The sequence below is a fragment of the Periplaneta americana genome, chromosome 5 (assembly GCF_040183065.1).
Source record: "Periplaneta americana isolate PAMFEO1 chromosome 5, P.americana_PAMFEO1_priV1, whole genome shotgun sequence".
Classification (NCBI taxonomy): domain Eukaryota; kingdom Metazoa; phylum Arthropoda; class Insecta; order Blattodea; family Blattidae; genus Periplaneta; species Periplaneta americana.
Window position 1 is genome coordinate 116015138 of NC_091121.1, and position 121896 is coordinate 116137033.

The 121896-nt window shown below is 35.5% G+C and overlaps 1 protein-coding gene across 1 annotated transcript; it reads left to right on the forward strand.

The window, feature by feature from the left end:
• Nucleotides 1-54390: 54390 nt before the first annotated feature.
• On the forward strand, nucleotides 54391-121679 carry LOC138700435 (microtubule-associated protein futsch-like; the record flags this gene model as incomplete). Its single annotated transcript, XM_069827052.1, has 6 exons — nucleotides 54391-54496; nucleotides 79987-80159; nucleotides 82458-82674; nucleotides 86738-87090; nucleotides 101732-113162; nucleotides 117279-121679. Coding segments are annotated over 6 exons (12450 nt in total), but the record flags the coding sequence as incomplete, so codon positions are not given.
• Nucleotides 121680-121896: the final 217 nt, after the last annotated feature.

Below are 121896 nucleotides of genomic sequence, written 5' to 3' on the forward strand. Positions count from 1 at the left end.
GAGAAACACTTTACTGGAAACTATGCAACGTGGACATTTAATCAACAAAGTATTTCAGGAACATTGCACTATGGGGGGGGGGGGGAAGTGGAATATCTCTCTTTACATGAGAAATACAGCAATGAAAGAAAATAGTTTTCTTCAAAACCTAAGTCTAGTAGCTATGCATAATTATTTTCAACATATCTGCATTGGTATGTTGCAATGTCCCTTCAAAGAATTGAGTTGTTTATAACTATTATGGAAGAATAGGCTAATATTGTTCAAATATATTTACCAATCTGCAGAAACCCAATAGTCATTAAAACAAATATGAAAAGTATCCTTGAAAGGAATAATTAGGGATTTTAATATGATGTGCCACATACGAGATGCACTATTAGTTTCACAAAGCTATTGTTCACTTGATGATAATAGACTAGTAAGAAATATTCGTACTGTATCATATTTCAGATTTGCTCCAGTCACGTCTTGTGACGTAGAAGGAATATTTGCGTAAAAATAGTTTTTTTTCTGAATGTAGGAGTATTTATTTTGATAAACTGAAAATGTACATTATTATCTATTGTAACGAGTCTAGAGACATATCACTATGTATTTGGGTTCTTATTTTTATATGTAAATTATTTTAGACTGAAAATTACAGAGATTATAATTGACAGTTAGTGTCTTTTTATATTATTTGCTTAGTGTGTTTCTTGTTGTATGGCCATGGACCATTGCCACAAAGACAAGTTTAGTTACCACCCGACTGTACGTGTTTGTTGTGCTGGTTTGTTGACGTTTAGAGCTGCCTCTCTACTGTTCATTCGGTAGGGATATAGTTCAAGCTCATACAACTTAATAGTTTTGGTACCAACTTCCTAGCTCTGTTCCTAAGTTACCCGTTTTTAAATGTTCTTCAGGTATAAGTTTCTTATCAATATTTTTGCGTATCAAAGCTCTTCACGAATTGTCTTAGATTATATTTAATATATCTCTGGAACTCTGAGGGGATAAAGGTATCATTATCTTTTGATAATTTAATGAAAAAAGTGCCAGTGACATAAAAGACAAAAATGAAAAATGAAGCTAGAATAATTATACACATTAAATATATGCGAAAAGTGTCTGCTTACCATGTGAAACAGTGTCTGCTTACCATGTGAAACACTAGGCGGCAATTTCACTGTTGGTGAACATCACCACACCTGCCGCATAGTGCAGTGGTCCGAATCGCTTAAAACCCAGAAAAAATTAATAACTCCTTTTCTAGTGGTGATTTGGAATATTTGTTACTAATAACATGTACCTATCTAACGTGTGCAAATTTTAATGACATTTGAAAATGAATAACTTTTATTATTATGCGTTCTGTGATAAAGGCCAAGTTAGAGATTTTATCACACTCCTGTTATTTTATTACAAAATCGATAAATGCAATAATTACAGTAATTTCATATACACGATTTCATTAGCAACCCGTCCTATATAGGGCAAGCGCTGCTAATTTCGTGATATTTTTATTTAAATTTGTAATGAAATTATACCAGGGACAAAATGTAATCCTGATGATATAGTAGGCCTATAAGTGGCAAAGTTGTATTATACCAGATTTTGTTCACTGCGTTCTTGCAGTGACGTGAGCGGCTTTTTTGAAAATTACTTGAAGAGTTGTGAAATTTATAGCTTTGAATTTATGATTGAATACACCATTCGATTGCCTTTGTTAGAAGAAGAGTTTTTTATGTGTTTTGTGATCCAAATTTTTTTCAGTGTGAATACTGACAATGTATACTTCTTGGCGAAAAAATATAAATTTATCAATGCACTGATTATGGAACACAGTTTTATCTTGGGAGGTTATTTTCTCATTCCACGAGGCCATTTTTTTCTCTTTAAATGTTTTCTATGTTATAACAACATTCTCTGGTGGAAGAAGTATCAAATGCATGAAATGTAAAATATTTTTGAGTGTATTCATAGCATATTTGATATAGGCTACTGTACAGTAGCGTGCAAATTAATCCGAACAACGTAATTACTTATGCAAAAACACTCAAACTGGATAAAAAAAAAAAGGATCTAAGACATACCTCAGTAATCTATGTGGCCTCCTTTGTTCCTAATAACAGCTCTGAGACGATTTGGCATGGATTCCACTAATTTCCCACAAATATTCTTCATTTCTTCATCGCGAAACCATACACCAATGAGGGCAGAAATCATCTTCTCCTTTTTAGAACAATCCATTTTTCGCATTCTTCTTTTGCAAATTGACCACAAGATTTCAATGGGGTTGATGTCGGGTGAGTTGCCTGGCCAGGGGAGTACCTGAATATTCTTCTTGTTGAAGAATTCTGTAGTTTTTCGAGACGTATGGCATGGTGCCAGATCTTGTTGGAACACACCTCTGCCATCCGGAAATGATTTTTGCAGCTGGGGTACGATTCTGGTTTCCAATAAGTGAATATATTTGTCAGAATTCATCATTCCCTTGATAGGTATTAATGCTCCAGGCCCTTCATGTGTAAAACAACCCCAAAACATTACTATAGGGGGGTATTTGGGTGCTTGTGGAGGTGAGCTGCTGTTACTTTTTCGGATCCTTTCCGTACGTAAGAAACACGGTGGCCGTGGACCTCGAAATGAGACTCATCGGAAAAAAGTACATTCTTCCAGTCATTCACTGTCCAGTGTTGATGTAATTTTGCCCACATTAAGCATTTTTTGCACATAACAGGGGTTAGCAGTTGCTTCTTAATAGGCTTAAGAGCCCTTCGTCCAGCTTCCAAAAGCCTACGCCGCACTGTTGTGACGTGAATATTCGCCCCAGTGGTAGCCATTAACTCGCGGGTTAAGTCGACAGCAGTTAGTCTAGGATTTAATTTACTTTTCCTGATAATTAAACAATCATCTGCAGGTGAAGTCTTCCTTTTCCGGCCACAGTTTCCTTTTTTCTGGGGTGTGATGGATCCAGTCTCCCTGTATCGTTTTATGATCGAATTAACAGTAGCCAAACCGATGTGACATTCTGCAGCAATTTGCCTCTGTGTCGTAGAAGAATGCTCTGCTAATGTTATAACTTTAGACCCTTTTCGTGGAGTTGTATCCATTTGTGAAGACGACAGAATGTACACAGGATTGCAGTATTAAGTCTTCAACACAACTGAAATGCTTATAAGTACAAAACGACAGGCAAAATGTCGCATATTATAAAAAAAAAATAATAACGACAGACCTTCAACAATGGAATTACACGTACTACAGATGTCAATTAAAGCGGTATGAGCAGCTGTGAGGCCAACAATGACAGAAAATGTAAAAATATGTCGTGTTCGGATTAATTTGCACGCTACTGTATTGTGCGGTTAGCGGTCAGTACGTCTAAAGATTTAATGCCTAATAGCTTAGTTCTAACGACAGAAGGTCTAATACCAATACGTCTAATGTAAAATGAAGCCCATTACAACTATGTCTAACTTACAATCATATCCAATACCTATTATTATTATTATTATTATTATTATTATTATTATTATTATTATTGTTGTTGTTGTTGTTTTCCAAATAGTGAAATCCTATTTTATCCTTTGACATTTCCAATTCTACGTCTAACGTCCAGTAAGTATTATCTAATTCCTTAGATCTAATGACAGAAGGTCTAAGAAAGCGGGTCTACTGTAATATCAATATGCCTAATGTAAAATGAAATTCGATCCGACTATGTCGAACTTACCAATACCTCTATGTCTAACTTTCTATGTTGTCTAAGCTGTGAAAAGTAAAAAAAGATACAAGAGATTTCGACTCCTAAAATGTTTGAATAAAGAAAAATTATATATAGTACAAATTTAATAGAGAAAATTACATAATAGCAATAATAATAATAATAATAATAATAATAATAATAATAATAATAATAATAATAGTAATAATAATAATAGTAATAATAATAATAATAATAATAATGGTTTATTTAACCTGGAAGAGTTAAAGTCATACGGCCTTCTTTAACACTCAACCGGGAGTAAAACTCCTATACAAAAAACACTATAGATTTACAAAGTAAAATACACACAAAACTGAAGAAAATAATCATAATATAGGCCTAATGTAAACAACAAGTCAGTAGAAATTAGACATAATATATAACATGGAGAAAGAAGGGAAAGTGCATAATAAAATGTGAACAGTAGGTCAAAATAAATGACACATATAAGTATTAAATTATAAGACAATAATAATAATAATAATAATAATAATAATAATAATAATAGTAATAATAATAATAATAATAATAAAATAGTGAAGTACACAGCATACAATGAACACAATATTTTAGTTACACACAGTAAGGAAAATTATGATTATATATAGCTCAAGTTATCACATTATAGATAGGCCCTACACCATTATCGAGAAATATGAAAACAGAAAGATAAGATAAGTTAAATATCACTAGAATATAAAAAAGATGTGAATACGTGGAAACATGCAATACAACACTTGTCATAATAGTAAGTTAGTTTGGCAACTCGACATAAGATAATTTTCTAACTTGGATTTGAAAGATTTCAATGCTCGGCAACCCTTGACTTCAGGAGGCAGAGAGTTCCAGTGACGAGACGTTGCAACAGTGAAAGACGAGGAATACAGAGATGATGTGTGGGGTGAAATTTCTAGCGTGTTATAGCGTTGTGATCGTGTATTAATATTATAATAGCGAGAGAGAGTATGAAAATGGGCAAATAAATAACAGCGGGATAAAGTGTGCATAATTCTATATTATATATATATATATATATATATTTATACACAGTAAAAATTACATTTTTATATTTGTAACCGTGATACATGATATATATTAAAAAGATATGAATAATTTGCATAATTAAAAAGATAGTTCAAGCCTTCTATTTTTCATCTAATAGCTCAGTTTGCAAGCGTAACTTTCTTACGAAGAGTGATCACTTACGGAGATTATTGAATATAGATTGTTTCCAATTAGTATGCGATAATGCTACATGGTTTTTTCGTATATGAAAGCTGTAACGCCGATAGATTATTAGTATTTAGAAGTCGAAATGGATATACTGTTCAACTTATACCTGCACCTCTTTCTACAATTTCTAGTAATAAGGTTAATTAAAGTTTTATCCCCTATCTTTCAATTAACCTTATTGCACCATGAAGATAATGGATATTGTTACTACAGCATTAGACCATACTTCAGTAGAAATTACTTGTGATTATACTTAATTCAAAATTAGACATTTTGGCATGAGATCTTTTCCCATTAGACTATTTTAGACATTTTTTCCAATTAGATATTTCAACATTAGAGCATGCGTCAGTAGATATTATTTGCGATTAGATTTAATAATTCAAAATTAGACATTTTGGCATGAGACCTTTTCTCATTATACATGGATAAATTGTGGACTTATTTTTCATTAGACGCAATTGCTGATTAGACATTATGTACTTTAGACCTCGTACATTTAGACATACTAAGCTGAAAGCATATTGTGTATATCGTGCACGTTGCAGATAGCAGATAATTGCAAGATTAAATGAGTGGCTCAGTTGCCAAAGTTACAATTATATTCAAAAAAGTTATTGAAGTCTAAACTCACACCTCGTTTTTAAAACTATATGCTGTCAATTGGAAATTATTTCTAAATTACTATAATCTAATATTTATCTAGTACATCTACTTTGGCACACATATAAATTATAATTTACAGTCATTTTATGCAGAAATCTGCAGTTAAAAATTGTGGTATAGGCAACTCTGGCACTGAACCACTCAAATGTGAAAAGAAAATACAATATAAGTGATATGAAAGAGACAATTGATTATGTCTAAAACAAAGGAAAACTGTCGAAGACAAACCTCGTCTTTTTCTTGGCAAGTTCGAATTCGGCGAGAACCAGAAGGGACCAAAGCAGCAGTCAATGAGAATGATATTCCCAGCCTCTCAAGTGAGTTAAAAGAGGTAGACAGCGAAACAGCATCATCTTCAAGAGCCAAACAAAGAAGATCTGTGCTTAATGAAAAGCCGAATGATAAGCCTAATGATTTCTTGCGGATTTTGCTCAGAAAATTTCGAGGACGACAAGCATGGTGAAAGATGGATTCAGTGCGTGAGTTGTGATCAATGGTTTCATGATACCATATCGGTACATTTCAAAATACAGAAAGAACTTTAATTGTTTGGGTTGTAGTCAGTGAGGGAAGTGAGACGGTATGCACCGGTATGGAATAAAGCCTCTGGTTTCTATGGTCAGAAAACATGCCGTTAGTGAAAAATGACATACTGTCACTGAAAAAATGTTATCCGTAAATTTTTTTTATACATTTCTTCATCTGTTTGCTTGGTAGCTCTAAACCGCAGCCTGCTGGAACTGGATTCAACGTATGTTTGGACACGTTTATTTAATAAGTCAACCCCTGGAAAGCTTACAACGGTAGTATTTCAAATATAAAAGGCTGTGGTCTGTAACTTGTGGTGGCCATTGTTGCCAATTTAGTGACTGATGAGATCTTATTCTTTTAAAATATTTGTGAGTGACAAATATCGTTATTTATCTGTTATTTAAATAGGATTACATTCAGTACTGTTTAAGTACTCGTTAATGATAGAAATAAAGTTTTAATCATTAACACTCTAGGAAGTAAGTTAATTTTACACAGCTGTTTAGCGATTTTTCGTAAAGCACTGTTGGCAATGTTTGGCTCCTGTTTGAATTTTGAGCTTTACTGCTTCAGTACGCGGTGTCGTTAAGTAACGGCTAATATAGATGTTTAAATATAGTACTTGTTACGTTATTACTGTAGTGGTATTTGTAATATAATAATGGATACATTTGTCATACGAGAAGTAAAGACAAAACTTCAATGATACAAAAGTGATTGTGTTAGTAATGATGGGACTAGGTCCAGTAAATCCAGGCTACATGAAAATAGTTTTACTACGCGCGCTTTGTCAAACGCTTTTTCAAGCCATAAAAATGGCAGTGAAACACATTTTGGTTAATTTCCGACATTTCTGAATGTTACTCAGTCGCAAGCAACTTGAAAATTTTTATTAAGAAATTTAATGTGTTGCATAAGCTTCAAAGATTCGCGTTACTGACTGCATGAAACAATTTATTATAGGTATGTGTCATGCACGTGTATGTTGTAAGAGCGAGGTTATGCCTTTTTTAAATCGAGGTATTCCAAGGGAAAAACTTGGGGTAGCATACCGCCTCTGGTTTTTTCCCACTTCCCTCACTGGTTATAGTTATGAATCTGACACAGAAATTTAAAATTTGACTGAAGGTTTTCGGACTTACGTTTATCAGACATTTTACCTTGTTCCATTCTCCTCTACTGAGTTACTTAGCTCTATAGTTTGTACCTATAATTATGAAACATCCTGTATAGGTGAATGTATTATATGCAATGTATGTATGTATGTCTAATCCTATAGTAGGGTGGGCAGAGATGAAAAATATTAACATAAGATAGAGATAAATAGATGTGATGCTGCAGTGATATGTTTCTTCATTGTAGATCTTATTTTCATACTTTCAAGATACAGTTTGCTTGAACTTCAGAAACTTCTAGAGACAAAACACAAAGTAAAACTAAGTGTGAATCTCCATTTATGGAATATAAGACACCCTTCCAGGAATTACCCTATTTTGTTGACTGTGTTTAGATTTATACACATTGAATAGTGAAGCCCTCAGTAATATTTTGCTTTGTAAGAGTTTTATGAAGTTATTGAAAGAAAGCAAATTATTTTATGCAATATCCATCCCTTGACAAAAAATAAAAAGATAACAAAAGAAAAGGGAACACTCTCACATTCGGAACTTCTGCGCGCGGGTGCTGAAGGGTTTATCTTCATATAAAAACCTTTATTTAAATCCTTAAAAAAAACCTTCAACGTAGCTATCCAAACTGTAGCTGTATTTTGTCTCCATACGACACTATTTCACGCTACGCCTGGCAAAGGTGTTCTCTCCCCTTGAACCAAGCGCTTGGAGTGTGACGAGTTTTCTGGACTGAGCTGTTATATACAGTACATTACTTGTCAGCTGTAACGGACAACGTCCTTCTCTTGTTAGAGAAAAATACTTCTTTTCTCGAGTGTAGCAGATCATTGTTCTGTGACTATTTGGTCAACACGAAACTTAAAAAGACCCAAGATAAATCCCAGGATTACCAAACGAAATTGTGCCCACTAATGCATGATTCAAACGGCTTCCCCTGTCTATAAATTACTTGCACAGAGAAACAAAAGAATAAATTTCTTGGTATTGTGTCTTGTTGCTAAACCATGACCTGCATCGGGGATGTTGTATTGCTCCTTTTTTATGTCCACTGGGGTACAACTTATGTCGGGCGAGCCCCTGCGCAATAAAACAAAGCAAAAGAAAAGGACAAAAGCGTCCCGAGTAGAGGGTCGATTGAGAAAAGTGGCGCCCTCAGCGTCGGCCTCTCCTCGCCGCCGTGCTGAGAGAGGAAAACTTGGCGAGCTGCCCCGGGGCTTTTATTCTATGGCATTTACTGCTGCAGAATAGAGATGTAATCCCAGATCCCGACCGACGTGTTGAGCTGGCCGCAACGAGGCACATGGAGTCTCCACAGGGCGCGACCTATACCGCATGGTCTACTTTTATGTAGTGACGAAAACTTTCTGGAAAATTTAAAATCGGAATAACCTTTTTTTAAGTTCATTGATTTTTCTAATTTGTACAATAAAATTGTACTGACACAATGATAAGTTGAACACAGTAAACTTTGGAAATCTTAAAAAAAAAAAAATACTAATATTTCTAAATTTCTAATAAAAGCAATCCTGTACAAAATGTGTATAGAAATTGTATGTAACCTACTTACTTATGGCATTTAAGAAACCCGCCCTCACATAAGCCCGCCGTCGGTCCCTGTCCTGAACAAGATTAATGCAGTCTCTACAATCATATCCCACATCCCTAAAATCCATTTTAATATTATCTTCCTATCTACGTCTCGGCCTCCCCAAAGGTCTTTTTCGCTCCAGCCTCCCAACTAACATTCTATATACATTTCTGGATTCAGCCATACGTGCTACATGCCCTGCCCATCTCAAACGTCTGGATTTAATGTTTCTGATTTTGTCAGATGAAGAATACAATGCGTGCAGTTCTGCATTGTGTGTAACTTTCTCCATTCTCCTGTAACTTCAACAAATCTCATAACCTTATTCCTTTGCTGTGGTCCTCACAGAGAATCAGTGCTTATTTTAGGGTTTCGAACCACCCCTCATCGGCTCTCCGCAACTGCTTATTCAATATATTCGCAGCTACCCTCCATATCTGGAGGCCGTCTCCTCTATCCGCAACCTGAGGACACGCCATGCCGTGGAGACAGGGACCAACAATACATGGGTAGAAATTGTATTAAGAATTAAGAATTAGCCACGAAATCCCGTGAAGGGCAAGGGTCTCCTGACTATGCAGGGTGGCTTGTCAAGCAGTTATAGTCTCCCGTCCCTCTGCCTCTTGATAGACGTTATGACTTATGACGTCAGTTTCTTATGTTTTTAGGACATTATTATAGTCATTCAATATCTCAACTAGCTTAAATGCATTTTGTACGTTATAGTTTTTATTTATATTTTCTTTTGATTCCTATTCATTTGTTTACAATAAACGCCGTAGACAAAATAGTAATAATGTTCAGAAATATTTAAAAAAATACTGGTATTGTGAATGCACTTTATAAACTAAGCACCATCTAAAGTATTGCCAACCTCTGTTTCAATTCTGATAACTATGGAATAGATAACCTCGGAATAAACGAACTTCATACAACACGGAGTTACATTTATTATATAGTTAGGCTATTCCACGAATAGTTATACCAAGATTTATTCCGCTATCGTACAACTGGATCTAAGTTGCATAACTGTACTATTAATTATTATCACTTATCTCGTGCTCATCCTGGTCAGTAGATTAACTAATTGCAGCTTAAATAACCACCACTTACACAATACATACTCTTGTATCACATGGAAATTGTACACTCGGAATTCAAAACAGGCTGGAATTTAAAAATAAATAAATAGTAAGGGATCCGTTCTGCAACACGATATACAACATTTTGCAAAAGAATATTTTCAAGTATTTCCAGTTTCTTGTGAAATATCGTATTTCAGTTGGTAAAGGGTTGTTGTGTGTACCGCAAGAACTCGTTCTTTAAGGTAGCCCCACAACCAAAAATCAACTGGATTGAGTTCTGACGATCGTGGAGGCCATATTGTTGGGTACGATCACTAAAGATTCATATAAATAATCGTTTTTCAGAGTTAAACGCGTAGATGTGGGGCGGTGCGCCAACTTGCTTGTAGTTTTCCAGATCGTGCGTGATTCCTCACTCCAGAGGTGACGGAGTAGCTTATTGTAGTAGCACTGACCGTTTACTGTGACAGTCTCTATTATTCCATCGTTGTCTTATTCGAAGAAATATTGACCAATAATGAATTGCGAAGTGAAGCCACAACATAGAATGTCTTTCAAATCATGAAAACTTTGTTTCATTAAAACCTGAACAAACTCTGCAATTACGTGTGTTAGCACCACCATTAAGAAAGAAGCGTGCTTTGTCTGTCCAGAGAACTTTGTCCAGCCAATTAATCTCTGCTAGCATAAATTAAGTAAAACCATTTCTTTTCTGATTGTCACTTTCTTTTAATGCGAACACTGGCTTTAGTTTCTATGAATTGCAATTCTCCAAACTGTGTTATAACTAGACATCGGATTTTTAGGCACTAAAAATTGCAGTTTCAGGCGCCTAAAATAAGCTCAACATTTGTAAAATTAGGCTATATTTTAATGAAAATAGGCATTTTAGGCACATCAATTTATCATACTTATTTCTTTCACTGAAATTTTTAGTTATACACTAAAATACGCACAAAAAATATGTTTAAACATTAAAAAAGAATACTATATTATATTTATAAACAGAGCTGCACAAATTTAATATATTGAAACTAATGAAATAATGATTATTGATATCAAGATTACTCATTTTAAGTTATTGAAATTCAGTTCCATGCTCAGACTTTATTATAATTATCTGCACAGTACACCACCAGAATTTTTTCTAAATTTTCCACAGTTAACCTTTGCCTTTTGTCTCTGAGAATCATTTTGAAAGCAGAAAAACTTCTTTCAACCGAAACTGATGTGAGAGGCGCAAATTTTAAATTAGGTACAATAGAAACATCAATACTTACTGGAACATTTACACTTTCCCCCATTATCACTCTTGATACTTTTTCCAACAATGAAAATCCTACATTCTTATTTAATACGTTGTCCCACTTATTTTTAACTTTTTTCCCAGTTTCGCCCAAAGCAGAATGTATGTTCACTTGAGCTTCCTTTACTATTGCTATTTGGCTACAAAGAGATTGTTTTTCACGTTCTAATTGTTCAATGCTTGCAGGTATGAAAGAAAAGTTTCATGTTATGTAGGCAATATCGTTTTTCACTCGTGAGTCATTCAGACAATCTTTCACTTCTTTCACACACGCTGCACTATCAGTTTCAAGTAATTTATCAATAACTGTGACCACTTGTTCAAAATACTTAGAATAATACACCACTGACTGAATCCAGGTTCCCCATCGTGTAACAACCGGCTGAGGTGGGAGTGGGATATCTGGAAAGTTCTTTCTGAATATTGAAATCCTGGATGGGCTTTACAAAAACATTTTTTTGTGTTAGAAATAAACGAATTGACAAGAGGAAATTCATTCCGGATTGTTTCAGAAACCCTGTGAAGGTCATGTGCTAGACAGGTTACATGCGTGAGATTAGGATAAAATGTTTTAAGAAGTGGAGCTACAGCAACCATGTATGAGGCAGCATCAGTACAAAACAACAGAACTTTAGAATCGTCTATATTACCTGAGTATAAAGACTGTAGGCCTTTATTTACAAAATAAGCAATGGCTTGGCTATTCACTTTCGAAAGTTCCTTAACACATACGAGGTGTGGAATCGAAGGTCCATCAGGACTAAGTTTTCCTACTACTATATTTGCTATATACCTATTCATAGGCTCTGAGGTTTCATCCACAGAGACCCATATGTAAGAATAACCTATATCCTCCCGAATGGAAGCTAAAGTTTCATTGTATATTCTGTCTAAGTAATTTTTTCTTAGGGTCGACTCAGATGGGATATTTTGTTTGCAGTATTTTTGTAAAAACTGTCTTAAAACCGGATTTTCAATTGCATTCCAGGGAATGTTAGCAGCAATAAACGCTCTGGTTAAATCAGCATAGAAATTGCTGCTGAGATTGGATGAAGTAGGCTGTGTTAGTAAAGTTTATTGCAGTTGATTTTCCTGCTGAGCTTTAGCCTTATGAGCCGCTCCTTGCACATGCTGCTTTAGGTGGCACTTCTTTTCTTGCGAAATCTAAAAATGTAAAGTAAACTGAACTAAAATAAAATCCTAATTGTTGTATTGCCGTAATTCTATCACAAAGTTAGTGGGTTCGAACAATCAAAATTTTAATGACCTGCAAATACTTTAACTATCGGAATTTAAAAGGTTAAAGTGTAGTGGTCTTAAAAAGAATTATACCTCAGGATAGCTCAGTCAATGTATAAATATTACAGGCCTACTCATTAAAATTAATAGAATTTATATATTTCAACTATTGTTACATACCTGTTTGCTACAAATCTTGCAGAATATTATTTTTCCATCATAAGTGAATTCTGAATATTCTGTTAGCCATTGCCGGATCAATGTAGATTTTGCACTTATATTTTTCGGTATTATCGCGTTAAACTTCACAGGAAAACGTCCTACCGCTCAAAACTTCTCAACACAAATAAGGTGAGGGAAAGAGCAACTGTTAACGAGCATTCAAATGAACCGTTGTTATTGAGATTCAATTGGACAAAAATACAAAGTTCCACTTATTGTTGCATTTCCTGGTAGTCTTAACACTAGGAGGGCCATTCTTTTAAATATTTTGTAACGGTTTACCCTACTAATTCGCAGTTTTACGACTTTTCATAAACATTTCAAAAACACTCTTTCTCCAAAAATTGTGATTTTATGACACTCTGAAGGGCAGTACAGCTAATCGGTTTCAGACCGAAAACAGTCATTTTTATAGTATAGTATATCTCTGAATCGGTAGCAGCACATGTTGTGATTGTTGCCTGCTTCAAAACTAAGGTTGGTTCTTTGTCGGCATTTATGCCTCCAAACATGTTAAATTCGGTGAAATTTATTGCGATTGTCGTGAGATTCAAAACATTTTGTTTCCTTTATCAATGGTTTCATGGCCGGTGTGAAGCAAACTTTCCACTTTTTAAATGCCTTAAATTTCGCAGTGAATGCATGTATAAATTATAAAAAGTAAGAGTAAAATGCGAAACTTTACAGTGAGTTAGGCATTTTTAGGCGAATATTAACAAATTAGGCTCTAATAACCGTTTTAGGGCATTTTAGGGCACTATAAAACTCTTTGAATACCTTTCAATTTCCATGAAACACAAATATTAATAATTATTTTTACTTTTCTCCTAAAGAAACAAAATAGGCATTTGCCCTAGAATCCGATGTCTGGTTATAACTAGACAGCGGATTTTGGGTCTCGATACGCCTACGTCAATTGCAGGGAGGCCATTGAACTCATTGCTGTATTCCCTCCAGACTCCAAAGGACGTGACGTCTTGTCCCTGTGAAGGGACAGAAAATCTGCTGCTGGACTTACAACATTTAACAGACTGACACCACAAATTCCATAATCATTTTTAATTAGTTCATTACTTGCCTGTAACACCTCAGCAGCAGTGACATCATAGTCCATAGTCATAGTCATAGTCGAATGACTTTATATTATACAGGGACAACATTTTATTTTTACTAACATTTTTAATATTAACCTGGCTATACCTTTGGATTAATGATTGAGACCCGGAATCACCGTTTGCTATCTCCTTCCACGACTGGAGTTCGATGATACTGGCGTAAAATACAAACAGATCACTTTACTAGGTACAGGAGGGATGAAAAGTAGTTCATCCATTTACGTAAACTAGGAAATATCGCGATTTTGAGTGTGAAAATTTTCATTAGGTTTTGTTTAATCAAAATACAGTACAGTATTACCAGTAAGTGTTCTTACTCACAAACTGAGTTATCCATGCGAACGTATTCATTATGCAGTGTATATTATACTGTCTATAGCACATTAGCGTACGATAAGAGAATGAAGTTAAAATGAAAAATAAACATAATATGGATATTTAAACACATTTTTTAAAATGGTGGCCGTTCATTTCGATACAGGCTTCAGTTTTTTTGTGCCTATTATCGCACTATAGACTATTGCATCTAATTCCAATTACCAGTTTCGTCCTTCATACTTAGTAACTCATGTTGAAATAATTCTGTACCTATTCTATAAAAGATTACCTTACGTACTGTAAATTCAGTCTTCACTTCTGCCCAACCCGCACAAATAAAATTACTCAGACATGCTATCTACTGTCCGTCCAAGTGGTTATGTCGCAGGATCGTAGAAAGGGGGGAATCACGTGATAATTAATTACTTAACGAGGCCCTTTCATTTAAGTTATTTTAAACAGTTGCATAATATTACGTAGACGTACAATTAATTTATAACAGAAATTAATGTTTTCAGAAAAGAGCTAAGAAAGCCCAGCCACTAGTCTTTACAGTGGAGCGAGCAGAAGCCGGTGGGGGGAAATCGGGATGCGACGTAGGCAAACGGACGACAGTACCTGTGCGAAAATATGATTGAATATTGGAAATTTTTGTCACTGGAAAACGCGAACATATTTCTGAAACGTACTATAATCGCTAACTCAGTACTGCGGCCTTGGTTCTGTGAGGAAGACAGCTGGAATTTGGTTAGTAGGAGGGGTGGGAGTGAAGTACATTCAAAAACTCAGGTACAATAAAAGTTGAAGTAAAAATAAAGTGATGTCCCTGTATTATAATAACAGTAATACTCAGTAAACAGTGCTGTCATCGTAATTTTCTTCTTGGCCGTACGCCCTCTCCCTTATTTTCTCCCTTGAAATATACTGTATTTACTCCCTCCAACCGTCATTTGATGGATGTTTTTATGTCAAGGAAGTAGTAAATAAATAGCTACACCAAAGAAAGTATAATTTTCCATTGCTTCACTGGCTTCTGATAGATACACAAGTGATAAACAAGTAGTTTTAGTCTGCAGCCACAAATATTTTCAACGTAAAAGTCGTTCGATGCTCACCTGTACGATATATTCTAATGCAATATTGTAGTCCCCTCAACTTGTTACAAATGTTACACTCGAGAGATTCACGATGCAATACTGGGAAAATAGGAATTTCCCTAATATGTCCTGGACCTCTCACGTGTTATGTTGATAATTAGTAACAAGTATTGGGGAAGTCTTAACCTACAACAGTGCATTAGAATATTAGAATAAACAAGTAAAGTATCAAACGATTTTTATGTTGAAAATATTTGTGGCTGCTAACTAAAATCATACGTCTATCACACAGAAACTAATGAAACAAAAGAAAACTGCCTCCTTCAATGTAGCTTTTCTGGAAAAATACCATCTTTTATATATGGTTCTAGATTCCAGCATAGGTGTGCAGTTTATGTTTGTGAACATCAAAGAAGATATATTAAGAACTGCAAGAGATGGTCTAAGATCAGTACAGAACTCCATGTAAAAATATACTCTCCATATACAAAATTTAAGCACTCATACGCTGTATGGCTCCATATAGGCAAGAATTTCTCTCCCCCATATGATTCATTAAAATATTCTAGATTCCCATACAATGTATGGCCCCGTATGGCCTCCATGACACCACTGTCTGTAAGTAACATATGTGCGGAATGTTACAATCCATTTCCATTCGGTACAGAATTGTCTTGCTATCTTTCTTCCTCAAATTATCCCCTTTTTTCGTCTGTCTATGTATATGTAGTAGACACGAGCAATTTCCCCCAAGCCAGGAGACGGTCTTCGTCTTCTAATTGGTAGTAATTGGACAGTAGCAGTTACGAAACTATTCCAGTACTCAACGTCACTTAAATACTGCGAAACGAAACCCTACCCCTCGGAATGGAAGATTCCAATCTCGCGAATTTAATTATTTGTGCCTGTGACATCCTGCTACATCGAACTTCACCTTTGACCTTTCTCGTGTCGCATCAGACACAAAGCTGCAAGCGCAGTGGTAATTGTTTCGAATTGAAGCCAGTTAATTGAAATCTATTTTCATTGTCATTACAAATTTTGTCTCTGATCAACATAAATACGAAATATTTTACGCGTGAGAGAGATTAGTTCGCAACTTCTGGTCCGCAACTCGTAAGAGTGAAACCGAAGCCGTTGACGCGTCGCGTCGACGCTGTAGGTCTAAACCAGAAACTTTTGTTCAAATCTTATGGATTTTAAGTGGCATTTGTAAATGAAAGAACGACGTTGGAACATTTTTTCCGAGATACTTTCTTCCCTTCATCAATTTTACCAATTTTACATTCACTACCATCTATAAAAAGAAACAAAAAAATGCAATGCCAACATTCTCTTTCAAAGAGCAAACTCTGAAGATCATTTTCAGACGATAGCGTTCAGATTAAATTGATTGCTGAAAACATTCATTTGAAAACATCAGATAAAAACCGAATTTGTAGCTTTCTTTGATGAAAAATACACAGCAGCTCAAGTAGCTCAATTGTATAATTCAGATATATATATATATATATATATATATATATATATATATATATATAGTAGAACTGCGAATTAATAAGAAATTAAATAATCATTAAGACAAACATAATTAAATCACTTAAAACTTGAATATAAAATAATTTAAAAGTAAATAAATAAGCAAGAATAAAACTCTTTAAATAAATGACAAAATAAAAATTGGATCTAAATAAAATACTAAAGATAATTATCATATAATACAATAACAAAAAAAGTAGAAGCCGAATTTCTCCATACATTTTAACCAACTCAATTCAACTTTCACCTTTCACAACTACTAAAAATACAGAAAATAATAAAATTAAAGCTAATCTAACGTCATAAGAAATTGTTTGAGCAACAGCACATCGTGATAGGACAAATAAAGTAATCTAAAATTACCTTTATTACATTTAATAGAATTAAACTATTACCCAAAATATAAAAAAGAAAAAAAATGTGCGCCATATAAAATATACCAACTAATGAAGGAAGAGATATCAATAAAGTATAGAGCAATAAATAAATACCATCCTGAAGTCATTCAGGTCGATAACCTCAACCTAAAATTAAAAATAAGGTTGGACTTAATCTACCTTCAAAAAATAAATAAAATGAAAATATTCTTAATCTCCCAAAAGTATAATTACCTACACTTTAGGTTTAGGCTATAGTTCAGAAAAGTATAGAAAATAAATACCGTACGACGGACATTGCACAAGAGAACCAGGAAGGACACACAACAACACACAAGATAATGCCAGTGCCGTCTCTTGTATATGGATATGAGACTTTCACTATGAAATGTTCATTTCTTAACAAATTATAACTTCCGAAATGAACATTTGAAATCAGTGGGAAGTTGTGGGCTATATAAAGATGTAGTAACAACCTTTCAAAAGTATTTCGTATTTAGGAGTTGAACACAAGAATTCAGCTGCATAAATTACATTGGGTAAAGTATGCTACAAAGATTCTGAACTACGTGGTGCTACAGTTCGCGATATACTACGTAAAACATAAAATATTGAGCATAACTGGAACTAACGAACAAATTGATAGACCAGCATTACTAGAGGTGATATGACAGAGTTTTGCCGTCAAAGCTCCGAAAAAGTCACTGTGCTAGATAATAGTGATTTTGTCACAATCTAAGTTTTGTGTTCAGATGATTCTTGGCGATTGTGGAGCTCCGTTTCTTGTCTGTAGATTTCTAAGTCGTCTGGAACTCAATTTCACTGCCATCTACTTGCCTCTGAACAAACGACGAGGAATAACCATGTTTCTCATCACGAGCTAACATATGTTTGTGTATTGAGTTGATATATATTGTAATACCGGTCTTATATGAATAATAGTGATTAGCACGGCGAGTAAACTGAAAACAAAACACGCTCTGATCTCTGAGATGTGTTATCGCTTTGTGTGGGCGCGTATATTCATTTGTCCAAGAATGTTTGCGAATGATTAAGTGAATCATTATTTTGTGAAAGAATATAACGAGTACATGGCTTCAGTATCCAAGAGTTGCTTACGTTAACCTTTTGAGTGAGACGAAAGTTAATTAGATTTCAGTTATGTTGTCCTTCAAGTTAATCTTCTGACTTGCAATTGTCTGGACTTTGGAACCGTCACATATACGCACATCAGTCCTCTTCGCTGTAAGTTACATATTCGACAGACATGGCGATTTCTCGGAGCTCTGACTTTGAAATTGTAGTCACAATCTGAACCAGTGACACTTATCACATCGACAAAATAACAGGTCTTCAAATCACACCGCACGCACCACTAAACATTACATGAATTGAAGTCTGAACGACACGAAATTGAACATCCATATGGAAATGACGATGACAATGATCGTATACTGAATATTTTGGAGAGATTTTGGCATATCGGAATACTGTAGGAAACAGCCCGACACAGTGCTGTAGTTGGAAACAAATTTTAGAGGGTACTGTTGAAATCTCCTTGGTCAGATTAGACTCTATATGGACTCGTACTGCACTTCTTTTCCAAAGTTACTTCTTCATCATGCAGACCTCCTTCCAGATCGCAGCCACAATTGCACATAAGGCAAGAAATTAAACGCTGACGCTGGTGGCCCAACACTTTTTAGGAACAAAACCCTAGGAACTCTTTTACTGGAAGAGTATTCCTTTTCTTAGTGCAGATATCGTTCATTACAGTAATGCTCATTCATATTATTTAGTTGAAATTGGAATAGAATCTATAATACGTAACTGGACTCAAGATTCATGAACGCACGAAAAGTAACAATATTTCCCTCCTCTAGAAAACTGCTAACATTATATCTGAGCGAGTTTAAAATTAGCGAATCAGTGCAGCAGAATTCTTGAGGCGTCACATAATAAAATAATTTTATTAGTGTTATGCGAAGTCATCTACGCAAGTTTTGAAATTAGCGAATCAGTATAGCAGATTGCTTGAAGCTCCATGCCATAAGTTAAAGTTAGTGTTAATTACTTACAGACATACACGGCTGTATGCAAGCTTGAAATTATCAAATCACAACTAGCCTACTCCTGAAGTGCCTGACCATGGTTTTCGATAAAACAACGAATGGACAAGCATTTAAGCAAAGCATACGAATTGCCAGCCGCTACTTTTAAGCCAGATATCAAAATCAAAATGTTTTTCAAATAGCTACTATCCTCCATTTCAAAGTACCGGTACATTAAAAGACTATTTAAACATAATTAATATATTTTCGAGTTTATATATATTTTTTCCGGTACAGTACCAGCGAGTTTTTATTTTAGACTGTATGGCGTGCCGTTCCGTACCGGCTCAACTACAGCACTGGCCCCTCACGAGTTTAGTGTTAAATCCCAACAGGATTCAACGGGCATCAAACTTCTGTCCTTGTGGTGAAAAATTCCTATTCCGTAGCTTTGTGAGAATACGTTGAACATCTTTCAAAATATAGATATATTTGAACGGATAAGCATCGTGTTTTCATTCAGCACAGTTGAAAGCTGTCTAAGTCTGTATTAACAAGGAATTCTATATGCAATAATTATGCAAATGCACGGCGTTGTACGTTCTAATCAAGTAATAACCACGCTTCTGATTCTGTGTTTATCGACTGTCAATTGAGCTTGACATCTATCAATCATTTGCATAGTTACATACATACACAGTTAAGAACATAATATCGAAACTCACATGTGAACTATAGAGTAAGTCATAAGTAGAGACCGAATTTTTATGTTTTTAAGAAGTCCATTTTAGGTTATTGGAATAGGTGAAATAGGTTTTTTTTAGGTTCTTTCCCAAACTGTAAAAGGAGTCGCAAAAATTTCCAGATTCTTAAAAATGTACGCTTATAGTCAGTTTTAAATAGCATAACTTTTCCCTCGGTGGTAGAGTTGGAATCATTTCCAGTCCACTGTCGTAATATATGTTATTTCACTTGTTTTGGCATAGCTTATCAGAATACAAAATATAAAAATGCAATGTTAACACCAGAGGCACCAGAATGAGACAGACTGCACAGAGATCTCAGAAAAGTCACAGCTTGTATAAGCAAGATCACAGTCTTCTATCTGGGAACACGCCCAAATACTTCACGAATTTCAGTTATACGACTTTTTCGCAGTTCATTCATCTCAAAAAGAAGTTCATATCCTTTTACCGGCATATCATATCTGCGATCAATGGAAATTCCAAAATACATACAGTCCCAATCAGTACCCTTGAGAGGGTGAAGTCCCTGAAGAATTGCCCGCTATACAAAGAAAGACTCAATTCCCTGTTAACTGTTTGCAGCATAGTGATTGTTCAGAAGAAACCACCGTTTTCTTTCTTCCTAAATTTTATGGCACAGATATTCCACCAAGGAACCACCTCTTGAGTATACATAGAGGTGCCATCTATGTTTTGAAATTGTTCATTTTTAAACGATGTCCAGCTATCCACCATAAGTAAAATCCTGCTACCTACATTTGGCCAATAGCAATTAAGGTATCATTCCCGCAGCTGTTGTAATCCCATTTTAGCAGATGTTGATGCATTAGTACATGAAAAAGTGCAAACAACAACAACTCCGCTGGGAAGTCAGTGGAAGTCCGACTGGTATGATTCAACCGTTGAACGTATTATTTTTCAGACAATACAAACCATATTGGAGGACTATATCGGATTATGCAATCAAGGACGACCATTTTCATTCAAAACCATTGTTACTCTGCATTCATTTCTCTACAATCAATTTAAGTCACCGCTATTCGAAGACATGATTCGATATACATTTTATAAATCAGGATACATTAATGATCCCATTGAATGGTTTTAAGCGCCCAAGCAATACGCTTTTCAGATACCAGGAGTTAACTTTTGCGACATTATTTTGTGGAAGTTCTTTCTATATCAGATGATCACGGTGCAATGCAAAGTTCTGTTTTGATGACCTTATGAATGCTGGTGACGTGCACTTTGCCCACTGCCGCATTTTTGTTTATTAAGACTGATAAATCAGCAAATATGTTCATATATATTGATGCCTTTGAAGTTCTCACTTTGAATTTGTACCTCCATTTTCCATGACCATTAGCAGCTGAAAGGTATATCAATAAACTCTACCAATGCATACTATGTGTCAGTATATGTTTCATTCTGAAAACGCACAGGCGAACTGGAGAGGTCTACTTGTTAGATTCACAATTTCACGAACATACATAAACATAGCGAAGCGATCAGAAAGAAAGTTAGCGCCTTGCTAAGAAGGCAATTCACAAAAGAATAATTTTAACAGAGAAACAGGACATTAATCTACTGCCAGATGTTTCCTTCACCAAATATTAAATGTTATCCATAAATACAAGGTCGGTAAAAGCTTCTTAGCCATTTGTTTGGAACCAACCTTGAAGCCGATGCGGAGACCGGAAACCATAAAACTAAAAAATGAGGGTGTTTTGCAAAAGATTTAGGTGATAGGCTACAGCAAAATGGATGTCAAATTCGTTATCAGCACATCTCAATACATAAAGATCACTTAGTTTTATTTAAAGGAGTATTTAAGTGTTTATCAGTGCAATCATTTAGAATAATCCTGGATCTGAACTTTTTTTCTTCACAATGATGTCAGGAATGAGTTCTTAGAATACTGCGCTATCTTCATGAAGTATTCTGTATATTGAAACCGTACAATATGTCAAATTGTCTAAAATTATTATAAAGAATGGTTTTATAAGCTGGTTATCTTATTTAGGTGAACTTTTAATCAATGATATTCATTTATGTAGGTTTTCAGCATGTCTTTCGGATAATAGTTCAAGAAAATACACTATAAATAAACGTGTGTAAGTCCAACATGGCACTGAATTGTTACGAGACGTATAACGAAAAAGTATTTGTCATCTTGTTGGCATTCGATGTCAGTCAGTAATGAGGATCTTCTCGAAGCTGCAAGCTTCTTATGTGAAATTTTTCTTCGCAATTGAATTTCGATGATAATGGTTAACAAAAGCCAACAATAGGAAAAGCAAGTTAATATAACTCAAATCTCAGTCTAAACTTCTTACTGAAACTTTTCATTGCGTTTGTGCAGTGCTATCATTGACTTTCATTGGATTTTGCCGGGAGGAGGTAATTCAGAATTGCCTTTCAAATCGGGATATCGTGCCACGGATTCGAGAGGAAAGTGAATATGCGATATATAGTGTGGCGAGATTATCTATCAACTGCGATCGGACAGTGAGTCTGAAGGGTGACCTCATAGAATGTGTTCCTCCGGGATTTATTACATTATACCCGTCGAGGTGAAGAAGCAGTCGGTAGACGGCGCCTGAGGTGGGGCGCAGTCCCGCCCGACTCTGCAGTCTGATCGATAACTGCACTTCAGCTGGTGCCTCTTGAATCCGACTCGATCCTGCTGAAGCAAATCTACTCTGATTTCACACTACAAGCGAATTTCTGAAGTGGTGAAAGTGATTGCTTATTCTGTTAAGAAAGTACTTACTATTCAGAATATCATGCTTCCGATTGTCACAAATGTGTTTCCATTTATCCATTTGCATAGTTAACTTCACATCAGATATTTTGTATGACGTATTTTGCTCTAAATTTCTAAATACATTCATTTATAGCGTTTCATCATCATCATCATCATCATCATCATCATCATGGGTTAGGCCTTCTGGTCTGTTCCGCTTCAGGTTGAACGCTGTTGAAAGCTGATTTCTCCATCGCTTTCTTGGTCGTACAAAGACTCTCTTTACATCAAGATTGTAAAACCAGGGCCGCCGGTTTCGGAACCCAAACAAAAAAACAAGTTATGTGCACATAGCGTAGTGACTACTGGTCTACGTCATGCAGTCCCTGTTTATCTGAGCATAATATAACCACTGTTTACAGTGATCTTAAGGAGACGGTGTTGTATGAAGGTACTGGAAGTTCAGTTATTCAGTGCATACAACGGAAACAATATGGTTCAACGAATAAATATTAAGTAATATATTGTGAAGGAACTGGACAGTAAGTAATTTAGTGCATTTGTCGTTCAGTTATAAGAGGACAAAAAACAAATATATAGGCCCATTGTAATACTAACTAATATAAGAAAAATGGGTCTATTGCATTAATGGAAAATAAGGATGCTGCAGACATGCATTTCACGTCACAAACAAAACCGGACGGCAAAATTGACTTGTCCAGAGAGTTGTGTAAAATTCAAGGGGGGGGGGGGGAAGGAAATAATCTACTGTAACTGTATCAAATGTTCGAAGTTTGAAGTTCTGTAAGTACACAGACACCAGTATTTTCATAGAAGGCCTACATTCTTAGAATATATGGATAGTTAAAAACATCGAATTCCAATCGTAATCCATTTCGAAAATGTGTGACATCGGCTTTTCAGAAATTCGACTCTTCACTCATAGATAAATTATATATATAATTTATTTAAATTATTAATATGTTGTGATTTTAAATATGTAGATATGTAAGTAAGGTATGTAGAGATTTAATGTTATTTCAAGTAATGTATCCTTACAGGGATGTGCAACTTAGCTTGACTATCTATTTTAGGAAAAGCTTGCAGTCTGCGTAAGTAGTAGGTAAATAATATAGTTGAAGCCTCCTAGAACTGTTCGTGCACATAACCGTTAGTCCACCATCATTAAATCTCAAATAAGACTATAATATACTTGTTATGTTTATAATCTTCGTACTCGATCAGTAATGCAAAATTAATCAAAGAATTTTCACGATACGCAATGCTTAGTAATGGAGCTATTCATCATTTAATAGGATTGCGAGGCGAACCTAGCGGCAGAAATTGTCATGATGCTCAGAGACCCACTCTCGATCGTGCTATGCGCCAGCTTGTATATAATCTCGTAACCAACGATACAGATCTTTGTTTAAATGGCCGTCTGCTCATGCCATCAATATCTAGTATGCTGTAGTAAATGTACCATTAACCTTACGTTCACGGACCGAAACCGCCAGGCCTGGTAATAACATAGTCTGTGAGGTAGCCTGTTGTTGGATACCCGTGACATATGTTCATACCAGTGGTTTCGGTACGTTGATATGGTATCTTTGATGGTGGTTATGTTTAATTCCTTCCTGATGTCGACGTTCTTTTTGTGATCATATAGAACATATCCTACCAAAGGTCTCAGAAGTCTCATCTCTGCGGCTTCCATTCTTCGAAGTTGTTCCAATGTTAAGGTCCATTTTTCTGAACCGTATAATAAAGCTGGAATTACCAGTACTTCATAAATTTTCAAAATTGTCTATGGCCGGACATTTTAAAATAATGTCGACTTTATTGTACCTGAAAGTTGTTGAAATATGACTAATTTCTACATCTCTGGAATTTATGTAAGAGATAAAGTAACCGAATAATTTACAGCATTTACTTGTTCAATGCTATTGTTATTGATTTCTTATTATTCTACTGAAGGTAGTTGATTTTAAATAATATTGCTATCTATTCTTTACTCTGTTATTTGCCAATTATAGCTACATTTTACATATTTGGCTATGATATCTATACTTATCTATTTTTCATTTATTTTTATTTTGTATTTTTCATTTATATCTAAATCTGTGTCTTTTATTTAGGTAGTATCTGTCTGTTTTTGTTTCACTTTTCATTTGTATTTACACTTGTATCTTGCATTTGAATCTGTTTTATCTCTTTTTTTCATGTTATTTGCAATTCTATGTTTTAAACAAATATCTGTACTGTCTATTGTAATTGGGGCTTTGCCCTGTTATAGACATAAATAAATAAATAAATAAATAAATAAATAAATAAATAAATAAATAAATAAATAAATAAATGAATAAATGAATAAATAAATGAATAAATAAATTAATAAATAAATTAATTAATTTTAGATTTTACGTGTTTTTTACGTCGAAAGCCATTATTTTTGTTTTGTTTATCGACATTTCCATATTATAATTTTTTGCTGCCTTAAAGAATGTACCTATGTAAGCTTGTAAGTTGTCTTCAGAGTTGGAGCGCTTCATTGTGTGATATAATCTTTATGTATATATATACATAAAGATTATATCACACAATGAAGCGCTCCAACTCTGAAGACAACTTATATATATATATATATATATATATATATATATATATATATAATAAATGCCTGCCTTGCAAAATTCCAATAACAGCAATAACTGAGCACTTTGAAAATATTTTTCTACCGAAAACAATAACTCTCCATTTCCTCTTACGGATACAAATTCTGAGTCACCTCCAGATATTTTAGTTTCTGAAGAAGTTCATAAGGCTCTATATAACATCAAGGTAAATACGTCACCTGGCCCAGACAGAATCACTGTTCTAGTCTTAAGACACTTAAAAACCACAAATTTCTCACGTTGCTTACTAGAGCAATGCTGCATTTTACATATATAGGCTACCTACTCAGTTAAGAAAACGAAGAATGATATTAATACATAAAGGCGGAGACACAAATAACATTGCACAATGGAGACCTATTACAATTTTTTTCGTAATAATAGGGATAATAGAAAAAGTTCTACAATCAAAATTATGTAATTTCATTACTCTTAAGTTCACATCAGCGAGGGTGCATATCTGTGCCTGTAATATATGTAAATGCTTCAATTTTTTCCTACAACAGAAAAATTGTTTTATAATCCCAATTTGAAAGATAGAGAGATTGGGTTTGCAGTGAAAAAAACTTTACTTTTCACAGGTATTTCGACCCTATATAACATTAGGGGTTCCACACAAGTATATATCTTAATGTTGTCTATCATCTGATACCTTCTTCAGCCCCCGAACCTTCCTTCCGTTCCCCATGCCTTTTAGTGCATATTTCTGTAGGCAGTTTCTTCTTAGCGTGACCCAGTCAGTTTCCTTTTCTCATCCTGATCGGTTTGAGCATTTATTCTTTCTTCACCTAGTCTTTCTAGCATAGATTCCTTTCTTATTGTGTCTGTCCATTTCAGACGCTCCATTCTTCTCTATATCCACATCTCGTCATACCATGTGTGCAGATTTTCTTGAGAAAGATAAATGCGGTAGCTTCTAGTTGCTTTCCGCACATCACTCTCTCTTTTGCATCTTAAAAGATCCTTGGGAGTCCCATCGTGGAGGTGAGGAGAGTGGATTTTTACTAAATTAGGCTTCCAGATTTCACCGAAATTCAGTGCAAGGGTTAAATGTCAGTTCTATCAGGATTTTTGAGCCGATCAGAGGCCGGAAAATCCCAGTGAGCCTTTAGCCCGCTCAAGAAAAATAATAGACCTCAGTTTATCACTTCCTTAAGGGAAGGGGTCGGTTAAAATGGTAAAAAAATCACAGAAGCTGGGATCAAATGGATAACTACTGCAAGACACTCTCTTGTTAATAATTTTCCGATAGTATATACAGTAGATTCAAGAAATTTTCTTCAACATTTTTTTTTTTTTTTACTCACGACTTAACCTAACGCTAACGAATTAACTTTAGCTATGCTCTTTCATAACTGTCCACTAGTGTTGAGAGTTATTGTTACATTTACAATCTAAAATCTTTGGTCATTTCTTTTGACTTGGGAAAACCGGAACATCCAAGCGTCCCGGCCAAACATGGCGAGTACAAAGGGTCATGACTCTGAAAACCAGAACTATCCCGACCAAATCAGAACGTCTCGTCACCTTACATTAGTCCAGTACGCTAGAAGTGAGCCACAGTGGTGGTTTTAGATACTTTATATGGAGAAAATCGGTGCAATATTTTAGGACAAATCGCTGTATGTAGGCCTATAGGTAGATGGCATGCCCGAAACCAATTTTTCAATACCACTGACGGTGAAAATTCCAAAATAGATTTCTTGCAATACTCTAGTTTTATAATTCGTATAATGAGAAAGTGAAAATATCTCTGCCCTTCAAATGAGTTTCAATTATAAACAGCTTGTTCAAACCATACCTTCCGACATAATACTATGCCAGATTGTGTAGTAGAGTTAGGCTTACTGTATGTTAAATGTAACTCTCGCCAACTGTGACAGAATGAAGTGAAAGAGAAAATGATGACATTGACCATGTGTTTTCTTTTGGCGGTCGTATCCAGGAAGTTGAATGTAGAAATATCCGTCGAGGACTCTTGCCAAGTGTGACGAAATGAGTGAATGAAAAACAAGACCAGGAAGATTCACCATGCGTGTATTTAAAAACGCAATCTGCAAGGTCGGGATTGTGTGTGAATCATCTGAACATGTGAATGGAGAAAGTCAAGGCCAAGGACGTTAGCTGAAAGTAATTATAACTTATGTACACGAAATTCTTGCTTTTTGTGTTAACTTACTTTCAGATGCGCTTAGCATTTTTATACTTGATGTTACGAGTGTTTGTTTTAAGTGCCCTGAATAATTAATATCTATGTAATTCGAGCTCAGAATAATAAAAACTCGTTTATTGGTCTCTAAAGATTTTCAAGGCTTGTCGTGGTTTTTCGTAAGCTCATATTTCAAATTTTGCAACTTAATATTGGACATTACTTTATCTCTCTACTTTATAGAGGCTCTCTGCAATTTCTCTTTTCATACTTTGTTTGTACTTTCTCTACTTTCTTCATAACTTCTCTAATCTCCGTAATTTATTCCCTTCGCGATCCAGGTCTATCCTGTAGGCTCTCTCTTTTGTCTTTACTTTATTATCTATTTCTTAACTTTTTGCAGTCCCTCTCTTTGTTTTTATTATCTGTCTACTCTCTTCATCTAATTTTCCTACCATGCAATTCCATTTATTCCATAGGGAACACATCGTCGTTGTTCCTGCAATAACTCCTATGTGCAAAATATAAAATTTTTCAGTAGGAAGAAAAAATACATTTATTCATTCTATGGCAGTGGTACATAGGAGATTGTGACTTCTTACATATAGGAGATTTTATTATTTGCTGTATCACTATTTAAGTTATTTAATAAAGCAAAAATCTGAAAATCGATAAATATGTCACATAGGAGTTATTGCAGGAACAACGACGACATGCATTTACATAATAATTTTCCTACATTTGGGTACACAACACTCAAGAATCAGTTTCTTATACGCTTTTCATCATAAGAAAACTCGGTAAAGAACACCCGTATTGGATGAGACGCTAGACAACAATTTTAGCACATAATAAGATATCAACGGTTTAATCTAAGAATTCACGTTCAAACGATAGCCGCAACAGTCGGCTGAATTGCAGTGCTTAGGCCCTGTATCTAGGTCGTATAGTTCGAATCCTGCATGGACTATTCATCCGGTTTTCCGAGACTTTTACAACTTGAAAGCGAATCTTTGGTCTCATCTCACTAAAATAACACCTTGCTATCACCAGCTCCATCGGCGCGAAGCTACATAACCTCGAAGTAGAAACAGCGTCGTTAAATAAACGATGAGAAGGCACATAAGAAATAATTTCAATGAAAAATGAAATGTTTCTAAGAGCAGACATCTTCACAGATTAACAATTAAAATTAAATGGATATGAGGAGATGATAGATAGAGGATCAGATAGAGGATCATTATAATGATGTTTACGGTGGTGATGATCATCTACCTTGGACTTGGACTCTTGGTCCATTTTCTTCTCAATATTGTGATGATAGGAGGTTATTCAGTAACCTTCCTATGAAACTAGTCGAAGTTAAGATAGGATAAGAAATGTCAGAGTAAATGGAATAGGGAGAGGAATGCGACAAAGATGACCTTTACCACTACTCTGTTCAATATCTACTTGGAGGATTTAGTGAATAACTGTTTTCAGAACATGGGAGGAATGATAGTAGGAGGAAGAAGAATAAAGTGTATAAGATTTGCTGATGATATGGCGTTGTTAGCAGAAGAGGGGACGATACTAAGGGATATGCTACTGGAGTTAATGACAGCTGTGAGCAGTATGGGATGAAGATAGGTGGTACGCTATTGGGGGAGGTCTAGTAGTAGAAGGAAGAAGAATAAAGTGTATAACATGAATTATGAAGTGAATCTCCACTCGTGCAGTTACTTTCAAATCATGAAAACATTGCTGAATTAAAGTCTGAGGGTTATTTTCAGAACAAATTATTAATCCCACCATTACATAATATTAACCTCTGTGCTCGTTGTTCACAGGCGGATGAGTCTATAGCTCATCTATTGTGCGACTGCAATGCATTCGCTCATCAAAGAGCTCTCGTCTTTGGAAAACATTTTTCTAACCTTGATGAGCTTACAATAGTCCCAATCCGTAGTTTGATTCAGTTCATTAAGAACATCAAACTATTGGACTGATAGGATATTATGATGGGGATGCGCAATAGATCCTTCAGGTCGCAGTGCTAGGACTGCTATAGCCCTCCTCCTCTTAAATTCAATTCAATTCAAATTCTACCATTAAGAAAGAAATGCGCTTCGTCTGTCAAGAAAACTTTGTCAAGCTATTATTATTGAGTTTAATTTCTGTTAGCACAAAAAATAAAGTAAAGTCATATCTTATATTCTTGTCAGTTTCTTTGGGTGCGAACACTGACTTTAATTTGTATGGGTAGAGACTAAGATGTTTGCTTAGAATTCTTCAAACTATGTTATAACAAGAGCCCTGCGTTTAGTTACTTTGAATATAAGTTACTGTAGGTGTACCTGGATCATACTAAACGACATTTCATACAAGTTGAGAGGAAGCGGAGGTATTTCTTTCCTCTTCTACTTGCCCTGAGTCCGTCAGTAACAGAACGGTAGCTGTTACTTCTTATACCTGCACCCCCTAAGTTCTACGCACAAGAAAATAAAATATTAAATAAAGTACATAAGTGGATTTAAAATATAGTGACACAGATGTTTAACAATTACATGTTTGAGTATATTTTAATGCCGTTCTTACAATATTTTCAACTAATAATTAAATTAAGGAATGTTAGTTTGTATTATGAAGTCAGGGAGGAGTGACAGTGTAGATTGTCCCTTGTGTATGCTATAGAGTAGCAACTAGCGGTGAAAAAAACATTTATCTTCTGCTCTCAGTAGATTTTTATTGTGCCAGTTGATATAAACAACAATAAAATGCAATATAAACGCTTAGTATAGACTCTCGAAATATAGATTACCGGTAAACGTTTTCAATAGTAGGCCTAAGAATTTTCACTATGTTCAAGGTCAATTAGTCGAACGTTAGTGATGTGGACAATATCATCTTCCCCTTCACGAATGGTAAAGAGTGTGAGTAGAGGGGAAGGCCTATCAACCAAACTGAAATGGGGATTAGCTTGACGCTGCTGTCTCTCCTCGCACGCTCCTGTACCGTATTGTGTGTCTATATGTATTCGTTTATCTGTGTCTATAAGTCGGTGTACAACAGGAATAATAGGCCTACTCATGTACAAAATACCATTTGGATTTAATAACAATAATAACGAATTATTTATTTAAAGGCAACTTATATGCAATAAAATATCATTTTTTACCACGGTTAGACAAAATTTAAAATTTTCAGGAGCCATTTCCTTTATTTTCGTGAGCCACCACATTTTGCCCACACATGCAATGAAAAAACCATTCGATTTAAGATTATATATTTACTTAAATATATTAAACAATTTTAAATCTCTATACAATGCAAACAAACTCTCTGAGAGATTCTCTGTGCTCTCCACTAAAGCTATGCAGTGACAATAGTCCTATCTTGGGATGAGCAACAAATGTAACTATATTAATCTAACAATAAGAAACACATTCGTATTTCTTCCTACAACTGCTTTTTTAACATTATGTATTAGTCGTAATGACAAAAAATAAATCGTAGTCTTAAACAATTTTGAACTCAATAAATAATTCAGGCGCAGTATAATAATTTTTTAGTCGCCATGGCTATATGCTGCCCGAAATTTGTCTGTTCCTGACTGAAGATACTTTAGATTTGATGAAAGGTTGGAATTAATAAATGAAAAAACATAAATGTCGCACACATTTAAAATACTGTAAAACAAATTGGGGTCATGAGTGCGTGCTTTACGAGTCTCTGCACATTACGATGAATGACTGTAATCATTTTAAGTGTTTCAAATGAAAAATTACTCTGAACAGCAGACATGAATGGGTAGTACGGTCTGGTGTCGCCGACCTATATTCTATACATACCTACACTGTTGTGGGTCACTTGGAGGCTTTAGGTAACCAAACGCAGGACTCTTAGTTATAACTCATTTTAAGGTGCCTGGACATCTGACTAGCACTACTATTTCTATAATAATTATTTCTACTTAGTTTGTTTTGTCTGAGTCTAACCAAGAAGCAAAGGCGTCGTAGTCGCTAGAACCATTTTTGCGTTCACTGGAAGAACATCATCGAGGAAGTGTTGCACGAAAATGGTTTATTCGTTTCAGAGATGGCAATTTTGACATGAATGACTCTACATGCTCAGGAAGGCGATCCACGTCAATCCACTCGGGACTTCTGACTTTAAGTGTCCCCATAAAAATAAATCTATTGGTGTCATATATGGAGAACGTGCTGGCCATCTTATTGGTCCGTTGCTTCCAATCCATCTTTGTGGGGAACTCCTCTTCCATATATTTACAAATAACTGCTGCATTGTGTACTGGCGCATCATCCTATTATAAGAATATCTGAAGCCTGTGTTGATGAGTAGTTCTGACAAGATCTTTAATTTTTTTTTTTTTTGTTTTATAAATGACCTGAATGCAAAGATATGGTACTTCATGATTATATCATTTGAATTTGGATGAAGAGAACAACAAATTTATGGAATGAAATAGAGAGTGTTTCATTAAAAAACGTAACTTACTTTAGTGTTGCTACGAATTCTGTAACATAATATATTGCAAGCTACTCCAAAAGGTCAACTGTACAAACTAAATTTATTTATTATATTTATTTATTTTATTGCTAGTAAGTTTGAAATGAATACAAGTTAATACAATGTAAGATAAACTCGCCCACTCCTGAAGGAGTAAGACTCGTGCTCAAGAGGGGATTCCAATATAGACAAAAATAAAATTAAAATTGAGAGTGAATACAGATTAAAAAGTGTTTATTATGTTTAAACCCAAACTATAAATCCAATACAATATTTTTTTCATTTTTTTTGTATTTATTTGAAGAGGATTCGTGGTTAAAATAATATTAGAATAAAATTTGTTTAATAATCTGGGACCTTGACTCATGCTATGATAGAAAGCTGTACTGGTTTTACATTTAGGTTCAGACAAACGCAGAGAATTCGTATTTTTAGTTCTATATTTATGTATATACCTTTCAAAGTTATTAAGATTTCAGTGAAAATATTTTAATAAAATAAAATAATAAATTTGTTTAATGTTGAAGACTTTGAAATCTTTAAACAACAATTCAGTTGAGTAATCTTTCTGCTTTTTTAAACAAATTTTTAATACTTTTTTCTGTAGTAAAATTAACTGATATAGGTTGGATTTATAAGTTCCACCCTAACCTATAATACCATACATAAATAAAGATTGAAATAATGCTACATAAGTTATACGTAAACAGTTAATTGACAAAATATTTATTTCTACGAGATACATTGAAATACACTAGTTGTGGGAGTATCCCAATGGTTATGGTACACTGTATACATACTGCGGATGGATGGATGGATGGATGGATGGATGGATGGATGGATGGATGGATGGATGGACGGACGGAGAGGCATACAAATAGATAACATGCGTAAACGAATTTAATTCAAATGCTAGCAAATACACATTTCATCGACCACAGTGTAACGCACAAATAAGTGCTCTACGTCGTGAATTCTAATTCTGCTACGAAACGGAAATGTGACTGCTGTCTCGCATGAAGATCTGTGTCATCCCATCCCAAGTTACAGAAATACGATTTTGTGCCCTAGTATCGATGCTTTTTGAGAGCTGCAAGCCTGTAGTAGTGGTAGTGGTAGTGGTAGTGGTAGTGGTAGTGGTGGTGGTAGTAGTAGTAGTAGTAGTAGTAGTAGTAGTAGTAGTAGTAGTAGTAGTAGTAGTAGTAGTAGTAGTAGTAGTAGTAGTAGTAGTAGTAGATATTAATAACTTGTATAAACAAGGAATCAAAGTCTGGATAGGAGAAGAAATGTCAGAAGAAAGTTAAATAGGGAGAGGAGTACGACAAGGATGCCCTTTATCACCTAATCTGTTCAACATCTACTTGGAGGATTTATTGAAGAACTGTTTTCAGAACATAGGAGGAGTGATAGTAGGAGGAAGAAGAATAAAGTGTGTAACATTTACTGATGATATGGTATTGTTGACAGAAGAGGAGATGATACTAAGGGATATGCTATTGAAACTAAATGACAGCTTTGATCATTATGGAATGAAGATAAATGCCAACAAGACAAAGACCATGGTCATAGGAAGAAAAGTATAGAAGGTAAACTTGCGAATTCTAAATGAGGCAGTATAGCAAGTGGACAGCTTCAGATACTTGGGATGTACTATAAGCAGTAACATGAGCTGCTGCCAGAAAATCAAGAGGAGGTTACCAATGATAAAGGAAACTTTTAATAGAAAAAGAAGCATCTTCTGGGGATCTCTGGAGAAAGAACTAAAGCCGCGTTTCCACTATTGCAACTGCGTAGGAATAATGAGAGGCAAACAACAGTTTCCACTTAAAACGTCGTTTCCACTTTTGCAACTGTGCAGGAATAACGAGAGGCAAACAACAGTTGCCAGTTAGGCAGATATGCGCAAGGCGAGATGCAGGAATAAACTATGTGCGTCCAATCCTTGGACAAGTATGCGCGAGTCTCCCGCTCTGGGACCGGGAGACATTGGCAAGTATCTGCTTCTTCACCAGCTGATTTCAGGTCTTTCGTAGGAGCTGCTGTTTTCACGCCAAACATTTGTATAGGTTCGGTGCATTCGACTAGTTTGTCGAGTATTTTTTCATAGGTTATCTGTATGTGAGACTGTGATCAACTGGTCTAATGGGAAAAGCGTAGAGTTTACTGAAGAATGCAGGAATTATCCTGGTCCTTGGCGAGCCTCAGAACCGAATTATAAGGACCATCAGAAAAGGGGGGGGGATACCCATCAATTTTTAAGCAGAAATGTATGAGCTGGGATTTACAAAAGCAGTCAACTATAAAATTAAAAGTTTCAAATGCCACATTCATAGGCTTCACGCAGGAGCGAAGAAAACCGAATTAATTAATTTATACATCTTGATCACACAACTTTTAACACTATATCACTTGGAATATAAAGTATATATATATATATATGCCTCCACGTGTTAAATAACTAAGTTACCTTGTTGACTAGTTTCAGCCTGTGAGTTATCCTCTGAACTGGGTGGTCTTTGGGCTTTCGGATTACGTTTCCCGTGGGGGTGTGTTTGTGTAGTGTAATGTGGAGTCAAAAAGTGTGTGTGTTCTGAAATTGAGTTATGTGTTGAGGATTTGATGCGGGTGTGTTTTTGTATGTCTGTATATTTCGTATTGTTCTAGTGTGTTTAGTTTCTGTCTGGTTTTTCGGTTGGAGATATAGAATTTCCATGTCTGTGTTTATGTTGCTGTAGGTGTGGTTAGCGTTTGTGATGTATTCTGCGTATGTGGAAGTGTTTTGTTATTTGATTATGGCTGTGATGTGTTCTTTGTAACGTGTTTGAAATGATCTGCCTGTCTGTCTGTATACACCTGTCTCATTGTTAATTTATTTACTTATTTACATATTTATTTATTTAGTTATTCAATTAATTATGTATTCACGTATTTATTTTTTCATATACATATATTCCCTTATGTATTTATTTGATCACTTATTTATTCACTTATTTAATCACTTAATTATTCACTTATTTATTTAATCATGCATTTATTCACTTATTCATTCGCTTGTTTATTTAGTCATTTATTTATTTATTTAATGATTTATTTATTTATTTATCCACTTATTCACTCAATTACTTATTCACTCACTTACTTATTCACTCACTTACTTATTCATTCATTCATTCATTCATTCATTCATTCATTCATTCATTTTTAATTTCACTTGAAGTAAGTACAGAGACAGATTTGGATGTAAATCTCGAAAAAACCATGTAGAAGATTATGTCGCGTGACCAGAACATTCTACGAAATAGAAATATAAAAATTGAAAATATATCCTTCGAAAAGGTGAAGAAATTCAAATATCTTGGAGCAAGAGTAACAAATATAAATGACACTCGAGAGGAAATTAAACGCAGAATAAATATGGGAAATGTCAGAAATTATTCGATTGAGAAGTTTTTGTCATCCAGTCTGCTTTCAAAAAAGCTGAAAGTTAGAATTTAAAAAAATAGTTATGTTACCGGTTATTCTGTATGGTTGTGAAACTTGGATTCTCACTTCGAGAGAGGAACAGAAATTAAGGGTGTTTGAGTTGAATGGTTTCTCTCATTGACTGGTTTCTTCCGAGGTTTTCCCCAGCCGTGAGACTGAAGCAGGATGGTCTATGGCGAGTCCTCGGCAACACTTCATTTCACCCCTTTGATTTGATTACTTGGTTGGGTTTTTCCGAGGTTTTCCCCAACCAAAAGACATGTCGGGTAATCTTTTGGCGAATCCTCAGACCTCACCTCATCTCACTACATCTCGCCAAAATATTATAAAAAATTGCACAAAATTGTAAAAATTGTAGAAAATTACTACATTGTAAAACTAAAAATTGTAAAATATTGTAAACATTTGTAAAAATTGTAATTGTAATATTGTAAAATTTTGACTTGTTCCACATCTTAAAGCTTCATTGCTCATGTAAGATCTATAGAATAAAATGAATGAATGAATGAATGAATGAATGAATGAATGAATGAATGAATGAATGAATGAATGAATGAATGAATGAATGAATGAATGAATGAATGAATGAATGAAATGAGAATAAGGTGTCTTATGAAAATATTTGGGGCTAAGAGGGATGAAGTTACAGGAGAATGGAGAAACTTACACAAAGCAGAACTGCACGCATTGTATTCTTCGCCTGACAATTAAAAACATTAAATCCAGACGTTTGAGATGGGCAGGGCATGTGGAACGTATGGGCGAATCTAGAAATGGATTGTAGAGGGAAAAAGACTTTTGGGGAGGCCGAGACGTAGATGGGAGGATAATATTAAAATGGATTTGAGGGAGGTGGGATATGATGATAGAGACTGGATTAATCTTGCACAGGATAGAGATCGATGGCGGGCTTATGTGAGGGCGGTAATGAATCTCCACGTTCCTTAAAAGCCATTTGGTTTATTTGCCCCCCCCCTGTCCCTACCGTTACGTATTATATTCGATCCCAATAATCCAATTAATCATAAATAATTTTAACCAGATGATTATTGGGCTCCTTCTGAAAAAAAGGAGCGTGATTGCAGAAAAAAGACTTTTATTCTATTGTCTTATTTATTTTTGTTTATTGTTATGTTTCACAATAAATTAATTTAGTAACATAATAATAATAATAATAATAATAATAATAATTAAAAATATTACTTTTACTTTAGTTTAGAGAGTTTTCACGATCGTTGGGAAAATTTATTTTATAGCGTGAAATAGTAGGACCTGACAATTTGAAAGTGAATCTTAAATTTGGAACGCTGTCACTAGTGGCTGAAAATCTTACACACATGGCCAGTGTGGTAACTGCTGAAACTGCTTCAAGAAAAGAAATTTTTCCTGGCCCAATCAATTGTAATTTAATTTCAAAATCTGGTCTTGACATCCGCGTAATTTAAGAAGAAAGTGATATTTCGGCCAGCTCACTTCCTCAATCATGATTCTAGTCTCATCCCTTCCTTTGTGATATTTGCTTATCCAAAATGAATATGTGCACAAATAGAAACGAGATGTGCGCAAGAGAATCTGCAGTTTTAACTGGCAGCTGTTGTTTGCCTCTCATTATTACTGCGCAGTTGCAATAGTGGAAACGTGGCTTAAGGAAGAGAGTAGTGAAGTGCTTTGTGTGACGTGTAACATTGTATGGGGCAGAAACATGGACATCACGACGAAGTGAAGAGAAACGAATAGGCCTAGAAGCATTTGAAATGTGGATATGAAGAAGGATAGAGAGTGTGAAATGGACAGAGAGAGTTAGAAACAAAGCTCTGTTGGAAAGAGTGAATGAAGAAAGAATGATGCTGAAACAGATCAGAAAGAGGAAAAGGAATTGGCTGGGTCACTGGTTGAGCAGAAACTGCCTACTGAAGGATGCACTGAAAGGAATTGTGAACGGGAGAAGAGTTCGAGGCAGAAGAAGATATCAGATGATGGACGACATTAAGATATATGGATCATATGCTGAGAAAAAGAGGAAGGCAGAAATAGGAAATACTGGAGAATGCTGTGTTTGCAGTGAAAGACTTGCTCTTGGGCAGAACACTATGAATGAATGAATAACTTGTGTGAGTTTTTTTATTTTTTTATTAGAATATAATGTAGAATCACAAAATCATAATTTAAGTCAGCCTGCAAGTTATATAATTTGATTTACACAGAAATACGAGAGGATAGGAGTATCGAACGTTCTTTAAATGGCAGTTTGTGGAACATTATGCTACTTTTGAATTAAATGGCCTGCCATATCAAACATGTTACATAAAAGTACTTCCCTGCGCTTTTAAATTAATATGACCATGCTCCATATCCACAACAGACCATTACACATTGTAATGGCACAAGTTTTCAAGGACGTCATTTTGAATGGCGAATTAGGGTGGACGCTGTAGCTGAAGCATGTTTTTGAGTTGGAGCTGGAGTGCAAGTGACACAAAATTAATAGCTAAACACCGTGCGATATATATTCAACAAACCGCAGAAGTGGAGGTGGAGCGAGAGTCTGATAAAGGCGAACTGGAAACACAGCACTACAAAGACTTTTGCACGTCAAAGTGCCTTTGAAATTAATGTATTGTTTATACATGTTGCATAAAAAGGCCATTTGGCGGCGCTTCTCTTACGTCAAGACCGGACAAGCACGTTTCCTCTTAAAATGTGGAATTGCAGTAAAAACACGAATTTCCTAAGTAGAGACCTACACTTGTGCATGACATAATAGTAGGCCACGCCTCTTAAAACTTATTTCATAAAGAACAAGGTATTCTATCAATGTCCAGGCTATGATATTTATGATAGACAAAAAGGAAACTGTAATACAGTTATAGCAGTAGGCCTGTTAGGTCTAGTTTCTTCAACGTGGCATATAAAATGTACGTAAAAATTATTACTCGTTGAACCAATCCAATTAGTGAATACATTTTAAGAGAAGAACAATGCTGTCTCACGAAGGGGCGGACATTCCTGTACTGACGGTATAGGCTATTTGTAATGCAACAACTATTGGGGGGGGGGGGGGAAAGAGAATATAATCTTTCAACGTTTATATTTTTCGTGGATTGTGAGAAGGGTTTTGTAAGGTAAACCAAAAGAAACTAAGAAACTGTGGACTATAAAGGAAATTGACAGATATTCGAAACATATTTTAAAAGCTATAAAAAAAACCTGTAAGTATTAATAAAGAACAGCAGTTATCAATATTACAGAAAGAGAAACAAAGCTGTTAAACAAGAATGCCCGCGCTGTCTTTCGCGTTGTTTAACATTTATATTGATCATGCTATTAGGAAATGACAATATGCTACTTAGTCGATGATTTTAAAACAAACTGTACAGTTTTAAATATCATTTTGTTTGCTGATGACAATGCTGTTTATAGTACATCAGAAAATAACCTCGAAAGAGCTGCATATAAATAAAAAAATAAATAAATAACGAATGTAATCTTAACATATTTCCATGTAAAAAAAAAAACAAATGTAACGGCCAGAGTTGTGTTTTTCTTTCTTGTATTTACGATAAACGCGAAAAATTATTTTTAGTTGCGATTAGAGATATGTACACGTTTAGTGTTAAGTATAGTTCATCTATGACAATATTTTACGCGAATTTTACGTTTTCTTGCGAAAGTTTTTGTTAGCGCTTTATACACGAAAAATATTTATTTATTATTTTTTAAATTATTTTAACTGCAAATAATGTCTCCTTTTCGTGGAAATACGCGGTACATACTTAAACCTTTTGAATTTTTCTTAGGTCCCTATTTATATATGCTGAGACTGACTAAAAACACTTTCTCCTGCCAGTTATTAGCTTGATCACCTTTTGGAAATATTCCTTTCGGTATGTATGAACATAAGGAAGAACTTTTGTTTGTCAACTCCGCATATTTCAGCACAAAAGAGGAAATTTAATTTTATCGTACACCAGTCAGTGAATAATTGCAGCCACCGGCGTGGCTCAGTCGGTTAAGGCGCTTGCTTGCCGGTCTGAAGTTGCGCTCGGGCGCGGGTTCGATCCCCATTTGGGCTGGTTGGGTTTATTCCGAGGTTTTCCCCAACAGTAAGGTGAATACCATGTAATCTATGGCGAATCCTCGGCCTCATCTCGCTATCACCAATCTCATCGACACTAAATAACCTCGTAGTTGATGCAACGTCGTTAAATAACCAACTAAAAATGAACAATTGCAGACCATTTTCATTCTACTTGACATACTTAATAGTTATTCCCAAAGTTAAGTGATGGTGTGAAGATGGGGCGAAAAACCGAAATAAGTGCGTCTTCATTTATGTAATGTGTAATGTAAACTGATTCTCGCCTCCAAGCAAATTTGATGGAGGAGATGTGGTGGGTTATTACAGATGACAGACATAATTATTTTATTGCGACATTATCGCGAAAATTTGACACTTTATTCAACACAAAAAAATAAATTTTACACGCGAAATGTTAATGAACTATCTACAATAATCTCACAAGAGGTTGTAATTTATCTGGAGAAAATCAAAACTCTAGTGGGATTTAATTGGCTATTACACGATTAGAAGAAAGTATATAAAAATTAGAAGAAATAAAGTAGGCTACTCTAATACATTGAAATATTAATTAACTTACTAAAATACTGAACTGTCTTGAAAATATGTTATTGTACTATCTTATCATAACAAATATTCCGCTAGATGGCAGTAGTGTTATGATGAGCTGTTCTCTTGTTACCAGTTGTGCCAACTATATAACCTTCATTGAACTCTATGGGCGATTAGTAGTCAAGAAGGCTTTGTTGATTCAGTTTCATTTTTATTAAAACAGTTTCATTCCACTTCAATTATTAATATATATTAAACAATCTCTGATACGTGACTATTCATAATCTCATACAGCAGAAGCTACGTATAACATAACCTAAATAATGTATAAACTATATAAATTATAGAAAAGTTTTAATTAAGGATGAATCACTGATCAAAAAAAGAAAAAGGAATTGTTTGGGTCACTGGCTGAGAAGAAACTGCCTACTGAAGGATGCACTGGAAGGAATGGTGAACAGGAGAAGAGTTCGGGGCAGAAGAAGATATCAGATAATAGACGACATTAAGATATGTGGATCATATGCGGGGACTAAGAGGAAGGCAGAAAATAGGAAAGATTGGACAATGCTGGGTTTGGAATGAAAGACCTGCTCATGGGCACAACACTTAGGGAGGTGATAAAAACAAACAAATGCTGGAGAGGTGATAAAAATTGTAGGATAAACAGCCATGCTTGAAACACATCATTCCGTATCATTTTATTGGTCAAAAGTAGTATGACGTAGTAAAAATGTATTAGTCACCATAAAACATGACTCTGGTAACGGAATTCCAAGAAAGAATTGATCAAAATATTTATTTAAAAAAACTTTATTAGGCCAACTATAAAAGCAAAGTCCTTCCATTATTATTTAGGCTTTAATACATCGCAATAGTATATAAATAGTATCAAATTACAGAAGTTTCAAAGAATGTGTGGAACCGTAAGTGGAAACTCAATGAAAAAATGATACAAGATACTCAGAGTAAAGTTCTATATGGTTATAGCGGTACCCATGATAATTTATGGCAGTGAAAATTGAACTCAGACCCGAAAGGGTAGTTTAATAGGAAGACAGAAGAATCAAAGATGACATTATTAAGACAAACTGCGGGCTGTGCTCTTATATACCAGGAAAGAAGAACAATGAAATATTTTAAATTAATAAAATGGGGACACAAAGACAATTGATACAAACATTTATTAAGAAAGACAGAGATAGAATTCCCACAATACTTTTTAACTACATTTAGTAGACAAGGAAGACCAGTTACTATAGGTATCCTACAAGTAAAACTCAGCTCGGACTCCTCGCTGCGCGCATGCTATACCTGGTAGAAATACATTATTGCCACGGCACGGCACGAAATGTGATTTCCTGTGCTGTCACGTTCTGCATTCAATGTGTGGTATCCGTTTTCTCCATTTATTTACGTTGCTTAGAATCACACTGTTCCCACGCCACGGACGCCACGTCCTCTCCTGTGTAGCACTTGTGCCATCACGTTTAGATTTTCTGTCGCACCGGACATTGTCGGACGGTGGAGAGCACGTGCAGGTTCATTATGGAGGAATATATCATTGAAAAAGTAAGGCAATATGAATTTATCTATAATTTTAAGTCATCCAATTACAGAGACTTAAACATGGGAAAAGAAGCTTGGGAGGAAATAGGAAGAGAGATGAATATAAGCGGTGAGTACTGTATGTTAACTTATTTCCAAGAGCTATTCCATCTCAAATCGACCGAAATATAGAGAAAATTGACCTTAAAATTTCTAAATACAATGAAACTTTTTTGTACGTAGAGAACAGTGATACAATGAGTATAAAAAATGCGAGGTTTTTTACTAATCGATTTCATATGGAATAGCCCATAAGTAAATAATCGATTCAACTTAACCTCATTATTACTACTATTTTATTATTATTATTATTATTATTATTATTATTATTATTATTATTATTATTATTATTACTTACTTACTTACAAATGGCTTTTAAGGAACCCGAAGGTTCATTGCCGCCCTCACATAAGCCCGCCATCGGTCCCTATCCTGTGCAAGATTAAGCCAGTCTCTATCATCATACCCCACCTCCCTCAAATCGATTTTAATATTATCCTCCCATCTACGTCTCGGCCTCCCTAAAGGTCTTTTTCCCTCCGGTCTCCCAACTAACACTCTATATGCATTTCTGGATTCGCCCATACGTGCTACATGCCCTGCCCATCTCAAACGTCTGGATTTCAAGTTCCTAATTATGTCAGGTGAAGAATACAATGCGTGCAGTTCTGTGTTGTGTAACTTTCTCCATTCTCCTGTAACTTCATCCCGCTTAGCCCCAAATATTTTCCTAAGCACCTTATTCTCAAACACCCTTAACCTATGTTCCTCTCTCAGAGTGAGAGTCCAAGTTTCACAGCCATATAGAAGAACCGGTAATATAACTGTTTTATAAATTCTAACTTTCAGATTTTTGGACAGCAGACTGGATGATAAGAGCTTCTTAACCGAATAATAACACGCATTTCCCATATTTATTCTGCGTTTAATTTCCTCCCGAGTGTCATTTATATTTGTTACTGTTGCTCCAAGATATTTGAATTTTTCCACCTCTTCGAAATTATTATTATTATTATTATTATTATTATTATTATTATTATTATTATTATTATTATTATTATTATTATTTTAGGAGGTACATCAGTGTAGATGCGACCATACACATAAAAGTGCATATTAACAATGACTACAACAGCTGTACTGTAGACATTAATCTTAATTTTGCGATCTACCTCGACGAACAACATTTAATTGCCAAGGCACTGAGCCTAGAGAATTAAAATATTCCTTGAAGTTTTCTAGCACTTGAAAAGATTCGCGTGTACTGTTTCTTCTCAAGTGGTCTAGGTTTCTTAGGGCACAGGTTGGTAGTGAAAGTGCTTGCACATCAGGCTCAAACATATTGTCTTTACATAGCATATTATGCAGGCAGCATGACGCAAGTACAATTCTATCGACCATGTTCGGTTGTACCTCCATATATCTTCGAAAAATTCTCCAACGAGCAGTCAAAATTCCGAATGCATTCTCGACCACATTTCTCGCTCGGGAAAGTCTATAGTTGAAAATCTTTTTTGTTTCGTCTCCATCTCAATGGTGCCTGCCATATGGACGCAGAAGATATTTTTAGTGGAAATGCTTCATCCCCAACAATTATGTGTGGTTGTGGCTCCCCATTTTCAACTAATGGAGCATTTTGTGGCACATTTAAAGTATTACATTCCAGTTTTTTCCCCAAAGCGTGAATTAGCAAAAACACACCCATCACTGTTTCTGCCGTAAGAGCCTACATCAATTGTAATAAATTTATAATCCGCATCAACCAGAGCATTTTTGATGTCTTCTTCAAACTCTGAAGAACTACTGGAACTACTAACCCATTCACCTTCCATCTCTGCTACAGAAAGCTACTGAATAAAATAGCGACTGAACAGATTGTAAGGTTAGTGTGAAGTGAAATGGCGTGGCGATAATGTGCACACAACGCGACACAACACGTGCCTTCCAACTTATATGATCTCACAGGAGAACACATGCCGTGGCAATAATGTGTTTCCGGCTTTACTCCCCTGCTGTAGGCGTGAGAGCATGCTGGGGACGGGAGCATATACGTCATCAGCGCGAGACAGTCACGTCCGCTGGTTTCTGCGCACTGATTTTTCCTTGTTGGATGCCTATAGATCGAAGAACCAATTTTCTCGAAGTCGGAACAGGCCTGAGAGATCTAAGGTACTAGTATGTCCAGCCTTGTGACAAACAATGCCAACAATGTCCAATCTGTTCACTCAAAACTCTGCCCAAACTTTTATATTTAATTTGTACAATGGCAATTTAATTTGATTTGAATACTTAGTTTTACTACATTCTAAAGAGATTAATAGGCCTACTCATAATTAAGTAGTCGATACACAATTGTAAAATTGGGAAGATAATAAAATTCATTTTTGCTTCATAACCTAAAATTCGATTTGAAAGACAAAGTCTCTTTTGAATTTTTCCTCCTCATATCGTCAGTGAGATGTACTGCCTGATACAGTCAGCTCTGGATATAGTGAACTCGGTAATAGTGAACATTCGGCTATAGTGAACCTAAATCGTTGGTCCCAACCCGCATATATTAAAAAGTACATTAATATTTCCGTTTATAGTGAATTCTCACTTCGGTTATAGTGAACCTAAAACTAGAATGTCCCCAAGAAAATTTAATTTTAAAATGGCCAAAATGGTAATTTAGGAAACCCTTTCTCCTATAAACTTCCAAGAATATGTTCAGAACAAAATCTCAAACCTTCTACTCCTTAAGTGCATTGAAAGACAAATGATTTGTTCAGCTTCCTGGATAACTTGAAACATGTTAAAAAGAATAGTGTACGCAGTGAGGGATAAAGGAAGGATTGTTATTAAAAAAATGTTATGTTTTATTTAACGACGCTCGCAACTGCCGAGGTTATATCAGCATCACCGGTGTGCCGGAATTTTGTCCCGCAGGAGTGGAAGGATTGTAGTTCTGACTCCTTTAAAAGAGATTATTAGAAAAGTAGAAAGAAAAAGTGATTTCTTTTGTAAAAGGGAGTAGAGTGATGAGTGATGACCAATGGGTAAATACAAGAAGGATTAGAGTATAATGGTCCTCAACCCTTCTTCCCGCATCTTTGTAAAAGTAAACCCGGGGAAATTCCAAAGCCGAGTACACAGTTACATACCTCTAGTGGGAAGAGGTGCGAAATTGGTCAATGCCTACTATCTACATGGCTAGATTAGATTCAAGTTTGGAACTGTGAACGTCAGGATGTCGAAGCGTGAAGTGTTTAAGTTGGAAGATGAAGCGAACATTCGTACTGATATTGAACGTGGTCTGACTCAAATGGGCATTAACTGTATGTATAGCAACGTCAGTAGTATAAAAACAGACACATCGGTTTTAGTGAACCTTGGATATAGTGAACGAAATATGCTGGTCTGTAGAGGTTCACTATAACCGGAGTTTACTGATAAGTTGTTTAGAAAATTAAATTCATGGTATTTGGAATGCGAGTCTTCGTCCATCCTCTTAACACGGTCGGATACATTTTCTTTCAAAGAGAACAGTTTGCATTTCAACATTGACATGTAATGTAAACAATTTCATTTTTGTAAATGCAACGTGTTGCACTAGCTGCAGAGTTTCTCTGCACATTTATCCGAACAGAGTTCCTTGGAGCTACTTCCTATGCAGCCCCGTTGTAGTCTGTTACGTAATGTAGCTAGAATTGAGACAGTACAGAGAGATAAAAGTTCTCACTAAACAATATGCATTATCGCTACTTTCGTCCTCGCGACAACACTGACATTCGTTTTAAACGGGAGTTCCGTGCAACAACAGAGACACAGATCGCATAGAGTAGAACGCAGGCACGAACAGCAGGTTAAAATTTGATTAAACTGTCGAACAAACTTTTCTAGTTAACCTGAAGTGCACTTTCTAAATACATTTCATGCGTCTTCGTAAAATAAGTTGGACTGTTACGAAGGAAATAACGAACCCTATGCAGTCAGTCTAGGAAAACATTGTTAACACGTTCGCAAGTCTGCTGGTATTGTAGAAGTATATGTGTATCTGTATGTATTTATTCACACTGCAAATGGGTATATATACCCGGTGGCAGTAGTAACTAATTACACTCAATAATGACAATAATAAACACAATTAATAAAAATACAAATAATAATAAATTACTAATAATAATAATTAATACTACTACTACTACTACTACTACTACTACTACTACTACTACGAATAATAATAATAATAATAATAATAATAATAATAATAACAGGGAGCATCCTAAATTAAATTAAATGAAGCCCGATCACATTTAAAGAGAATCTCATTTGTATCTTAACCCTAAGTTCGAACTAAAACCCATGAGTATGATATATTCATACCTGCACAAGTACCTTTCAGCACTATACTAATTTCGCTGATACTCACTCACTGCACTGGAACTACGACACATTTCACTGATTCTATCCTGATTTCACTAACACTTCAAAAACATTTCACTGTTCAAATACTTTGCACTGCCACTATAAATTATAAAACTTCACTGACAGAAACACACTTCACTTACACAACACACTTCACTGACACAACACACTTCACACTTCACTAACAGAGCACACTTCTTCACTGATACAACACTTCAATAACAGATATCAATTACACCCTTTAAATAGTGTGTATAATATACTACCGTCTATTAGTAAAGTCCTGAAGCCTATTTCACTTAACGTTCTTAAAGGTGAACACAACACAAAGTAACAACTTATTATTAAATGAAAGTTTCCGATTAAACATATTCATCTTCTTCCCCCGTCACGTACGCGAGTGTAATAATTCAGAATGTTTTTGTTACTATGAGTTTAATAAAATTTCATTCAGTTAGAATTAGTATTAATTTAATATGCCTTCTTGTGGTGCTTTTGCTTTTGATAATACAAACAACCTGATAACAAAAGCTGGGAATATTATTTCTTCATAAGATTTGCTAATCGTAATTCCTCACTGACACGACTTAGAAAATGGAGGAAATACTGCAAAAAGGAAAAATTTTAATCCTGAACGTGGAGCTAAATTACATTAGTTACAATTCACTGAAAACTACTTTGACCAGATCCATTAAAAATTTAATTGACGAAGGACAAAGCCGTACAATTCTAGACTAAATCTCGGTTCTGCACCTAGTGTGAAATTTGAAAATCATAATTTCAAACCTAGTATTAATGACAATATTTCAAATCACCGTGGTGGACCGTGAACGACAAAACAGATGCGATCTGAGAAATATAAAATAAAGCAGAGATTGAAGTTAGTCCAATAGATTTTAGATAACAAAGAAGAAACTATAGAAGACAAAGACGAAATCAACTTCATAAAGGAATACACACAGCGGTCATCAGCACAGTGCACCCTCGGGCTAGCGTCTTACCCGCGGATAAGAGACTGCACTATGGTGCATCCGTAGCTGCTGGCGGGTACGCTCTCTCCCTCTTCCTGCTGCACGACTGGGCATATTACGTTACACTGCTTACTCGTTACACATTTCAGCATCCTGATGACCACTGGATTGCAGTGTAAAATGAGTTCTGAAATGTTTCGCTATTATGCAGAATTTTCATCCTTAGTGTCTTACAGTGATTCAGATACAAACAGACGAATTTAGATGGCCATTTATATGTACCAAGTAATGAAGGAAAGAGTGACAATAGCGATGTGAGAAATGAAAATGTGGGTTTACATGCTTATTTTATCGTGGCTTGGATTAGTCTGATACTACTGTTCGAGATTTGTGTTGTACTGTATGTAAGCAGAAAATTAAAACTATAAAGCATTATACAGAAGTACCACGCTGCATGTTGAAACTCTTTGTGAATATGGTAATACGAGTATGTGCGCTTCGGTGTCTCAGCCCATGAAGGCCAAAGGACCGGAAGGAAATGTATTGATTGCATTTGCATTGATGCTTTCTGGTATTCCTTTTACATCATTTCCATCTTTCTGTAGATATATTCTAGAACAGTATTTGATCAGGTAGTAAATAAGTTTGCTGCTCCAGTAATTAAGCTACTGTGGAAGAAATTACAGAAAAGAAAAAAAACATAGAATGTAGGCTTATAAAGAATTGCGGGAATGATATTTAGCTAGTATGGGATGGACAATCCGACTCACCCGCGTATTCTGCCAAGTATATGACATATTCTGCCATGGAACTGCGTACAGGTACCATAGTGGACTTCCAACTAGTATAAAAGGGTATGCTAGAGGGCGAGTTAGAGAGGCCTATACAGACATGGACAAAAATATTCGTATAGAGCAGTGATGTCAAAGCAAGCGCATATTTCTGACCTTGACGTCGTGCGCGGGCAGCAAGCGCTAAGTATGGAAAGAGGAAGGGTTGTGTATATGAATAAGCAACCTGTTGGATTAAGAAAACAGTGGTGCACAAACTTCAAACGGAACGTGAAATTTTATGTCGTTATTTTTATATGACTTCTTTCTGTTTAATATTATCTATATTGTCTGTAAAACAAAAGTACTAACACTGATTTCTTAATATTGCACTTGTGTTTTAAATCTTAATAACATAATAGAGAGTTAAGAAGGAATATTCACTTAAATTCCATAGTAGTACATATTATACTGTATTAAGTGGATGAAACACGTCATTCATAAAGAAAGTGATATTCCAAAGAAAGAGATTGAGTATGACATGATAAGTTGGAATTTATATTGATGGAATCTTTAGCCTTACAAAAGTAATCAATAAACTAATCAAAACAATATTACAGTACAAAGCAAAGTTACCTAGGTACTGTATCTGTTTTAAGTGTAACTAATATTACATAACAAAACTCTTATCGCATTATGCTTTTAAGGTGATATTTGTGAGCAACTTCCTATCATCAGAATATTAAATTATTTTCTCAAAATCTGCTGAAGCTATAGAGCTGACATATTTACAACACATGGGCACGTATATTTTGCTTATGATGTAACAGTAGTTCCTTTGTTAATTCATTTCCTTACAAACAATTTCCATGCGAATATTTTCAAAATGTTCAATACACTATCTTCTTCAGTAAGCCTATACCTGAATTTCGCTTTTCTATACGAAAAGTTGAGAAAATATTTCTTTTGAATAAAAAAAATCAAACTTGTGAAAAATGAGCATTAAAATTAAAACTTACATTCTTATAATGCACTTATATTTCTCAGGCAAATCTAAAAATTAACATGGATACAGTTTTAATAAGTTCTCTCCCCTTTATCTATTGAATCAGTGCTGGCCATCCCTGAATATAGCTCGACCAAGCGGCATATACTACCACTTTCGTTTGTCTCTTTCCTTTCCGCTGTAAAGCGCTCAGGCTCTCCTGGGCTCTAAAGCGTGCGCTTGCTCCTGTGGGCATCAATTGACATACCTGGTATAGAGAGTTGAAAACAATCGTTTGTACATTTGTACAAAAATATTTAAGATTGCACAAGCTGTCGCAAACAAAATTATAGTATTTACATCAATGTATAGCTAATATGCACTAAAATTTTAATGAAAATACATGAAAACACAAAATAAAAATTCACATTCTCAGTGCACGATAATATATGGCTGGACATAAGTATTCATACACCTTCAAAAACAGTAAAAAATAAGGGTAAAATAGTATTGTTGACTTGGTTTTAATAGTGAGTTTGCATGCCTTTACTGCATATAATTTCTCTTAACCTATTTGGAATTGAATGCACCAGCTTCTGTTTTATTTCTGATCGAAATTTTCTCCATTCCTGTTACAGAAAGTGTTTCAATTGCGACTTGCTTGCTACATAGTGTTTTCTCACCCTGAAATCAAACTCAAACTCAAGACGCTCTGTAACAGGGGTCGTCAGCACAGAGCACTCTGGGGCTAGCGTCGCTTACCCGTGGAAAACGCAGTGCACCATGGTGCACTCATAGCTGCTAGCGGATATGCTCTCTACCTCTTCCTGCTGCACGACGGTGCACACGGGCCGGCACCGCTTATCCTTTGCACATTTCAGCGAGTGCTGACGACCACTGCTCTATAAGATTTGTATCCGGAGACTTTGATGGCGTTTTTAATATGTAGGGACACACAGTAACCACAGACGAACAATAGCCACCGTATGTTCGGGGCCATTGTCTTGAAAGTAGAAATTATTAGCCTACCAAGATTTAGTTTTCTGCGCTTTTTCAAAGATTTTCTTTTTAAGATGTCCAAATACCTACTGAAATTCATTCATATTTCTCCTCTATGAAAACCAACTCCACTACACCTGAAGTGGTCATACATCCCCATACCATGACATCACCACCCTCATGCTTCACAGTAGTTAGGAGGTTCTTCTCATTGTACTCCATGTTAGTTGTCTCCGAACAAAATAAGTCCATCATTTTCAAAAATATTAAATTTGCTTTCGTCGGTAAACATTATCTTCCCCCAAAACTCGTTATATTTTTCTACATACTCTTTTCCAAATTATAACCTCTTGTTTCTGTTTATTTTGCTTATGTGGGGTTTCTTTATTGGTAGCCTAGCTTCATTCTTAGCACGATGCTAGTCTTATTGTTTGTGAAGTTACTGGGTTGTTAAAATATTCTTCACTTGAGCTGCTATTTCAGGTGAAGCTATTTTAAAGTTTTTTTTTAATTAAGTTTATTACATATTTCTCTTCACTTGAAGAAAGTTTCTGTGGACATCCACTTCTTCGGTTGCTTACTAACACTATTTTACCTTTGAACTTATTTATTGTGCTTTTGACATTGGATCGGCTCCTTCCAACTGTTTTTGCTATTTCGGAACATTATTTTTCTTCATTGTGAAGTGAGAGAATCATTTCCTGTCCTCAGTAGAAGTTTTCTTACTTTTTCTCCTCATTTCGACAGAGCAGTCTCTTTCCAGGCAGTAAGACCTTCTCTATGAGCAATTGTAGCACTCAACTGAGACAACTGCGTAGAGGTGGATATTCTTCACTAGTTAATTTATCCCTTTTTAACTCACACTGTACGAATACTTCTGTCCGGCCATAAATCAAAACAACAAATATAATTTCGTCTTATAACTTTATTGTGTAATGTAGAAAAAGTATTGTATCACATTTATTTGATTCATACCCTGATACCGTATTTACTATAAAATGGATTGCTAATAAACACGATTATGTGAGATACTAGAATTATATTAAACTTGAATCATTACTGTATATGAATACTTTTGTCTATGAATGTATGTAATGGAAATGATTCCTTACTGATTGATAAATTCACATCACTGCTGCATCGTATCAAAAACGAACACGAGTGGATAGGAGCTGTACTGTGAACACAATTCATTTACCGAAGGACAGAAAGCAAAGGAAGCCTGGTTCAAAGGATGCTCTGACGCTTGATAAAAAAATTATTCTCGATAAAACATTTCTAAATTCTTTATCGAACATTAATTTAGTAAGGGTTCCAGTCACGCAAAAATAAGCATCACTCTTTACAGTTCTCACGGTATCTACTTCCACACAACAAACACACTCCACATCGGAATTCATTTCACTTCAGAGTGAACATTTACTTCAGGATTTTTTATCTGCGCTACCTGTTACTGCGATTTGAAAATCATTTCCACTCTCATCAGTATTAGAACTATCTTCCTCAGGTTCAAACTGGTAAGGTTTGATGCCACGCGAAGCCATAATTCTACTATGTCTCACATTACACGACAAAAATCACCTATATTAGCCATGAATAACTAGCAGGCAGGCTCAATGACATCATCACCGCTACGGTTTTCTTTTGTTTATGAGAGTATTTTTTAACCGAATGGGGCCGCATTTTCACGGAATATCTCGTAATTAATACTACCATTAGAATATATGAGTATGGAATGATTCAATTTCTGTTTTTGTGTTGTGTTTCCCTTGAACACTTCTGCTGTAGCTATCTTATTTAATTAACCATGGTTTATTTAACGACGCTCGCAACTGCAGAGTTATATCAGCGTCGCAGATGTGCCGGAATTTTGTCCCGCAGGAGTTCTTTTACATGCCAGTAAATCTATTGAAATAAGCCTGTCGCATTTAAACACACTTAAATGTCATCGACCTGGGCCGGGATGGAACCCGCAACCTCGAGCATAGAAGGTCAGCGCTATACCAACTACGCTACCGAGGCCGACGCTATCTTATTTCTCTTTCAGTTGAATTGTGTTTTTTTCTGTTTCTTCGTGTGTTGTCTCAAGAGGTGGTCTTACATCATGCCGACCACATAACCAGTTACCCTTACTGTGAATGTCTAGACTTTCTTAAAAATTTGAAGCAACATGTTGTCAGAAATTAACAGAAAATATTCTCCAAAATAAGATCGTGAACATTTTAAATGAAGACATATTGTTTCAATTTAAAAGACAGAATAATAAATCATGATTTTAAAAAGCAAAGTCTGTCAGAGAACATTAAAGAAAAACTAAAGAATTTACTGCAGTCTATGTACAACGAAAGAAAATAATAATGAAAGCACACAAATACAGATCACAAGGCAACATTGAGTCCACGAGGACGTGAAACGCTGATTGTTGTTGATGATGATGATGATGATGATGATGATGATGATGATGATGATGATGATGATGATGATGATGATGATAAAAGTAATAATACACCACTCGCAATATTTCAATTAAACACACCAGAATCGTTTACAAAACATAATTTTATTACTAAAAAGTTCATCATATGTTGATATAGCCAGTACAAAAAACTATTGCATTCAACAGTTACAGACCTAGTAGTGAGACAGTTTTTTAACATTACTGAAGAATATTGCATTAGATTTTCTAAGATTTAAATAAGCTAATAATAACATTGATAAATGGTGTTGATGTTCTCTTCAAAAACAAGCCAAAATGGTCTTGATTGAGTGTTCGTTGTAATTTTACTTTCTTTCAAATCTACGTGAAGCAATTTATTACGTCAAATTGGGGGGATGTGTCTCTTGTAACTGATTTCGGTGTGCTGCATCCTGGTGTTCGTTCATCTCCCGGCGTCGCACTTGTCATCCACGCCTGGTGAGCGTCCTTGTTATCCTCGAGATGCAACAAGAACTCCCCATCCTCCCGTCACCTAATTTTACACTGTCTCGATCCCACGCATGCTTCACACCTGTCACATGAATAGAATAGACAACTGCCATTTTCATCCTTGTCTCTGCCATCAATTTTTCACTTTGGCATTTCATGGGGTCACGATCGAGAAGCGGTTTGTCACAGAGAGTATCTATTCCAAAATAACAGAAGTATGGCAAGAATATAAAAAATCATAAAATCTGAAACCACAAATTCCGTCACAATCTGACCGGGAAGCGCACCCGGATGTAAAAGCAGCGCGCTAGCATTTGAGCCATAGTCGCGGCTCACGCACAAACGTAGGTAAAGTGGAGCATTTAAAAGATCTTACATATGCAAATTGGTTTAACAGCTTAATTGAACCATGCTTTGTAAAGCAGTGTCTCTGCTTTACATAGCTACTATTTACTGCACATTATACTTCCAGCATAGCAGATGGAACCTTGTATCCGGGTTTTCAGCTCTACGTGCTGAAGCTTTATCCACTAAGCCACATCGGATTCCAGTTCCGGTGCCGGATTGAATTCTCTCAGTTTAAGTTCCACCTCTTAGTTTCCCTTTACTGGACAACCCTCATGCACTGTGTCACAGATGTGTGACAGTGGCACAATGTCCAACACACTATGTGCAGAGGTGCGCTCATTACGAGTGACTAAATGGCCGGGACCCGACGGAATGAGCGCTGTCTGAAATCACTAAGTGACTATTTACCCATATCATATTATCTCCTTTCCACCCATCCTTCATCATATGGTAATGCAGAATTCCTGCACGGAAATATACTTACTTCGGTACATCACAATAATAAGATTCTCATTTGTTTCGAGATAATAATATGTTGTATTTATATTTATTTTAAAATGATCGCATATCTATAGCAGTTGTAAAAAAATTTTAATGGTACAAAACTGTTTTTGAGAAGTGTACATACATAGGGTAAATTAGGGTATGTTGGACAGTCGGGCATGTTGGACACTTTGTACTTTAACATGTTACCTCGCCACTTCTAGCAGAATGTGGTGCCCAGAAGTGTTAAAGTACAAAGTGTCCAACATGCCCGACTGTCCAACAGACCCTAATTTACCCTACATGAATTTATAGCTGCAGACATGTGATCCGCAGTTCGATGTTTATTCTGATTTTCTGATCCCTCCATTTCAGTCAACAGCTAATTTTTTAATTATTTTAATGTTAGTTATTTGAAATCATAATTTTTGTTGATGAAGTTCTGTTAAACGCGTATTACTTTAACTCTACATAGTGGAGCTGGTTTCTTCCATGAAAACAAGCGGATGTTATACAATTTTTGCACACACACACACACACACACACACACACACACACACACACACACACACACACACACACACACACACACACACATATATATATATATATATCTCTTAATTATTGCGGATGGGTATATTTAAAAAGTTTCGTATTAGTCTTGATGTTTGTGAATGTTTTTTTACTGAACCACCCTATTTCTTGTCGTTACAGGATTCCTGTCCTGGGATTCCGAGACATCTCATGTGGACCTCGAAAAGGAACTACAGGCACTTACAAGCCAAGCTCCCGAAGGAGAAGAGGCCAGAAATGGTAAAGATAAAAATAATATTTCATTGCAACGTTGCGATTTTTTTACAGTTACTCTCTTCAATGCATAGCTGGACTTCTTACTTATAATAAAATTGTTAAAAATATTTATTAAATAAATGTTTACATATAATAATAATAATAATAATAATAATAATAATAATAATAATAATCCGTGACGCTACAGCCCACGAAGGGTCAAGACCGACCAGCCGGCTGCTGGCCTCACGCCCACATGCGAAGCAGAGGTGGACGATCATCCAACCAGAATGGAGGTATCGTGTGATTAGCACGATGAGACCCCCAGCCGTTATAGCTGTTTGCGTAATCGAATTTCGCTACCTATCGTAGCTCCCCAAGTGCATCAAGATGCTGGGTGGGCACCGGTCCCATTACACACTTATAGTCACTTTTAGTATACTTTTCTTGGATACAAAGACATTTTCTCCATTGTCCCCACCACTTTTCAAAACAACCAGAAAGCTTTTTTTATGATACTTTCTTCAGCATGTCTTCACGTTCAGTTTGTTGTAATTTCGACCAGATATTTGAGGGGTTCGAGAGTAAAACATGATAAGTGACATTTTAGTCTTTTGAAGTTATTAGGTAGGTAAACACTTATATATGCAACAGTTTGTGTAGTTACCAGGAAAGTAAAATCTATATAATTCAGCCATCTATTGAGGTATTGGAAAACTATAGTCGCGACGCTGTTATTCCCGGCGTGACTCCTCCTCTTTGCTTACGTCTTAGGAAGTGAAGGCTCTATAAAGTCTAGGTACGTAGTATCGTTCGATATTTTTGTTCTTTTGTTGCCGAGCTACCAGACGAGGAATCTATTTTCCTCACCGTTAAACATTATCGTGTCGTAGCTCCTATGATAATAAATCAAACACACTGTAATTCAGCAAATAATTGAGCGGCAAATAACGTCCTCGTGTGCTTTCTGCGAACACCAACGAAAGAGCCAAAATGGCGGGCGATTATTTTAAGTATTTATCGAGCCTTAGGAAATGCATGACGTCTTCACCAGCGAATCATAAGACGCATACGTTTAAATGTAGCCGACCTGTAACGTGATGGGCTCCCGGAAATTAGAGCGACGGGACTATAACTACTGCATTAGACGCAGAATGTAAGATACCATATTATAGGCTACATATCTCATTTTTTACCAAAATGTCAGTTACCATGCTTTACACCCGAGTCACTCATTTTATCCGTTTCCTTTTGTTCTTGAATTTACAGGGTGGGAGATTCGGCAAATACGAGGCTCTTTAACTAAAGGAATGTCTTCAGAAGTCAGTGACGTTCTTGTGATAAGAACAGTATACTGTTAGTAAGGGGCGTTCTCGTTGTGGAGTAGCCTTGTTGCCATTCCTTCAGTTGTTTTCCCAAAATACAAAATGAACTCACTTCTGAACTTAGTTGCAGAATTCTGCATTCATAGTGTAACTTTTATGAAAAAATTCCTAATGCTTCGTTCCCTGATTGTAATGGAAAAAACAATAGAAACCAAAGCAAGAAACATAAATTTAATATTATGAAATCTTAACATTCAACCTCATTTTGAGTTTGGGGAGGACGATAATGTTTTCTTTTTCACAAAATTCTATCCATACGAAAATTAGTGGCTGCGAAAAAAATGTAATTTAGCTCCGTAGTCCTTACATTCGCCGGATCTTCCTTTCTGCGATTTTTTTGGCAAACGATTGAAGAAAATACAACTGTCTTCAAGAAGCCATTGAGTGTCATTGTATCCAAGGAGACTACTTTGAAGATCCTTGACATTATTCATGTGTCAATATCTGCTTAACAAAGATATCCAACTCTTATGACACTTCCCATGTCAGGCCTATGTGGAAACTTTGGACCAACAATCTTCGCGAGACATGTCAAGGTAATGATTTTTATTTGTTGAATATGAATGATATGATAAAACCTTCAATATTATTTCATTATAGTCTGCTACTAGTACTCTGGCCTCAATCATTACAGGCATCTACATATCATTTGGTAAGTTACTCAAGATATGCAGGCAACATTTTGTTACTAGTATATCGGTATTTTAATTTCTGAAACCAGAATTAAAAAATACAATTCTTTTCTCAATTTTAATGGGAGATGCAATACAGTAGACCTTTAGACTAAATAGATAATTACTTGTCTTTATATTTTAAATATAAATTTAATTGCATTAGGGTCGTTTAGGGACATCTCGACACGTTAAGGAAAATGTAAATTTTGGGACCAATTTATCCAATTTTTATTTAGATTTTTCTCCGAATATATGTGCATATGTTTTCCGTACATTTCACTTATCTGGTGCCAATATGATCATTTAATATCTCCGTATTAAAAAAATTACAAATCGATGCCGAAGTGTCGACTTCTCCCATAATGGGGGAGATTTCGATATAGTATGACAAACAAAGGAAACACTTTAAAATCCAACATTGACAATACAAATTTTAATCCTGATTGTATAATACTCTTACTAACGTTGGTCACATGTGAATTTTTCATCAGTGCCATTTCCACTTATGCCTCGTGAAAACATTTTTGTCATTCTCCAACTCACTGAAACCAAAGTTCTGTAGCATTTTCATCATAGTAATACCCACTATACGTGGTACAATAGGTTTTCTTTTATTTTCCAGATTATTTGATGAACTAGCTTCCTCCCCATACACGCCGAGCATTAGATGGCTTCCTTCTGTAGAAAAGCCTAACTTCTTTTTGGTGTTTAGTCTCCTTCAACTATTTCCTATAGTTTTCAGACGTTATTACGTCTAAGTCTTGCAGTTTTCTCTTTTGCCACCAGATGAAATGTTAACATCGGAACTGGCGACAGTTCCTTAAAGGAAGTATCAGTAAGTGAGGAATTAGACAAGTCTAAATGTCCTTGTGCAGATGGTATCTGTGGTGTTCTTGGGGTAGTGATAATGTCTTCTTCTTTAACGCGAATTTCACATCAATTTTTGGCTAGAACTAGATAGTACTCAATCATGTTATCCTGCAGTATGTCAGAATGTCAATTCTCTTACGTCATTAATTATTAATCCATATATCCTTTAGAATCAAAGCTAAAGATATGCCGAACTGATTGACCTTCCATATTTGTATCGAGAGATGTGACTTTTCCTATTTGTCCGGTAACAATTAAAATTAAAATATAAAGTTCAATTAAGATTGGTTCAATGGAAGATGAGTAGTTTGATACATGTAGGCAGACACACAGAGAGAAAACAGACAGAAGGACAAAGTGGCACTAAAAAGCTCTATGGGGGATTGCGAATTCTCCTAAGACAAAAAATATAAAAATGTTTATAGAGTCGACAAATGTCGAGTTCTCCCCAAAACACAGTGTCGAAATCTTCCCGAGTTACACCTTCATTCAAAAGACGACAGCAAACCCGAAACAAAGACATTTTTTTTTTTAGGATAATCACTTTGGCGCCTTTACTAACCTGAAAAATGTATATACAATAATTTGTGGATCTATTAACGTCACGCATGTCCAGTCAAAGTACAATAAACTAAGGATGGTAGCTTGTATTTTATGACCGAAAAGAAAAGCGTAACTCACATGTATTGTGCATTGCCTTCTGTGAACGTAAAACATGAGTTGGAGCCACGAGATTCACTTACACAGAGATTACAAACACAGTCAATACAGATCTCATATAGTTCGAACTGTTTTCACTTGGGAACAGTGCTCGCAATGTCAAAAGTGTCGAGATCTCCCATATATCTAGTTCTCCCAGAATGACTATAATACATATCCTGACGAAAGTGTTAAATTACAGTTATAGAAAAATACGTGTTTATTTATAGAACATTTTAGTTACATTGGAACGTATTCTGCAGAAAGGAACCAAACCAAAAGCAGATTTAAAATCTTAATAATTAAATAATTCCAAGAGTCCGTATTTTGATTGAAGATACGTTCTATAATATGTTTTTTGGTTAAAGCAATAAGAATATAGTTACATATATTTATGCATTTTTTATTTACGTTTAACTTTTAAGTGCATTTTTCTCAGTTTAGATATTATGTAGATTAGTTTCTTTTTGCAAAATGTGGTTCAATTAATATATCTGCACTACCTGCTCGAAAGAAGTGGACTTCCAAGAAACATAGGCAATTGACAGTGTTACTGTTTTAAACTGAGTTAATGACATTCCATATATTAGGTCGTTCAAATGAAGTCCAGCCACTTATAATGGAAAGAAAGAAACAAACAAACAAACAAAGAAGGAAAGAAACATAAATAAAGATAGAATGAAAAAAGAAAGAAAGAAGGAAAGAAAGGAGGAAAAAATAAAGATAAAAGAAAGAAAGAGAGAAAGGAAGAAGAAAGAGAAAGAAAGAGAAAAGAAAAAGAAAGAAACAAAGAGAGGGAGAAAGAAAGAAAGGATAAAGAAAGAACGAAAGAAAGAAAAAAAAAACAAACCTTATGCTTAATACTTGCCACGGTTGTTAAGACACTTTTCCAACTACTAGCACTAGGTGACAGATGCCGGCTTCGTAGAATCCCTTGTAGTCTGGGGGTAAAACAATGTTCAACTGCATTTTGTAACGCCTATTACGATGGAAATGTGGTTCCCTCCCGGCTTTTCTTCAAATATCCAAAATATGGAAATGACACGGAGATATATCTGGACTGTAGGAGCTGTAAAGGGGGTGCGGTAGTGTTTCCTAGCAAAATCTTTGCAACTCGTCCCTTGATCTGGAGTGTACATTCGAGCATTGTCATGGAGTAAAATCACTCTTCTTGTCAAAAGGCCAAGGCGTTTATTATTGATGTTTTGTCCAAGATGCCCGAGAGTTTCTGTATAGCGCTTGGTATTTGTCATTTATCCACGCTTCAGAATTTCACTAGCAATAATGAAAACAACTACAGTATAGACCCTAACATGATTTTCCTGTATTTCCTTGCATCTTGAGCTTTTTAGGTCGAGAGATCCTGTGTGTTTTCATTCCATGCTATACCAATGGAAGTATGGCCGAAAATAATGGTATCAGGACTCGTCACCTGTCACAATACGATGCAAGAACTGATCACATTCCTCTTTATATTGTCTGAGGTTCTGTTGGTAGATTCTCACACGTTCGGATTTCTGCTCAGCACCACTGTGCGCAAAGTTTGCGGTACTGCATGTGTTTGTGAAGAATTGTATGGATATTTACCTGCTTGATATTCAGTAATAAACTACGTTCGCTTATTGTTATTCTCCTATTCTCTCGAACAAGAGCATGAACATGTTGAATTGAATTTGGCGTGATAGCCATGAGCGTTTGTCCTTGTCGTGGATTGTCCTGTAGATATGTTCGGTCGGAACGAAAGCACACCAATCTTTTATAGCTAATTTCCCTAGGCATATCTCTCAACATACTGCAACCATTCTACGATAGATTTCAGTAGATGTACAATGCCCTTTTGCAGTAAAAAAGAATTACAGTTCGTTGTTCACTTTTGGGCACTTCCATCTTGCACAATTCGCTTTCCTTTTTCCATTTATTCGGAGCAACAATGACAGGCATACCAACCACATCTACCAATAGAAAGTGTATAGGCTCCGTGCGTTGCAGGGAGAAATGCACCGCCGCGCTCTGAGTGGCGAAAATTGTAAGTTCTTGCGTACTACCGCGCGAGCATCAGCTGTCATCTCACAGTGTACTGCCATGGCAGATTTAATAATAACAGTGGGATTTCAAAGTATTTTCTATGACAATAATCGGCCAAATTCTTCTAAGAAAGGTCGTTTACTTGCAGAAAGTGGTCATGTATTAAATTTACAAGAAAAATATTTCGCTGGAATTTGCAAGAGTGTAATAACTGCAAATGTAATAAGACAGACATCAGTTAGCCTGAAACCTTATCATGTCACCATAGTGGTAACGTAGTTATTTATGTATTATTACTATTTGTGATTGATGTTAATTTATACATTAAACGATGCTGACTTAAAAAGACGACCTCATGTTATCGTAGGTTAATGCTGCTAGAGAAGCGACTAATAGTTCCTGCGAATGTCCTGCTGGATCGTCAGGAAAATGTAAACACATTTCCGCTGTTGTTTATGCAGTTAACTCCGAACGCATCACTTCGCGAACTGATCAGCCCTGCGAATGGTCTCGACCCCATATCTCAAATGCGGGGAAAGAGAAATATAGCAAGGGGAAGAGATTAGAAGAACTTTTTCCCAAAAAAAAGCAGAGGCTTGAAGTTGAAGCAATTGAAATTCCTGCACTGAAAACCCCATGCATACTGACAAAAATTTTAAACGAAGAGAAAAAATCAGAATCACTTAAAGTTGTCAATGAACTGCTGGGACATCTAATAACAGATATCACAGCTATTGTTGAGAATAATGCATGTAAAGGGCTAATCACAACATTATTAATGAAACAAGAAACTAGGCCTATAATAATTAATGAATGTAGTAGCAACATTTCTACATTAGAAAATGATTTTTATGATAATCATGTCCTAATTGATAAGACCAGAGCAACTGAAATTTGTGTAAAAACCTTGCATCAATCAAAATCAGACTTATGGTTTACAGAAAGAAAAATAAGGATTTCTGCGAGTAGGGCACATTCAATTAAAACTAGAAAAAAAGATCATGAGAAGCTGGTAAATACCCTCATGAACCCAAAATTGCTTCATGGTAGGGGTCTTAGGAATGTAACTTTTGGAAGTAAATTAGAAAAAACTGCACTTGACAAATACACAAATTCATATGACAGAACAGTTGCTGGTTGTGGTCTTATCATTCACTTAACCCAACCTTGGTTGTGTGCTAGTCCTGATGGGATAGTAATGATGAATGGTAAGCCAGAAAGAGTATTAGAAATTAAATGTCCTATTTCATGTAAAGAAAAACCCATTGTCGGTGAGAATGGGGACATTAATGTATCCTATATTATAAAAAATTCACAAGGAAATTTGGAACTAAAACAAAGTCATACATATTTCACTCAGTGTCAACTGCTGATGTACTGTTGTGGCGTTGATTTCTGTGATTTTTTCATTTATACAGAGAATCATATTTCCATTCTTATAGAAATTCAAAGAAATGATATGTTCCTGAAGGGCTGTATTGAAAAGTTGCAACAGTTTTACTTCACACACTATTTAAAAGAACTGGCATACCGTTCTAATAATGATCTTCAGAAATCAATGGAGGCTGTACATTAGTCATAACACAACACATGTGCACAATGTCATCAATACAATGTAATAGTTCACTTGGACATTTTTGAAGTATATTATACACTTTCACTCTTTGAATGTAGCGTTCAACGTGGATCCGCACACTAGCAATATTATAAGTATCATCAACTTGATCAGGTGTTAAGTGAGGGTGGTATTACCAAAATTGCATTGCTCTCCTCCAATACAGTTTTTATTCCGGGAAAACCTTTATCTGCCATAATTTGATCTCCTGGTTCTATCAGTTTCTAAATTCCACAGTCATTTGTGACAAAACTGTCATTGGCTCTACCTCCATAACATTTGGAAATAAATGTTACCATACCACAAGGCGCAATTCCAATAAGAACTTTTGCAGTATATGCAGACTTATAGTTAGAGTACATATATACACGCTGACTGATTTCAGGAGGTTGCTCTGTTTTAATTTCAGTGCAGTCAATAATAGCTCTACAATTCGGATAATTATCTTTAAACACACAATGTTGCATTAACAGTATCTTTGCTAGGCCAGAAAACAAAGTTTTTAGTTGCTTGTGCAAGTGTAGGTAAAACAGATTGGAATATTCTAGAAATAGTACTACAGTGAACATTGAAAATTACAGCAAGGGCAGCAAATGGCAAGGCTAACTTCATTTTCATTAAGAATATTAAAAGTTTATTTTCTTTACTAATTTTACGCTGGGTACTGTCTGACAGTAAGTTAAAAAATAAATTAAAAATTTATGTGTTAACACCAGCCAGGACATTTAATTGTGATTCATCAGAAATTGAACTACAACCAAAAAATCCTCTTTTTTCATATGGGGAGTCAGACACAGACAGTTTACTGGAACACTTAGGTTTGGCATATAATGCGTGGAAGGCTGATATGCATGCTTGTGTGCTGACATTGTTTCCATCCACCATACAACTGAATTCAAACTTGCTTTCTTTGTCATAATTTCTATCTGTCTGAGTTTGGGCATCAGTTTTGGTGGTCACTAGGATAGACCCACTATCTTCCAAAGGGTCTGATGTATCCGGCTGTGAAATCATTTCAGTTCTTTTCTTCAGTCTTTTAAATCTGTTGAGAGAGTCTGTTCCTGTTGACTCCCTTTTGTAACATTCAGGAAAGATGCTTGGAACATATGCTAGACTAGCAGGATTTTGAGATTTACACCCTCCTATGAAATGTTCGCTACAGATTCTAGATGATTTGGAAGGTGTCCATAAAGTGCCGTCTGCCCTATAAAAATAATTCGTGTAAATGTGACATATTAATGTAAACATATTTTTAATGTTTGACAAAACTATAAAGGCAGATGATATTTAGAAAATCGCTTCAAATAGATTTCATAAAATGTAGCTTTGGTTTCTATTAAATGTTTTGTAATTTCTGTTGTAATGAGTATAAATTATTTTTTGTTATATATCTTCGTAATGTTATATCTTTAGGACTATTACAATATTGTAATGTACTTTTATCTATATTATTTTTCTGTATTTGTAATTCCTTCTATATTCATAGTATGATTCTGTAATTGTAAAATATGTACCTATGTAATGATACTATGTTTCCGTATTTGTCATATAGGCCTATTTCTGTAATTATATAATACAGGCTATCATAAAGACTTAGCTATAATTACTGAATATAATGCGCCCTACTATTATGATGTGTTTACAAATATGGCCTACAGCTGCTTATTTTGTAAGTATAACATTAACGTGATTATTTGCATGCAATAGTTACTGTAGGTTTATTGTAAAATCCTCGATTACGATAAGTTCTGTAAAAACTTAATTAGGTATTAATTAAAATACTTAAATCCCAAATACTTAATTTAAACTCACTCTTTCCGATTTACTGCTATTATCCACCGTCTTTTCAAATCCATTTCGTGGGGTCGTGATGGAAAACTATAAAACTTCACATTTTGCTCTGTATTGCAATATCTATTATTATAGCTAAAAACACAGCACATAATTTTGCTGGACCGCTTTGACATTTTTAAAATAGCAATCTAAAGGCAACACTTTATGAAAGATTAAATAAATGCGTATAAAATCACTCCTACTCGAATCTTCCAGCAGTCGGCTGTCAACACAGATCACACACAGCTGTTGAAGACAAGCCTACAAGTAGTTCTCGTAGTGTCCGCCTGCAGCAGCACAGTGCTATACGCACGGAGCCTGTAACTATTGTTGCCAGTACCGTTAAAGCGAACTCAGGGCGATACTCCTGCGCATAGTAAGCCTAACCAAATATGACCAGTCGCACATCAATGCTGTTTGCCTTTACTTTAGATTTACATTGGAATATTTTAAATGGTGCTAAAACATCACTGATATTTATTCATCGTTGTTATAATGATTACAGTTCTTGCTCTGGGCGTAAGTATAGCATGTTTAAACCCTGTCGAGAGTGATGGCTTGTAGGAGGGAGAGTTCCTGTGCATCATCCGTCAAGCCGTGACGCCATGTGGTATATTTACTGCATGTAAACAATAAGTGAAAAATATTTGTCAAGGTTGGAATTAACAGACATCACACCGGTAACAACTGCGAAAACTTCTAATAAGCAGAAGTGGAAGCATGTCTTGCTGGTCCAACTCCTTCTATGAGTAGCAAAATTCGTCGACGTATATCTGTGAGGTACACAAATTACAAATAAATATCTGTTAGGCCGAAACGATCTGAAAAGAACAATGACTTAGTTATCAAATGCTCGACATTGCATACAAGCAATGCAACTAATAGTTTTCAGTTATACTTGTATTATGTATAAATTCTATTGCAAAGGTTATGATATCAATAGTTCATTTCTTTCGAATTTGTGACCTTAATCTAAAAAAAATCATAAGTAGTAATTTTAAAGCATAATCGGAAATACGACATTATTGTATCATTATCCGAATTACAATACGGAAAAAGACCAGTCTTGGTACTCTGGGTTCCAGAAATACTGCGACCTGTTTAAGCAGAAAAAAACTTCCCAGTTTAAATAATGACTCACTTTTATCCCAATTAAAATACTTTATGCTAAACATAAATCATACACAATTGGCTGATATTAAGAGAATTGATTTATTTTTAAGTTAGTTTGTACTTATACGGAATTTAAAGAATATATCTTTATTGTCAGTTATATTTATCCAATAATAGCTTGTATCAAAAGTTGTTAAAACGTGCACTTTTTTTCGCAATCGTGAAGCACGATCATGTTTTTTGCTGAAACTTGTTGCTAGGTAAACCATTCTTTATAACATAAAACTATACTGAAATAGATTCATTACAGTGCACTTGCTGTTACTTAGTTACCATTACAATGCAGTTTTGCGAAGGCTTTGGAATAATATTGTTCTAAATTTTCAACGCAAAATATATTGTATTTGCAATTTTAAAAATGTAATCCTGCAAAAAATGTTGTACAATACACTAATAATAATAATAATAATAATAATAATAATAATAATAATAATAATAACAATAATAATAATAATAATAATAATAATAATAATAATGGCTTTATTTAACCTGGCAGAGTTAAGGCCGTAAGGCCTTCTCTTACACTCAACCAGGATTAAAACTTGCTTACATAGTTGAACATAAAACTGGATCGGAATGAAGTAATTACATACCGATACAATTTAGGTACATAATGATATCAAAAGAGGTAGTTACATAAAAATTTACCTCATAAAATAAAAATAAACATATCGGTAGTGGAATACTTATTAATGTTGTTAGAATCAAATACGAATCACATAAAAACAGAAGCCTATAATTCAATAAAAAATGTACACCGTAAAAATAAAAATAAACACATTAGTATACATATTAGTATTAAATTACAATTAAGTAGGATTTACATAATTAAACCAGAAACCGACAATTGAATAAAATGCACACAAAAAATAGATTAATAATAAAAAACAACACAGTGGGATACATATTGGCGTTAAGTGATAAATAAACACGATTTAGATAATAAAAATAAGAAACAAACAAAAAAATAAAAATAAATACAGTGGAACACATTCCATTAAATATTTGCAACGCGTTAGATCTGGCAACTCATCATAAGATATTTTTCTAGTTTACATTTAAAGGAAATTAAAGTTAGGCAGCCCTTGACTTCAGGCGGCAGAGAATTCCAGTGACGACAAGTAGCAACAGTGAAAGATGAAGAATAAAGAAATGATGTGTGGAGTGGTATTTCTAGCGTGTTATCATATTGTGACAGAGTGTTTAAGTTATGATACCGAGAAAGACTGTGGAATCAGACAGATAAGTAAGAGGGAGTAGAGGTGTGCAAAATTCGGTGTATGAGAGAAAGGGAATGTAACTTTCTCCTCTCATTTAACCTGAGCCACAATAATTTATCGAAAGAAGGAGAAATGTGATTGTAGTAGCGAACATTACAAATGAAACGAACACACGCATTATGAACACGTTGCAGTTTCTGGGATAAATCCGTCCTGAGATCACTGAATAAAGCGTCACAATAATCGAAATGAGGCATAATAAGAGTCTGTACAAGCATCTGCTTTAATTTAGCTGGATAGTGGTACAATCTTTTTAATGAGTGAAGAGTGGAAAACACTTCCTTGCATGTGTGTTTGATATGTGTGCCCCAGGTAAGGTTAGATTCAAAATGAACTCCCAGGTTTTTACAGTTGAACTGAAAGAAATGATCGCTTTATTCAGAGTCACAGGAGGAAGGTTCAGCTTAATAATAATAATAATAATAATAATAATAATAATAATAATAATAATAACAATAATAATAATTCGTGGCGCTACAGCCCCTGAAGGACCCAGACCGACCAGCCGGCTGCTGGCCTCACACCCACATGTCGAAGCAGAGGTGGACGATCATCCAATCAGAATGGAGGAATCGTGTGGTTAGCATGATGATCCCCTCAGCCGTTATAGCTGACATTCGCAACCGGATTTCGCTACCTATCGTTGCTCCCCAAGTGCATCACGATGCTGGGTGGGCACCGGTCCCATACACTGGCCGAAATTTCATGAGAAAATTTCTTCCTCCATGAGGACTCGAACCAGCGCGCATTCCGTAACGCGACTCCTAGGCAGGATAATATCGGGGATTAATCGTTTATTCGAAAATAAGATAGCCTGTCATTTATCTGTATTTAAGTTAAGTCCGAATTGTTGAGACCAAGATGAAACGGATTCGAGATCTTTATTGAGTCTATTAATACAGTCACTTGGTCTATCAGGACTGGCAGAAATGTATAATTGAACGTCATCTGCATAAATATGATATCTGCAATATTTAAATGACTTGGAGGTATCGTTAATATAGAGACCGAAAAGCAATGGACCCAATACCGAACCCTGGGGAAATCCTGACTCTACTGTCTGCCAGGAGGAGAACCGATTATTAAAGACAACACGCTGCTGGCGGCCAGTGAGGTAGAAGTGCATCCAGGTGATAACGCTGTCAGAAAAATTTAACACTCGAAGTTTAGTTAATAGTAGATCCATGTCAATTGAGTCAAATGCTTTGTTATAATCCAATAAAATTAATATTGTTGCTATTCGTTTATCCATAGCCTCTCGTATATCTTCAGTTAAATTCAATAAAGCTGTGGAAGTGCTATGCCCGCTTCTGAATCCAGATTGGAAGGGGTCGATAATATTAAATTCAATCAGATATTTGCTTAATTGCTTATGGAGAATACGTTCAAGAGCCTTTGATAGAACGGGAAGAATGCAGATTGGCCTATAGTCTTTAGGAGATGAAGGTGTGTTTATTTTAGGTATTGGACGCACTAAAGCCGTCCATTATAACTCCAAGATGTTACTTAGATTTCAGAAAACGTAAGATTTCAATCCTAAAATTGAAAGTACAGTGCGATCAGTTTTGTTTCCGCCGGAGTGTTTTTCCTGTGGGCGAGCGCGCCGCTTATTTACCGGTTAGCCAGTTAGCCGGGTCTCAGTGATTAGCGAGAAGGTAAAATAATAAAACAAATCATCCATACAACAATACACAAACAAATTTAAGAGTCTCATTAGCCTTCATACCAAATTATCAAATGAGATGTTCAAACTGCCCGCCTTCATTCTCCACACATTTTTTTGCATTTCTTTAGGAAATTATTCATCACATTTTCCAGAATCCATTCACAAAATTCGCGCCTAGCTGAAGAGCATGTGCCACAGTTATTTTATACGGCTTGAAGTGCAATAATTTAGTAGCCTTTTGCACAGACTCATATGAAAGTCCCACTTGTGCAAGACAACCTAGAGATTTTCTAGGAGAATTTTCTAAACGATTACGAATGTCATGTAATCTTTCTTCGGTGAGAACCCTACGCTGCTTTTTTGGTTTCTTAGGCTGGACACTGGACTGTTTTACGATCTGCAGCGTCTACACCCTGGAATCTTTCTTGAAACCGTCTTCGAACTTCACGAGCTGACTGATGAATCGTAAATAAAGACGCTGTGCCGTTGTAAACTCACAAGACATAATATATTTTATGTATACAGCTCACTTGACGATATGTGTCAGAGAAAGAACAATTGTTTGTATGCATCTGAAGTCTGATTAGTGTAACATGTAGCTAATCGGCGATTTATGCAATGGAGAGAGAAAGGAACTGGCCAGCTTACCCCATTATCTCCTGGCCTAGTTGCCTCATAAGTGATGCTTTGTGGTATCACTTGTGAGGTTCAGACCTGTCTTCGGACAGTTGACTAAACAACTGTCGAATTAAGAAACGAACAACACAACACACAGCCGGGAACAGCTGCGCTACAACTACAAACAGACAGACAGACTTCCTATTCCCTCCAGTGCGCGGCAAACGAGTGGGGGCTCGCTCATAGGAAAAACCCCGCGCGCCGCGGGGAAAGCATAACTGATCGCAGTGTATTATACACACAAGCAACACAGATTCACTAATGTACAGCGTAAAGTAGGAGAAGAATGTATAAATTAGACACAAGAGAGAAAGAAGAGTTGTTGAAAATTATCTCCTCTCCAAAATTTACTTCTCCGTTGCACACTAGCTAGATTAATAGGCAATACCAGGCCTCACAGACTGTTTTATTAAATAATACAGTGGAATTCCAGAAGACTGAAATAAAATGCTTGGCTGCGATATCATGGTACAAGGAAGTTCTAAAGAATTTCTCTCGCTGCTCACATTTTACATTGCAACACTTGTTACTCCAACATTTCCCTAATCACAAACTTCTCCTGCCTCAGGACTCAATTACAAGTAGCCAGTTATTATTAGTCTGAAACTCCGGATGCAAGTTGCTCCAGCCACTCGGCACGAGAAGGATAGCGCCAGGTATACGCAAGGAATTTTGTTAAAAACATCAATTTGAAGCGAATGGTATTCTGTTTATCTGCTTATTAAACTCGTACTTAATTCGTATATTAGTTTTCCAATTTATTTGTTTATTTATTTATTTGTTTATTTATTTATTTATTTCATATTTATTTATTTACTAATTTTATATATTTACTAGTTTAATATTATTATTATTATTATTATTATTATTATTATTATTATTATTATTATTATTTTAATATGCCTATATGTTTGGTTATTATTTCTTCATGAGCTTTTTTTTCGCCCTACTTTTAATTTTCGATTTATTTGTTTATCATTTACCTGATACCTTAGATTATTTGTTCACAACATTTCTCATTTTGAAGGAAAGACAAATAGACGTCTTGCAATCAGAAAATCATAACACCAGAAAATTATAAGTGTAAGAGAACGTACAGCTATTGGATCGAGTCCCCTCGAAGTTTCATAGGGCTTCCAGGACGATACGTCTATTGATATTATGTGCATATCACATATGTTCACACATATTTATGTTCACTTCTATTTTCGTTCACTTTAATTTTATGTCTAGATTTTTTGGTCCATTAAAACTGGAACTCGTGTTTATGTTTTTCATAGGATATAGTCCGGGCCATTGAGGAAAACGTGTCGAGAGGAGAAACATGCGAACGAGAGCGCTTAGATGTGAGTGTGAAGCGTAATAATTATTATGATGACGAAATGAGTCTAAGGTCCAACGCCAAAAGCTACCCAGCAATTCCGCGTCAAATAGCTGAGGGAAAACCTCGGAAGAAACCTCAACTTGTTCCAAGCAGGATTTGAACTCACAGTTTCATAGTCAGACATGGTAGCCGTTACAGTGGTGGACACAAAGTAATCTTATTAGAAATGTTATGAAATACGGTAATGTAGAATTAGTTATAAGGTGAAGTATTATACAGGCCTTTATTTTTCCATCCTATAAATAAATCTGAAGCAATTATACCGTATTATTATAATATTACATAACGCAGTTTTAATTAGGTTACTGTGCTGTACAAAACACTGTTGACTTTATATTGCAGTAGCATCGGAGTTCAGGAAATTATACACACTTACAGAGCATTCCAGGCCAATTCGTCCATAGCAGACCTGTCCAAGGGAACTAACCCGAACTGGCTCTCGGGGCACGGAGGCAGAAAGCAAGTGAGCGGGAGCGCGAGGATGAGTGCAGTGGCGGATTCAAGCACTAGTCGTGTTTTACTCAGTGAAGCGGCTTTTATTTATATTTTCAAATAAATGCTTCTCCGATAACAACTATCAGTTTAAGTGCATGTACAAGAATTATTCTAAACATTTTTAATAGGCCTATTAGTATTATTAATATTAGAGGAGAAAAATTCGCTCCGGCGCTGGGAATCGAACTCGGTCCTTGGTTCTACGTATCAAGCGCTCTAACCATTGAGCTACGCCGAAGTTCAATCCACAGCACAGGATCGAACCTCTCTCCTCCAATGTTTTTCCCTTTGTGGCCTGACTCCAAGTTCGACATGTATCTTGACGTTTTTATATTAAATCAACTGTCATTATACAAGGAGCGCACTCAGTTGAATGACTTGGTGGCCGGGATTCCACAGTAATATGCACTGTTGCTCGAAGAATCTATGTAAAGGTTAATTTTTTGTTCTTGCAGAATACGTCTGTTACGGTAACAATTAATATTCGAGGAGAAAAATTCGATCCGGTATTGTGGATTGAACTTCGGTGTAGCTCAATGGCTAGAGCGCTTGGTACGTAGAACCAAGGACCCGGGTTCGATCCGCGGCGCCGGAGCGAATTTTTCTCCTCTAATATTATTTGTTACCGTAACAGACGTATTCTGTAGGACCAAAAAAATTAATCTTTACGTAAACTATTAGTATTATGCCTGAATAGGCCTAATACGTGCTCTGGCATATCAAAATAAACAAAATAATAAGATTAGTTTAATTCAGAGATTACAGTATACTTTGCATAGGTAGAGAGACCACTTCTCTTGACTGCAATAAATTCCATGAGATTACACTACGTGTGTGTCTCTGTGCTATGAGACGTGAAATATCTGGACATACAGGCTTACAAAATAGAGGTTAAAAATAACCGATACGTAAAGAATGCCAGCATAAGAAGATTACAGTATGACTGCATCTATAATAGCTCTAAAATCAGTCGTCAGACTTGCTGAACATTATCATCATTGCAACCATTAATAATAACGAAATGATATAAGTAACATTATTATTATGCTTATTATTATTATTATTATTATTATTATTATTATTATTATTATTATTATTTTTATTATTATTACTATTATTATTATTATTATTATTATTATTATTACTCAGAATTAAACTTGCCTCCTTTAAGGAGACTTTCTCAAGATCCTCAGGTCCACTGCTGCGGAGTAACGATGAGAATGTCTGACCGCGAAATGAGCAGGCCTTGGTTCAAATCCTGGTTGGGAAAGTTACCTGGATGAGATTTTTTCCGCTTTTTTTTTTTTTTTTTTTTTTTTTTTTTTTTTTTTTTTTTTTTTTTTTAACCCCTGTAAGGCGATTATAGAACCAATAATGTAGTGGAAGGTTTCCAATCTAAATTTCAAAAAATTGTTTCTGGACATTATGTCAGTATTTGGAGATTTATAGAAAACATAAAACAAGAATAGAATGAGACACAGAATACCATTTATCCAAGTTCACAATGGTCACTTAAACGTAAAACATCTCATAAGCATATTACTACGTAAGTACCAGTACGAGTACATTATTACACAAGGCGAACTGAAGGGATTGTACATCAGTACAATAAATATAAGGACAACAATAATGTGAAATAATATCTGAAGGCACTTTCATATCATATGCAGCTGCATGCTGACCCCAGTGAGAAAGAAAATTATGAAATAAAATACGTGACAGAATATTGTAAGCTAGCTTACATTTCATTGTCAAATTATTAATTTATATTTTAATAAATATTGTTCTGGAGATTCATAATACCGTACATGTAATAACTCTTGACATTTTAAAGTAATGGCCAATTAAAGATTGTGGACATTTTTTATATTGGACATTTAAGATAATGGTCATCTAATGACCGTGTACATTTTTATACTAGACATGTAATGTCTATGGACATTTAAGATAATGGCTATATAATGACTGTGTACATTTTTTATATTGGACATTTAAGGTAATGGCCATTTAATGACTGTGTACATTTTTTATGTTGGACATTTAAGGTAATGGGCATTTAATGACTGTGGACATTTTTTATATTGGACATTTAAGGCAATGGCCATTTAATGACTGTGGACATTTTTCTACTGAACATTTAAGGTAATGGCCATTTAATGACTGTAGACATTTTTATATTGGACATTTAAGGTAATGGCCATTTAATGACTGTGGACATTTTTCTACTGAACATTTAAGTTAATGGCAATTTAATGACTGTAGACATTTTTATATTGGACATTTAATGTCTAAGGACACTTAAGATGGTGGCCATTTAATGACTGTGGACATTTTTATATTGGACATTTAATGACTGTGGAAATTTTCTATACTAGACATTTAATGTCTATCGGCACTTAAGATAATGGCCATTTAATGACTGTGGACATTTTTTATACTGGATATGTAAGGTAATTTTAATGGACATTTAATGACTGTGGACATTTTTATATTGGACATTTAATGTCTAAGGACACTTAAGATAGTAGCCATTTAATGACTGTGGACATTTTTATACTGGACATTTAAGGTAATGGACATTTAATGACTGTGGACTTTTTTATATTGGACATTTAATGTCTAAGGACACTTAAGATAGTGGCCATTTAATGACTGTGGACATTTAAGTTAATGGCCATTTAATGACTGTGGACATTTTTATACAAGATATTTAATGTCTATCGACACTTAAGATAATGACCATTTAATGACTGTGGACATTTTTTATACTGGACATTTAAGATAATGGCCATTTAATGACTGTAGACATTTTTATACTGGACATTTAATGTCTATAGACATTTAAAATAATGACCATTTAATGGCAGTGGACACATTTTATATTGAACATTTAATGACTAAGGACATTTCTGATACTGGACATTTTGCAGTGTACTAATTGACTGATAATCTTTTAGAGACAAATTAATTCATTTTAGGGGTGGAATAAAATTTTAGGTGACTCGCCAAAAAGGTGGGTGGAAGCAGCCGAGGAATGGATGAAGTCATGGATCTATAGAACAGCCCATCAACAGCGAATCGCGGCTGCTGACGTCATGAACGTGATAAAATACGCGAACCGAAACAACTGTCTGCACCACAGCCCACTTGATGTTTTGTTACAGCTTATTATGCTGCAGTTTCACTTTTTACCACTTATGGGGGATACAAAGCAGAGTGAATCTGAAGGAGCCCTTGCATCTCGCCAGCCTTCCACATAAAACAACATTTTGTTGTCGACAGCAGAGTGCGGGTTACTTTAGCCAGTAATTCAGCATAGGACTCTTACAACAATAAGCTATTCTAGCACATGACTGTAGCTGTAAAAATGATTCATATAACTACTGTATTGCATATAGAACCCGTGAAAAGCAAGATGAAACGATGAATTTATTTTTCCTACTCGATTAGGCCTACCCTTTCATTCTTCCACTTAATGCTATGTTTATTTATTTCCTTATTTTTTTTTTCGCCAATATAATTTATTAATTCATACTTCTGCCCTTCCACTCACTTATTCATTGTTTATTTGATCGTATTCAGCTCCTGTATTAAGCCCAGTTCCCACGGTGCTTGTTTTCTTGCGTGTTTCCTTGCTGGCCAGCAAGCTGGGTGCCGTGGTGGGTACGATGCTCGCTCCCGTGTTGGCTACGGTGATGGTTGTTGTTCTCACAGAGCTGGATCTTTTCACAGTTCAAATTGGAAAATCATCTACTGTTTTATTTGTTGCAACACTCATGGTCAAAAAGAAACTAAACCTTGAGTGGAAAACAACTAAAGTCCTACTTTAACAATAGTAAATGTCGTAAAAAGGTAATTAAGCCATAAGTGCAAAACAGCTAAAGCCTGATATTTAATTGCTGTTTCTTAGAAACTACAGAATATAGAAAAAACAGGTTTAGTTGGAAAACAACGAACATGACGACATGGTTTTAGTGGTGATACCACAGTCTACTATATACAGTCGCGAAGCTCAATATGTAGTAAAAATGCAAACATGGGTAGTTGCCCACCACTAGGATCGCTACTATCGCCTCATCGTCGCAAATCTCTCTCCTAGCACACGACAAAATATGTTACACTTTCGTTGTCGTGTTCTTTTGGAAAAATTAACACCTTCCTTCCATTATTGAAATATTAAATGCATAAAGTTAATTTATTATTTTAATGAAGTATATTAAATTCCACCATAAACTCGAAGATACCTGCAAGAAATAAATTAATATAATTTTTGTTTGTGCAAAACGAACTGAAATTTACTATAATAGCTTCACTCATTCAGGATTATAGCGGTAATTAACTATGAAACCAATAAATATTAATTTGCATTTCTCTTTACAACAATAATAATGGAAATATGAATTAATGGAGTAACTTACTTGTACCGGTACTTGTAGTGTAGGCTTACGTAGTTAACAAAGTGGGATGAGGTTAAGCAATAATAATCACACCAGAATTGGAAATAAAATGTGATCAATAAATTTTATTCTAACAGACTTTTTCTACGTCTCTAGTAAAGCAACAAATAAAAATAACAACAAAATTAACAGCTATAATTAAAAGCATATCCTTTGAAGAAAAAAGTAGGCCTAAGCAATAATAATCCCACCAGAAGTGAAAATAAAACGTGATCAATAAATTTCATTAAAACAAACTTAATTTTTCTTCGTATTTAGTAAAATAACACATAAAAATAATAACAAAATTAATAGCTACAATTAAAAATATATCCTCTGAAAAAAAAAGCAGACCTAACCTTTATTTCTCTGGAAATTTAGCAGCCTAAGTGACAGAACTTTAACTGGTATCTAATGTCCTTTCGGTTAGATTGAAACATTTCATTGTGAAATTTAAGGATATAATGTATTCTAACAGTCACAAAGAACTTCAAATTAACAGTTTTGTTTCTGCACAGTATTCTTGTGGAAACCCAGGAACCTTTCTGAATCTTTCGGAAATCGGAAAAAAGATAACTCTGGCCTCTTTCGCTTACTGTTGCTACAGTTTATAGCACTACAAACGTCTCCTCCTTGTCCCATATTATTATTCCAATTATTATATTTTAGCCATTAACATTTTCATTATAACCAATAACGAACATTTCACAAGCATCAACGTGAAACACGCAACGAGCTAGCACTCGATAGAAATACGACACAGTCCAAAGTCGACCATGGACAGTCTATTGTTTCTAGTTGCTAACCGCTTGGAGCGCTTTATCACGAGATTTGCAAAAAAACACCTCAAGCTTCGCGACTGTATATAGTAGACTGTGGTGATACTATATCATCATCTTTGGTTCCAGCCTGAAAACTAACATGAAAAATAGCAAGGAACCTACCCTCGAAATCAAGCAGGCTAGCCACCAAAGCAGCCACCAAAGCGCATTACTTCCAGAAAGCGAGCACGCAGAGTAGCCATCAGCGCAGCCACCTTGGAATCCATCACAGAAAATGGATGAATGAGTGAATGAATGCATGAGTGAGGTATGAATCACAATAAAATCCGAAGGTAATTACGCTGTAGATACGGAGTCATGGCTTCACAGAAACATGTATGATGGGAAATATGCAGGACTGATTATAGGATTTACAGAAGAGATAGAGATGACAGGGGCGGAGGTGTATTTATTTGTATTAAAACAGGTGTTCCCTCTGATTGAAGTTCTGGCTGATATGTAGGCTATCAGGCAGTATATCTCACTTGATGATATGTGTCAGAGGAAGAACAATTGTTTGTAAGCATCTGAAGTCTGATTAGTGTAATATGTAGTTAATCGGCGATGTATGCAATGAAGGAGGAAATAAACTGGCCACCCTACCCTATTATCTCCTGGCTTAGTTACCTCATAAGTGGTGCCTTGTTGGTATCACTTGTGAGGTTCAGACCTGTCTTCGAACAGTTGACTAAACAACAACAAAACAAATATAGACAGCAGCTTACCTGTACTATTGTCACATGCAGAAGCAGAAATTATAGCAATACAAAATCAATAATAAATACAATGGTGAAAAATGGGATATAAGGTAGCATGCTATAGGCCCCCGAACGAAACAAACATCTTTACTTTGAGTAAGCTGCAAGAAGAGATTTTCTCAATACCGTTAGAAAGGAAGGTTGTGTTAGCAGGGGATCTAAATCTATTCACAGCGATCTGGATTGGTGAGGTAAGAACAAACACCCTTTCACAAACGTTTGTTAATTTAGACTTAGAGAACAGAATTTTAGGTGCTAAAAGTTAATATTGTTCCTCGCTATAGTTTATGAATATGGAAGCCATGCCTCCACTTCTTTGAATGTCATTCTTGTCATCTTTTAAAATGTTATGTTTTATTTAACGATGCTCGCAACTGCAGAGATTATGTCAGCATCGCCGGATGTGCCGGAATTTTGTCCCGCAGGAGTTCTTTTACATGCCAATGAATCTACTGACATGAGCCTGTCGCATTTAAGCACACTTAAAAACCATCGACCTGGCCCGGGATCGAACCCGCAACCTTGGGCATAGAAGGCCAGCGCTATACCAACTCGCCAACCAGGTCGACGTCATCTTTTAGTACCGTTAAAAGTCTTTAATCCTCTTAACCTCCACTTACAAATTAGCGCACAGTTTACAAGATCTATTGCCCAGTCCTTGTGACTTTGTTGACTATTATTATATATCGGACTTTCGGAACTATCTTAACATATACAAAGTACGGAATTGAAAGGTTCATCAGGTTCAGTGAATAGCCAAACCATTACTTATTTTGTAAAGGCCTACAGTCCTTATACTCTGGCACTATAAATGATTCTAAAGTTCTGTTGTTTCGTACTGATGCTGCCTCATATATGGTTGCTGCAGCGTCATTTCTTAAAACTTTTTATTCGAACATCGTAATTTATGTAACCTGTTTAGCTCGTGTCCTTCACAGGGTTTCTAAAACAATCAGGAACGAATTCCCTCTTTTCAATTCGTTCATTTCGCATATGAAAAAATGTTTTTGTAAAGCCCCATCCAGGATTTCAATATTCAGAGACATATGCCCAGATATTCCACTCCCACCTCAGCCTGTAACAACACAATGGGGAATATGGATTCAGTCAGTGAGGTATTATTCTAAATATTTTAAAGAAGTTTCACAATTATTGAAGAATTACCTGAATCCGATACTGCAGCGTGTGTGAAAGCAGTGAAAGTGTGTCTGTATGACCTGTCAGTCAAAAAAGATATTGTCTACTTAACATCAAACTTTTCATTCATATCTGCAAGCACTGAATAATTTGAAACGTGCGTACCAATATTGTCAGGGAAACAAGGATAGATGCTGTGTCTATCGGGTTAGTTGAGAAGAGAACTAGCCTCAAGATAATGAAACTGAATAAAAGCTTTATATTTCAAACATATTCTAATAACAGGAAAATTCTCAACACTGTAATTCATGTAGGGGTTCCGCAATGTGAGTCTACTATTGACCCAAAGAAAGGAGGCCAAAACCATAGGCGGAGTTATGGGGGGGCATGGGGGTACTGCTCCCCCAAACTTGGCCGAACTCTTTTTTTTTTCTATTAACGATAGAAGATATTATTGAATTCAAAAGATTTTTCTTGCTTTTGTTTATGATTAAGTTCTGTGCTTAAATTGACGAATTAATGTCTTCAGGTCAAGTGTCTGGACTATAATATTTATTTTAAATTTCTGAATATATAATCATAATCATAATCACTTATTGCATCCACTGATCATATACATGATATGGGACATGTCATATTTACAAACTAATAATTAATTACATAATATACATAAAGTAATAACTATAATTAAAAGCAACACAAATACAAATATACAAAACTTGGGACTTGATTGAAGAAAACTACAGGTCGGTAGATTTCGGCTATAAGTCCTGTTTGCAGTATGTCTTGAAGTCAGGACATTTCATTTAGTAGCCTGGAGTCAATTTCAACCAACGCATCCTTCATGAGAAGACATCCTTCTCGAAGTTAGGATCTGGAAAAGAGGAAGTAAAATTTTTTGAAGTAAGGCGTTCTTTTTCTATGCAGTTATGACAATTTTCAATAAATTCGTTCATACTGTAAAAGCAGTTTTTGATTAAAATTTTGTAAAGAGCTTTCTTACATTTTTTATGTGCAGATATTTCTTTAAGATAATTTGGTAGGCTATTATACATAAGAAGACCAGCATGAATGAAACTGTTTTTGTATAAAGTTGTGTTAAAACTTACAATAAAAATATCGTTATTTCTTGTATTGTACTGGTGTGTGTCTGAATTTGTAGGAAAGCTACACAAATTATATTTGATAAAATTTAAGGTTTCATAAATATAAGTACAGAGTAATGGTAAGATATGTAATTTTTTGAAGAATGATCTGCAGCTGGTAGTTTGAGACACTTGAACTATGGCTCTAATAGCTCTCTTTTGTAGTTTAAATATATGGATTGCATTAGGTGAATTACCCCAAAAGATTATACCATACATTAGAATAGAGTGAAAGTATGCAAAGTACAATGTGCGAGCAGATTCCATAGATGATGCTCTTATTAGTAATCGCAAGGCAAAGCAAATTTTACTTAATTTCTTCCCTAGTTTCTGAAGGTGTTCGGACCATTTTAAATGTTCATCTAGCCATATACCAAGAAATTTTGTATTGTTGGAATATTGAATTGTTTCATTTTGATGCTCTATGACCGGCCACTCAGAATTACTGTTTTGTGAATGATGAAAAGACATGGCTATGGTTTTCGACTTATTGATTACCTGTACCAGTCTATAAGAATTTCTATACCTCATTTGAGGAATGGAAGCACTGTAAGTTTTTTTTTTTTTTTTTTTTTTTTTAACAACCTGTACTGATGTGTTAGAACTCTGCAGGTGTTCAAGCAACCATTTGGAGAAATATGAGTAACATACTGCACAATAAAGCAGAAAAAAGGAAACTGATCCGAGTATAATGTTTAAACTCAAAGCAGAAATTAAATAAAATAATTAGAATTTATATTTCACATGATATCTTGCTTTTTTTAAATAAACAGATAAAGTAAATGTAAAATTGGTCCACTGCTGTGGAGTAATGGTTAGCATGTTTGGCCATGAAACGAGCGGGCCTGGTTCAAATCCTAGCTGAGGTAAGTTACTTGGTTGGGGTTTTTCCGGAGTTTTTCCTCAACCAATTGAAACAGAATTGCTGGATAATTTTCGGTGTTGGACTCCGGACTCATTTAGCCATCATTAATTCACATATCATCATCTATACAATAGTTCGGGTTAAGTTCACGGTGTGGCATGCTGTACTTATACAAGACTGGCCATTCGGCACCCAGTCATTCACAGAATATAAGTGGTAAGCACAATAAGCCTCAGGCTGCAGTGCAAGCCTTCAGGTCCCTCCTTCATACAAGAGGCAGAAAAAAAAGTAAAATTGTCGATATATTTTATTACAATTTTACTTTATTTTACAATACCTTTATTAAATGATCATATTCCGATATACTGTACCAAGGTCAAGCTATAACGGAGGGAGGAGATAAATGATGTCCCCCATAATCTCGTTATATCGGGAAAACGGTTCTCCCTCCTCCTCAAAACATCTAGATGGTGTTGCAGAGCCTTAATAATGAGAAGAAATAGATAAAAGAGTATTTTTGGAAGAGATTACAGAGCCCTTGTACTAATTACATACTTATTGGATTGTATTGACAGGCGAGAGACTGATTCAGTATGCCACGGAGAACCTGGTGACTGAAGTGCTCATCCACCCGCAAGTGAACACACTACTGCAGTGTGTGAGGAACTTGCTGTCCAGCTTCACGAGGCACCGACACCTCATCCATGCCGGCTACACCTTTGCAGGAAATGGTTCCTGGATACTCCAGGTCAGTCGAGTCACTGGCAATGTGGTCATTGATCACTTTGCATTATAACTTATAACGATTACACAGAGTTGTTGCTGATCACTTCAGTGTGGCCAGGTTATATGATAATTACATATTCAAGTTATTGTCATTATCATTATCGTGTGCTAAAATCCTTAAACATACAATAATCAAATTCTGTAACTCTCTCTTAATAATGTAGCACAGGAGTCAGCAAATTGGTCATCGGGATTGCAGGAATGGTAACGTCATTAGACGCAACCCTCCATACACATGACGTACAGGTTCGGAGGGTGGGTTGCTTACTGGGTGGTGGTGTGACAGAAACGAAATTCATACAGACTGATAGGGTTTTTACATTGACTTTTCTTCTTATTCTTCCTCCAACTCGAATGTTACAGTTCCGCATACATCTGATGTTAATTCACAAGTATTTACTTTCAACACAGCACATAAGTTTTCAATTCTCAATCGTGATCTGTTTTTAGATTTTACAAACTTCAATTTGGAAAAAAATTACTCACAAATATATGTTGAGCCAAACATACCAATAATACTCGCAGCAAATGGATGGAGAGACGGAAATTTTGTCACATCAAGTAGTCTAAATAAATATAAACCAGCCTTATTTTCGAATTGTGATTTCATAAAAGTGTTCGTGTATAAATGCGCAACTTCCATTTATAATTGTGGCCTTACTATATGAATGTCCACAGTGAAAGGATTTACGAAAAGTTCAAAATCATTTTTCATTGTTGTGAAGTCATGAAACCTTTTGTCTTCGAACTTCTTTTTAACTTTCCTAATTATATATAAATTCCACGACATTACTGAGAGACTGTAGGCAAGGGAAATGGTAGAACTGCTTTTCAAGTATAGATTTCACTTCCACCCCATTATCTTCTGACCTAGTTGCCTTATGAGTGATGCCTTATTGGTGTCACTTATGAGGTTCAAACCTGTCTTCGGACAGTTGACTAAACAACAATATCTATCAACATTACGAAGGATTTGAAGGATTTCGTATCTGCTATACACCAATGCTTGTTTATGTTTGAACATGTGCTGAGTGAAAGTGGGAGGGTAGAAGCAGGCAGACTTACTTGTTTGCCCCTGATGGTGATAGTACGTCATATCATCAGCCAGTAAGCATTTTCCGACTCCTGATGTAGCACAGCAGCATAAAGAACTCAGAAATCTCCGCCCATGTCCTTTTCGCTTACACTGCCGTACAAACAAGCGCACAGTTGGTACTGTGCATCAGTGATTGATTTCAGGCGACCAGAGAGAGCTGAAAGTTCGTAAAAGCTATGATGCCTGCCTTATACGATCCGTCACTGAGTAATGCTTACCTTCCTGTCTACTCGTCTCAGCTAGGAAAGGTGGAGTGGGGAGTAAAGGGGAAATCTGCAGTGACTCGATATTAGTGCCCAGGCCTGCATAACCTCTGTCAGCTTATATGAAGTAACTACTGTAGTTGGATTCGTCTATCTGCTCTCTGCCAGTATTAGGCTCTTCTTAGTTCATGCAACAATGACCAGTAGTATACAAGTTTAACCCTTAGAATCCGGAAGACTTATGCCACTATTGCACTCAATGTCTAACTCAACCAGGGGTTCGTATACCTGCATAATCGGGTAAATTCGTGTTGGGTTCATTAGCCGAGCGGTTTAAGGCACACAAGATATGTCCGGCCAGCATATCATGCCTAAGATTGTAGGTTCGCATCCTGACCACTGCAGTCAATTGAGCCTGTGGTAAAGAATGGGGAGGGCCCATGTAAAGCAATTGGTGTAATGGTACGCTTGGAAGCTGACAAGGTTTCAGTTGACTGCAGTTGAAATGATTTTTCTCCCTTTTTAAGAAAAAAAAAATTACAAAAAATTGTATTGTTCTAATCAAGTGCAATGTCCTTAATGTTATATAAAATTAAAGAATATCAACGTACTTTATATATAACATACAATTTATAACATATTATATCACGTAAACAACTGTGTGTCCTTAATTAATAATGTTGTTACAAGGGTGTAGCAAGAGGAAATAATTTGACATTTGAAAGATTAAAATTTTCTAATCCTAATCTCTAGCATGGATTAATTTATGTTATGCTGCATTGTCTCAAACAGAGGTCCAGTATTGTGCTGATCTCATGTCATGGTAACTGCATCATGTGTCCACCGGGAAAGTTTATTTTCTGTCTCAGAGAAAAGTTGACAGATAGATGAAAACTCTGCAGAAAGAAAAGAATATGTCTTGGCACTTCAAAAAATAAATAGCCTGACAATTACATTTCAGGATGGTACTTTCTCCTTGGCCGATTTCATTGATGCTTTCGTGGAACCCGAGGTGCAGCGAGTGCTGCGCGCATATGAAAACTGTGTTACTGTGGACGTCCACTGCTCGCCTGAAGGGGATTGGGCCACTGAACGAATCGCCAAGGAGCCTTTTGCTCGTTCCTGTAAGGTACGAGTCAATCCTGACGACCGACTTACAGCAGGAGGCACCCCCATAGGTAAGACCTCTTTATTTCTTCCAAAGCACTCTACCGAAATGCTGTAACTATCAATCAAACCTAAGTGACAACGATTGTAATCTAACTTGAAACACAATATATAACGTGCATTTACGTAATAGGGTTCGAAGTTAGGTACCTAGTTCCAATGAGTGCATTGATAATATAATTAACATGGGGGCATGAAACAATTACTCTGTTGGCCATTAAAATTCACTCTGGCTTCTTCCCTATATGAGTGAATGATTGACTGACCCAGGTGCTGAGGCAAATGTCGGGATTAAACCTAAAAGAAATGGGCCATGGAACCTAATTCCTTCCCTATAAATTTTTCCACTTCTTTTTAGTTAGTTAAATTTTCAAAATTTTGAAGTCCACGTCCTCACCAATGTCGCCTTCATTGAGAATTGGCATCGCCTTCCACACTGATGTCTATCGAGCGACCTAAACTCTTTGGGCTATTGCTTTGCTCACAATATTTATTACTGTATCGGTAAATGTGAACACATCACTGTTGTACATTTTGAATAAGGACTGCTCTGCCATGCTCAACTTAAAATGGTCTAAACTTTAATAGTGAAATTTCCTTTATAGAAAACTTAACTTTTTAACAAGGGAAATAAATAAACTGCTAGTTCATAGGGCTAACATTTTCACACTGAGTACCTGGTTCTAATAATATAATTAAGATGGAGGCATGAGACAGTTACTCTGCCTGCCATTGTAATTCACACTGACTCCACCACTTTCGGACTGATTGATTGATTGATTGATTGATTGATTGATTGATTGATTGATTGATTGATTGATTGATTGATTGATTGATTGATTGATTGATTGATTGATTGATTGATTGATTGATTGATTGATTGATTGATTGATTGAGGGAAGAATGTTATCTGGAAAAGGTCCAGAGGAGTCCATATTTGATTTACATATTTTTCTTCAGCCACTCAGTCTTTTAATACTGTTCCTCCTTGTTCTTCCTTTTCTTAAAAACTATGTATCTCAAGGTCAAGTTCACCAAATTCTCCTTTCACTGCTCCTTTTTCTTCTTCTTCTCTTCCATCTTCTTTTCAACATCATTCTTCACAGATGGGCTATGATTAAATTTCGGACCAAGAATTGCATGAAACTCGACCATTATATGTATTGCATTATTTTGCTCCTTTTACAAACCAGTAGTCTACATACAGAACACAATAAAATAAAACTTACTGATGGTTCTTAACAAGAAAGGATTCTAAAGCTAGAACAATGACATGCCTATCACAATTGTAGGTCTAATGGGTAGATCATGCATCGATTTGCTTTCCTCAGCAACCAATCTTTTGACATAAGAATACGTATCTCATTCTGTTGCTAGTAAGAAGAATGATTTCAAGTGCTCTTGATTCATGCGACTTCTAAGCCTATTTTTAACAAATTTAAAAGTTGACGAAGTTCTTTCACATGCAATTTATGTGCAATAGTGATTGAGAAACAACTTGTATTCAAAATGATTAACAGAATAAGCATTAGTCAAAAGTTTTAAAGGAACATAGGACAGAGATTTTACACGCTGAACATGAACATTTTTCTAGATCCACTGTATTTTATTGCATGTAAGGACACATCTGTGTTCCATTAACACTTCTAACACTTTACATTTCAACTTTTCCCAGTAGAATGTAAGCTGATCAATTCAATCCTTATTGTTTTCTGTGACTCTTGCGTCAAAATTAAATAACCTTTTGCAGAATTCTTATAATGCTGGTGATTTTAGTCCCTGAAGAAATATGTCGTTAAAATTTCTTGCTTAAAAATAAGCAAGATTGCGTAAATTTGGTTACATTCCAAGAATCGCTGCTTCATACACTCTGCTGTACCATATGTAGTATCAGTAATGACATTATGTACCGGTATTTGTATTTTTTATGACATCGACAATCACTTCATCTTGAGCAATCTCTCCTAGCATAACTTTTTTTCTCACTTGCTTTCTTCGGAATGCAAAGTTCGACTTTCGAAGTCCAAGTCAATCTGCTACATTTTCTCACTCACAACTTTAACAAAGCTATCTGTAGCTATGTTTAGTGTCTCAAAGTTTCTGTAAGCCTCCTCATGTTTCACTTATTATTATTATTATTATTATTATTATTATTATTATTATTATTATTATTATTATTATTATTATTATTATTATTATCAGCTATTATGTATAATTTCAGTTTTGTTCACTGAAATCTGTGTTATTCCCAATTTTCTTTCTATAATTTCTGTGTAAGTAATTTATAGTAATTTTAGTTGTTCCAAATTTGTTTATAGGCCTATAATTTGAATCTAGCTGTAGATCAATGTAATCTCTGTTATTTCCAATTTGTTTTATAATTTCAATCTATATGGAGTTCACTGTAGTAGTTATTCTTAATTGTTTTGTATAATTTCAATCTATTAATATTTAATTTTAAGATTTTGACTACCTATGTCAGGACCTTCTACTATATAGGCCTACAAATCTATTGACTTACTTACAAATGGCTTTTAGAGAACCCGGTGGTTCATTGCTCCCTCACATAAACCCGCCGTCGATCCCTATCCTGAGCAAGATTAATCCAGTCTCTAGCATCATATCCTCAAATCCATTTTAATATTATTCTCTCATCTATGTGTCAGCCTCCTCAAAAGTCTTTTTCTCTCAGGTCTCCCAACTAACACTCTATTGACTGCTAATATTATTATTATTATTATTATTATTATTATTATTATTATTATTATTATTATTATTATTATTATTATTAGTAGTAGTAGTAGTAGTCGTAGTAGTAGTAGTAGTAGTAGTAGCAGCAGCAGCAGCAGCAGCATGCATATATAGTAGAAATGCAAATAGAGTGTTAGTTGGAAGGCTGGAGATGGAAAGATAATATAAAAATGGATTTGAGGGAAGTGAGATATGATGGTAGAGACTGAATTAATCTTGCTCACGATAGGAACCGATGGCGAGCTTATGTGAGGGTGGCAATGAACCTCTGGGTTCCTTAAAAGCCACTTGTAAATAAGTAAATAAGTATTATTAGTATTACTGGTACCAGTACATTTACAATGTATTACGAACATTGAGCCTGCTTGTTTGCAAGTATTTCAATAATGGAGTTATTGAAAATTGAACAGAGAACTCAGCTGTAAGAATCGTTTCATAAACTATACCACAACAGTCCTTCTGTACTATTTTGCCTTCATTCCAGCGTCTATTTTTCTACTTATTTCAACAGCATGATTGATTGATGATAATAATGTGCAAAAAGACTATTTTGTGGATTAAAGAACGATCCCAACACTTTCCTCAAACCTCTGTTTCTCTTATTGTGCTTAATCTTCTATCATGAGGGTCTTTATTGATAAGTGCCTATTCCTTTTTTTTATTTGCTCTTTAGGGTATCGTGACATTGTGATATATTTGACCCAAAACAGAACTACTTCGTTACCAGTACTGGAAATTTTGCCTACTTCACTTTGGAAATAATATGATACTAATACACCTGCAAATTTCTGACTATGACGTGTGTGTGTGCGTGTGTGCGTTGTGTGCTCCTCCTCCTCCTCATCATCATCATCATCATCATCATCATCATCATCATCATCATCATCATCATAAACAGCAGCAGCATCAGCGCCAAAATCAATGTAGACTAGGCAATAGGACTTATCATCATTACCAGTATGTTATTACTCCTTTCTAAAGACTGCCAGCGTCTCTTCAAACTTTAGTTTCGTAATTCTCTTGGCACTCACACGTGGTAATGCTATTTTTTCAATATTTTTATTTATTTATTTTATGCGGTGTTGAACAGGTTTCTTATGTCTGTGTTTCTTTCATGATTTCAGCCTTGTAAGGGTTTCAATAGATCGCATATCTGGAGCCTCTATTCTTCTGACATGTGTTATAAAATATAATAAAACATTCAAAACCATATGTTTATTATAGGTTTAAAATAGTTTCTTTCTTTCTTTACCCTCTTAGAAGTGTTCTTTTGAATTTACCGGTTTCTTTGTTTATTCACGATATGTATACCTATATTTCCAGGTAACTTCATCAACTATATCAACCCATTCCTGCGACCAGCTTCTCTGGAGCAATTACTAGAACCATCAGATGTGGTTGGGAACATCCGGTTCAGCCACCCAACACTATATGTATTCCCTGGAGGTCAGGGGGACGCTGCTCTTTTTGGTATAAATGGCTTCAATATGTTGGTGGACGGTGGCTTTGCTCGCAAAGCATGTTTCTGGGACTTTGCTCGCCACTTGGACCGACTTGATGCCGTCCTAATGACTCGACTCAACAATGGAAATGTTAATGGTGTATCTGCTGTACTCAGAAGGAAAAAACAGACTCATGTCTACCCACAAATAGGACACTTCTTCTGTAATCTACAAGTGAGTTCTTATTTCGTACTTACAAATTAATCATACCATAGTAGAGCTATCCAGAGTTGATCCTTGACAAAAATTAATTTTTGCCAAATTTTGCAGATAAAGAGTGTAGTCATCCAAATTACCCTCTTTAAAGAGTTGTTTCAAAAATTAGTATTTAACTTTAAATAACTGCTTATAAATAGTGAACTTACATGTCAAACACACTACAATACTACACAGTCTATTAAAAGCACGGATACTGCCTTTGTAATCAATATGACGATAGCAGATCATTGTCAGTACTGTACATTGTATACAAGTTTCTGGCATTGTCAGAATATTAAAATTACGACTTTAAAAATAAAATTACAAATTATTACTATTATGAGCCTACATGATTTTAAAAGAATTAAACAGTCCAGGCACAGTATTGTCAGACTTTTCATCTTTCAAACCGGGTCTATTTAAAAAACTTGAAAAATGATCTGTTTTCAATTTTCAACTCAAATTAATATCACTTCACGAAATTTACGAAAGCTTAAACATTTTCAATCACATTTTCTAAAAAAAAAACTAAAGTGCTCTTATACTCCTTTGCTTCTGACCCCCTCATTTGTTTTGAATTGTACAGTACAGAACGAGAGTGATACCTACTAAGAGACCAGCACTGTAAATCACAGCCCCATCTCTTGGCATTGGAGGGAATTTACGAAGCACTTCCAATTCGCGAACCATCATTGCTCTAGATGAGCTGGTTTCACCACAGCTATGGAGCCTCATCTGCCCCTCAACCTTTATATCAGAGTGTCGGCTTTTCCTAGCTATTAAATTATAAGGATACACATTTATGCATTTCGTTGTAGGTATATTGTAATGGATATTTAAAGCATAGAACTTATAATTGAAAATAAGAGTATGGTATGTAACTTCAAAGAAAAACATTTAAAAAATACACTGCATTATAAACGATAAGGTATTACTTCTATATCTACTTCAAACATCTACAATTTTTAATTATTGAAGTAAACTTACATTATCAATGAAATTTAAGAATAATTATTACAAACAATCTTGGTTGCTTTCCTTGCTCCAAAAGCCACGCTATGTCACTGGCTACCAGCCACCGGCATATTCAGTCGGTTAAGGCACTTGCCTGCCGATCTGAAGTTACGCTCAAGCACGGGTTCGATCTCCGCTTGGGCTGATTACCTGGTTGGGTTTTTTCCGAGGTTTTCCCCAACCGTAAAATGAATGCCAGGTAATCTATGGTCTCATCTCGCCAAATACCATCTCGCTATCACCAATTCACCAATGCTAAATAACCTAGTAGTTGATACAGCGTCGTTAAATAATCAAATAATAGGAAAAAAGGCACTGGCTACCTTACTTTTGTTATCCTTCGTTCAGCAGAATGCAGTACAAAACTTACATACTGGGAGTATACTGTATTGTAGTCTCCTTACTTATTTTTTATTTCCTAACAATTTCTTATACAAGTTAAATGATTGCTGTTGTTGAAAACCTTTTCCTATATTCATTTTGAAATTTACTTACAACATTATTGCTATTAAAAATATTCCATTAACGTAAGTAATACTAGGCCTTACTTTTTCAATCATCCCAATCTTTGAAGTAAATGTTATTAGCCGTTAAAATTGTTTTGGCATCCTTTTTTATGTTGGTCTAATTATACTTTTTTAAAGATATTTTGGAAATTGTTCTTTCTCAGTGGATGAGTTCATTATAATATGTTCTAATGGTTTTCCTACGATACATTTGCAAAGCCTTCACAATACCTTGCTCATACCACAATCTATATTTTTATTTAGAAGTCTTATTACAATGTTGAAAATTTTACTAGAAGTAGTAAGTTTGATAAAGAAAGACTTTATATTTCTTTCAATGATCTATCAATCACTAGGCGAAATTTAGGAAGTACTGGTATTTATTGGCATGTTCCCACATTCACACATCTTTAGGATCCTGTAGTAGCTCTTTCTTAACTTTTACATTTTTTATAGTTTTTTCTAACATAATTTATAACTTTCCAAGCAGTTTTAATAACATTATTAGAGTAAGTTATGTAATTTCTTATATATATATACATATACATATATATATACATATATATATACATATATATATATATATATATATATATATATATATATATATATATATATATATATATACCGGAACGGTTTCCGGTAAACTTTTTGCCATTACAAATTCCAACGAGATATATTTTATAAGCGAAATTGAAAATTAAAATTGCCGCCACTGCAGAGTCCAAGAGTTTACATTTTCTCATTATTATCGTTGGTACAAAAGTAACTCATGCAATCTAGTGCTGCCATCTTCCGTTATTGTTCCTGAAACTATAGCTCGAAATCGCAAACTTTCCGTAATGCTTAAAATCGATGAGCTCCATTTGGAACTTATTGTAATATAAGGTATGTAGGCCTAATATTTTTAAACCTACGTTTTTGTTATATTATATGATCGAGTGATAGAGTTCCGGTAAACTTTTTTCCAGAAAAAAAGCACTATATATATATATATATATATATATATATATATATATATATATATAATATATGTACGTAAGTTATAAGAAGTAATTTTATTCACAGGCTAAGAAAATAAAATCATAGTTATCACAGATACAACTACAATTTTGTTGGCAAGCAATTTTAAGTGTATTCTGTACTTGGTTTGTAGTACACAGTATAAGTTTAGGTAATTTCATAGAAGACGGGCACTTGGTTGAATATAGTAAGTATTACCAACTTTTTTATTTCAGAGTTAAATGTTAGTGATCTTTTAGTGACTTTTACATGTTAGTTCTAGGTTTTTTATACTAGGTGTCGCCGTGATTTTCTTTAATTTGATTGGTTATAGTTTTCATTTGTTCTAGCATTTTCGTTAGTTTTGAATGGATAATGACGTTATCACTTGTTCTTAGTTTTTTGACGTGACTGGTGTTATGTTGTGTCTGATGGCTAAAGCGATTAAAAGTTTGTCATTTTATGATTTTCTTTCGATTTGATTGCTTATAGTTGTCATTTATTCCAGAATTTTCATTAATTTTGAATGGATAATGACGTTGTCAGTTGTTATTGGTTGTTTGACGTGAGTGGTGTTACATTGTAGATTTGTCTGCATTTGTCGAATGCGCATCTTCATGCTTACGAAAATGCACTTTTCAGTGCCAATAATTTATTTTGTGTGCACAAGGTTGGAATTTTGAAGTAAGAGGGAAAGGAAGGAATCCGTTTTCTGAAATTAGTTATTAAATTTTGTGACGATTTTGGTTAGTTCTTTCGCTGGTGAATAAGGATTGTGTTGAATGTTGAGGAGAAAACTGTTTTTCTGTCGTTTAAAGGAATTATTTACTGAATTTTCTGCAGATGTTAAGGTGTAATAAGTGTTGGAAGAGAATTTCATTGAGTGTAAAGACGTGGTTTATTTATGCACAGTTGACTGTACGACAAAGTGTTGCTTTAGTTCTTTGTAGCTTGCATGGTTTAAGTTTAGATTGCCTTAAAGCCTGTGTCATTTATACTGGAAGTGAAGTGGTTGTCGTTGAAGACGTCAATGAGAATTGAATTTTATTTGATGAGGTGATAAATTATTATGTTTTGTTTTGTGTTGTAGTGATTTTTGGGGGTAAAGTGCCAGAAAAGTACTACCAACTATGAAGTCCGAATGCCACGAAACGCCAAAAAAATCAAAGGAAAAAAATTAAATAGATTTTCATTTTTTTGGAGGGCTTGTTCTTCATTAAAAATATGATTACATATTTGATTTTTCATCTTTGATATTGCGATGTTTGGTGACATTTGGACTTAATAGTTGGCAGAACGTTTTTGGTAGTTTTCGTCAGCCATGTTGGATTTTGCCCGTCTTCTAGGAAATTACCTAAGTTTATAATGTTTATTGTATTTAATTCAATATAATGATATAAATAATAATGTATTTTTAGCCATATGCAAATTATGTAGTAGTTGACAAGAAAATTTTGATGTGTATAAAAAATTGACACAGTAGTATTTGACATATGTCAGTATATGAGAATTTTTATTGAAATTACATACAATTTTGTGCAGCAATAATACAAAATTTAAAAAATAATTATCTCTGTTGATCTGTTAAAAAAACTGTAGGGAAAAATAATCAAAGAGAAGAAACATTAAGTTCAAGCCGGAGAGCTTAAGAAGGAAGAAAACCTCTCCATCTATGGAATCAAAAATGCATCTCGGCAATTGAATAAGAGAGGAGGGTCAATTTTGAACTTAATGTTGCATTTGTCATACTCAAAAATATCTTCTCTGTCTAGCCACTTCCAGGAATAGCTACCACTTTTCATCATAGCTTTGACAAGGTATTTGTCATCCTTCAATACTTTAAGAACCTGGTCAGGGTAAAACTCTTCATTGTAACTGCACAATGACAAAATCATCAGCTGCAATAGGTTCTGATATTTCTCCAGGAACTGTGTCAACATCACCATAATCTTCATCATCATTGGGTTTTCCCCATACGTCTCCTTTACCTTCTGATTGAAAAAACATTTCTCCTTCACTATTTGCTAAAATGGAATTATACTGATTTTTTTCTCTTTTTAGATAGTATTATTTCCTACTCTGAGTTGTTTTCTTTCTTCAACCTCTCTTCTTCTGCATACTCCTCAGATTATGTTTTTTTTTTTTTTTTTTTTTTTTTTTTTTAAACTTGTATTGGTCATGGCTCTGGCCAAAATAACGTTGACTTAAAGAGTGATGATGGGATATAATCTGTGATTTTGCTGACATTGTTTTCCTTTGAGGAAGAGAGCTCTATGCTTCGTTGCTCGTCATCATTGCATCTGCTTTTTCTTCTTCAACCACATTTATCTGTATCCCTTTACCATTTTTACTTGTGATGATTTTCCTCATTCATGATCTCCATCTGCTCTTCTCTCTTCAGCCACATTTGAAGGGTTCAGAGCCATAGTGGGCCAAGCGCCATTTATTAAAAACGGAGAAAGAAAGGGTTAAAGTTAAGTGAATACCATAGTTTAATGAAGATTTGACATATTATTTAGTTTGAATCAGTAGCGGACAGGGGTTTGAAAGTTGGAGAGGCCAAGACGTGAATGATGAGAATATAAAAATATAAAGCCTGTGACGTACCTCATTACCAAGCATAGAATTTATAGGTTTTAAGAGATTAAAATTAGGTTTTCCAATTTATGTTTTAGGATTTTAAATCTTATGTTTAGGAATTTATATAATTTTACGGGAAAAAATAAAAATAAACAACATACTATTAATATATTACAACAGCTTGGTAAAGAGTGCCTCTCTTTAGGACACTCCAAGTCCTAACCTACGAATTAGGTCTTTTTAGGTCATATTGAATTTAAGAATGTTACGCTTTGCTACATAAAACGAATAAGAAAAGCAATATTTCGAGAGTAAGGAGATAGCAACAAAATTGATTCAAACCTAAGAATCCGGGGCTTGCTCATTACCAGGGAACGGATTTATATGGACTAAAAATATATGAAATATGTAAATATATATGTAGTTATTTTTACCAAAATATGGAATTAAATATGGATTTTTACCAAAATATGGAATTAAATATGGACTTAAAATTATAAAAAAATGACTATGTACGTTAAATATTGGTACATTTTAATCAAACTAAACAAAAAATATAATGGACGTACCTTATCTTCCAATGTAGTTTCAACAAAACACAATTTTTATTGTCTGTTACCATAACAATAGGTTACAAACATTTCTTTCAAGTGCTGAAAAGTGAATCTTCTTCTATTGTCTCTGAGGATAGATTTATACTGACTAAAAGAGCGTTCGACGTCACAAGAAGTAACTGGTACATAATTCAATTTCACAATGTCTGCTGGGGATAAGTCCAAGTTAATCTTCACTGTTGATTCACCACTCATCACAGCAACAACCTTTTGTAGTTCTTCATATCCAGGGTTTTTTGAAAGTACAGTGTCCACCTTAGCTCTTACTGCATCTGCAACTTTACCTCTACCACGATTCAGTTGTTCCACAGTACTATTTATAATTTCAAAACTTTCAGATAGTGAAAGGTGCCTATTTTGGAGACTTTTGAGCGTTTTTATGATGCATGAAAATGTATGCTGAATGTGAGCTAAGTCATTCTTCACACTTATGTCACAGGTAACTGTTTTCGCAGTATCAATTGAGACTGCATCTTCAGAGTCCAATGCAAGGAGAACATTGTTAATAGAGTCTATATGTTCGGCATAATATTCAACTGCTTCTAGCCATGTACCCCATCTAGTTAAAATTGGCTTTGGTGGCAATGGAATTTCAGGGTACATTTCTTTCAACACGTTAACTCTACTGGGAGCTTTGAGAAATACTTTTTTCACTGATGAAATCAACAAATCTACTTGAGGGAAATTGTCTCTGACCACTTCTGCCACACGATGAAATGCATGCGCCACACAAGTAAAATGAGTCAATTTAGGATATACAACAGATAATGCTTGTCCAGCTTTGACCATATAAGGGGCAGCATCGCTAATAAAGAATAACACATTATCGTACATAATACCCTTTGGCCACAGGATACCCATAGCTTCGTTGAACAGTTTAACTATAGTTTTGTTATTGCACTTTTCTAGAACATCACAATGTAAAAGAATTCGTTCAGAATATTGTTCACTTAACAAACCGATAACTACATTACCAACAAGTCTACCTTCTTTGTCGGGAGTCTCATCAATGGAAACCCAAATTGAACTATCTTTAATTTCATCTCTTATCTTCTGTATTGTCTCATCGTAGATGGATGGAGCATACGTCTTCCTAAGTGTTGACTCATCCGGGATTGTATGTTGAGTATATTTTTCAAGGAATTCCCTGAAGACCTTATTCTTTAGTTTGTAGAGAGGAATATCAGCAGAGATGAGAGAACGGCACAGGTCGATGTTAAACTCAGATCTTACATTCGATGTTGTTGGTTGTGTTAAAAACAATTGTCTCTGCTTGGAATTTAGTTGTTTGTTGGCCTGATGTTTACTAGTTGTAATGTGTTGTTGCACCAGGAACTTTTGTGTAGATGATACTGCACACTGACACAAATTACAAAATAATATTTTATTGTCAGTTGATAAACCATCTTCTTTAAATTCTGAAATGTAACTTGTTAGTTTTGATTTTAAATTGACTGAATGACGTACTTTTGGCATATTTACCGTCTTTATAGTATGATTTACAAAACTGAACCTATGTGTACTCTGACTGGCATTTAACTGTTGAGCTGCACAACTGAAGTCTGTTAAAAATTTTAAATTAAATTAATACAGTTTTGTAACTTACTTTCCCATTGTTGATAGGACTGCTAATTTTCAAATAACTCTGATGTTAAAGGGATTACTGAACATGTGTTTAAATCTCTATTGTTGAAATGTATTTTTAAAAGTTAATGGAATTTTGTTTTGTTTTATTGTTAAACCTAATATAATATGGGCTGTTTTATATGAAATATGGAAAATATATGGAAATTAACGAAAATATGTACTAAACTCTAAAATATGGAAAAATATGGAAAATAAAAGTAGGATTTTTCAACCCTACACATTGTGAAACATAAAGATAATGCAAAATATAAATTATATTAGCTTTATAAGTAAATATGTATTTACATATAAATCCTTTCCCTGCTCATTACTATTACATAGTCTAATTTTACAGCAAATTAACTCGATGTTCCTCTTTCTTCGCAAACCGAACAAATAGGCCACAGCATACTGAATAATTGCACTAGAAGAAGCTAGAGACAAATGTACATTTGTTTCTAAACTCTCGATATATTTAAAATACTGTATAAGTAAATATATCATATACATCTCGTAACACAAAAGAATAAAATAACAAGAACACCCGCAAACAAGAGAAAAACTAACAACATAAATGAAAACTTTTATGCAGGGAGAGAAAACTAACAACACGTGACTCTATTTTCTAAAACCAAGAAGAGAGAAAGAGAGAGAGCTTCCCAATACAGCTGAAACCAGACGTGACTATAAGCAGTACAGTTGTCAGCGGTGGTAGGATGTCTCCAAATCGGCTCCCCTCGCGCGTTCTATCAAGTTTAAACACTCTTCTAATCAGCTATCTTATCTACAGTATAGCGAGCGGGCATCACCAACTGGATGTGGTCGACTTTACGTAACTTACTGTACATCTTAGTCGTAGTGAATAGTAAAATTAATATAAAAGGAAAAATGTTCGTCATTTGCTGTAACTTGTCTGTGATCTTAATTCAGCTGAAATTATTACTGCCATATTGTGTTCTGGTAAAATATTAGGGGAGGCACGGCCTCCCTTGCCTCCCCTGAAAATCTGCTGCTGGTTTGAATGTGTATACTTTATATTACTTGCTATATATTTCCATTGAATTATGGTAATAACTTCATTTTAACTCATGTTTTCTACGGTTTTAGTAAATGGCACTTGGCCGACTATGGTTCTGAACCCTTCATTTATCTCTGTCTCACTCAGCTCATGTGCCTCTTCATAAAGAGTCTCAATCAAGATCTCCCTGATCTGTTGTTGTTGAAGGGAGTTTCTCTCCTCAACTTAACAACTGTATGTTGTACTCTGTTTAATAACTGATCTTTAGTTACAGGAAATCTGTTTTGCCAGATTCCATCACCCACTTCATTAATATTTCTTCTTCTTTTCTATTTGAATATCTTTCCCAAAATTCCAACCTTTAATAACGATGATTAATGTAATCAATTACTTGAAATTATTTTAAAATCCTAATGGAATATGTCTTGAATAGTTTTAAGTTCAATAGCTTGGACAAAAGCTTGAATATTGTAACCACCATAATTTAGAACAAATGATGTAATTAATTTTGACAGATAGCTCGCTCGAAAAATAATTAAAATATACGGTATGTCTCTGTTTAAAGTTGCATAAATAGAACAATGTCGGCCTGGGTAGCGTAGTCGGTATAGCGGTGGCCTTCTGTGTTCGAGATTGCGGGTTCGATCCAGGTCCAGAGCGATGGCATTTAAATGTGTTTAAATGTGACAGGCTCATGTCAATAGATTTACTGACATGTAAAAGAACTCCTGCAGGACAAAATTCCAGCACACCGGCAATGTTAATATAACCTCTGCAGTTGTGAATGTCGTTAAATAAATCATAATTAAAAAAAAATTGGAACAATATATCTCACTGATACCACTTAGCTCTTCCTTCTTTACTAGAAAAATAAGCCTTAAACTTGTCTCTAACCTCCAGTGTTAAATGATTTAGCAGAATTATTGCCTCAAACTTAGTGCTTTCTAATTTTCCGATGGCATAATACTTCTGATAGGAAAGATGACGACGTTCACTGCAAAGGAAGCGGCTTAGCTGACATTGTTTGCTTGGCAATGATCACCATAGCAGAAGCATAGCTTAAGTGCATGTCAATTATTGCAGCAGCATATACATGAAACAAATAAACAACACATAGGCTACATGAAACAAATAAATCATCTAAAACTTTATATATATAACTTTCAATTTTATTGAATTTACATGCAACACAATATGCATAGCAGGAACTCGGCTTAAATAGCAACTTAAAGAAATTTAAAATTATGTTCAAAGCAATAAAATTATTGTTACCAGCAGTGCTTTGTTCTGGAGAAAAAGGTAGTGAAACTCAGTGTAGAATATATTATAGCAGACGGGGAGATGATTACTGTCCAGTGCACAGGAATCTTGTCGTTTTTAATCTCTTTTTCATCCGACTTTAAAAATTTCAAAGCCTACGTAGAGTTCAAAGAAAAATTATGTAGAAACGTAACTATGGTATTAACACATTTCTTGGTTCCATGATGAAAAATACAATGAAAAGGTTCTGAAACCCCGTTATGGTATGTTCTACCAGAAAAAAAGCACTGATTACCATTATTAGAAGGTTTGCAGTATGTTCAACATATTAAATAGCTAGCAAAGAGATAATGGTTGGTATGTCAAGTGGTCCCTCAAGTTCTAACTCTCAGATGAAGAACTCAGAGAAAAGAGAAGAAGATGATGATGATGATGATGATGATGATGATGACGATGACGACTTCTTCTTGTTATGACCGAAATAAAATAAAATAATACCGGTAATAATAATAATAATAATAATAATAATAATAATAATAATAATAATAATAATAATATACACAAAAATGGGAAAAGAAAACTTACCGGTATCTAATTTTACAATATTACAAATAAACTGGTAATGTTATATTGTAGGCCTACTTAAATGTGTGTTTGAAATAAGCCTGCCGATAAGAAGGAAGGAAAGCATTTGGAGCCAGTTCAATGACACTTTATCTGAATATCTGGGATTAACAGGGAGATTCCATAAAAACTGACATATTTTGGAACAAAATCGTTTAGATAGCACAGATTATAAAAGGAAGTTGTTACAGGTGAAACGAACATCAGGCAGAATGTGCTACTATAAGTTGTCCAATGCAATACCATATTATCAATTTATTTCAGGATTACAACCACAGATTCAGCTAACATAATAGAACAACCTTCTCTGCCCTCTTTGTTGGCTCAGTGCTAGACCATGGGCTTATCATTTCATGGCCTGGGGTTCGCACCCTCTTGACCACCGCCGTCTGGAAACCTTTGCCTAGCGTCTCGTTGTTAACTGCCTGCTCTATGCTATAGTTTAACATGGAACCCGCCGTACACATGTATTGGCATAATTCTCCGCTATTGGCGCCACCCAACGCACACGTATCAGTACAATGGTGTGGTGTATAGCAGTGTGTACCTATACATGTCGGTGTTTGAGCACAGATTTACATAGTCGCAAACGTAGTAATAATTGAAAATGGTTAATTGTTGTGCGCCTTTTTGTAAATCCAAACAGGGAAAATCTAGTTCGGTAGGAATAAGATTTCATGAAATTCCTTCGGCCGAAGAACTTCGAGAAAGATGGCTAGCTGTTATAAGAAGACAAGGTGATACCAAAGGAAGTAAGTGGATTCCATCCGACTATGCACGTGTTTATAGCCTTCATTTCCGAGAAGAGGACTATAGGGAAAATTGTAAAAGAAAGATTTTAAAGCCTGATGTTGTACCAACTATATTTCTTGATTATCCAAGCTATGTTCAGAAAAGCAAGAAAACTCCTTGGAAAATACGAGAAAGGATACATCGAGAAGAACGACAAATAATCAACAATGAAGTGGATCCATCAACAGAAAATAGTGGAAATGAAAGGCACGTAGAGAGTGGCATCGGAATTCAAGTTGATTTTCCGACAAGAAATAATGTTTACCAGAAGATAATAAATAGCAGGCTTCGATCCAGAATGCAGAGACTGCAAAAACAATTGGCGGACGTAAAATCTGAACTTGAAAGTGCGCAGAAGAAGCTCGACGAGTGTCCAGAAATAAAGAAAATCAATATGATAAAAGAGGCTGCAAACGAAAAGAATCAGAAAGCTGTGTACCTAGTGGACCAAATTAACAATTTCGAAAGGAAAAAACCGGAGTAGTCAGAACAATCTATTCGATACTGTGTTGCGTGGAGAATAGCATCCCCTAAAGGTTATGAGCATGGTAGAACTTCAGGATTTATTTCAGCTCCTTCACGAAGTACTCTAGACAGGTATATGGGTCATATTGACTGTGATGTGGGAATTTCACAGTTCGGAAAGGACAGGCTTAAAGCTGAGTGTGAGAACCTGCAACCAATAGAGAAGATTGTCTCAGTTATCGTTGATGAAATGGCAATAAAGGAACGCCTTATCTATGACAGGACAATTGATAAATTCATTGGAGCAGTCAATGCTGACGGGGTGTATGACGCAAGCATAGGGAAATATCCTGTGTTAGCAAACAAGCTACTCTGTTTTGTGGTAAACGGTTTGTCTACAAAGTACACTATTCCCGTGGCTTATTTCCTAGTTAAGGGTCTGCAGGGCTCCGACCTTCACCTTTTAGTTAAGCAAGTGATCAATGCTGTAGAAGACTGTGGTTTCTATGTACTTAGGATAGTGACAGATAATCACAGGACTAATGTTTCTATGTTTAAGCAATATGGAGGCGGAGAACTCAAGACGTGTGTCCCTCATCCATGTGATCATAATCGTAAACTTTACTTCAGTTTTGATTATTGCCATGTACTTAAGAATATCAGGTATCAGTTCCTGGATAGAGAACTCACAGACGGCAATGGTGTAATTAGTTCTAAATATCTAAAGGAAATTGATCGATTACAGAGAGATCTGACTGTGAAGCCAGTTCGCTATTTAACAAAAAAACATGTTGAACCCACCAACTTGGAAAATATGAATGTCCTGTCCGCTGTTCAGATATTCTCTCCTGATGTAACGGCCACAATAGAATTCATAAAGAACAATCAGTCCCAGTTAAACTGTAAGATCGATTTTTCAGAAGCAGATTCACCAATCCAATTTATGAAGTCAATTTACAGATTTTTTACGTTTCATGATATCAGCGACAGAACTCAGCATCTTAGACAAAATAATGAAGACTGCATGCATTTCTATTCCGTAGCTGATGAAAGGCTACAATGGCTAAACGAAGATTTCAGTGAATATATTATGAAAATTCAAACTGAATCAAAGCGTGCGAAAATGAAGGGCTTAACCAATGAGACCGTAGAAGCGCTCTTGTTTACAGTGAAATCTACAGTAGAGTGTGTGACTTTCCTGCTGCAAAACGGGTTCTTTTATGTCCTTACTAGGAGATTTTCCGGAGATCCCGTGGAGGCTGTATTTAGCGCAGTCAGAATGGGAGGTGGATCTAATGACATTACAGATGCACGTACAGCAGCATGTGCCATAAAAAGAATGCTAAAATCTGGCATCATGATTTCTTCTAAAAGTGCCAACGTTGCTAGCAGAAATCAAAATTACTGTGGCGAAAGCTTGCCAAGCACGAGCTCCAGTGCTGAATCTGTTGATGAAAATATTCTTCCAGATTACGTAACTGTCCTTCTCGATAGAATTCGAGAGCCTGAAATTACGATTTTCATAAACCTGCAAACAGCCACTCAAGCATTGGTTTGTGGATATTTGATTCGTGTGGTGGATGAAAGATTAAGTTGTGACATATGTGTTAGCAACATTTCAATGTCAAATTCATCAACACCACTCATGGAACTAATCCATAATCAAGATAGAGGAGGCCTTCGCTATCCTAAACATTCCTTTGTAGGGCTAATAAAACATGTGCAAGAATTTGTTGAAGCTGCTGTGCCATACTGTAAGAAATCGAGCCACATACTGAAAACAATGCATAAATACTTGATTTCACCCCTTGCTCAGTGTGATTTACTGAAGTGTAGTATCTCAGGTCATCAAAAGATGGTTAGCGAAATACTCATTGTGAAATTTGTTAGACCATTGTTATCAAATATCGGAAAAAAAGAAACAGAAAATGTGTTCCGATATGTGTGCTACAGTAAACCGCTGTCTAGGAAGGTCCTGAAACTGTGAATTATGCCAACAGGATGTGTGTTAGTTAAAATTTAATTTTCTTGCATGCTCATAAAAATAATATTCAAAACAAAAAAGTTGAAATTTTTATGTGTTACTGGATAATTCATACAACTCTTGTACTGTACGTGATTGCGTGAAGGGTGTGTTAGCTGCTGCCTTCTATGATACGCAAAATCGGCAGCATAGAGCAGGCATTAAAACGAGACGCTAGGCGAAGGTATCCAGACATCGGTGCTCTTGACTGAAGTGAAACTTGTGCTGCACAACATTAGAGAATGAGAATTTATCTTGGGATTTCTCTTAACTTTACCAATTTCATTTCACTAAAACTTTCCTTACATCACTGTTCAATAAATATCTTTAAAAGCCTTGATTCAAGTTGGCATAAGAGTGAGAACGTGATACCAGCCAGATTACCACTTCTCTTTCTGTAACTTTAGCTCCTGTATTACTAGGACCCACTGGTAAATGGAGTTGCTCTGTCGATCTGGTGGCCATTAGGGAACAATTTCTTTATTACAGCTGAACTTGCTCTCTCTGTGAAGGAATAAAACATGCTCTGACTTGAGTTACATTATTATTATTATTATTATTATTATTATTATTATTATTATTATTATTATTATTATTATTATTATCATTATTATCATTATCATTATCATCATCATTATTGTTGTTGTTGTTATTATTATTATTATTATTATTATTATTATTATTATTATTATTATTATTATCATAACTACAGAGTTCCCACAGAAATAAAGAAATTAATTTCCTTCACTTTCAAGACTAATTTTCTAACATTTCCCTCACCACTGCACATATGCTTACATCAATTTACCTACCTACAAAAAATGCTACCACAATCTGGGTTGAAGCAGACTGGAGCATGGTATTGTCCCTCAGTTAACTTTCATTGGGACGATCATCCAATATTCATATTTTTCACTGACTCTAGTGAAATTCACAAAATTTCACTGACTCACGACATTTCAAAATCAAATTTCCTGACCAATTTTAATTTCTCTGACATTCCCTTACTTTCACTGACTTTCATAATTTGTGGGAACCCTGTACCATTATTGTTGCTGGTATTGTGATTTTGAAGATTATAACGTACTTTCAGGAAAGACGTCATGCTACATCACCAGATGGAGACAAGGACAGAGATGCACTGCTGGTGGATCTACTAGAAGAAGGTCAAGAAATTGTGCTCAACTTGAAGCATCTACAGTTGCGCCCACATCCATGTTATCGTGATGGAAACCATGTTGAACCTGTCAACCTCTATCACAAAGTAGGCCATGGGAAACTCGATATGTACATCATCAGCCCTGCCAAAGATAGTCGAGACATAAAGGAATTTCTGTCCAAATGGAATGCAAATGACTCACGGCTATTTGCTGGAAGAAAGGATGGTGCTAGCCTCAAAGACTTCCATTTTCCCCTTCAGAATCTTGTGTCCATCTGTGCTCTTTTAGTGTGGCAACCTGCAAATCCTAACGATACCATCACTCGAATTCTCTTTCCAGGAAGCACACCTCAGCATAAGATCTTTGAAGGTTTAGATAAGCTGAAACACCTGGAATTTTTAAAGCATCCAGTGTGTACGGCTAGGTCCATTTCACCGTCCGCTTCAACAGTAGGCATCACAAGTCGTGCAAGTAGTAAGCAGAGGTCCGCCCCAGCTGTGATCGACAAGCTGCTCCCAGGTGAGGGTGTGAAAACGCCCTCCAAGCCTTCGGAGATCAATAAGCAAGCCGCTAAAACAGCGACCATTCCAGTAGCTGGAAACCTGCCAGAGGTGAAGCATACGAAACCTGCCACTGCCGCCCCCACTTCCGCCCCAGTGCCGCCGCCCGCGAAGGCACTGCCCCAGACCAAACAGAAGGTCGAGAAACTGACTTCCAAAACAGAGCCACCGAAGATGAAGACTGAAATTAATAAATCTCTAGAAATTGAGAAAATCAGTGCCAAATCCGAAAAGGCAACGAAAACGACTGTGACAGAAACAACAAAATCCAAATTGGAAGTTAAGTCCAAAACTGAAACGAGGTCTTCTGCAAGTAAGTCGAGAACGGATTCTAAACCCCAGAGATCGACTGAAAGAAAAAGTCAGAAGACTCCAACAGAAAAGAAAAGTGAATCTGCCAAATCTTCGCCCACAACACCGAAAAAGTCTGTCGAAGGAAAGATGAATGGTGTTGCATCTAAAGCAGAAACAGCAAAACTAACAAGAACGTCAAGTAGAAGTCGACCTTCTCCGACAGCAACTCCAGCCAAGAGCACAAAGGAAGCAAACAACCGAAAAGTAGTAGAATCAAAATATCAACATGTTTCACGAATGTCTTCAACATCTCGTGCGTCTACAACAAAAACAAGGAAAGAACAAGAGACATCAACTTCAACCAAGACTGAAAGAAAACCAATTAGCAGAAGACCTAAACCAGCATCACCTAGCAAGGCAACCACTGCGGGTAAATCTCCTGGTTCACCAGCCAAGTCTTCCTCTGCGAAGAGTACACCGACACCATCAGTGAAATCAGACAAAGATGGTGTTGTTCGCAAAGTCAAAGGAGAAGCAGACAGAATAACGACTGACTCATCAGCTGTGTCCACACCTTCAACAGTTGAACCAGAAACAGCAGCACTTAAAGTAAAGGCTACTGAAGTAGAAGCAGTAGAAACCGCAATATTCGAAACAGAGAAAATAAGTAAAGAAAAGGAAGAGGTCTCCCCTGAAAAAAGTTTAGAAACAGAGGAAGTAAAGATAGAAGAGAAAGAAGCTGAACAAGCTGAAGACAAAGACAAAATTACAACTGAAGTAGCTTCAGTTGATGAAATTCATCTTCAGAAAGAAGCTGCTGTTGTTGAAACTCAAGCAGAAGAGGAAATTTCGTCTGCAGAAGAAAAACCCGTTAAAGAAAGTCCCACACCCGATGCAGAAGCAGAACAGGAAGGAATGGATGAAGACGAGGTAACAGAAGAAAAAGAATCCGAAATTATTGGTGAAGAAGTTCGTGAAGAGAAAGTACTTACACTTGAAAAGGAAGATGTTGAAATTACTGAAGAAGAACGAACTGAAGGTGTAGATGAAGAGGAAGAAGGTGAACAACCTATTGAAACAAGAAAATCTCTTGCAGATGAATTAGAATTTGAAGCAAAACTGCATAAAGAAACGAAAGCAGAAGATGAGGAAGAAGAGGATGAAGAAGATGAGTATTTAATCATAGAAAAAGAGGAAGTTGAACAACACATGGAGGATTCATTACAAGAACAAGAAAGTGTTGAATCACATGTTCCAGAAGAACCTGACAAAAAAGACTTACAAGATGAAGAAGAGGAAGAAGGAGAGCTTAAGAAACACTTACGAGATGAAGTAGAATCAGAGAAAATAAAAAAGCATGAGACAGAAGACGAAGAAGAAGATGTTAAAGTAAATGGTTTTCTTGAAGATTCAAAAGACATCGCAGAAGAAGAAGAAGAAGAAGTAGATGAAGAAGTAGAACATCTAAAGGAAGAAAAGGATAGTCTAGTTACGAAAAATATACAAGAGGATGTTGAGAAGCCAGAAGAAGAAACCTTAGAGAAAATGGTGCCAGAAAAGGAGGTCGACATTATACCCGAAGAAGAAATAAGTAAAGAAGTGGCTGCAATTAAAGATGTAGTCGCAGAAGCAGCACCTGGAAAAATAGAAAATGAAGTAGCTGTGTCCAAAGAAATCACAGCAGAAACAAAAGAACAACTTCAGGAAGAAGTGCAGGAAATTATTTCTTCTGCAAAAGAAATTGTAACCAAAACGAAACGTGAAAGTGAAACTAAACTTGAAGAAACTGGAGAAGAAATGTTAGAAGTTCAGAAAGATGTCATAGACGAAACAGGTACAGAAGAAAAGAAGGACGTAGACGAAGCAGAAGAAGTGAAAGAAGCTTCATCCATCAGTCCAGAAGAAAAATTAGACATATCATCCGAAAAGAACAGAGAAGTAACAGATGATACAAGAGACACAGATCAAAAATTAGACGAAGAGGAAGGCGCAGGAATAAAAGCAGCAGATCAAAGATACCCAGCCGAAGAAAGTCAACCTGACGAAAGATTTTCAACAACGGTAGAATCTGCAGCAACCACTGCACCAACATTACCCGAAGATGAGCGAATTCCATTGGACGAGATCAAAGAGATTGTAGAGGAGAAGTATGTGAAAGAAGAAACCAAAGAAGAAAAGCCAATTGCAACTCTCATTGCTCCACCACGACTAGAGCAACCTACAACATTGCCTCAAGTGGTAGTTGCTGCTGGAGTTGGAATGTTTGATCCAATGGCACCTCATGCCATTGTCCACCTACAACGTGATATAGTAAAAACTCCAGATGAGGTAGCTGATCTACCTGTACATGAAGAGGTGGATCCAGGTATGTATGAGAGTGATGAGTTTGCAAGGGACTATAAAACTAAAGACGACATTGCAAAGAAGCAACCATCTCAGCATGAATTGGAAGATTCAAGACAACAGTCTCTTGACTTAGATATCAAAGGAGAACTACAGCTGAAATATGATGAAACTGGGGAGAAGCCATCTACAGGAGTGGATACCAAATATGCATATGCAGAAAAAGCACAATTTCCAGAAGAAGAAAAAGAAACCATTGAGACTGAACCAGAAAAGAAGACTGAAAAACTGGAAAAGACAGAAGAACCGGAACCCTCAAAAGAGATTTCACAAGATGAAGGAAAGACTGAAATTACTGAAAAAGTATTTGATGCGAAGGAGAAAGACAAAATTCTTGATACCAAAGAAGTCAAGGAGGAATGTGAAACCCATAAAACCGCACAAGAAGAGATAGCCGTTATAGATAAAGAAGAAGCAGAAAAAATTGCAAAATCTGTTGTAGCTGACAAAGAAAAGGAGACTGAAGAATTACAAGAAAAGGGCATAGAGGAAAAAGAAAAAATAGAGAATTTAGAGGAAGAAACAAGAGACTTTGTTGCAGAAGATGAGGATTTTAAGGCTGAACAACAAGATATTGAATGTCTTGACAAGAAAAAAGAAGAAACTTCAAAAGAAGCTAATGAAGTTGATACGAAAGTTTCAGATACCAAAGAGGAATCAGTTCTCCAAGGCGACACCAAGGAAGCAGATTTTGCCACTGGACAAGAACAAGATATTGACACAAAAGCCGTATCTGGACTAACTGCATATGAAGAAAAATTATCTGAGAAAGATGCTACAAAACAAATGACAGAACAGTTCGCTGAAAAAGAGAGTCATGTGGTGCAGGATCAGTCATTACCGTCTAGCAATTTGGATAAAATAACCAAAGACACAGTTACACAAGAAGAATCCGAAAAACTCGAAATGGAGATTCTCGCTGTTGAAAAAACTGATGCAGAAAAACCTGTACCAGAAAAATACAAAGAAGAACAATCATTAGACGAGTATGCTGTTGAAACCTCCGAAGAAGAAAAATATGAATTAGAAGTTATGGAGCTTAAAAAGACGAGTAAGGAACAAATTGGTACTGAAAAAGAAATATCAAATGAAGAATCAGTTAAATATACTGAAGAAATTACTGAGTCACTGACAGATCTTCCTACCACTTTGGATATAGCTTCTTCCAAACCTTTAGAAACAACGCCAGAACCTGTGGTTACACAAGCAAAACAATTTGAAGATAAAGTAGATATCGACAAAGCAGCAAAATATGAAGATGAAAAATTGGAAAAGGAAGAAAAAGAGTCTGAGAAAAAAGATAAAGAGAAAACAGTTACAGAAGATATAAAACTACAAGAAAACGAGGATGTTGCAATAAAGGCTCAAGAACTGACAAAGACTGAGGAAGTTGCAAAGCCTGGAGATATTTTAAAGTCTGAAGAAGCTTTAAAATTGGAGGGATCAGAACCTGAAGGACCTCCAAAGCCTGAAGAAGTTACAAAGCCTGAAGAAGTTTCAAAACCTGAAGAAGTTACAAAGCCTGAAGAAGTTTCAAAGCCTGAAGAAGTTACAAAGCCTGAAGTAGTTTCGAAACCTGAAGCTATAACTCTTCTTATGCTCGAAGAAGTTTCAAAGTCTGAAGAAGTTGGAAAGCCTAAAGAAGTTTCGAAGCCTGAAGAAGTTTCGAAGCCTGAAGAAGTTTCGAAGCCTGAAGAAGTTTCAAAGACTGAAGAGGTTCCAGAGTTTGAAGAAGTAGCAAAGCCCGAAGAAGTTGCAAAGCTCGAAGAAACTGCAAAATCCGAAGCATTTGCAAGGCCTGAAGAGGTTGAAAAGCCCGAAGAATTTATAAAACCGAAAGAATTTTCAAAGGCTGAAGAAGTTTCAAAGACTGAAGAAATATCAAAACCCGAACAATTCGAAAAATCCGAGGAAATTACAAAGCTCGAAGAAATTTCAAAACTTGAAGAAACTTCTGAGCCTGGAGAAATATTAAAGTCTGAAGAACTTCCAAAGAGCGAAGAATTTTTGGAGTCTGAAGAACTCACACAAGCCAAGGAAGTTTCAAAGCCTGAAGATATAAAGGATCACGAATTGTCAGCGCCTTTAGAATTGTCCAAAACTATTGATATTATGAAACCTGAAGAAGCTTCAAAGTCTGAGGAAGATTCAAAACTCGAAGTTTCTGGAATCGGTGAAGTGACTACAGCTGCTGAAAAGTCAAAGGTTGATGAAGTGTCACAATCTGAAGAGGTATCAAAGCTTGCTGATATGCCTAAGATTGATGAAATTTCGAAAGACGAACTTAAAAAACTGGACGAAATTTCGAAGATCATTGATGTATCGAAGTCTGAAACAGTTCTCGATGCTGATGATGAGAAACGAGATCTTAAAGATGCGGACAGAGAGAGTAAACATACTGAACAAGAGGAGAAAGCTGAACCTAAAACCCAGTACAAAGTTCCTGAACATGAGGAAATGATAATTAAGAAAGAAAAAGAAATGGTAAAAGAACTAACAGTAACAAAAGAATCAATCTCAGTTGATGAAGATAAGGACATAGATGAAAAGGACAAATCTAGCAAATATTTTACTGAGGAAGATGAGACCGATGTTTCGAAGTTTAAAGAAGACAGTGTTACACTTAAAGACAGTGATAAGGATCGCCCATGTACTGACATTCCTACACCTGCAGTAAAACAAGAACCAGAAGAAGCAGTAGAAGAAATATCGTCCCCAAGTGCTCTATCTATGACATACCTTGAAATAATAGATAAATTACAAAAAGATTCCCAGAAAACAGAGGACTCTGCTGACGCCCCAGAACAACCAATATCAACAGATAAAAAAGATACTGGTACTGTAGAAACTGCATCAGAAGGTGACCAGAAGATTGAGTTAGAACAAGCAACACACAGTGCAGAAGTAACAAGTCTTAGCACAAAAAAAGACGAGGGAAAAATTACAGATGATGGCAAAAAAGTTGAAGAGATGACATCTCAAGAACACATAGAAGAAAAGAAGATACTGGTAGGTGAAGATATAGAAAAAACCAAGGTTGAATTGATACATATACAAGACACAAAAGAAGAAGAGGAGGCTGAAGTAACTTCTAAAAAGGTTGACGAAGAAAAGGAAAAAGATGAAGTTTTGTTTAGAAAAGGCTTAGAAGAAACAGAGAAGGATGAAGTAACATGTGAGATGGATAAGAAAGAAAAACAGCAAGATGAAGTTGCGCCTGAAATAGACATAGAAGAAGAAGAGAAGGATAAGGCAACACTTAAGAAAGATTCAGAAGAGGATAAATATGAATTAACATCTCAAAAGGATGCAGAAGTAAAAGAAAAAACTGAAATGGATATCGTAACAAAGACTGAAGAAACAGAGCCTGAGAAACCTGAGGAATATAAAGAACTATTAGTTACAGATGATGAAATAAAAGATGTCAAAGATACTAAAGCAGATATCTCTGTTCAACCAATGGAAGTGAGTGGAATTGAAGTGGAATCATTCTCTGAAGCAGCAATTGAACATACTCCTCAAGAAAGTACAGAAGATAAATTGGAAGTTGAAAAATCGAAGGAATCCACAGTCACTAGTCAGTTATCTCAACCAGCAGTAGAGGCTGGTGCAAAGGAAGCGGTTAAGAGCGAAGCAGTGGCGAAAACTAAAATAGACGCAGACACTTCAAAAGTTAGTGTAGGAGAAGCCAAGTTGCAAGCAGGAATGAAAATAACCAACGACAAGGATGATAGCTTTGGTGATGGCAGTATTTCTCCTGGTGAAGCTTATGTTGACTCTGGACTTGAAGAAGAGCCAGTTTATGGAAAGTTAGAAGCTCCTGAAGTTCCTGAATATGTGACTGTCACACCAGACTCTACACCTCCCTCGCCACGAGTACAGAAAGACCAAAAATCGTCACAGAAGACTCAGGAAGATGTGCAAGAATCAATTCTAGAAGATAAGGCCATAAAAGAGAAAGTCGACACTCAACAAACTGCTCAGAAAGAAGAAAGTGTCATACTTGACAGAGATTCCACTGAAGTAACACATGAGCCAACAGCAGAAGAAGACTCAGTTATGCATGCTCATGAGAAGGATATGGATGCAAAAGATGAAACTGAAGCTGTTTCCTGCATAACAAAGGATAAAATAGAGACAGAATCTTTAATAACAGAAAAGCCCACATTAACTTCTGAAACAGAAATTACCATATCTGCCAGCAGTGACAAGCCAAAGGAAGAATCGAGCGCAAGTATTTCAAGAATTCAAGATGCGGGTGAAGCGAATGTTTTAGATGACCTAGTCAGTGCAAGTAAATCTGCTATTGCGGAGATAGAGAGCAAACTTTCAAGCCAAGTAGAAGAAATACTTTCAACTCCACGGGATGAAAAGGATGAAATAAAAGCTGATACACAAGAAAGTAAATCTCAGATATTAGAAACTGATACAATAATACTTCCAGGTGAGATGCAAGCAAAGAAAGAAGAAAAGGTATCTCCTCCGTATTCAATAGAAAAAGAAGACATAGTAAAATACGAAGAAAGTAAATTAGAGGGCCAAACTATTTCACAATCGATAGACAAAGAAGTTCCCTTAAAAACAACATTGTCTCCTGAAAAATCTCCAGAAAAATCAAGTGAAGTTGAAAAGGTAGAGACACATGTTGTTGATACTATTGTATTAGAAAAGGAGTTTCCTTTAAAAGTTGATGCCAGTCCAGAGAAGAAACCGTCAGTTACAGAAGACAAATCTTCAGAATTAGAAAGTAAAGATGATGTAACAGTAGACAAATCTCCAAAGAAAGAAATTGAGGATATAGAAAAGAAAATGGGTTCAGAAGAAGAAAAGCCATTAAGCAAGTTATTATATAACGGAGATATGACACAAACAAGTCACATTTCTGAAACAACAATGTCTAAGGAAGAAACAGTTCATTCACAATGTGATATGGAAAAGAATATTACTATGAAGGAAATGTCAGAATCTCCAACGTCACATACTAAAATTTCAGAAGGAGACACTAGCACAATTGTTTCCACTATCGAAACAGACATTTCAAAAACTGAAAAGGATGAAATTTTGGACAGCACAAGTTTAGAGCATACAACTGTAACCACAACAAAAGAAACAACAGTAGCCACATCAAAAATAACAACAGTCAGCAGTTCTCAATCAACATGTGTAGCGACATCCAGCTCAAGTGAAATAACAAGTGCTAAAGCTATTGCTGAGAAGGAGACAACTGCTATCATCACATCCACCATTGCTACTGTGTCTGCTAGTGAGAAAGAAAAAGAAATTCTGGATACAGAAGATATCTCCAGCTCCACAGCAGTTCGTCGTATGGTAGTAACAGCAAGTAGTGAAGATGGAGGAACAGAAACAGAACTATGTACTTCGGGCAGCGTCACTTTCACAACTTCTTCTGCACCATCAACATCGAATGGTGAAGCTGTCACCATTCAGGACAAAGATGAGCTTCTTTCGAGTAGTAGCATAGCAGTGACAGAAGATGTAACGGCCAAGGAAATAAAAGATGACATAGACAAAGTGACCAAGGAAACTATCAGTAAGGAAGACATATCAGGAACTGCTCTTACACACAGCAAATTAAGTACTGCCACAAATGGCGACATGCATGTGTATGAAGACTCTGCCAGTGATGGAGAAGGAAGCAGTAGTAGGTCGGTAACGAAGACAACAAAGACGACGAGGACAACTAAGACAACGACAAGAATAGTGAGAAAAGTGGATGATTTAGATGGAGATGAGATTGGGTCTGATGATCAAGATAATATTGAAGAAATTACTACGCAAGAAGTTGGCGAGGATGGGAAAATCATAACCAGAACAATCAGAACTACACGTACATTTGTTGCTGTTCCAAGAGATGAATCAGACGATTCTGATTTTGAAGATGAAGACAATATAGAATCAACAGCAGCTGAGGATGGTTCGGACTCCAGTCGATTTAGTAAGATAACCACATCTCTTACAACTAAACATGATGACAATGGTGTCAGAACATTGTCAACAGAAGGTGGTGATGAAACGGGGGATGTAGATTCAGAAATTGTAACGAAAACAACCACAACTACAGTTACAACAGTCGCTAGAACTTTTTCAGGAGATGATAGTGAAGAAACAGTGACCACCACTACTACAAAGGAAGTGACACTAGATAATGGAACTATTATGGCAAGCACATCTGTTGACATCAGTAAAGATTCCAGTGTCGTCAGTAAGAAGGAAGAAGCAGCTGAACTTTCAAAAGAGTCTTCTCCTTCGAAAGTGGACACTACTATTTCCAAAACAAAAGAACAGTCTAAAGAATCTTCTCCTTTGAAGACTGTAACCACTGGATTTAGCCATGATGTGGCAGTTGAGAAAGAGAGTGCAAGCAAAGTTGAAATAAGCAGTAAAGTGGAAGAGACTAAAGTTGTAAATGGTAAAGATTTGCATATTACAGCTTCGAGTGGAGTAGTAGGAAAAACTGTAACAGAATATGCAGATGAATCCTTAACAAAGAAAGAAGCACCAACTAGTTCTTCTGATGTGATGCGCAGTGCTACCCCAGGCTCAGACGCAATGAGTGATCGTGATTTGGATATAGGCTGTGGTCCATCAACTCCTCACAGTGACATAAGCAGTGGCCAGGTGTCTCGAGCAGCCACCAATGTGTGGGGAAGCAGTGAGGGCCGCCCCGACTCTCGACACTGTGATAGCGATGAAGAGGATGATGATGATGAACCGGGGTCACCTCTTAGTGTCACTTCGCAACTTGCACATTCTCCCCCATCTCATTTTGATTTTGAAATGGGTGACAGAACTACATCTGACTTCGATTCCAAACACACGATTAAGCACAAAGGAGAAGCTTCATCAATGACAAGTTCCTTTTATGGGAGTCTGCCTCCAGATCCTTTACATCAAGTTCTTCACGAGAAAAAAGAAAAAGAATCACGCATGTCGACTTCCTTCATTAGTGATACTATGACGTCAAAAGACAGTGTAATGACAAGCAGCTTGTACGGTTCCCTAGGAGACGACGAACATGGCAGTCACACCGAATCCATTGGTGCAGAGCAATTTGGAGGAGATGAGTCTCTGGACTTTGAGAGAGCGATGTCCGAACATCGGGCAGCCCGTGGTCAAGACCTTACCTCTACAAGTGCTTCCTCTTACCATTATGAAAGTACATCCTCACCAAGTCATATGTCTAAAAAATACGAACATTTCTATACAACTGAAATAAATGGACAGAAACCGAAAACGGAACATTCTTTCCAGGAATTTAAGGATGATTACGGGAATGGAAATGTTGCTGCCGGAAAACAATTTGAAGATATTATGAACCAGAATCGTAGACTCAAAGAAGAAAAATACAATGGTAAATCAGGGGCAGAGATTGTTGATCCATTGGACTCCGGCTTCCACCAGGAGGCTTACACCAAGGGAAAAGAACACATATCAGATACTCTGAAGGAGAAAAATGGTACGTCAGCAGGCTCTACAGGTGTTGGGGTGGAACATGATCCGATGTTTCATCACCAATTTGTGGCCCCAACAACATCTGCCTCAAGTTTCCCTGAACCTCCACAAGAGTTCACACAACACACGAAGACTGAGGACAAAACGAAGGACCCTATCGCTGACTGGGGGAAACCTCTAGGACTACCAGCTCCTGCCCCGCCTCCAACCAATAATAGCACAGAAGTGCTGCCAAACACTAACAAAGGCACTCCGAAAAAAGAAAAAAAAGTAATGCAAATGAAAAAGACAATGATGATGAATGAGAACAATAAGGCTACATCTGGGGGAGGACAAATGGGGAAGGACAGCAAGTCCAAGAGACCAGAATCACCTATTAAACAGCCCAGCTCAGAGCGAAAGGGCAGTTCAAATAAAGATGGTGGAAGGAATATTGGAGGGGCAAAGGCTTCCGGCAGTCCCATTTATATAGACCTCACCTATGTTCCCCATCATGGAAACTCCTACTACACCACACTCGAGTTCTTCAAGAAAGTACGAGCTCGCTACTATGTGTTCAGTGGTACAGAGCCTAGCCGTGAGGTATACAACGCACTTCTTGATGCCAAACAAACATGGGAAGATAAGGAATTAGGTAATGTATACATTTATAAAGTAGATATTACTTATAGAAAAACATCTTCGTCTTTCAAAAAGTGAGAAAATGTGAAAACTTAAATTTAGTGTTCTAAGTCTCTTTTAGGTTTGCGTTTAATTTATATTTTCAAGTGTAATAAACAGTGAAATATAAATTACATGTACTGTTTATTATATATCTATACTAGCATTTATTAAACACGATTTTACAGAATTTTGTCTCAGATGGAGTAAATTATATTGAGATGAGTGGAAGGGACAACTGAGAAGCTTGTGCCTTTATTGACTTCAAAAGTGTCTAAAGCTTTCAATCCCATAGACGAACGTTATAATGAGATTCTTGAAGAGAAAATAAATTATTTAACCTTAAACTGGTTTAATCATGGCACATAATGTAACCCATTGCAAAGGTTATGCAGTTAACATCATTTTGTCTCACTTTATTACATGTGGCAGCTAGTAGATATTCTTCTGCAGGAGCATACGCAAAGGGGGGGGGGGTTATCGGGTTTGAACCCCCTTTTGAACTTAAAAAAAATACGTAAATAGATCTGAATTTTTTAATACATAATAGTTTTCCTTTCTCTAATTTTGCACTGTCAAAGTAACAAAATCTACTTCGACAAAAGGCATAGTCCTCTACCCCTTCTTCAGCATAATCTCTTGGTCTGTGACACGTTCGAATTATAACAATGCTATCTTTGTTACAGAGAGACCTACTGACTGGTACCAACCTTGTAATAAAATGAAGCCAACAAAATATGAAATTTAACATGTGAAATATATTGAAAAGGTTGTTTTGACAGTTATGCAATGCAGATGTTTAATATTATGCATACCGGTAGTCGATTTTAAACTAATTTTAAGAGCAGTATTCACGTGTTTGTTAGTTTGAGTTCTGACTTTATTGTGAAACGTTCATTTAACATTTTGTGCATTTGACAGTTCATTAATTAGAATGTTAGTTGGAAGACTGGAGGGAAAAAAGATCTTTGGGGAGGCCGAACGTAGATGGGACGATAATATTAAAATGGATTTGAGGAAGGAGGGATATGACTGTAAAGACTGGATTAATCTTGCTCAGGATAGGGACCGATGGCGAGCTTATGTGAGGGCTGCAATGAACCTCCGGGTTCCTTAAAACCATAAGTAAGAAAGTAATAATAATAATAACAATAATAATAATAATAATAATAATAATAGTAATAGTAATAGTAATAATAATAATAATAATAATAATAATAACAATACATAACATTTAAAATACCGTAAATTGTAAACAATTTTAATAATGACCCCCGCCCTTGACAAAATTCTGCATACGCCACTGTTCTCCTGTAACACGAATGACCTAAATTTGAATGCAAGTCCTAGTCAAATGACAGTAACCTTTGTAACACATAGCTGGTCGTAGTTACCAGTACGTTTGTGGGTATCATTTTGTTTTTATACAGTTACCAGTAGCCTACCTATTATTGTTATGTACACATAGAATACATTTGAACAAAATTATGATTAGCACTATCATCAGCACCATCGTCATCTCTCTCTCTCAGTCACTGGCATGGCTCAGTCAGTTAAGGCGCTTGCCTGCCGGTCTGAAGTTATACTCGGGCGCAGGTACGATCCCTGCTTGGGCTGATTACCTGGTTGGGTTTTTTCCGAGGTTTTCTCCAACCATAAGGTGAATGCCAGGTAATCTTGGCGAATCCTCGGCCTCATCTCGCCAAATACCATCTGACTATCACCAATCTCATCAACGCTAAATAACCTAGTAGTTGATACAGCGTCGTTAAATAACAACTAAAAAACAATCGTCATCTCTCTTCCAGTATTATAAGTCAGTCTTCTCTTTCGAAGTCTTCCCACTCGAAAAGGACCTATTCTTTCGATGTTTCCTTTTTGCCATTAGCTGCTGTAATTTTGAATGTAGTGAAGTACCTATAGTTTTATATTCTGTTCTTATCATTATTACTTATCATTATTACTTATCTTCATTCCATCAGTGTCCAAGAGCGTGCATACTACAGACTACATTAAGGTCCATGATATTCAGTCTGGTAATTCTTTTCTGTGCTGAGGGATGGTCCAATTGCTTCCAATTAAATTAGTACCGGTATGTAAAACACTTTGGAAATTAAACAATAATCCCTCTACCATCAGTACTTCAGAACTCCTATTGCTTACGCTCTGTATGAGGTGTGTTTGGAAAGCGAGTACAATTTGGATGTTAGAAAAGTACTTGTAGCAATTTATTTTCCAAAACTTTACTATCAGATTATCCATACCAGTATATTAAATTACTTTTCTACATAGTTTCCATCATTTTTATGCGTTTATCATAACAGGGTACCAGTTTACTTATCCCATCTTTGTAAAACAAGGCCACCTGTGAAGATAGCCAATTCTTCTTCTCTTTTTTTGTCTTCATCATAGTTGAATAAATCCTGGCCACCAAGGAACTTTTTCAGATACAGGAACAGATGAACGTCACTTAGCACTAAGTTTGGACTGCATTTATTTTCAGCCAAATAACCTGATAAAGGTTAAAGTTTCAACAAAAATAGATGTCCGAACATTTTCATGAAGCTATACAACTTCATTAATAGCCCAATATCTTCTTCATCATGCAATGCAGTTTTTTCAGGGTATCACAATAGGGTGCCAAGTTATTGCTCTGCCTTAAGGTGAAAGTTCAATTAACAAAACTCCTTGCTTCTCTCAGAAAACTGTGTACATCACATTCATTCATTTTCATTAATAGTTTTCTGCTCAAGGGCAGGTCTTTCAATGCAAACCCAGCATTCTCCAATTTTTCCTATTTTCTGCCTTCTTCTCAGTCTCCGTATACGATCCATATACAGACGTTCAGAGCTAAAGTGGATCAAGTCACAAATTTCCGTAAATTGAGTTTATTTCATTTTCTGATTATCTGAAGTTGGATCTTTTCCGAGCAGTAATGGATCAAGTCTTAATTCCAAGCATTCACCGATAGGTGACACCAGTCACTTTTGGCTCAGATTATTTTTCACGATCTTCTGAGCCATAGTGGGTCAAATCACCAAAGCATTGCATCAATTGACATCACAATTGTTTATATTTTATAAATCTAGAATTTGAGAATGGAGCAATAAAATTATTGCCAGTCAAATTACTCAAATTAGATAATCCACTAGAGCAAGTTAACTTTAAGTCCTAGTATATCAAAACTACGTCTCATGGACTTGATCCACTTTAACTCTGGACGCCTCATACATCTTGTAGTGTCTGATAGTACTGACGTTTTCCGATTTTTTCATAGTAAAGCAATTTGACATATTCAGTCCTATTAGACAAATAAGATATCAGCCATTGAAGAGGTACACTTTTAATATTATATTTAGAGAGTTTAGGTAATAATAAATCATGCTGTACGCAATCAAAAGCTCTACTTAAGTGACAAAATATTTCAACTGGGCATTCACTTGCCTCAGTATATGAAACCAATTCAGCATAAAAATACCGATAACTTATTGCTGTTGAAGTAGATCTGTTACTACTAAAATCATGTTGATCAGAAATAACATTTTTTTAAAGTTCAGTAACCAAGCAAACGAATTGAAAATTAGTATTCATAAATCAATGCAAAACCATAAGTTACTGTTACAGGTCGATAATTTGAAATGTCAAAGGAACATTAATGATATACAAGTGTTGCAATTGTGAATGAAGAACTAATATAGGTACTACTTTTAAAAATTAATGTTGTTAGGAAGATTGAACAAGAAAAGTCACTTGGGTTTACAGAACATTTGTACTATATTTTAGGTGAGTTCTTTGCCAGTACCAGTAACAAGAATTTTGGAAATTCCATTACCACTGGTATTAGCAGGCATATGGTTAAATGTTAGGCCGATTTGGGGATGGGGTCTAGAAATAAGTGTTAAAACAAATAGGCCTACATATTTCGACATTGAAATTTTGTAGCTATAGAAGAAAGGGATCTGTAAATATGTGAAGGTAGTTAATTGATAGGTTGTTATTTTAATTTGTTCATAATATGCATGTAATTGAATAATATATATTTTCAAAAGAGCATAGAAATCATTAAGATTGTACTTGTTTTACTTTGCAGAGGTAACTATCATTCCCACATATGATACGGATACACTAGGCTACTGGGTAGCTGAAAATGAAGACACACTAGCCAAATACAAGATTGATTTGTCACCATCAGCTAGCCGCTGTACCATCAATCTGCAAGATCACGAGACTAGCTGCTCTGCTTACAGACTCGAGTTCTGAACACACTGCCATTTCACCTTTACAAGGGAACAATCTGAGATGATAGCAGTATTTCAAACATTAGCAACCTGACTCCTCAGTCTGCTGCATGAGTCTTGTAGTGATATATAGTGGATCAAACAGGGCCTAACTAATGAACTAAGGCTGAGTACAAACTCTGGAATCTGCAGAAAATATCTTCATGAAATTCTTTCTAGCGGTGTTATCTGGTCACGTCACTAACTATAAAATGTATGTAGACATACGAAGGATTAGGGGTGTCACGCTCACCATTACATGCAGGCCAACAGGCAAGATATTAAAATTCTAGTGTCTTTGATCTTTATTACCATCTAATTTGTAAATATGAAATTAATGGGAACAAGATCATTTTCTGAAATTCAGAGTAAAATTGAGTAGAGCTATTCCTTTTGTGAGAAATTAAATTTTAGAAAGAATGAGAAGTAAAATTTGAAAATTCAGAATATAAATTCTATAAGATAACAGCCAAAAGAGAGTGGATTATATTTTTTTTAAGAAACGTTATTTCAAGAAGGAAAGGTTATTAATTCAAAATACAGAAATCTCAATAAGTAGCAATTTCACAAATATTCACACATTTGAAAGTATAATTAACTATTAAAATGTAGCGAAAGACATATTGACATTTAATATTTATTACTGGTAATGCTGTAGTAATATCAAGTTTATGCAGACAAGATGAATTATTATAAATACTGGCATCTTATGTTTTAGGTTAATTTGCTTGAAAGGTTACGTTACATTTATATTCTTTAAATAAGCACGTAGTACAGTATTTATCTCTCTCTTGTGTACAAGAGTTGGACTGCATGTAACATGCGAGAGCATGAGTCTGACAGTTCTGTGTAATAATTTACAACTAAGTATTCAAGTAGTTAGGCTTAACATATATGCAAGTTCCTCATGCAGATACTCCACTTGATGGAGACTCCTGTTACTGTGTGTAGTGATTGATGGTGGTGAAAAATATTAACACTGGTTTCAGATTATAACATTTTCGAAATTCTTCTATCATTTTAGAGCCTCTCTCTGTTATTCAGATTAAGACTAATGTTATAGAAAATGAAATCATAAAATATAACTAAAATAGACTTTAAATAATAATAGTTTCAGATGATACATAAATTACCAAATAATATTTTGTTTCCAGGAAAGGTGACATACTCCATACCGGTTATTTCATATACGGTATTAAACTAATTTGTGACTTAGCCTGGAGTCGTGATACTCACATTAAAATATGTTGTTCGTTACTGAAGTGTTCACAGTGAAGTATCGGTGTGAAACTCCAACTCCTTTACTTACATCAAAGAAGCTCTTATTTTTAAATTGACAGATTTTTGTCAATGGATATATTGTGGTCAATTTAAAAGAAGAAAACAAGGTTAAACTGAAGAAAAATTATATTCACTGTATCTTCATGGAGGTCCCGTAAATTCACACCTTCATCTTCATCAAATGTGTAAATCCAGAAATGTTTATTCTTAGTTTTGTTCCGAGACTTGTTGTACCCTATTAAAACAGAGTATCAGTTTCAGTGGTATCCTTCCATATGTTTCATGAAACTGTTAGTGAATTCCATTAAAAGATTTGTTATGTGTTAACATGAGTGTAGGAACAGACTTCATTATTTGATGAACACAGATCAAGGCTATCATTCACATCTTGGAAAGACATTTGGTACGATATTATCGTGTATGGTTAAAAATATTAGAAATTAAACAATTAATAAGTATAATAATTAATTGTGGGTGACTGTGTATGTAAACGTGTATGCTCACCCTGAGATCCCCTTTTATGGTGTCATGTACTTAAATGAACAATTCTGGACCTCCACACAAATAATGTCTCATTTTCCGTTTGCATTTGCCATGGATTTGTGCTACTATCCTACCGACATAGAGTTAGGTTTACATATGTACCTTTCCACTCCATAAACCATGTCACTACAAGTACTTTTAGTCGAACCGTGTTATGATAAATTTAAGATAAAGCTTTTTAGTGTCATCCATTTTAAAAGCAGGAACCATCAACTGTACTGTATATTATTCATGTGATAACCCTTCATTAAACCTAAGTTTTTATTAAGAAGGCGAAAATTGCCAGCTGGAATAGCATCGGTTTATACAAAGACGAAAAGTTGTTTAGAAACTGTTGTTAAGTGTTGCCTCAGATAGATTTTTATAACGAAGAATTTGAGTGGATAAGAAACATGAAAATGATATATCTGATAAAAAGAAGACAATTAATATGTATGTAATTATTATGTTTTCTAGAAGTGCTCAAAAATTACATAATCCAAACGACCCCCAAAAATAATCTGATCATCATACTTTGGCTTACAATCGATCCAAACAAAATGACAGTTAAACTGACTTATTATCATATTCAAATTATGTAGACCATAGTAGTTACAATTAAGTGTAAGTTATTTGCAGAATGGTGAATAAATACGAGGAGGTTACAAGACCGTACTATTCTTTTGTACTTAGTGTGTGGTGTGGTGTGGTGCTATGGTAGACGAGTGAGCTGTGTCGTTTTAAAGTATGGGGCGTTCTTTTCATTTAGATAATGTCAGTGTGATCATTAACACCCATATTTTTTATTTAGGTAGTCATTAATACTGTGTTACACTTATTACATACCTATGTTATTTATCAATATAATACTATTTTCATAAGGCCTAATTTATACTTTCTTATTAGAATTATTTAATATTTTTTCCATGAATTCAGTGATGATAATCTTAATTTATAACCCAAGGTAGTGTTAATTTGTTAGTAATTTTAGCAGAGGTGTGCGAGTAGATATGATCATAAACCGAGTTTGAACCTTCATATAACCGAACTCGATTGAAACCTTAAAATATTTGCGCCTAATAATAAGCTAAAATCATTTCTTTTCATACGAAAATGTATCTAATATCATTTATATTTATACAGCCATAAAGTCATTGATCTTGAAATGCATTCTAATGAAACTAGCTTATGAAATAAAATAACTATATCAAGGTTACATAACCATGTTGACATATTAGCATCAGCAACAAATAATGTTACCAAATAATCTGATAGAATTTTACATGTTTTGAGATCAAAGCTCAAGCTCACAAGCTTCATAAGGCTTGAGCTCAAAAGCTTCCATAGTCTCGGCTTGAACTTAAAATTTTTGAGCTCGTACACCTCTTATATTTAGTGAAGGTATGGCTGGAAGGTTGCATGATAAGAAGAGAACCGTACAGGATCCGTAGGAGTAATGAAAGAGTTGTACATTAACTATCAATATATTATTAGGACTGCCCGAGTTACTGTGAGATGTTTTAAATATATACTATCATGGCATAACTGTCAACTGGATCAGGAAGAACCGAGCTTCTTAAATCATTGTAATATTCTAAGCTGTGCGAGCTGAGTTGAGATTGAAATGGTGCTAAGAATACCCAATAATGCCTTGTTATAAACAATATTAATAAACATGAAGGTGGGTGCTGCGGCTGTGCGAGACATCAGCCACAGACACCACCTTCATCTTTGATGTGCTGGGGGAGAAAGGGGAGGGAGACGAGTAGTACGAGTTACGAAAGATGTTACTGTACTGTTCTAATAATGACGGAAAATTTTTAAAAGTGATTTTTCATTAATGTTATTGGCAGCGGGCCTTGTAGTTTTAAGTCAGGCTTCCTGTTTATTCCTTATTTAAATATTAATTTATTTAGTTATTTATTTCCCCCTCTTGGTAAAAGAATGTGGACTTATTGTTGCACCTCGCTTGTACTTTCAGTGTTTTTTGGGGAAAACCATTATAAGATTTAAATAATATTATGTAATTTTAAAATGTCATAATAGCAAGTTTTAAAAACATGCATTTGCTTAAAGTTGGAGCTTCTAGTCAAAAAGTTTGCTCTATGCTTGTTCTGATATAACTGCAGTGTATGTATGGGTCATGTATGAGAAACAAAGTAAAAATGGAATAAAACAAAAAAAAACTTTTGAAAAACAACCTGCCATTTGTTCTCAACAAAATTAAACTATTTAATTCCCTCTGCCTTATTTTTTTACTCCCTTCCCTTTGAATATCCCTCAGACTTCCTCAACCCTCCTGTTGCCTGGCACTTGAGGATTGAACCAAAAGTTGTTTATAGACACATGCTCAGAACTGACATGTAGTTGTGGTGTATAACTATAATGATAAATAAATGGATATGGCAATATTTGCAATTTATGTTTTTTTTGTTCTGAAACCCTTTATGTCCTGCTGATTTTATTATGTACCGTACCTCTCTTTTTGTCTTCACCAAGTCGAATACCCTATGATAAACTATTATCTTCATATATTAAGGTTCAGAGTTTCTCTTATCATACTCCAAAACTGCGTAAAATAAACAGCCAACTTTTCCTCTTATAGATAACCATTTAATTTCAAAGCAT